Source organism: Callithrix jacchus, chromosome 11, assembly GCF_049354715.1.
Source record: "Callithrix jacchus isolate 240 chromosome 11, calJac240_pri, whole genome shotgun sequence".
Classification (NCBI taxonomy): Eukaryota; Metazoa; Chordata; class Mammalia; order Primates; family Cebidae; genus Callithrix; species Callithrix jacchus.
In genome coordinates this window covers 16927035-17071213 of record NC_133512.1, presented here as the reverse complement: position 1 = coordinate 17071213, position 144179 = coordinate 16927035, and the positions used below count along the sequence as shown (strand labels likewise).

Below are 144179 nucleotides of genomic sequence, written 5' to 3'. Positions count from 1 at the left end.
TGAGGTAGACATACAGATGCAGATGTAGGTGTAGGTGTAGATGATGTTGAGGTAGACATACAGATGCAGATGTAGGTGTAGGTGTAGATGATGTTGAGGTAGACATACAGATGCAGATGTAGGTGTAGGTGTAGATGATGTTGAGGTAGACATACAGATGCAGATGTAGGTGTAGGTGTAGATGATGTTGAGGTAGACATACAGATGTAGATGTAGGTGTAGGTGTAGATGATAGTGATGTAGACACTCAGATGTAGATGTAAGTGTAGGGGTAGACGATGGTGATGTAGACACCCAGATATAGGTGTAGGTATAGATGATGTTGAGGTAGACATACAGATGCAGATGAAGGTGTAGGTGTAGATGATGTTGAGGTAGACATACAGATGCAGATGTAGGTGTAGGTGTAGATGATGTTGAGGTAGACATACAGATGCAGATGTAGGTGTAGGTGTAGATGATGTTGAGGTAGACATATAGATGCAGATGTAGGTGTAGGTGTAGATGATAGTGATGTAGACACTCAGATGTAGATACAGTTGTAGCTGTAGGTGTAGGCATAGGTGTAGATCTAGGTGTCGATGATGGTGATATAGATATACGGATGTAGGTGTAGGTGTAGATCTAGGTGTAGATGATGTTGACATAGATATATGGATGCAGGTGTAAGTGGAGAGGATGTAGATGTAGATACTCAGGTGTAGATGTAAGTGTGTAAGTGTAGATGTAAATTTTGATGACACTCAGATATAGGTGTAGGTATAAGTGTAGGTACCCAATGATCTGTCTTCTACCAGCTTCTGTGGCTCCCTCTTTCTCTTCTTTTTAGTGGATTATATATATTTTTTTCTCTTGTGCATATATTAAGCTGCTTCACGTCCTATTGCCTTTCCTTATGTCATTTCTTCCACCTGAGAAACTTTTTTCTTCCTCTCCAGGTTAGACCCAGTAGTCACACTTTCAGGAAGACGTTCCTGTACTTTTTGGGCAGAGGGGTGGGTGCCCTCTCCCATCCCATGGATGCTGTGTTTTTTTATGCTTTAACACTTATCACACAGGGAGGTCATTTCCTTCTGATGAGGACTGGGGTTGGAGAGAGGCTGAAGAGCATAATGAGGTATTTCTCAAATGAGGGTCCACAATTTTCTAGGCCATTATTAGTCTATTCCTGAGCATAGCTAGGGATTTTAGTGCCCATGAGTTCATGTTTATAACTGAGTTAATGCCAAGGAAGGCTTCTTTCACTGTCACAAGCGAATAGGAAACTATGGGGTGAAGTAACTAATAAACGAAGTGCTTTCACCTAGTGGAGGCCAGATGGCACCATGGTGTGCGGTACTAGCGAAGTTTTGTAGCTGCTTAATTAGAGGGAATTGGTGGGAGATTCTGGGGCTCCAGGACACAGACGAGCCCTCTTCAAAGGGATTTTCCTAACTTTATGAGATTGGTGGTTGCAAAATCTCATCCTCTGCCTCATTAACATGCAATTTTAGTTTAAGTTCCATTGGTTTTGTGGTTTCCATAGTATTTGAAGATGTATAACATGTTATGAGATATGTATCTTACATGAGAACTGAAGGAATTTGTGCTTAGTTTTAGGTCTTTAGAGGTTACCATCACTGCACAATAAGTTCCCTGATGAGGAGGCTGGGGAGCCCCTTCCCTCTCTAATAAAGGGAAGCTTAGGAAACACACACCGAGTGGTTAAACATATGACCTCCAGGGTCTAATTGATTAGTTTCAAATTCCTCCTCCTCTACTTATTCTCTGAATGGCCTTAGAAACATTTCTTAAACTTTTCGAGCCTCAATGTCCTCATTGTAAAATGGTAAAAATATTGGTACTTACTTTATATAGTTATTGTAGAATTTTATCTTATTTTATGTTTTAAGGAATAAGATCTTGCTCTGTCTCCCAGGCTGGAGTGCAGTGATGTGATCATAGATCATTACAGCCTGGAACTCCTGAGATCAAGTGACCTTCCACGTCAGCCTCCCAAGTAGCTGAGATGACAGGCGTGCATCACCATGCCCAGCTGGTTGTTATAGAATTAAGTGGAAGAATTCGTGTGAAGTGTTTAGTACAGTGAGTCATGCTGATTGCAAACAAAATTCACGTTATTCGGCAATGTCAGAGCAGATGCTATACCTTGTTTAACTCTGTTCCCATAAACGAAGTCAGGTGCTTGGGATATATGAGGTATATAAATGTTCATTAAAATAAAATCCTGTTCTCCACCATAGTTTCTGGCAAAAGGGCTTCCTACATGGAGGTGTAGACTCACCCTGACTCCAGAGTCAGCTCCTACTGAGACAGAAACTATGTTCCCGGCTCTGTCTTTCAGTAATTGGGTCTTTGAATGATGCAACAGAACCTTTGTGCAGCTCATTACTCCAAGAACCCGAAATAGCTCCCAGAACACTCCTTGCTGCCAGTCTGACCTGGGTCTTTTTGTTTAGAAAATGATTCTTTAGTTTTAGAAATTGTATCTCAGCCTCTCGCTGCATGCTAGCTTGTTAATCCCATCCTTACCCCAGCCTCTTTGTGTTAACCCGAGATGTTACAGACTTTTGCATTAATCCTCATGCCCCAGTTTCAGCCAGTTTCTTTGCTACATCTGCCAGGCCTGTGGCTCCTGCCTACAGAGGGCTCTGCAGTCTCAGCTTGCTTCCATCAGCCCTCCTCAAAGGGAGTAGTCCTAACTTTGTCCTAGTCCAGCGGAATGTCTTGCAGATGGTGAATTTACTCCCATGAAACGCATTGCTTGGATCCCCTCCCCTGTGAGCTTCTTGTTACATGAATGACATCTAGATTCATCCCAACTTGAAGATTCGGCTCAGGTCACCCACCAGAAACATCTAAGTAAGTCACTGGAACCTGATCAGATGTCTAACATAGGGCCTCATTTCAGCGGCATCTCTTGGGCCGGTCTCTAATTTCCCCATTCTCTTTGCCTGCCTAAAGTTTCCTTTAGTATGATGATAGTTTGCCTTAAAGTCTCAAAACAGTAGAGCTCATCTTAGATAAGAGTAGTGGGGGAAATCACAGAGTCAGAGTCCTGGAAATAGCCATGCTCATTTAGGGTGAGATGCAGAGGCAATTTCTCTGGTGACAGGCTCATTATTAACATGGGCAATCAATGGAAAGTTCGGCAGAGGCCTGAACAGGTGTCTTAAAAAATAAAAACACATGTGTCCACAAAACCTGAGTGGAGATTTTCAACATTGTTAGTAAAGAGAGAAATGAAAATTAGGAACAGGATGATTTAGTATTTTATATTCGTTCAGTAGGCACACATAGAAAATCTGCAAATGTCAATTCTGGAGGGGATACGGACACACAGGTTCTCTCATTTCTTGCTGCTGGATTGAGCTTGGTGCCATTTCTTTGGAAAACAGGTGGGCATTACTTCCTAAAATGAAATACTTAAATGCCTTGTAACATTCGCAATTCCACTTGGAACGACTTGAGAGAAACACTTACACATAGTCAATAGAAGACATGCAAGAATGTTCATAGCTTCCCTGTTTACAAGAGAAAACATAGAAATGATTGAATGCAAATCAACTGAGGAGTGGACTAATCAATTGCTGTGTATTCCCACAATGGAATAGTTTTCTACAATCCAAGCCAGTACACTCCAGTGACAGATGAAACTATGGATAAATCCTAGCAAAGTAGTCCAAGTAAAAATCTCCAGGGATTATATGTGGCATGATAACTGATATACACAATTTAAAATAATATGAATAATATGGTTTATGTCTGTGTGAATTTGGGTGGGGGCACAGAGCCAAATCATATAAATATATATTGTTAATCCCATTTTTACCCCAGCCTTTTGTGTAAACCCCAGATTTTTATACGATACATTGATATGTTGATATGGTTTGGCTCTATGTCCCCACCCAAATTCACATATGTATATTATAAAATTGCAATATATGTATATTAAGTCCTCCTAATAAACACCCTCTCCTCAAGACTGGTGCCCTCTTCACTTCCACCAGCACCTGGGCCCACACTCATTGGCTCCCATAGTGACATGTCTGCAATATGCCCCTCAGCCCTGGGGGCTTGGCAGAGCTGCATCACCCTTGCAAGTGGGGGTTGCCATGTAAGTTACCTTTGTACGTGTTCGGATGTTAGTTCTAAAGACCCCTCCCTTCACCCACAACCCCTCTATATGAATTGTACAGAATATTTTTACTGAATTTGGAACTGTACTTTTCTTAACTTTATATACATTAAACAGATGTGAATCTTAAAAATATAGTTAGATACATACATATATATATACATACATACATATATATGTATGTATATACATATATGTATATATACACATACATACATATGTATGTATGTATATACATATATGTATATATACACATACATACATATATATGTATGTATATACATATATGTATATATACACATACTTATATGTATATACAGACATGGTTTGGCTCTGCGTCCCCACCCAAATCTCATATCAAGTTGTAATTCCCAGTATTAGAGGAAAGGCCTGGTGGGAGATGATTGAATTATGGGGGTGAACTTCCCCTTTGCTATGCTTATGATAGAGTTCTCATGAGACCTGGTTGTTTGAAAATGGGTGGCACCTCCCTCTTCACTCTTTCCCTCTTCCTCCAGCCATGTAGGACATGCCGGCTTCTCCTTCACCTTATGCCATGATTGTAATTTTACTAAGATCTCCCTCAGCCATGTTTCCTGTACAGCCTGCAGAACTGTGAGCCAATTAAACTTCTTTTCTTTATAAACTACTTAGTCTCAGGTAGTTCTTTATAGCAATGTGAGAACAGACAAATACATATATGTGTTTAGGAATACACGTGTGTGTATACATATATACATACATATTTCCATATTTTTTCCAAAACATTTCAGTACTCTGTGAGAATACATAAAAATGATGTCAAAGTATATAAAAGTAAAAAGGAAAACAAAGGGGAAGATAGACATGGAATACCAGCCAGGGTTTTTCAGAATGGTAGAACCAATAGGACGTATCTGTATATAGATAGATGAGAGGGGATTTATTAGAGGAATTCACTCACACAATTATGAAGGCTGAGAAGTCCCAGGACAGGTCAGTTGCAATGGAGATGATGAGATGCTGGTAGTGTGGCTCAGTCCAAGTCCAGAGGCCTCAGAACCAGGGAAGCTAACGGGGTAACTTTCCTTCTGAGGCCAAAGACCTGAGAACTCAGCGTGGCTGCTGGTGTAAGTCCTGGAGTTCAAAGGCCAGAGGACTCGGATTTCTGTTGTCCAAGGCAGAGAATGAGCATATTCCAGCTCCAGGAGATAGACGGACACATTGACCTTTTAAAAATTTTTCTTCTCTCCGGTCTCTAGTAGATTGCACGGTGCCTGCCTACATTAAAGATAGATCTTCTTTACCTATTCCATTCTGACCCACATGATAATCTCCTCTGGAAAAACCCTCATAAACACAACGAAGAAAATTATTTACCATTTTTCAAGATATTTCTTAATCCAGTCAAGTTGTTATCTAAAATAACCATTACACATGATAATCAGAATGATGATCACCTTGAGTGAGGAGAAAAAGGGAGACAGGAGGAAGCATGTTCTGCTCAGTATGGGTTACTGTCTGGGTGTCAAGGTCCTGGGTTTTGTTTAGGGCAGTGGGTATACTAGGGCTTAATACACAATTACAGTAACTAACTAAACAAAACTCGCTGACTATGTCAAAACAATGATAAATGCATGTCATGACCCAGGATTATTATTAATTATTTCCTGGGCATCTGATATGGTTTGGAGTTGTGTCCCCGCCTAAAGCTCAGTGCTGGAGGAGGGGCCTGGTAGAGGTGATTAAATCATGGGGACGGAATCCCCCCTTGCTCTTCCTGTGATGTGAGTGAGTTCTCATGAGATCTGATTGTTTAAAAGTGTGCAGCACATCCCCCTTCTCTAATCTCCCTCCTGCTTTGCCACATGAGGATGTGTTGGCTTCACCTCCCTCTTCTCTTTCTCTCTCTTCTGCTTTGCCACGTGAGGATGTGTTGGCTTTTTCTTTGCCTTGTGCCATAATTGAAAGTTTCCTGAGGCCTCCTCAGCCATGCTACCTGTACAGCCTATAGAACAGTGAGCCTATTAAACCTCTTTTCTCTATAAATTACCCAGCTTCAGGTAGTTCTTTATAGCAATGCAAGAATGAATTAATACAGCACCTGAGATCCACAGAAAAAATAGTAAATCAAAACAAAACTAAAGACCAATGAACAAACAAAGCTCAAACTCAATTCTTGCTACTGTGAACATTGAATTAGGTAGTATATATAAACGGTGCGCCATAGTGCCGGACAGCTGGAGTGGGAATCTCTTTTCTGGAGAGTGTGAAATAAACTGTCTCTTACAAGCCATTGGCCATACTGAAGCTAATAGGGGTTCTGATAGGAAGCCACTCATAGCAGCACCATCAGCGTCCCTGGAGAAGGCATGGGTGTGGGAACAAGACTCCTGTCCTGGAATGAAATGGGACAGATCTGGGATCTGCAAGACAGGACCCCGGACAGGTCTAAGCAATTATCAGGAAGCAAGCCTATGAACAGGGAGTCATGGTCAGGCAGGAGTGAGCACATGATAGGCACTGAAGCCTTGAGGGGTGAGGGGTGGAGGGTGAGTCCCTTGACGGAGGGATACTAAAGCCAGGCAGGGTGTGAGAGGGTGTGAGCCCAGAGCACAGGCATCCAGGTGGGAAGCTGGGGCCTGAAACTTCACCTCCATTCTGCTAGGTGTTACTGTGTGTCCTGTGGGAATTCATGACCTCTGTGCCCCTCAGTTTCTTTTCCCATAAATATAAAATATGCAAAACCATGTAATTTGTATATTTCAAATAAGATAATAGAATATATATGAATATTATGATATGGAAATTTCCTCATTAGGTTGTGGTTGGCATTAAAGGAGTTAACAGTGGACAGGTTCAGTGGCTCATGCCTGTAATTCCAGCACTTTGGAGTTCAAGACCAGCCTGACCGATATGGTGAATCTCTGTCTCTACTAAAAATACAAAAATTAGCTGGCCTGTGGTGGCACACACCTGTAATCCCAGCTACTACGGAGGCTAAGGCTGGAGAATCCTTTGATCCTGGGAGGTGTAGGTTGCAGTGAACCGAGATAGTGCCACTCCAGCCTGAGCCATAGAGGGAGATTGTCTCAAAAAAAAAAAAAAAAAAAAAAAAACAAAAGGCAGATTTAACACTTGTGAAGCCCTTACACGGTACATGCACTATACAGAGGGAGTGCTAAATACACTTAGTTTTTTAAAATCAGAATTACTATAAACTCTAAGTCATTCTTTTACAGAATGCCCTGCCAGCAGTTTTGAATTATGTGTTTACTGGTGCAGTAGAATGTCTAGCCCCAGATCTGACCCATTGCTAACATTTCCCAGGTAGCAGACTCCTCTCTGCTTTCCTAGGGTATTGTTGAGGGCAGCAAGTGAAGTGTTACTGAGGCTAGTGCCTCTGCTTTAAGCTCTGTCACTCATTTGCTCTGTGATCTCTGACAGGTTACTCCACTACTCTGTGCTTTAGCTTCTGTCTCCATGGCAGAAACTATACAATATACTTTAAGGTTTACTGTAAAGATAAAATTAGGTAATACAGGACAGTCTTAGCTTTGCAAGATAACGCAAGACCACAGATCTGACTGTGCACACAATCTTAATTTAAAGCAATGGGAAAGTTATGATTGTTTCATAACATTTGAACATTTTTGTTCAAACATTCAAAACTTTCTTACTGCCGCTTACAGATGTATAAGAAAATAAAACATAGTAAAACTAATATTTAGTAAACTGAACTTTAAAACATCAGAAACATGGAGAATGACAAGGTATTGCTTGTTTGTTAGAAACCTGCCAAGAGGGTTTGAACAGTGTTTGTCTTCTTTTCATCCCTTACTGTACAGAGCAAGCATCTTTTCCATGCCTTGGCAGATGGCCATCCTCCTTTCTAAGTTTGGATCAGCTTCCAAGGTTTTGTTCTTTGTGCTTTCCATGTTGTGAAACATCTCCGCAAGTCCTTTAGTGGGAGATCTTTTGCCAGGCTTCCTTCCTCCAGGAAATGACGTCCTTTTTTTACCCACCGATGTTGACTCTCCTCTGTCTCTGAGCTCCCTCCCCGGCTGCACATCTGGAGTCTCTCGAAGGCTGAGTGTTCATGTTCCCTCTGTCAGCTATTTCTTCTACAACCCAATTTGTTTACATTTTATTCAGTTTCACTTCCAGCATTATCACCTTCCATTTCCTTGCTGTACTTTTATCTTTGTTGGCCAGTTCCCTCTTTTGATTACCAATGTTGTATATAGGAAAATAAAATGTAGTACCCAGCCCATTGGTAAAATATCACTCCAGTTTATCATGGGGGACAAGAGATGATAACAACTATGTGCATTCCTGTCTGTGCATTGCAGAGTGTGTCTCCAGAACAAAAGAAGCAAAACCTATACGTAAATTTGCAGGCCAAACCATAGGCAATTACAAAAGCTTTACCTGGTAGGTCTCAGGAACGTTTTGCTCCCTACATGAGCCAGCACTTTGCAGTCCCTGTAGGGAGTTGCAGCCAAGATCTCACACCCCCAGCCAGCCATGTTCTTGTGTGTTTTTGCACTGCCAGCCCAGATGACTTCATTCCTAGGTCTGTTTATCTGAGGTCCTCTTCAGGGGCCTCTGCTGATGTCTCCTTGTAGAGATGGGGAGGTGGGGGAAGACCTGAAGACACTTTTCTCCATTCTAACTCACTACCCAGTACTTTTTCACTCCAAATCCTTGCTCATCTTGCCTCCTAGTCCTTGGGTCAATAAAACTATAGGAGCCATTTGTTTGGAGAGCCTTTAACTGCAAAAATGGTGCCCCAAAATGTCTATGCTGACCCTCAACTGGAACACTGTTCCATGGGAGAAAATTGAACAGAGGGGTGTCAGAACTTTTTCTGGTTCAGCCTTTTGCTTGTACCATTGCAGTACGTGATTAAAGCCTCAATTGTGAATTCTATTTTGGCTTGTTGCCTTGTATCAGCTACTCAGACACCTGGCTGCTCAGCTATGTCTCCAGCTGGAGTAGCTCCTGACAAGTGTAACCTGAATAACAGGTGTTCAGGGGCAAACCACTGGAAAAATTAGCAAGAAGTGAAGTGATTGGTCACTGAACATGATGCACATCTAGTATTTATGCAGGGGTGTGTGAACTGAAGAGCTAACAGGGAAGTCAAAGTCATTTTGTTGGAGGTACAAATATTTTATCAACCACAGTAAATGGAATCTATGCATGTCAGAACTGAGCAAAATGAGGACTGCCTTTCTGTATAATTGCTTGATGTTAGCACCAAGCACATAGAAGGAATTCGATGCAATTCGGCTCTTCTTCTTATCTCAAATCCCTTAGGCATGTCTCTGCCATCCCATAATGAAGCCTCCATGTCAGCCCGCATTCCAGGTGGCTAATGTGTCAGATAGACAGCCAATGAGCATTGCAGCTTTATTGCAAGCATGAGTTCACCTTAGATGGAGTGTAGGGCCCCAGATGGGCCTTCACAGTCAGCTCTGTCCTGCAATATACTTCTACTTCCATACTCAAACATCAATTTTAACTAGTTTAGTGTCCATCACTCATGCACACTTATGACTTTCTGACCTAGATCCCCTAAGGTGCGGTGCTATTCTGGTGATCCACAAGGGAACATCTTGATGATTTGGTGCCTTGATAAGGAGCTCTGCCTCATGCACTGACACCACCCACATTCATTCCTGTTCTCCCCATGGAGGCCTCAAGTGATGTCCTAACTATTGTTTGATTAATTGATTTCATTGTCATTGATTGATGTGTTCATTTGTTCATTTTCAAATACATACTACTAATACTAATAGTATTTAATTAATTAATACAATTAACCATCTAATATGTGTTGGGAACCATGCTTTTCATTCACTGAACCAGATTTTGAACAGATTTCTTTGTCTTTCTATTTCTCCAAGTATACAACAGGACAATACTAGAGCCTTCCACCAGGAATGTGAGGGAGGCGTAGGCCATGCATGGGGCATGCTGGGAACTGCTCCTGGCTATCGGGAGGCTCTGGAGGTGTCAGCCCTTGTTGCTGATCCTGCGGGTCAGCCTCTGCCTGCAGTCCCTTCACATCCTGATATTCCTCCGTAAGCTCTGTTTTTGGATTCCTAGGGCAAATTTTTTTGATGATGGTGTCTACAGTGAGCAGACCTGACACACAAATCTCTGAATTTGAAAGAGATGTTTTAAAATTGCATTTGAAGTCATTGCTGAGCATCAATATTTCACCCTGAAAGGAAACTGAAGCATTTTCTGTCTATGTTTGGAGAAAGCTAGGACATCCTTCTCTTTCACCTGACTTCTGTGCCTGTGGTCCTCAGCAAGGATCAATCTCTGAGGCGAGAAAGCGCAAATCATTTGCTCCAATAAGGCAAACAGAGTGCGGGCTGCCAAGCAGGGCTGCAGAGCCTTGAAAGGGATCCTTTCAGGAGCTGCTAATCACAGCCTGCCCAGCTGCTGGCAGCTCCTCTGCAGGAAGCCCAGATCGATGCCCGCTCTCCAGCACTGCTAAGGAGAGAAAGCCTGGACAGCGCCTCCAGTCACTACCACCAGAGCGGTCACTGCGGCAGCCACGGTGAGTTCACATTAGTCCATGGCAGTTCATTGACGGTGCAGTGCATGGACTGCATGGGAAAATGCCCACTGTCCTTAATGGGAATGTGGCTGCTGTGCACAGGGAATAATGTACTCTGGGAACATTATTTGGGAAAGGATGCATTCCTCCCACTCTGCCTTCATATTGTCTTCACAGACTCAGCTTTTTTCAATAAGCAAGAAAAACAGTCTGTCCAGAAAACCTTGGTGTAGAGAAATGTGTGAATGTCAGGTGATATGTCACAGGGTTTTCAGAATGTCAGAACAAAAGGAGAATATAGAAGATATTATTGTTGGTCTTTTATTTGTATAAATTATCGGGTACAAGGTGCAATTCTATTACATACATAGGTTACTTAGTGGTAATGTCAGGGATTTTGGCGTATCCATCACCCAAACGATGTGCATTGTACCCATTAAGTAATTTCTCATCAACACCCTTCTCCCATCTCTTCACCCTTCCAAGTCTCCATTCTCCATTCTGTCTGTTTCTTAATTTTAGAGATGAGCAAATTGTGGCCAGAGAGAAGTATCTTAAGAACTCCCCCCACCCCCACCCCTGGCCAGATCCCAGAATAGAATAAGAATGTTTATCACAGGGCAGCATCTGCTGAAGATCTCTGTGGGAGGTGAGTTGTGTTGGAGGTAGAAGCCAAGTTTGGTACTTAAAACAACAGAAAATCTTGTGCTGCACACAGTTGCAGAAGTTTTTTCTTTAGGAAATGCACATTTTGACTGTCTGAGAAAGAATTAATTATGTATTATTTCATAAACTTAACTTCCCAAGGAATGTTTTTCCCAAGAACCTCCCATTGGAAAACACCTGAATCAGTGAAGTCACAAGGCTCAGACATTGGCTCACACCCTGGTAAACCTTTTGCTGGTTGACCAAAAAAGGCTTTTTTTTTTTTGCTTTTTAAATCATTTACCCTTAAAAGCAAAACAATTTTGCTTTTAAGGGTAAATGATTTAAGTATCTAAGTCTTTTTTTGGTAAAGTAAATATAAAATAACCAATTTTGAGTTGTTTTGATGAAAACCTAATTTTTGAAAGGTGTAAAAAAGGAACAAAGACAATTCGATATAAAAAGGAATAATATCAGCAAACGGTGCCAGAACAACTGAACATTCACACACACACACACACACACACACACACACACACACACACACACACACAAAAGAATCTAGACACACACATATAATTTCACAAAAATTAACTCATAATGTGTCATAGACCTAAATGTAAAACACAGAACTATAAAACTTCTAGATGAGAACATAGGAGAAAATCCAAATGATCTTAGGTATGGTGATAAGTTTTTAGATACAATACAAAATGCATAATTAATGAAAGAAAAAAATTGGATAACTGGCATTCCTTAACACTAAAATTTCTGCTCTGTGACAGACCCTGTCAAGATAGTAAAAAGGCCACAGGCTGGGGAAAATATTATTCTAAAACACATATCTAATAAAGAACTTGTATCCAAAATATTTTTAAAAGGCTCTTGAAACTCAACAATAAGAAAATAACCCAATTACAAAAGAGAGAAAAGGTCTGAACAGATACCTCACAAAAGAAGATATACAAATGGGAAATACTTAACACCATATACCATTAAGTAATGGCAAATTTAATAACAATGAGATATCACTATACATCAATAAATGGCTAAAATGTAAACACAACAGCAAATGCTGGCGAGGCCGTGGAGCAACAGAAACTTTCATTCATCCTTGGTGCAAATGCACAATGGTATTGCCATTCTGGAGGATGGTTGGGCAGTTTCTTACAAAACTAAACATATTCTCACCGTATGATCCAGAAGTCATGCTCGTTTGTGTTAACCCAAAGGAGCTGAAAACTTATCCACGCTAAAATCTTGACAGAAGTGTTTGAACCAGCTTTGTTCATAATTGCCAAAACTTAGGAGCCATCAAAATGCCCCTCAGCAGGTGAATGGATAAACTATGGTGCCTCCATGCAAGGAAATTTTATTTGGTGCTAAAATGAAATGAGCAATGATGCTGTGGAAAAACATGGAGAACTCTTAAATGTGTATCACTAACTTTAAGAATTCAATTTTAGAAGCCTACATACTATAAAGACCAGTGTTTGCTAGGGATTCAGAAGAAGGAATAAATAGCTAAAACAAAGGGAATTTTTAGGGCAATGAAATTTTCTGCATGATTCTGTAACGGTTGATACATGTCATTATGCATTTATCAAAACCCCTAGAATCTACAACACAAATAGTGAGCCCTGGGCCAAACTGTGGAATTTAGTTTTTAAGAATGTATCAATATTAGTTCACCAATAGCAAATGTGCTAAAGTAATGTGATGTTAATAACAGGAAAAACTGTGGGTCTGGGAGGAGGGAGAGATAAATGGGAATCTATATTTTCTGCTCAATTTTTGTGCAAATCTGCTCCAAAAAATAAAGTTTATTAGTTAAAACACAAAAAGGAAACAAAAAATATGTGCAAAACATGTAATGCATTGGCAGGTATCCAGTGATGTGTTGCTTCTTGAAATGAATGAAGTGTCTTCTCCTAAGCCACGGGTCCTGCAACGAGTTCCCTCTTATTTTATTTCACCACATGGGTGGCCAGAGGACAGCTCTGCCTCAAGGATTCCAGGAAAAAACAAGAAGCTAAAAGAAGTGTAAAAAGGGTGTAATCCCCTTGGAGGACATCCTGAAACACAGAAGAAATCAGACCTTTAGGTCTGACACACTTGCCTGCTAGGTCGTTTTGTGCATAGTTATTGGTCTGTCATTTCTGACTTCTTCTGAGTGCATATTATGTCTACACTAGGAACTTCTCTGTTAAGCCTTCCAGCATGAAAAATTTCTTTGATCCTTGGCTTTTTGTAGGGTGGTGTCATTTTGACTCATATCACTGGTTTCTGACTAGTAAAAATGGTGCTGATAAAAGTGACAAATTCTGCTTTCATTTGAAAGGAACTGTTTTGTCACCCAGAAGAAGAAAAGTTATGGAACTTATTAAAGACCATGGGGGAGGCCCCAGTTTCAAGAAGACATATTCAATCTGTATTTCAACTGCTCCTCCTTCCAAAGGGTCCAGAGACAAGACCAAACAAACATAAAAAATGATACCTAAATATCCTCAAAAGTGCTAGAGAACAGAAAAGAGTGACATCAATAGGCTATGCATTTTGAGAAATTCTGTAACTTTTGATTCTGCTGGGGAGCTACCTGGGATCCAGTTGTCAAATAAGGCTCACACAAATCAGTTTCTTAGTGTTGGGCTCTGAGAATAATGTCAGGCTAACAGACAACCAGGAGGCTCAGACAAATGCAAGAGCAGCCTGGGGCATCAAAGGAGGCTCCTCACATCCTCCTTTCCTCCTTTGGACATGCACCTCTGGACCACATTAGTAGGTGAAGTCTCTAAGTGAGGTTTTCAAGATACCTTTCACAACAGGAGGAGGATGTGAAATGAGAAACATCTCCAGCGTATCCACAGACAACTGAGTGCCTATGAGACATTGCTTAGGAGCCAGGTCTCGGATAATCTTTGTGTATTTACTCTAAGTTATCCCTTAGCTGGGTACTGGGAACATCCCGCTATGGGCATGCTATAGATAAATGCTATTTCCCCTTGCAAATATTTACCTAGAGATACAATTGCCAAGGAGATTGGACTGGATGGTATCCTGTCTTCTACTCCTTTCCCAGGAAATCCCTGCCCCAAAAGGATGAGTGGATCACAGGCCAGCTAACTCCCTTGTGGTGCCTTGGGACAGAAAAAAAACTGATCAGAGTTGATCTTCCAGAATAAGCCAACAGTGTCCTACTAACCTACTCAGGAAATGTGGGACAAAGTCCAGCTTTTTAAATAGTGGACAGACACACCTTCAAAATTATAGCAACAAGACTGTGCCTTAGCACAGTCATTCAAAAATGCAGGGATGGACATTGCTCTAGGCTTACTTGTGTTCTCCTAAAATTTATATGTTGAATTTGAATTTCATCACCCAAAGTGACAGCACTTGCAGATGGACCTTTGGGAGCTAATCACATTGAGATGAAGTTGTAAGGGTAGTGCCCTCATGATGAGGGTAGCACCCTTATACAAAGAGTCACCAGGGAGATTGCTTTCTCTTAATCTCCACCATGTGTGGACACAGGGAGACGGCAGCCACCTGCAAATCAGGAACCAGGAAGAAAGCCCAGCCTGCACCTTGATCTTTGACTTCCCTGCCTCCAGAACTGTGAGAAATGAAGTTCTTTTGCTTAAACCAGCCCACTTGTGGTTGTTTGTGATAGTAGCTGGAGCTGACTAGCACAAATGTGAATTTTCAAACTGCAAGCAGCTCTCATACCCATACTTCACTTTTCTTGCTATATAATGTGGCGATTTGTGTGGTTGCAGAAACATGAGCAGCACAGCCATAAAGAGAAGGAAGAATACCTTGTGCAACATCAGGCCGCTCTTATTAGACTCAGCTCAGAGGTTAAATTGTCTAAATAGTCCCATCTCCAAAGCAATGCCTGCTCTACTTCCCAATAGTAACAACCTCTCTGATAGCCCCACAAATCATCAGCAGGGGCTGGACACATGAGAGCTTGGAGGACAGTGACCAGGGTGTAACACTAGGCTCGCTGAAAGCCCTGCATGCAGAGATAGGACTCTGGCTTAGTGAGGCTGAGAGTCTGTGGGGGATGTGATGCCAGATGATGTAGAAGACAAACCTCAGGTGGCCAGCAACGAGGGGGGTTCTGATCAAATCAGACCTCCATATGCGTTTGCACAAGAAAAGAATTCCTCATCACTTTAGGAGAATCAACAACTCAGAAGAAGCAAGCTAGACTGATCAAAGAAAAGAAACTGTCCCAAAATAATAAAGTACAAACAGTTATTACCCTCAGTGATATTATAGAGTGTGGCACCCAGATAACAAGAACAGGCAGCTATGAAGAATGAAAAGAAGTAGAATGTTGAAAGAAAGAAAGAATTCTTGTTATTCCAATCTGTGATTAATAAAATTGGGAAAACCATAGAGTTTAATGAACTTTGCAGAAAAATGAAATAATGATTTAGGTCAGTTTTTAGTAAACCTCAGCCTATGGGTGAAACTCAGGGCCACTTTTTATATATCCCTTAAGTGTATGTGAATAAATGTAATATATTGGGCTTGGTATCCATCTGAAGGGAATTCCAAAGTGAGAGAACAGAGGACACAGAAAAGAAGCAATAATTTAAAAGCCAAAATTAAAAAAAAAGAAAAATGCTTACTAAAGAAATGTAGATAAGTTCATATCAGGGGGACTCACTTAAGGACAACTGGACTATATTGAAGGGAATCACATACAGAGCTACATCTTAAATCAGGAGAGTTTAAGAATTCTAAAAATAAGAAGAAAATCCCACAAGTTTCTCATTCAAAAGAAAAAATGTCACGAAGCAACATGAAAACAGTCAGTATCTCCAGCCTTATCTTCCTTAGCACCAATGCCTTAGGGCAACAGATCAGTACTCAAAGTTCTGAAGGAAGCTGGATTTTAATCCTAAAGTTTCATATCCTTCCAAGTTATTATTCACTACTGATATCAGAAGAAAATATTTTAGGATTAGCAAGAACTCAAAAACTATCAGCTGCCATTTACATTTTCTGAAATTAATTACTCCAAAAAGTACTACAAAGAACTGATGGAAGAATTATGATAAAATGTTCCAGAAAACTGGAAAGTGATACACACAAAACATGGTCGTTGTCAATGAAGAAGGAGCTAAGGGTAAATAATTCGGGGAGTAACTGCTTAAAGGTGGCAGAATGAAGATGGCAAGGAAAGCTCTTGGTGGCCATGTTTTCCTGCCCAGCAGACTTGCTGCCACGTGTCTTCTCCGGGTCCCCTATGGGAACAAGGGAAGTTGGAGTATTTCTGGGAGGTTTGCCCTGGATTCTGACTGCTTTCTTTCCTTCTCTAACAAACGGCCCATGTCTTACCTTCTATCCTGCTGTTGGCAGGTGCCATAAGAACAGAGAGAGCTGCTTTGCTCATGTTTGGCTGCTTCTTGGAGTTTCCCGCTTATCTTTTTGTGGGATGAAGATGCCCACTGAGTGACAAAGACACTCTGATGATAGTGCATTATTAATAATTCCAACCATGATTCCTCTCAATTGATCTCTTGTCCACAACTTCCTTAATTGTAACTTTTACTAGGTAAGGTTCTCAGAGAAAGCAGAAGGGAACAGTTTTCACTTGCACTAGTCAATGTCGTGTTGGCAGAAGTGATTTATTATGAGAATGTCCAATGGAAATGTTCCCTGCTGTGCAATGCATCACCCCGTGCTGGTATGAAACTCTGCAGTTAAAAAAAATCAGTTGTAAGAGGTGCCCTGACTGGCTCCCCATGGGTAAATGAGGTGCAGAGGTGCTGCAGTCATTAGACTGGGGACGGCTGTGATTCCGATGTGGAGTCAACAGTTATCCATCACGGGCTTGGTGTGTGTCAGATATTAGCTATATACATTTGCTTACATGAGCTTATTTAAGCTTCCAAAGCTTAATATGATATAAATTTTACTACTTTCATTTTATCACTCAAACCATAAAGCCATGGCATGGGGGGTGTTACTTCCCTCCTTGACCTTTTGCCACTGTAATTTTCCCAGGGCCACATACCGTCAAATACAAATGAAGATAAGATTTAAATACTGGTCTCAATTCTGTTCCAACATATGGATATAGCCTTAGGCAGCAGTGTGGAATTTCTTTTCCCCAGATTCTTGGCAGGGAACATAATCTCAAACCCTTTGCCATGCATTTCCCATGTAGGGGCAAGTATTCATATTCACAGATACTGTCTGAAGACTCTCAGTTTGCCCATTCCTCCAGCAACCCCTGTTTGACTCTTGGATGAAGTCGGACCACTATGGCACTGCGTGCTTGGGAAATGGTGAACTGGGCCCTCTGCCAAACTAGACAGTTCTACTTGCATTTTTGGTTCGTGTCATCTTGTATCACTGTGTGTAACTTATTTAAGGCATGGCATGGAACTTGATGCTATATTTCCAGTTGGAAAATTGTGGTAGGTGTTGTTTGCTATATCACATAGGATTCTATTTATGAGTTCCCAGCAGGCAGTTGGAGGACTGGGTCTAGAAGCTGGCAGTGTGCAAGAGATAGGGCAGGGTGTGCTCATAAGTACTCGGAGTTGCAGTGCCTCTTTACAGTTGATGAGAAACAGGAGTGGTGCCAAGTGGACCTGTGGTCTTGAAGAAAAGTGGATACTGGAGAGAAATCCAGGAATGCAACTAGTCACAGAAGAAAATATAATGGCCGGGCACTGAAACTGATGCAAGGTTGCAGTGATGACAAAAGCATGGGTCTCTAAGTCTGAAAGCCTGAATTCAACTCAAGGGACTTGAATCTTCTGAGCGTCAGCTTCCTGCTGTAATATGGGGATAGAACACCAACATATGAGATAGTTTTGAGGATTAAATGAAAATATTCATGTAAGGTTCCTGAAATGATTTTTATGACATAGTCAAAGCTAAAAAACACAAGGGGAAAAAAAAACCATAGGCACGATCACACCCATATGTCTGGGTACCAGAGCAGAAAATCTTAATATATGTCTGCCTTCAAAGAGTTTACTTTCACTTTTCCTTCTCTTGGGACTGGGGCACCTACATGGTCAGAAATGTGTAGTAGGGTCAGAAAATGGCTCTAGAAGCAGGAAGAAGAGCGGCAGGACCAACCACTCATACGCTCCATTTCAGTTCTTTGTTCCATTACACCTTGCTACTTTTACTCACATGGGGTCTTTTTGGGAGAGCAGCCATAGAACCCCATTGCTCATGTGCCAAAGTACACAAGCCTGGGAGAAATATCTGCACGGAGTAAAATACTGCAATTGAAGGGCAAACATTTGTCTACCTGTGGGAGGAAGCTCCTGGCACTGGTAACACACCTTTAAGGTGTTTGATTCTTCCAGTTACTTCCTCCCCTTGGATTCTCTCTACTGTTTATACTTGTCTCCACTTAATTCTTTCTACTTCATAAGCTGGTACAGGTACAAAGACATTCATTTAAATTATTAAATTTCTCTTCTATGTTGCAGTTTCCATTTACTGCCTCAGAAACCAGACTATACTAATTCATCACAGAAAAAAATGAAATTAATTGTTCAGATTTAATTTTAGTTATGAGAGATTTAGTGCTAAAATGAGAACCTATAGAACTTAATGCTTGAGAAGAGAGACTAAACGCTAATGTTCTTATTCCTCTGTGTCTCAGAAGAACTTTAGTTTGATTATTGGCTACTCTGTAACAAGAACTGTGTGGGGAATTTCATACACAGGATCTCAAATTTTGGTCACAGCCTTTTGTGAAGCTAAAGCAGTGATAATCATTTCCATTTTCTAGATGAGGAAGCAGGATCACAAAAGTCGAATAATTAGAAAGTGGAGAAAGCAAAATTTGAAGGTAGGTCTCTTTGATTTTAAAACATGTTCATTTCTATTTACAATTGTCAAAAATAAGATGAATACAAAGCCTGTGATGGTATGAAAATCGTAGCACAAATAACACATGTTTATGAATGATAGAATAATTTTAGGGCTCTGTGGGGTTGGAAAAAAATGAGCAATGGAGCCCCTGACATCCAGATAATAGTTTTAATTTATTATGTTCATTCCATATTTTAAGGATAATATTAGGTTAACAATAGGTTTTATGAATCTCCATAATCACTTTAGAGAAATGAGGTGCTGCAGTTTGATGAAGCTGGATCCTGATGCTAGCCTTAGGTGGGATAAGGGCTATTTATGGACCATCTCCAATGGAGGTGCCAAAAGGAGTGACCCATTCTGGCTGTGTGTGAGCAGGCTGCTGCATATGGATAAGTGTGTAAGGAGGTCTGTGTATATGGATCTGAGTGTGATGAAGTCTGTGTATAGGTGTGTGAGGAGGTCTGCATGTATAGATGTGTGTGTGAGGAAGTCTGTGTGTATAGATGTCTACATGAAATGGTCTGGTATATGGATGCCTGGGTGAGGAGCTCTGTGTATATGGATGCCTGGGTGAGGAGCTCTGTGTATATGGATGTGAGTGTGAGGAGGTCGGTGCATATGGATGTGTGTGAGGTCTGTGCATATGGATGTGTGTGTGAGGAGATCTTTGTTTATGGATGTGTGTATGAGGAGGTCTGCATGTATAGATGTGTGTGTGAGGAGATCTGTGTATATAGATGTGTACATGAAAAGGTCTGTGTATATGGATGTTTGTGAGGAGGTTTGTGCATATGAATGTGAGTGTGAGTCCTGTGTATATGGATGTGTGTGTGAGGAGGTCTCTGTATATGAATGTGTGTGTGAGAAGGTCTGTGTCAATGGATGTGTGAGGAGGTCTATGCATGTGGATGTATATGTGAGGAGATCTGTATATATGGATCTGTGTCTGTGGAGGTCTTTTCATATGGACCTGAGTGTGAGGAGGTCTGTGTATATGGATGCATGTGTGAGGAGATCTGTGTATATGTATCTGTGTTAAGGAAGTCTGTGTATGTGGATCTGTGCGTGAGCAGGTCTGTGTATATGGATGTGCGTATGAGGACGTCTGCATGTATAGATGTGTGTGTGAGGAGGTCTGTGTGTATGGATGTGTACATGAAACAGTCTGCGTATATAAGTATGTGTGTGTGAGGAGGTCTGTGTATATGGATGTGTGTATGAGGAGGTCTCTGTATATGAATGTGTGTGTGAGGAGGTCTGTGTCAATGGATGTGTGAGGAGGTCTATGCATGTGGATGTATATGTGAGGAGATCTGTATATATGGATCTGTGTCTGTGGAGGTCTTTTCATATGGACCTGAGTGTGAGGAGGTCTGTGTATATGGATGCATGTGTGAGGAGATCTGTGTATATGTATCTGTGTTAAGGAAGTCTGTGTATGTGGATCTGTGCGTGAGCAGGTCTGTGTATATGTGTTTCTAGAGCTCTTTCTATATAGTTTTGTATGTCATAGGCAGCCCACTCTGGTGGTTAGATGACCAGAGACTTTCAATAGTAAAGCAGCATCTACCTTAATGTGTGTCTTGCCTGAGAGGATCAAAATACAAGCTTTTGGAAAACTGGCCAGCAATAAACATAAAGATTGCAACTTTTTATTACATACTAGGAGACAGATCCCTACATCACTTGTTACTAATTTCCTCCACATTGGATTTAGGGTAAGAGCATATTTAACTTGCTGGCATTCAAACTCAAGAACGTTTAACTTGAAACTTTTCCTCTTCCTTTCTACCCTGCTGAGCCAAGCACTTTGTCCTCTGGGTACCTGTCCAAATCCTGGAAGAGAATTAAAGTTTATTTAGACAGAAGCAGAGGCCCTGCCCCACCAACAGGCTCCTATAGAAATTGTGCATGTCCTGTTGGCTGACATTAGGTAACTTCTGTATACGGGGAGCAGGTGAGTGAGGGAGGAGGGTGGGAACTATTTGCCTCATAGATAATCTTATAGATGAGACATAATGTAGTTTTCCAACATGTCAAATACTAACTGCTGTTAATGTAAAGATAAGGCACTGGGTGTGAAGAAAAGATGCAAAGATTCAACCCTCTGGAAGCTGAGTGCTTCCCCTTGCTGGGCAGACAGGAGCCTTGGCCTCTCTGCAGGGATCCTTAGCATATTGTCATTGGAGGCAAGACTGATGTGAAGCCCATTTGCAGCTCAGGCCCTGAGGAGGGCAGACCCACAAGTAGTGGGGGCATCACAGCTCCCACTGAGATGGCCTCAGACTGCAGAGGCGGATGTTCAATAAACTTAGTAAGTTTTAAAAGGACTCATTAAGCTCAAAGGAATGCTTGCTATTGATAAACCTGGAGGACATGCGTGCACCTTGTCCATGGTATCCCTTTTTTCACTCTCTGGGCAGGGCTCACGTTCTCCTGGAGTGTTTCCTACCCTGGCTCTTCATCAGGCCCGCTCCTCCTTGGTTGTCTTCCTCACTTCTGCACTCTCCATCTGAGCCCTTCTTCTGTCTCCAGGTTCCAGTGCTTTTCTGATCTCTTCCATCTGCATCCCACCTACTGCCAGCAACTCTTTTTGCTGCTGGACTAATTACCATTTCTGTTGCCTCAGTGGCCTCAAGCAGACCTGCAATTCAGTGTGGTAAAGAGTTTGAGAGTTTTTTCTTTCTTTTTTGGTTCTTCTGTGGGAACAAGAACATGCATATGCAGAAACAAATTATTTTCTACAAACTTATGGAATTAGAAAACAGCTGCAAGGATGATTCCGTGATTAGGAATAATCGTATGCATTTGTTGGAGTAGAGAGTTCATCTTAGTATGTGCAGGCTGCCTGACCGGGTGTCTAAAGCCAAGTTCTCATTAAGGTCCTGTCCTATGGCCTTGGGGATGCTGAGAGCACTCACTTCCTCTCTGCCTTGTCTGATTTTCTTCAGAGGCAGGTGAACCTGTGGGTTTATCCCCTGCAGTCCTGGGGGCTCAGACAGTATCTCACTCTTTCTTTTTTGAGAGTTGTATTTCTTTTAGTTATTTTTTCTGGTGTCTTGCTCTTCCCAAACCCTCTGAACTCTGTCCTTGGGTCACTGCCAAAGAGATCGTCAGAACAAGATGCCCTTGGCCCAGTTCCCTTTTCTGGAGATGCTGCCCAAGTACACTTGAGCCTTTTCTTTCCTGAACATTCAAATGGATTCGGTCCAAAGTTAGCATGTGATTAAGACACATTTGCAGGCCACAGTTTTTCACCTTGTCGGTTAACAAGGTTGAGAGCTCAATCTACAACCTTTTAGCAAGTTATGAAGCAGAAAGCACAGGGGGTTTGCTGCAATCAGGTTTGGATCATGAGTCCTTGCTGCTGACTCATGATCCAGAAGCAGAGGCTGCAGGAGCCCCTTCTCACATGTGATCTTTCCCTCTCATATGCGATTTTTCCCTGACTCCACACAAGCTCAGCCTGCCAAGTGAGGCTGTACACCTGGGGCAGCTACTCCTGGCTTTCCTGTTGCAGTCTTAGCTGTTTCTGACCCGTTCTCCTCCCTTGCATATGTGTTCTAGAGCTGTGGTGTCTGCTGTGTGGTGTGGTCTGTTATCCCCTCCACCCCCATTCCCAGCCTACGCTCAGGACCAACTACACTGTTTCTTCCTCTAAAACTAATTTCTTTCTTTTTCCCCTGCTCAAGGAAGCTGCTAGCTCTTATAGTAACTGAAATCTTATCGAATTCAGACTAAAAGTGTTAGGGTGTAAAGTTACTCTCCAATATTAAAAGCAATGAGGTCCACAGACATCAAGGAGCTCTATAACATTAAAAACTGAATCCTACTCAGTTTGTGGTAGGCGACAAAACAAAAATAGAAAACCTGTTTCTAGGAACTGAATTATCTTCCCCCCAAATTCATGTGTGACGTCTGAACTCCCAAAGTGACAGTGTGTGGAGATAGGGGCTTTAGAGTGGTAGTTAAAGTTACATGAGGTCATAAGGTGGGGATTTAATCCAACAGGACAGATGTCCTTCTGAGAGAAAGAGGCATCACGAGTGCGCATGCCTGGAGGAAAGGCTGTGTGAGGACAGAGTGAGCGGACGGCATCTGCAAGCCGAGGACAGAGGCCTCGGAGAAGCCAGTGCTGCCCACTCCTGGGTCTTGGACATCCAGTGTGTAGAACGGTCAGAAATAAATTTCCACTGTTTAAAACACCCAGTCCGGGGTAATTTTCTAGGGTAGCATGTGAAGACTAATATAGCTATCAACTTCTAGAAGGATCTTTGAGCAGGATATGGACCCTGAGTAGGCCAGGGAAACAAGTTAACATCAGAGATTACTAAGAGATGATGTGTGACACATGGTAGACCATAAGTATTTGAGGGATGGATGGAAGGAGCGGCATTGGGATGGAGGAATGAATTACTTGGACATTGATTGTCCTACCAAGAAGAAGAATGTCTCCAAGGGTCATGCAAGGTACCCTCCCAAATAAAAGTGTGCGGCACATTTCTAATTAGCCCAGTACTGGACACATTATAGAGAACCTATAAAGTTGGGCGTAATCTGAATAGAATCTTTCTTAATCCTTGTATGTAGGTATTTTTGTATTTTTCCAAGACTGGCACTGGCTCTGGCTTACTAAAATGAAATTAAACATGTCTAAGTCACCTGACCGTTCCCTGTGGGTTTTTTCAGGATGTTTTTTCAAAGAAAACTCTTCAACTGAAAGAAGTAGGTTACATTTCATGAGCTTTAAGTGAGAACTAAAGTCAGTCAGTCAACGCCCTCTAAGACTAATCCAGGAAGCTGTAGGCACTGGGACAGAAATCACACTTCAACTGGGGGAAGCTGTGGTGGTCAGCACATGTATGGTTCAAAACATGGGGGAGGTAGGGAAACGGATGCGGATCTCGGCAGAAAGTGCCTCCGACTGCGCATCTGGGGATGGAGAAGGTGCATGTGGAGGCATCTGGCAGTAGTCGTCCTGGGCTTCAATCCCCAGCCTTTACTTGTCCCTTAGCAGATGGCTCTCCTTGAGAGGAGTATTAAAACCCCACCATTAAAACCCCAAATTGGAATTAACATAAAATAATCATCTGGCACGTGTCCATTTATACTTTCTGCAGTGGTCTTAGGAAAGCTGAAATGACATATTCCCACTTGCATTGCTTTGGGAAGAGTGACAGAATTAAAATAAACTACCGCGATTTAACTTTTAAAATGAGGCAATTTGTAACAGGTGCAGGGAGGGAAGTAAGAACACGGGCTTTGGAGGCAGAGCTGTGCTCTAGTGCTAAATGCCAGTGTGGTTTGTTCCAGCACCTTCAGGGAAGTTGCCAAACCACCCCAAGCCTCAATTTTTACATCTACAAAAATGGAAATGTGACTTTGTTTCCAGTAACATAGTAAAATGAGCTACTGCAACATAACTCCTGTTCACAACACATAAATATGCTGGATAAAAGACAACGACAAAACCAAAACCAAAATCCATGGCTGGGTTCGAGAGAAAGAAAGAGTAGTACAAATGCCAGAAATAAAGTCCTTTAAAACCAGACTTGAGCGTTGGGGACCCGGTGCTGTTCAATCATGAGGGGCCAGGAGTAAGATGAGAGTGTGGGGTACATAGGATTAGGGGCCTGGCCTTCCAGCCTTGTGGCAGGAGGGTGAGGTGCATTAATATAGCTGGGTGCCCACCATGGCTGCAGTGTCTACGATGACCCCAAGTGTATCTGGTGGGGATCAAAATGAAAGTAGGAAAATAGGAATTTTAGACACAGACACACACACACATACACCAATCCTGGGAAATTAAAAAGTCACAACAAAACAGTATTCTATATTATTAAAGGTACACTAACATGCAGTAAAGAAACAAAATGTCCAAAAAGTAAACACACTCCTTCAAGTTAACTCTAGAAAGGGTAAATAAGTTGGGTATTGAAACTCATCTGTGCATGTAACATTTTATTTTTTCAAAGCAAACAAAAGGAAGTAAAGAAAGAAGAAATGGATGAAGGAATAAAGAAAGAAAAGGATTAATCTAAAGTAAATATAGTAAAATGCTAATATTTTAACAATCTAGGTAGTACGAGCAGGAATTTTGTTAAAATTATTTTAATGTTTTTCTATAAGTAAAAATATTTCATATCAAAAGACAAAAAGAGGAAAATACCTACATATATGCATATATATGTAATTTACACCAAGTTTATCTGTGTATAAAAACTATGTTTTTTTCATCTTGTAATTACTTTCATAAAGGTTAATAATTTTTATCCAAATTTATCTCTTTCTTTCAAGGATTCAAACTACGGCATCTTTTGTAAGTTCTTAAAAAGATACCACAAATGAACTAGACAGGGTTTGCTAGCCTTGTTAAGTCCTCCAGTGTGGGGCAAGACCACTGGTCACCAAGGAAAGGCAGCTCTGGGCTGGATGTCTGGGCCTGAAACCCAGCCCTGCTGCCTGTTAGCCATATGGCTTCTGGCAAGTCTCTTCACCTCCAACACTTTAGTTCTGTGTGTGTAAAATAGCTGTGTGATGGTATTTTCCTAAAAGACTAAATGATTAAATTAACGTATTAAACTTGGAATATGGCCTGGCACATAGTAAATACTATCTGTATAGTATTGGCCATTTTAATTTTATTTATTATTACTATTTGAGTCAGGATGTTGCTCTGTTGCCCAGGCTGGAGTACAGTGGTGTAATCATGGCTGCCTGGAGCCTGGACCTCCCAGGCTCAAGTGATCCTCCCACCTCAACCTCCCAAGTAGCTGGGAACACACGTTCATGCCACTATAGTGGGCTAAGTTTTATTATTTTTTTGTAGAGGTGAGGTTTTGTTATGTGGCCCAGATTGTTCTCAAACTCCTAAGGCCAAGTGATCCTCCTGCCTCAGCCTCTCGAAGTGCTAGGATTACAGACATGAGCCACTGCTCCTGGCTGGAAATTTTAAAATTAAAAAAAGCCACAAAGCAAATTTATTTTCACAAGTTTAGAGAGATGTTCACTTACTACTTGTGTTGGCCAGTCAATGGCTGCTAATGCATTAGATAATATCGAAAGGATAAAGAATGTCATCTAAAAGCACACGAGGATGGCTAAAGAGTAGAAAGGAAAGTTTTCCTGGTGATACCTGTTTGCGAACCAGGAAGAGACAGTTTCCCACATGTGCCAAAGTTGCTCTCTTCAAGGAGGAAAAGGGCAGTTGGCTTTTATGCCTCATAGGGCCCATATCACACAGTAGAGTCTGAGATATTTCACAGGCTTTGGGGAAAAGCTGTACACATTTATGAGGGGAACTGAGCACATGTGCAATGAATAAACTTGTGTGTAACTTACATCCCAGGTTCACTTTCTGATGGGGTTTTAGCTTTAAAATGAGGTGGAATTTGGCTGATTATGTCAAAAGATGAACCCTAGGACACAAATACAGTTTGTGCACAGTCTCTGTAATCAGGCTGAAACCGGCCCAAGTTTGCAGCTGCCTGTCAGGAAAGGGTGTTTGCCATGTTGGTCCTCTGTCCAATCACAGTTGTGGTCTGGGCTGTAAGTGAGAGTCAAGACAGGTCTGGTCATTTGTCTGATAAATCCTATTGCAGAGAGTTTAGCAAGCATGTGGTTTTTCTTGTAGCCATAGGAATTTAGGGAGTTGTCACATCAGTCAATTCCTGAACCCTCAACTTATAGGTATAGGTAACATTGCCTTTTTAACCTTGCAGTCCCTCTTATTTGATTAAGGGGCATTTATTTTGGTGTCTGGGATCACAAAGCGCTCTAGCACTTCTTCCAGCCTTCCTCTTCCTGAATTCTCATGTGTTCAGCTGGGACCCGGGACTGCTGAGCTGTTGCTCTACTGCCGTGGTGCAATTTACCATCTGTGTTAGCTCATCATGTCAGGTTAAGGTGGAAATGAATGGTAATACCTACTCTCTTTATGTTAAAAATAGGGAGATCATTCCTTCCTTGAGGCTGAATAAGACCAAGCAGTCAAGCACTCAGCACACTGCCAAGTGCTACACAAATGGCAGGGTCTGGTGTTTTAATCAGCACTGCTTTGTCTGGAGATTTTTGTCTCTTTTGTTTTCCTGGACTGCTCTTTATCTCATCTTTCCAGTAAAGAAAATGAATGGAAATAAAGTGAGAAGACAAGAAAAGAGAAGAAAAAACAAAAAAGGAAAAGAGAAGAAAAGAGACAAGACTCGGTGGTATTTCCAGAATGGCCTGCAAGGCCGGAGATGTGCTGGTGCGTTTGAGCAGGACGAGTAGGCAGCTGGCTCAGAATATGGTCCAGCAACAACCTTCACATGTTGCTACAGCGCCTCCTAAGGAGAAGGCAGTTACGTGCTGGCTTGTATTTTGCTTGCATTGTGTGGGATCTACCAGATGAGAGGTGGACACCATGAACTTTTCTTCCACAGTCCCCAAGTCTGTTCTTTGATTTCCTGTTGACCAAAGACTCAAAAATATCACTCTGAAGGTCAGATTCTTCTTAGCTTGCATGCAGTGTGTACTACATCTTAGCTAAGCCTTAGGTCCAATAATGTGTAAAAGCAATGAAAGCAGGTGAAGACCATTGACTAGCTCTCGTCCTCTCTGGAGACATGGAAAAGTACATAGTGACTTCAGTACAGAATGAGGCTGTAAGCTTTCTTTGAAAGCACCCAGAGGAGGGTCACACTCTCTGGAGGTTTGAGGGATCCAGCCCAAATCACAGGCAGGAAGCATGACATTTTACAAATGCACTGAGTCACTTCATAACATTCTATGAACTTCCTGTCTGAATTTTCTGGATTGGTTCTCTGCAGTTCCTAAATTAACAACCTACAAGCTAGCTTCTTCATTCCCCTTTTGCTGAAGGCATCCAGTCTCATTATGTCTATTTATAACAATATAAAATCCTATGAATGAGACTAATAATATAAAATGTATCAAAGTCATGTCCAAGGACTGCAGGGCATATTAATTTGCTTCCATGGGTATTAACTTGGCAGCTCCCATTAACATTAATGGAATTATTAGCTTAAAATGCAACATAATGAACAAAGAATAGCTATTAGAACAGGCCCAAACAATTCATGTAAGAAACAAAAATTCCATAATAATGCACATTACATGCAAATATTAAAATAGGATTACCATATCACGGAGGAGAACTTTTGTTATTCAAGAATATGTTCATAAAATTGAAAACGTGCTGCATCCTAACTGGTCACTAAGCCCTGTAATTGTGATAATGTGAGCCTCCTACCCTTTGTGGTTGTTATTGCTAAGGGGAAACTCTTTCAGTACCAAGGAGAGCTCATCAACAATAACATCTAATCGTTACTACCAAAATGAAAGCTTTGTTTTCAGAAGATGAAACTCCAAGCAGAATGATATTAAGATAGGTATTAAATGATATTAAGATAGATATTAAATTTGTCTGCAAACTGAATTATTTCCAGACAAATAAACCTCTGACAAAAATTATCCTGGCAATATATCAATAAAGATTACTCGTGCAGTTAGAATCAATGCAAAAATAACTTCTAAATATGTGCTCTTCCCTGAGTGCCTACCTTACATTATTTTTCAAAAAAATAATTGGAACTGCAAAATTACAGTTCAGAGTAATCGAAATACATACATATATATAAACACACGTGTGTATATATACACATGCACACGTATCTGTATATCTATATATACACACATACGCTGTTTACTTGTTTTAAACAAAAACAAGTAAGGTATCTTGTTTGTAACAACATATTTTACTCCATTATAGAAACCACATGCAAGCCATTGTTGGAAACAGTTTGTCTTATTATAATCAGTGCTGTATTTTATTCAAAAGGCTGTTTTTCTATCTTTTTTGCGGGCGGGGAGGCAGCGTTTCGTTGTTGTTACCCAGACTGGAGTGCAATGGCACGATCTCGGCTCACCACAACCTCCGCCTTCTGGGTTCAAGCAATTCTCCTGCCTCAGCCTCCAAAGTAGCTGGGACTACAGGTGCCCACCACCATGTCCAGCTAATTTTTGTATTTTTAGTAGAGACAGGGTTTCACCTTGTTGACCAGGATGGTCTCTTGACCTCGTGATCCACCCACCTCGGCCTCCCAAACTGCTGGGATTATAGGCGTGAGCCACCGCGCCCGGCCTAAGGCTGTTTTTCTATCTATCTTTATCAGTTTATTAAGGGTGTCATGACAAACTATAGCAGACTGGATGGCATAAATAATAAAAATTCATTTTCTTATAGTTCCAGAGGCTGGAAGCTCAAGATCAAAATGTTGGCAGATTTGGTTCTCCTGAGGCCTCTCTCCTTGGCTTACAAATGGTCCTTCTCACTCTGTCCTCATATGGCCTTTCCTCTGCATGTGCTCATTTCTGAGGTCTCTTCTTCTTACAGGGACACTAGTCTTATTGGATTAGGGCCCACACGAATGATCTCATTTTAACTAAAGACCCTATCTCCAGATATGGACACATCCTGAGGTGGTACAGGTTAGTATATCCACTTGTAAATTTTGGATGGGAGCACAGTTCAGTCTGTAACCAACTATCTATCTGATTTTTCTCGTCTCTATCTTTCTGTCTCTCTCTCTCTTTCTTTTTTTCATTTACATAGTTTTCAACCTGTTGTTCTTAAACTTGGTGTGCGATAAAATGGACAGTTAGAAAATAAGTTAATATATATTTGAAAACTGCTGAATGCATTTTCATTCTGACCCGATTTCTTTCCAGCAATGGAAACCAGCCACTTTCCCATCTGTAAAGCAGAATTTCCAGTTTCTACTCTGGGATTATTGTGGGTATTTAATAATTTGATGAAAACACTTAATTCTGGCCCAGATAGTCAGCAATGCTTGCTAGTTTTTTTTTTCTTTTATATCTACTGTTCATTTAGATTAAAGCAAAGGGAAAAAAAAATCCACTGATTGTCAAATACAACTTGAAATTTACATTTTATGGGAAAATTTTCCAGATGACTAAAGGAGCCAGTTTACACTCAACAAAAGTTATGGAAATTCTTAAAAATGAAAGTATAATTTGAGCAGATAATAGGGAAATTAGTGATAATCTGACGGAACCATAACTAAATCTTGTTTGTAATAACATATTTTACTCCGTTATAGAAACCACACATACAAGCCATTGCTGGGAATAGTTTGTCTTATTATATTCAGAGTTGTATTTAATTCAAGCCATTCATTTAAACATGCATCACCTGACATATTTTGCCTTGAAGGTAAAAATAAAGCAATGAGAAAACCATCTACTTTTATCCACATGTAAGCTTTAAATCTAATAGCATAGTGATCCTAGAGGTGGCAGTGCAGTTGATGAAGGAGCCAGACATCCCGAATCAAAGTCCTGAATTTCAGTTTGCTGGTGTAGTGACACTGAGCAAGTTTATTTGTCTGTGTTTTGATTTCTTCATCCATTTGAAGAAAGAACATTCAACTTACTCATATGCAAACACTTAGACAATGTGTAGTATTGCACATACTGTACTTACTGTGGAGTCTAGTTCAAGGAAAAAGAGCCTACATTTTGCTGGGCAATGCTTGGCCTGTTTATTTTAAGTAACACTTTAAATCATCATCACCTATTTATTTATTTATTTATTTGCAAAATTAGTTTTATAATGATTAAAATGATGATTCATATTTATTTCAGAAATTATAAATTTACCATAAATATTCGGACTAGAGAAATCCCTCATAAATTCCATAACTCAAAGATAATAATGTTGGCATCCTTGTCAGTCTCTCTTTGTATGCATATATTCACACATGTCAAAGCATACATTTTAAATAAATAGAAGTATTTAATATATATTAGGTTATCTACTCATTTTACATGTTTAAGGTTATAGCTATGCTAGTGGGTATAAAGTGATATATTATGGTGATTTTGATTTGCATTTCCTTGATAACTAAGGATGTTGATTATCATTTGTTGTGTTTACTGTCCATTTGTACATCTTTGGAGAAATGTCAGTTCAGATCCTTTGCACATTATAACATTGGGTTGTCTTTATATTATTGAATTGTCGGATTTATATATTCCAAATGCAAGTTTATTGTCAGATAAATGACTTTCAAATGTTTCCTTTCATTTTGTGCTTTGACTTTTCACTTTTCCAACAAAGTTATTTAAACACAAAGGTTTTACATTTTGATTAAGTACAATTTATCTATTTTATGTTGGTTACTTATGTTTTTGGCATCATGTCTAAAAACCGCTGCATGACCCAAGATCATGAAGATTTACACCTAAACTCCTTCTAAGTGTTTTATCAATCTATTACATTTACATTTATGGTCCATTTTGAGTTAATTTTTATATACAGTGTGAAGTAGTAATCAAATTTCATTCTCTTGTATATGGCTTTCCAGTTGTGCCAGCACTGTTTGTTGAAAATATTTCCAGTGTCTGTTAAATAATCATGGAATACTTGTTGAAAATCAATTGATTTATATATATATATATATATATATGGATATATATGGATATGGATATATATATGGATATGGATATATATATATGAATATATTTCTGAAATCTCAATTCTATAACATTGATTTATATATCCATCCTTATTCCAGAATCACATTGTCTTGATTACTGTTGCTTCATATTAAGTTTTGAAATCATGAAGTATGAGTCTTCCTATTTTTTATTTTTCAGATTGTTTTTAGCTATTATAAATTATTTTCAATTAGATATGTATTTTAGAATTAGTTTGTTAAGTTTACAAAGAATTCAGCTGAGACTTTGACAGAGATTATGTTGAAACTGTAGGTCAGTTTTGGGAAATATTAATATCTTAAGAATATTAAACCTTCTGAATCATGAATATGGATATTGATTCCATAATTAAAATCTTTTAGTATTGTAGTTTTTAGAGTATAAGTTTTTCACTACTTTTGTTAAATTTATTTCTCAGTATTATTTTTGATGCTTTGTAAATAAAATTATTTTCTTAATTTCCTTTATAAATCTATAAATCTATCTATAAAGGAAATTGCAAGTTAATGTGGTTTTAATGTTTGTGTCCTTCCAAAATTAATATGTTGAAATCCTGCTACTCAAGCTAATAGTTTTAAGACTTAGAGCCTTTGGGAAATAACAAGGTCATGAGGACTCTGCCCTTCTGAATAGGATTAGTGCCCTTATAAAAGAGGCTGAAGAGAGCAACTTACCTCTCCCACCATGTAAGGACAAAAAGAGGAGAAGGTGCATTTTATAAGGAAGCAGGCACTTGCCAGACAATCTGATGATGCCTTGATATTAGACTTCCCAGTCTCCAGAACTGTGAGAAATAAATTTCTGATATTTATAAGTCACCTGATTAAAGGTATTTTTGTTATAGTATCTCAAAATAGACTAATACACAGGTACATAGAAATAGAATTGATCTTTGTATGTTGATCTTGGATCCTTAGGCTTATTGAATATATTCGTTCCAATGATTTTTTTAGTGGATTCCTTAGGATTTTCCTTATGCAAGAAAATAGAAGTGGTAGCAAATAGAAATGGTTTTATTTCTTCTGTTTCTTTCTAGTTGCCTTTTATTTCTTTTTCTTTCCTGATTGCCTTTGCTAAAATCTCCAATACAGTTTTAAGTAAAAATGGTGAGAGTGGATTGTTCCTGTTCTTGTTCTCGATTTTACAGTTCCAGTCTTAGAATTGCATTATTTACCATTAAGTATGATGTTACTTGGGGATTTTTGTATATGTCCCCTATCAGGTTAAGTAAGTTCACATCTATTCCTTGTTTATTTAGTGTTTTTTAATACAAAAGAGTATTGGATTGGTCTATACCTTTTCTTCATATACTGATTGCTTATGGGTTTTGCTTTTTAAAATTATATTGATATAGGTTATTGAATTAATTGGTTATTGGATATTAAACCACATTTGCATTCGTGTGATAAATCCCACTTATTCATGGTGTGGAGTCCTTTTTATATGTCAATAAATTTGGTTTGTAAGTATTTTGTAAAGGTTATATTGATAAGGGATATTAGCCTCTAGGTTTCTTTTCTTTCAATGTATTTTTTTGGTTTCACTATCAGGGCAATACTGATCTCATGGAATATGATAGCAGTTTTCATTCTCTTCTATTATTTGGGAGCCTTGAGAAAAATTGATATTAATTCTTTAAATGCTTGTTAAAATTCATCAGTAAAGCAATGTGAGCCTAGGCTTATTTGTGGGTAGCTTTTTAATTACTCTTTTAAACACTACTTGTTATAGGCCTACAGAGATTTTCTAATTTCCTTTAAATTAGGTTCAGTAGTTTGTGTCTTCCTAGGTTTTTTTTTTTTTTTTTTTAGATGGAGTTTTGCTCTTGTTGCCCAGGCTGGAGTGCAGTGGCATAATTTCAGCTCACTGCAACCCCCACCTCTCAGATTCAAGCAATTCTCCTATCTCAGCCTTCTGAGTAGTTAGGATTACAGGTGCCCACCACCATGCCTGGCTAATTTTTTTATTTTTAGTAGAGTTGGGGTTTCACCATGTTGGTCAGGCTTGTCTCAATCTCCTGACCTCAGGTGATCTACCCACCTTGGCCCATCCAAAGTGCTGGGATTACAGATGTAAGCCACCATAACCAGCCCTATGTATTTTTCTATCTAATTTATTTTATTTAATGGTGTACATTTCTTCATAATATTTCTTTATTCCTTGAAGTTTGATAGTATTGTCCACTGTTTCAAGTCTGATTATATTAATTTGAGTCTTTTCTCTTTTTCCTGGTTAACCTAACTAAAAGGTTGGCAATTTTGTTGATCTTTCCATTGTTGATCTTTCCAAAAAAATAACTTTCGGTTGTACTTATTTCTCTATATATTTATGTCCATGTATCATTAATTTACATGCTATTATTTTCTTTTTTTTTTTTAATTTTTAATTGGATTTTAGGTTTTGGGGTACATGAGCAGAGCATGCAAGACAGTTGCGTAGGTACACACATGGCAGTGTGCTTTGCTTTTCTTCTCCCCTTCACCCACATTTGGCATTTCTCCCCAGGCCATCCCTCCCCACCTCCCCCTCCCACTGGCCCTCCCCTTTTTCCCCCAATAGACCCCAGTGTTTAGTACTCCCCTTTCTGTGTCCATGTGTTCTCATTTTTCATCACCCACCTATGAGTGAGAATATGCGGTGTTTCATTTTCTGCCATGTGCAGAAAGCAGAAACTGGACCCCTTCCTGACACCTTACACTAAAATTAACTCCAGATGGATTAAAGACTTAAACATAAGACCTGGCACCATAAAAACCCTAGAAGGAAATCTAGGCAAAACTATCCAGGACATAGGAGTAGGCAAGGACTTCATGAACAAAACACCAAAAGCATTGGCAACAAAAGCCAAAATAGACAAATGGGACCTAATGAAACTCCACAGCTTCTGCACGGCAAAAGAAACAGTCACTAGAGTGGATCGGCAACCAACAGAATGGGAAAAAATTTTCGCAGTCTACCTACATGCTATTATTTTCTTCCTTCTGTATACTTTATAGTGAGTTAGTTTGTGTTTCTATTTTCAGTGCCTTAATGTAGAAGTTTAGGTTGTTGGTTTAATAACTTTCTTCTTTTTTAAAACATAGACATTAAAAGCGATAGCAGTCTTTTCATTCATTTCAAAGTTTTCTATTTTGTGCCATGGCTATTGAAGTCTTCTACTCACTTTTAACTGTGTGTTTTGTTTTTCTGTTCTTGTATTCACATTGACTCTCCTGACTAGAAACCACTGCCTTATGAATGAGTCAGGATAAGATTGGGACTCCAGGTTTCTCAGCACTCCACATCTGAGGCAGAGCATACACCTAGTAGTGGGAACTGGATGGAAGAAGGAATTAATGATACCTTGGCTGAAATTGCCTAGAACATAGCCTCTGCTCCAAGTAGCTGGAGGACAGGATGAGACATGCTGATGTTCTACTCCTCTTGGGAAGATATCTTAGTCCTTGACTTGCACCTGGGGGAAATAGGAATCACTGGTTCTTGGCTACACTAGTCTGGAGGGAAGTTTCTTTTACATTGAGCTGTGAAGACAAGAAAGGAAGGACATTATAATTTAAATGTCATAGACTTTCATATTCTTATTCAATTTTAGTAGACTTACATGGATTTATTAGATTTTCCGTCATGTTCCATAAATACAAATTAGCTATCTTCTTAAAAATGTTCACAAGTTTCACTGAAGAGTTGGTCTGCCCAGATCCTTTTGTTGCCATGCTGGAAGTGGAATTCCCTATTACTCCTTTCACGTTTATTTTGCCCTATTTCCTTCTAAAGATTGACATAAACTTTTCGTCTTCACTTGCACTTGACATGGATGACTCTGACATGGATGTGAGAGCCATTGGATTGAGATGTTCACTGTACCCTTTATCACCAAGTCAACTTGGTTCATTTGACTGGGGTATTTGTTATCTATTGTTAGATATCAAAATATCACAGTTTTAGTGGCTTAAAATGACATACACTCATTACAGTTTCTGGATGTCAGCTGTCAAAACCCAACTTAGATGAATCCTTTAATTAATTATCTCTCATAAGACCATAAGCAATATATTGATTAGGAAATTGATTTAATCTTAAAGCTTAGCTGGTGTGTCCCTTCTGAGCTCATGCACTGTTGACTGCTGACAGTTCCTTGTCAGTTGTAAGCCTAAGGACTTGAGTGTCTTCTTAGGCTGTTCGCTGGGGCCATCCCATTGTTCCTTATGATTTTCTTTGTGATTAGGTCATTTCCCTAGGGAAGCTTGCAACACAGCAGATTGTATCATCAAAATTGGCAAGAGGTAAGAGAATCTATTAGCAAGACAAGTTACTGTCTTAGGCAAAGTAGCCATGGAATGACATCCACCTTTGCCAGATTCTACTGCTGAGAAGTGAGTTAACGGTCCCACCCACACTCAGAAGAAGGGCATTAAAGAAGAGTATGAATTTAAAGAGTTACAGATTTAGGGGTCAGTCTTACGGTTGGCCTGCCACAGTTGGGAAGGGGTCTGTTTCTGCCTTGATCCATCGCTGGGCCTCTGCAAAAGAAGGCAACAGTTCCACAGAGAGGGGCCTGAAAAAGCGTAGTTTAGTCTTTGGGTTTTCCCCCAGACATCTCTTCTTCCTGGAATTCTGGGCATTAATCCATTTTAGTTACTTTTATACCACTAATGGTCCTCTTTCTCTGGCTCCCTAATGTGTTTTTCTTTACTATCTCTTATGAGTGTAGGTTTTTGCTGGAGATCTGCCTTATCCCTCTGTCATCTTCACCTATACTAAACCCCTCAAGAATCTTGCTCTCTGAGAGTTACATTTTAACTCCACGAAGAGAGACTCTCAACGTACATTGTTTTCCTCACTTTCTCTCATCTCCTCACTTGCATGCCCAACCACCTGGCTGGAAACACCTGGTTATTTTTAAGGCATTTTAAATGTAGCTTTTTAAAAAAATAAACACAAATATCTGCAGAAGCGTATTTTCACCACTTACAGTTTATGAACACGCCACACCCCATGAGCTAAGTACTTTCTGCACTTCTCATGGTGTGTGTGTGTGTGTGCGTGTGTGTGTATACTCCCAAAGATTTGTGATGAACATATATTCTTTTATGTCATTCTTTTTCAGAAACTGTTGTTTTCTCTTATCGGATCACAGAGTGATTCTGTTTTGTTGTATAGCAGCTAAAGCTCCTCACACTATTTAGAATCTACCTTTTCCAAATCAACACCAAACCCCTTCTTCTACTTTTTCAACTCAGTATGTGATTATTCTAATCAGTGAATGGTTTCATTAGCACACTAGACTGTTTATGCCTTTATAATAACACTCATGCCATATTACTCTCTACTGTATTGTCTGATAAGGATCCCATTAGAAATACATCACAAAACAGGAAGAAATAGAAATACTGTGCATATCTATATACGCATTTGAAAGAACAATAATAATGTGAATATGCATGTAATCACTACTAAGATTTAATAATGACATTGTAACTACCAAGCATACAACCTGTATATGTTCTTCCCCAGTTCTATCTTCCCACCCTTTCCATTAAGCTATTTTTGACATTTTAATAGCACTCCTTTGCTTTTTGTAAATATAATTTTATCACCTATACGTGGATATTTAAAGAATGGGATATTTGATTTTACCTGGTTCTGAAACTCATGTGAATAGAATCATACTGTAAGTATTCTTCTATTACTTGCTTTTTTTTGCTGAAAATTATATTTCTAAGATTTAGCTATTTTGATGCCTTTGGCTATATTACTAATCTTTTTATTGCTTCGTAACATTCCATTTTATAGTATGCTACAATGTATTTATCTAATCTACTGTTGGCGGAAATTTAAGTTGTTTTAGGATTGTGGCTGCTACAAATGACGCTGTTTTATGTATTTTTGTACAGGTCTTATAGCTCACATATGTAACGCAAGAGTTTCCTTAAAATCTGTACCTAGGTTTGAAATATCTTTAGTGAAGAACATTTAAGCGGTGGTTTTTGCCTAAATGAGTTGCACCGTTGCTATAGTTTGAGTGCTTGACCCCTCTAAAATTTTGTTGAATTTTAATTGTCATTGTAACAATATTAAGAGGCAGGAACTTTTAGAGGTGATTAGGCTGTGAGAGCTGCTCTCATTGATGGATTGGTGTTGTTATTGTGGGAGTGGTTTTGTTATAGTGTGAGTGGGTTTCTTATAAAAGGATGAGTGTGGTTCCATTTCTCTCTCCCTCTCACTTTTTATTTGGCCTTATGCCATGAGATGACACAACAAAAAAAGCCCTCACCAGATGCTGGCCCCATGTCTTGGACTTCCCGACCTCTAGAACTATGTATGAGCCGATAAATTGATCTCCATTATAAATTACACAGTCTCAGGTATTCTGTGAGAGTAGCACAAAACATACTAAGACAATTTAGACACTTTATCTGCTCTGAATGGAGTTGCCATAGCTCCATATTCTAATACTTTTTCATATAAGATGCCCATGATAGTTAATTTCATATGTCAAGTTGACTTGATTAAAGGTAGCTGGTAAAGTGTTATTTATGGATGTGTCTCTGAGAACATTTCCAGAGGAGATTGGTGTGTGAATCAGTGAACTGAGTGTGGAAGATCTGTCTTCAGTGAGAATAAGCACCATCAAATTGGTTCCAGTCCCAGATAAAAAGACAAAGAAAAAGAAAATGTGTTTTCTCTCTCCCTCCTTGAGCTCGAAAGCCTTTGTTTTGACATCAGAACTCCAGGTTCTCTACACTTTAGACTCTAGGTTTTCACTAGAAGCCCTCTGGGTCTTCAGGCCTTTGGGCTGAGACTGAAAATTACATCATTCGGCTTCTTCATTTATATAACTTCTTTTGTAAATACATCTCTTTAGTAACATTGAATAGTATTAATAAAGGTTTCTATGAATATCTTTCACATATATGTTAGATTTATTCCTAGATACTTTATAGTTTTGATATTATTGTAACTGTATCTCTTTTAAACTTCTTTATCTGATAGGTGAATATGCAAATAATTTTTGGGCATTGCTTTTATTTCTAGTTTCCTTGTTATATACTTATATTCATTATAATGCTGCACCTGTATCATCTTTTCTATTTTCTTTTTTTCCTTGTTAAATACTTTGTTATTATCCTCCAAAACTGAGTTCACATTCCATGTGAAATTAAAAAGCCGACTTTATGTATACACTCACACATACACATATATGTATTTCATAAATCAGACATTCAAGGGCTTGATAGGTTTGTGTTTTTTTTTCTTTTTGTTGCATTTTAGGTTTGGGGGTACATGTGAAGGACATGCAAGATTGTTGCATAGGTACACACATGGCAGTGTGATTTGCTGCCTTCCTCCCCTTCACCTATATCTAGCATTTCTCCCATGCTATTTCTCCCCAACTCCCTCCCCTATTGTCCCCTGCTGTCCCTCCCCTATTCCCCCCAACAGTCCCCAGTGTGTGATGTTTCCCTCCCTGTGTCCATATGTTCTCATTGTTCAACACCCGCCTATGAGTGAGAACATGAGGTGTTTGATCTTTTCTATTTTCTATTATTCAGTCAAATAATCTGTAAGAGAGATACTTTTGTTTTTTTATTTCTGATCCACATTTATTTAAAACATCTTTTTGTGCTCTACAGTACTAGCTAAAACATTTAGTATACTTTTGAATAACAGTGGTGATCAGGCATCCACATCTTGTTCCTTAATCTCAAAGGCAGTTTTTTGTTGTTTATATCCTTTGTCTGGTCAAGGAAGTTATCTATTTTTTAATCTAATTTGCTAAGAGTCATTATTTTGCTTTTGTCTGCTAAATTTCAAAATTAAGATAAAATTTATGATTTTTTTCTCTACCTACTGAGATGACCAAAACATTTGATAACTTAATCTCTTAATGTTCATAATATTAATTAATGTTTTAAAATGTCAAATCCACTTTATGTATCTGGACTAAACTTACTTGATCATGGAGCATCAATCTTTTTATACGTTTTTCTATCTAGTGTACTAATAGTATGTAGATTTTTGCGTTCATATTAATCAGCAATATTGGCCTTTCTTAGGCTGCCTCTTGTTTATATTGTTTTACCTGCCCTAACTTACATTTAGACTTCTAACAAGAAGTTCAGTGCAGGTCAATGTAAATGACTAAGGACATACTCATGGCCTTTATTAATTTGAGAGATGTGTAGACATGTGAGGAGAGGTTCAGTAATTGTTGCATTAAATATGAGGTTGAATCCTGTCATAAGAACTAGCATATTTCTTGAGATAGTAAATGTAATTTTAATTATGATTTCTGGGCTCGAAAAAAGTCTGTACAAAATCGCTACTTTTTTATTAAAATCATCATTGACTTCTGCTGTTTGCCTCACTGGCCACTGGTGTTAAGTGACTCAGCTTACCCACATCTCTAATGTACATGCAGTGTACATTAGTGAAACATGCCAGTCAGTTGCAGTGCCAATGGGATACAATGTCCTCTTACTGTGAGGAGAACCTGGGGCATGCTCTTTTATTTCACTTTCATTATATTGCTCCTATACTTGTTTTCCTCCAATTAACAGTTAATCTCTTAGGTTGATTTTTCTTCCCAGAAAAATATTTGGTCAATTATAAAATCTAAAACCCATAAAGCTGTAATGGTTAGAAAGCAACTGGGTAAATCATTTATTCATTTACTCACTCATTTATTCTTGTGTTACTGAGAACCCAAGGCATTGTAGCATGCAGACAATAATTGAATATGCACATTTTCATTCAGTCCCCTTTTGTACAAAGGTGGCTCATTCTTGCTCTTAGCTCTGACTGGTGTCTGCATCCTAAACTTCTCTGGGTTAGCCTTTTTAGTAAGTAAAGTTTATACCAGCATTTTTTTTTTTTATTCTCCAGGGCAGGGATGGGTAAATGTGTTACTGCTTATGATGGTGGGGGGTATATCTCCTATCCAGCTGCTCCTTAAATAAACTTTCAATTAGTCCTTCGGTTTTCCTCCACATCTGCTAAACCTGGCATTACCTGTCAGAGTACCTGATGCCTCCAGTTTTTCATGTTATCCCCAAGATCTGAGGAGCAATCAGTGTCCTTGTATTAGTGGGTCACTGGCATTCATATCCGCAAACTCATCTTTCAGCATTCTCAGGTTTTCTCTTGTGGTTGACACTTGTCCATCTTTTTTCTTTCTTCTGTTTTACGCTATCTCTACCATATGGGCATCTCTATATATCTGTTTTTTCCACAAGATCTTACATTTCTCATTTATCAAAGAAAAAGCATTAACATGAACAAAAAATACTTTGAACTAAATGAAAATGAAAGTACAACTTATCACAATTTATAGAATATATTGAAATCAATGCTTAGAAGAAAAGTTATAGCATTAATTGCATATAGGGAAGAGAAAGACAAATCCAAGTTTTCACCATAGAAAACTACAGAAAGAAGAACAATTTAAGGTAAAAAAAAAAAGAAAAAAATATAAATTAGAACATAAATCAATGAAATTGTGAATAGGAAAATGATAAAGTCAATGAACCTATACCTGGTTCTTTAAAAAGATTCATAAAATTGGTATATTTCTATCCAGCCTAACTAAGAAGAAGAGAGAAGACACATTTCATTTGATTATTAGTACTAGAATGAGGTTGCAGAGAAAATGGAATGTTTGTATATTTGTGGGAGTGTAAATTAATTCAACCATTCCATAAAGTATTGTGGTAATTCCTTAAAGAGCTAAAAACATAATTATTATTTTGGTGAAAAAGCAACTGCGGTCTTTGCCATTACTTTTAATGACTAAATGACATGGACATGGTCTTTGCCATTACTTTTAATGACTAAATGACATGGACACAAAGAGGGGAACAACAGACACTGGTCCTACGTCAGGGTGGAGGGTCAGAGGAGTGAGAGGGTCAGGGAAAGCAAAACAAAACACAACTACTTGGTACTAGACTTAGTAGGTGGGTGATGAAATAATCTGTGTAACAAACCCCTGAGACAGGAGTTTACCTATATAACACACCTGTACATTACCCCTGAACCTGAAATAAAAGTTAAAAAAAATTAAAATTTTTTAATTTTAAAGAGAAATTTAAAATTAGAAGGATGAAAATCATCAAAAAGTAATGAAGGAAAAATTTTCAGAACTGAACAACTTGAGTTTCCAGGTGAAAGAGCCCACAAAATGCCCAACCTAATGGTTATATAAATTAATTAATTTCTATACTGCACACAACGTGCAGTCCCTAACCCACATCTCACCCTTTCCCTGTATCCCCAAAGTCTATTGTGTCATTCTATGCCTTTGCAACCTCATATCTTAGCTCCCACTTATGAGTGAGAACATGCGATGTTTGTTTTGCCATTCCTGAGTTACTTCACTTAGAGTAATGGTCTCCAAATCCATCCAGGTTGCTGCAAACACCATTATTTCATTCTTTGTTATGTCTGAGTAGTATTCCATGATATTATACATACCACAATGTCCTTATCCACTCATTCATTACTGGACACTAGGGCTGGTTCCATACTTTTGCAGTTGTGAATTGTGCTGCTATAAACATGCACGAGCAAGTATCTCACTGCTGGTTATTGGTTATTGGTCTATTCAGAGTTTCTATTTCTTCCTGGGTTGATCTAAGACAGTTGTATATTTCCAGGAATTCATCCAACTCCTCTAGGTTTTCTAGTTTCTAATTGAGCTTACTTAAATCTTCTCTGTTCTTTTCTTGGTTAATCTTGCTAATGGTCTATTAATTTTATTTATCTTTTGAAAGAACTAGCTCTTTGTTTTATTTATCTCTTCTATTGATTTTTGTTTGTTTGTTTCAGTTGCATTTGCTCTGCTCTGATTTTTATTATTTCTTTTCTTCTGCTGGTTTTAGGTTTGGTTTGCTCTTGTTTCTTTAGTTACTTGAAGTGTGACCTTAGATGGTTTATTTGTGCTCTTTCAGACATTTCAACATAAGCATTTAAGGCTATTAGCTTTCTTCTTAGTACTGCCTTTGCTGTATCCCAGAGGTTTTGATAGCATGTGTTACTATCATTGTTCAGTTCAAAGAATTTCTAAATTTTCATCTTGATTTCATGATTAATTAAATAACAGGATCCTGAATGATTGTTTCACCCAACAATCATTCAGGATCAGGTTATTTAATTCCCATGGTTTTGAGGGTTCCTTTTGGAGTTGATTCCCAATTTTATTCCATTGTGGTCTGAGAGAATACTTGATATAATTTTTATTTTCTTAAATGTATTGAGACTTGTTTTGTGGCCTATCGTATGCTCGATCCTAGAGAATGTTCCACGTGCTAATGAAGACAGTGTATATTCTGTAGTTATTGGGTAGAATGTTCTGTAAATATCTGTTAAATCCATTCGTTCCAAGGTATAATTTAAATACATTGTTTCTTTGTTAATGTTCTATCTTGATGACTTGTCTAGTGCTGTCAGTGGAGTATTAAAGTCGCCTACTCTTAGTGTGTTGCTATCTATCTCATTTCTTAGGTCTAGGCGTAATTCTTTTATAAATTTGGGAACTCCAGTGTTAGGTGATATATATATATATATATTTAGGACTATAATTATTTTCCTGTTGGACAAGTCCTTTTATAAGTATGTAATGTCTCTCTTTGTCTTTTTTAACTGCTATTGCTTTAAAGTTGGTTTTGTCTGATATAAAAATATCTACTCCTGCTCACTTTTGGGGTCCATTTGCATGAAATATTGTTTCCCACCCCTTTACCCTGAGTTTATATGAGTCCTCATGGGTTAGGTGACTCTCTCTTGAAGACAGCAGATACTTGCTTGGTGAATTCTTATCCTTTCTGCTGTTCTGTATATTTTAAGTGGAGCATTTAGGCCATTTACATTCAATGTTAGTACTGAGATGTGAGATACTATTCTATTAATTATGCTATTTGTTGCATAAATGCCTTAGATTTTTTTCATTATGTTTTTATTCTATAGATCTTGTGAGATTTATGTTTTAAAGAGGTTCTATTTTGGTGTATTTCAAGGAATTGTTTCAAGTTTTAGAGCCCCCTTTAGCCGTTCTTGAAGTGCTGGCTTGGTAGTAGTGAATTCTTTCAACATTTGTTTCTCTAAAAAATACTGTATCTTTCCTTCATTTGTATAGCTTGGTTTTGTTGGATATAAAATTCTTGGCTGATAATTATTTTGTTTAAGAAGCCTAAAGATAGGTCTCTAATTCCTTCTAGTTTGTAGGGTTTCTGCTGAGAAATCTGCTGTTAATTTGATAGGTTTTTCTTTATAGGTTACCTGATGCTTTTGCCTCACAGCTCTTAAAATTCTTTCCTTCATCTTGACGTTAGATAACCTGATGACCATGTGCCTAGGCAATGATCTTATTGCAATAAATTTCCCTGGTTTTCTGGGAGCTGCTTGTATTTGAATGTCTAGATCTCTAGCAAGGCCTGGGAAGTTTTTCTAGATTATTCCCTTAAACATGTTTTCCAAACTTTTAGATTTCTCCTCTTCCTTGAAAACATGAATTCTTCTTAGATTTGGTAGCTTAACATAATCCCAAACTTCTTAGAGGCTTTGTTTATTTATTTATTAATTTACTTTTTTCTTTATCTTTGTTAAAAGCCTTTCCTTTGAGCTCTGAACTTCTTTCTTCTACCTGTTTGATTCTATTGTTGAGACTTTCCGTTGTATTTGACATTTCTCTAAATGTGTCTTCCATTTCCAAAAGTTGTGATTGTTTTGGACATATGCTATTTATTTCACTGAAGATTTTTCAATTCATATCTTCTATGACAATTCTGATTTCATTAAATTGAACTTCACCTTTCTCTGGTCCCCCCCCCCCGCCTTGATTAACTTAATAATTGACATTCTGAACTCTTTTTCTGGCAATTCTGAGGTTTGTTTCTTGGTTTGGATCCATTGCTGGTGACCTAATGGGATCTTTTGTGTGTGGGGGGAGAGGGTAAAGAACTTCATTTTTTTCATATTACCAGGACTGTGTTTCTTTTATTCCTTCTCATTTGGGTAGACTATGCCAGAGGGAAGATCTGGGGCTCAAGGACTGCTGTTCAGATTCTTTTTACCCCTGGTGTGCTCCCTTGATGTTGTGCTCTTCCCTTCCCCTAGAAATGTGGCCTCCTGAGAGTCACACTACAGTGATTGTTATTTCTTGTCTGGATGTAGCCACCCAGTGGAGCTACAAGGCTCTGGGCTGGTACTAGGGTGTGTCTTCATGGAGTCCTGTGATGTGAATCATCTTTAGATGTTTCTGCTGCAGATACCAGCACCTGATCCAGTGGAGGTAGCAGGAGAGTGAAGTGTACTCTGTGAGTCCACATAGCTGTAGTTTTGTTTACAGTACTACTTTTGTGTTCGTTGCCCTCCAGCCAGGAAGTAGCACTTTCAAGAGCACATTAGCTGCAATAGCATAGGGAGGATCAGGTGGTGAGTGAAGCCATAGAACTCCCAAGAGACTATATCCTTTGTCTTCAGCTGCAGGGACAAGCAGAGAAGGACCATGAGGCAGGGTTACGCATGTCTGAACTCAAACTCTCCTTGGTGGGGCTTGCTGTGCTTGCTATGGTGAAGGCAGGGATGGTTCTCAGGCCAATGGAGTTATATTCCCCTGGTGATTATGGCTACCTCTGCTGCTTCATGTAGGTTGCCAGGGATGTGGGGGGAAAGTGGGCAGTTACAGTCTTACCTTCCCATGCAGCCCAAAAGGCCTGTCTCACTCCTACTGTGCCCCCCACCCACCCCACAACAACACTGAATTTATTTCCAGGCAGCAGGTGAGCAGGGCCGAGACCATGCCCCAGGCTACCAGCCTCTTGGCTGAGGAAGCAAGCAGAGCTTTCAGGTTTCACGCCTCCCTGCGTGCAATAACTTCTTTGCTGTGTCTGCACTCCCAATTTGCCCCCTCCACCAGGTTCTGTCCAGCACATCTTGCATTTGTTCAAAATTGTTACAAAGTTCAGCTGCAAGTTTTTTTTTTTCCCTGTGGTGTTTCCCCAGTTCCTCTGGCAGACCTCCACAAGGATACTTGTGAAACAAAGGCAGAAATGGCTTCCCTGGGGACTGAGAGTGCCCACGGGGCTCTTTCCCCTGCTTCTTGAATCCTTTTATTTTGCTTGGCTCTCTAAATTTGTTTCGGCTCCAGTTAAGGTCCAATCCTTTTCCCATGATCTGGACCTTCAGGTTCCTCAGTGATGGTGTGTGTTCAGGGACAGAAAATTCCCCTTTCATACTCAGGGCACTCACAGTTTTTTGGCTGTCTCCAGGGGCCTACAGCAGCAATCCACTTCCTTCAAAGGGCCTGTGGATTCTCTCAGATTTCCTACTATGTTCCTGTGGTAGTTCTTGGAACAAATTTGTAATGTGAATTTCCACATGCTGCTCTATCTATCCAAGCCCAAGAGTAGATTTTAAATGTTCTCTTAACAAAAAATAAGTATGTTAAATAGTTCATATGTTAATCTGTTGGATTTAGCTATTTCACAATATATACATATTTGAGAGGTCAACTAACCTAAAAAAAAGAAAAAGAAAAAATATCGTATCATTTTGAAAACTCGTGAAAACTTAATTTTAAAAATGTTTCTCAAGAAAAATCATTCTGTTCTGCTAGATAGATTAATCAATGAAAATATAATTATCAGTTGGTGAAAGACACTTTTGCAGATGTTATGAAAGATATTTAAAAGTTTAAGAAAAAAATCAGAAATTAATAACCTCCCAAAAAAGAAATAATCAGAACAAAATGGTTTCACTGGTGAATTCCACCAAACATGTAAGAAAGAAATGTTATTAATTTTCTGCCAATTCTCTTCATAATCTCTTCTAAAAAAACATAAGCAGAGGGGCTATTTCCTAACTCATTCTATGAGACCAATGTTACACAAATATCAAAACTAGATAAAGACATTACAATAAAGGAAAACTAAAGATTTATACCTCTCATGATCATCAATCCAAGAATCCTCAACAAAATATTAGTCAACTGAATCTCACAATTTATAAAAGAATTATAAACTGCAACCAAGGAAAGTGTATTTCTGTCATTGAGGGCTGGTTCAGCATTAGCAATTCACTCAATGTGATCCACTCTATCAATAGACACAAGGGGAAAAAATTACATGATTTTTAAAATTCATGCAGAATAATCATTTGACAAAATCTAATATCCATTCACAATAAAAACTCTAAGTAAAATAGAAATTCAGAAGCAACTCCCTGAACTAGATCAATATCTTCAAAAATATACAGCTAAGATGATTCTTATTGGTATAAGACTAGATGCTTTCACAAGGAAATTTAAAGTATACACATTTGAAAGGAAGAAATAAAACTGTTTTTGTTTGCAGATGGCATGGTTGTCTATGTGGAAAATCCCAAACAATAGACAGAAAACTTCTTGGAACTAAGAAGCAATAGAAATATAAAGTTAATATATAAAAGTAAATTTCTTTTCTATATATGAGCAATGCACAGTTGCAATTTGAAATTTTTAAAAATGCCATTTTACAATAGCACCAAAAAATGAAAGATATAACTTTAACAAATTATGTATAGGATCTTATGTAGAAAACTGCAAATCTCTGATTGAAGAAATAAAAGACTATTTAAATAAATAAAAGATGTTCTGTGCTCATGGAATGAAATACTCAGTATTGCTAACATGTCTTTCCAAATTTGAACTAGAGATCTAATAAAATAAAAAACCAAAATTCTTACAAGCTATTTTGTAGACATCTACACACTGAATATAAAATTTATATGGAAAGTCAAAAGACTTGGGAAACCAAACAATATTAAAGAACAAAGTTGAAGAATGCATACTGCCCGTTTTCAATAATTATTTTAAAGCTACAGTAAAGTTGTGGTATAGTAATGTAGAAAGAATAGACAGATCAATGGAAAATAACTGGGAATTCTGAAATAGACCCATAAACATATTGACAATGAAGCAAAGGCAATTCAGTTGAGAACAACACTCTTTTCAACAAATGATGCTGACACGAATGTGAAAAAATAAAAATTTGGAGACAGAGTTTGTACCTTGCACAAAAATTGACTCAAAATTCGTCATAGACATTTTATAGTAAGTTATCTAAATGTAAAATGCCAAACTGTAAAACTTCTAGAAGAAAAAATTGCAGAAAATCTAGGTAATCTTGAGTTTCATTATGTGTTTTTAACTGCAACACCAAAAGCTTGATCCAAGAAAGAAAATTTGGTAAGTTGTATTTTACAAAATTGAGAACTTCCGTTCCATGAAGGGCACTGTTAAAAGAACAAAAATACAAATTTTATGTAGGGCTAAAATGTTTTCTGAACACATATCTGATAAATGACATGTCAAAAATATATGGAGATCTTTTAATCTTCAACAATAAGAAAGCAAACAACCCAATTTTAATAAATGGACAAAAGATGTGATTAGACAACTCACCAAATTAAGTAGATAGATCACAAATTAGTATATACAAGAATGCTTATTTATATATCATTAGGGAATACCGCTACACAGTTATTAGAATAGCTAAAGTCCCAATCACTCACAGTACCAAATGCTGACAAGAATATGGAGCCACAGAAACTCTCATTCATTAGTGCTGATATTCAGACTGCTACAGCCACTTTAGAAAACAGTTTGGCAGTTTCTTACCGAGTTAAACATAGACTTATAATCCAGAAATCATATTTCTAGGTATTTCCCAAATGAATTAATACGTCCACAGAAAGGTTTAAAGTAGCTTTACTTATAATTGGAAAAACTGGGAGCAACTAAGATGTCCTTTAATAGGTGACTGGATATACAAACTACGGAATATAGACAATGGAATATTATGAAATGAGAATTAAGGTACAAAAGGCATGGATGAAACTTCAGTGCATGCTCTAATTGACAGAGATGAATTTTAAAGACCCAGATTCTGTGTGATTCCAACTATGTGATATTCTAGAGAAGTCAGACTGTAGATATAATAAAGAGATAAGTGGTTAACAGCAGTTTGGTTCAGAGGAGGGTTGAATAGGTAAAGGAAAAGATGTTTTAGGCTCTGAAACTATGTTGCATTATACCATCATGGAGGACACATGACGGTATGCATTTGTCAAAACCCACAAGACTTTATAGTACAGGGAATAATCTTAATGCATTAAAGTGAATTTTAAAAATAATGTATTGAGCCCAAAAGTTTGAGACCAGTCTGGGAAGCACAGTCAAACCTTGCCTTTGAAAAATGTAGAAAATAAAATTAGTCAGGCATGGTGGCATGCCCTAGCTACTTAGAAGGCTGAGATGGGAGATTGCTTGAGGAGCTCAAGACTGTAGTGAGTGTGATTGTGCCACTGCACTTCAGCCTGGGTGATACAGCAAAATTGTTAAAGAGAGAGAGAGAGAGAGAGAGAGAGAGAGAGAGAGAGAGAGAGAGAGAGAGAGAGAAAGCAAAAGAAAAAGAAAAAGAAAAGTGTTATAAAAATAAGAGATTGACAGAATCTAGGATGGAACTTAGAATGTGACAAAATAGTCTGTGTTACAAATGTATGCACAGACTTAACAGAAAGGGTGGAGGAAGGGTCATAACCTTAGCAATTCTGGAAATCAGTGGAGGATTCACAGGGCATCAGTTAACAGTACTGATAGCTCTATACATATGTACACAAGAACGAACAACTTAGTCTGATAGTGCTATATGTATGTACACTAGAATGAAGTGAAACTTAGTAAGCTCTTGGTTGATGATGTGAGCCAGGTTTCTCACTGTCAGAGACAGTTTACAAATAAGCAAGGGGAGAAGTCTGGGATGACTTATGTGGCAATGGATTAGGGTTAGTGATGTCAGTATGAACTCACATTTAGTTTGATATAGATTCAGATGTGTATAAATAGAAGTGGGTATAGGCATGTATTTATACATGGGCTAGTACGCAAATATATTTTCCTGCCATCAGCTGAGAGAGCTTGGGCTATCCTAGCAGCAGCGAACACACTTTGTGCCCAGATGTTGGTTTCTAATACTATTACCCAGTGAAGAGAACTAGAGCTCCTTAGATAAATCACTGATTCTAAGACTGGGACAGGAAATAGACAAGAGGAGTCTGGGGCATCTTGTAGTTTCCAAAGCTAAGGAAGTGTTCAAATAAAACTCCCACGATTATGAGAGTATGTCAAAGGGACCAGAGCTAACTGAAAGCACTGCCCCTCACCAAGGCTGGAAAAACTTGAGCAATATGGTCCCTAGTAAGTAGTATGGATTATAACCTAATGTATAAAGTGCATGGCTATGAGCTCATGCTAATATAACCAAATGAATTCAGGAGTGTAGACAAATCTCCTATGTAGACACAGTTCCAAATACTTTAATAATTTATTTTATTTTGAAGCTACATACTGAATTTATTAATACAACATTAACTTTCTATGTGTAAAAAAAGTCTTGGTACATAGTAATAAACAAAAGGATGAGGCAAGACACATCACACAGAAACCTTCTGGCTCCTTTCCTCTGTATTCCTGTAGCGCCACTGATGAATTATGAGCACAATCCTCGACTGTTCAAGTGCGGGCTGCACATAGTGACTTAAAAGATACAGTTTGGAAAGAATGGAAAAAGAGTAAATTTAAAGTCGACAAACCTGACAACACCTCTCATTCAGGTGATGAAGGTCAACTTCAAAGCGGAAAGTCATGTTGATAGCATGTACCTTGATGTGATATGATAAGGATGCCACTTTGATTCTGCGGTCCCACTCTCTCAAACCTATAACTCCAGTGTAATTATAAAAAAATCATCAGATGAATCCCAGTGAAGAAGCGTTCTACATAATACCTGACCACAACAGCTCAAAACTCCCAAAGTTATCTCAAAAAGATAAAAAGTCTAAGAAATCATCACAGCCAAAAAGAGCCTCAGGAGACCGAACATCCAAAGCTAATGTAATATCTTGAATGGACTCCTAGATCAGAAGAGGAAACTAGGTAAAAAACAAGCGAATTCGAAAACAGTATGGGCTTTAGTTAGTAATTATCAATATAATAGATGCATTAATTGTAACAGATGTGTTATACTGACAATAATATCTAGCTACATACAATTATGTCGAGTGGTCTAAATAAATTTTATCACATACCAAAAGGGCTTTCAGAGGTCACATTTAGATGATTTCCTCCTCTTTTATTCTGTTCCTTGTAGCTCCTTGCAATATCTTCTCCCTTAAGACTCTACATACATGTTGCTACCCTTGAAGAGTAAAACTGTAGGGTGCATCTACCTTTTAATATAAATCAATAGAATTTAAAAAGTCATTAATGTCAAAGTTATATCTTAGTCTTTTGCAAAATAAAAATGAAATTGTAAAGAAATTCATTTTAAAATACATGACTTTAAGGTGGTAGGTTTGATTTTGGTGAGGAGATCCTCGCTCTGCTAGAGAGGTCTTTTACATCATCCCGTGTGAACATCATATTTTGGCAGTCAGCAGTTCACACCTCGAATACACAGAGGACTTGGCGTGTTGTGTTAAATTGAATGTTATTGTACATTCTATGAAAGATTTCCAAAGGATTTCTGACACACATATTTTGGCTCATAATCCTGAAGGAAATGTTGAAAACTGATGTAAAAAATAGAATTTTATCCTCTTTGTTGCTATGTTCTCAAAAGACCAAAATGAGCTTTTTAGTCATGTATTATAAAATATAATCAGGCTTAGCTCGACTTTAGGTGTTACTTAACTGTGGCGTTCCTAAAATTTATTTTCCCTTCAATTAAGATACCCGTAGTCCTGATACCTACCTGTAATTATGCCTTGAAGGGTTCTCTAAATGTGGACTTCTCAGTTGAGATATAACTAAAACTTTCTAAAACTGCACTTAAAACTGAGAACTCCGCTTTATTTTTTTTTATAGAGTCATCTTTCATTTATAGAAGGAAAATCTCTAAACAGTATATGCTGCAAAGAACTTGAGATGGTCTGCTCTTGGCCTGTGCAGGCCCCAGAGGATTGCCCTTTTGAAATATCTGAGCTAGTCATTTCTCCACTCATTTCTTCAAATGAATCTTCCCATTTCCTGTCTTGGTCTCTTCTGGTCCATTTTTCATCCTACAGCCAGAGAGAACATTTTAAAATGAACCCAATTATGTCACTTTCGTTTATAAAACCCTTCAACCTCTTTCCAGTGCCCACAGGCTGAAGTCCAAAGTTGTTACTGTAACCTGTTACTATAGCACGTGCTTGCCCCACTTCCAGCTTCATTTCCAGTCACTCCTCTCTGTGCATAATGCCAGCAAACCACAAGAAACTTCTCCAAGATCAGGATGTGCTCTCTCGTGACACCATCACACACTAGCCTCTGTCAATTACACTTCCATCTTTACCTAAAAATTCTGACCTATCCTTAGATATCTCGTCCTCCAAGGAGCCTTCAAGCATGCAAAGACGAAATCCACCCGCAGTTTTATAGCCATTGATGAGATAGGCCCAGCAGTCTTTAGCCCCAAGCATTTTGCTGCAGGAGATCCACCTTTTTTGTTTGTTTGCTTGTTTGTTTTGAGAGTAAGGAGTTTTGCTCTTGTTGCCCAGGTTGGAGTGCAATGGCATGATCTCGGCTCACCGCCACCTCCGCCTCCCAGGTCCATGTGATTCTCCTGTCTCAGCCTCCAGAGTAGCTGGGATTACAGGCCTGCGCCACCACGCCTGGCTAATTTTTTTGTGTTTTTAAGAGAAAGGGGATTTCTCCATGTTGGTCAGGCTGATCTCAAACTCCCGAACTCAGGTGATCCGCCCGCCTCAGCCTCCCAAAGTGCTGAGATTACAGGCGTGAGCCATCGCACCTGGCGAGGAGATCCACTTTTTTTGAGAGCTTATTATGGTTAACACTAGTAGTTCTAGTTAGATGAGCTCATTCGTTTATTTATATGCAAATATTGAATGAACACCTATCAGACAGTATTCTTCAAGGGTTCAGAGATCAGCAAATAGGTGCTTGGGCTACAAAACAATTACTGCTCTCATGAAGTTCTTTTTCTTTTTTTCTGGGAGTAGGCAAAGAATCAGCATATACGAAATAAAAGTGAATTAAATGGTATTTTAGAAGGTGATAAATGCTGTAGGCATGAGGATTGGAAAAAGATAAAAGAGATTGAGAGAAAAGAGGGTAGAATATAGCATTTGAATGTTCCAATCAAAAACTTGAATAAGGATAGAGAGTTAACCAAAAGGGATCTGGTGGAAACTCATTCCAGCCAAGATCCTAAGTCTTAAGGTAAGGAAATACCTGGAGGGTAGAGAAAGAGCAGGAAGACCAGTGTGACTGGGGTTGAGTGGGTGAGGGGAAGAGTAGTTGGAGTTGAAGTCACAGAGCTAATAGTGGACACATGCAGGAGGGTTTTGGAGGCTAGTGTAAGGGTTTGTCTTGCTAATCTTTGGGCCTTCTTCTCCCCTGACCTGGATGAATAGGAACTATATTGGCCAAACCTTTCACCTCTCTTCTTGAATACAGTGGCCACGACAGGACCAGTCAGCACCCTTTCATGGGTTTAATGTAGACATTGCCCAGCATCTAAGGGCATGTGGAAGGAGGAGGTTATTCTCATTATTGTGAAACTCCTACTTGTGAAAAAACTGTAAGGCCTGCTAGGCGAACTGGCTCCCGCCTGTAATCCCAGCACTTTGGTGGGGGGGCGAGGCAGGCGGATCACGAGGTCAGGAGATGGAGACTAACACTGTAAAATCTCATCTCTACTTAAAATACAAGAAATTAGCCTGGCATGATGACATGTTTCTGTAATCCCAGCTACTCAGGAAGCTCAGGCAGGAGAATCGCTCGAACCCAAGAGGTGGAGGTTGCAGTGAGCTGAGATCGTGCTACTGCACTCCAGCCTGGGCGACAGAGCGAGACTCCATTTCAAAAAACAAACAAAATAACTATAAAGCTAGAACAGCTCGTGGCTGTATTTTCTGTCACATGTAAGGAGCTTGTTTAAGAATACAGTTATTGGAGAAGAAAATAGCTCCATGAGATGGGCAAAGAAAAAAAAAATCCCAAATACATCATTTGAGATCTTACACCTAGCGATGGCTGAAACCAGCCCCTACCTTGAATATTGAGGTAAAGTTGGTTTCAGCTGGAGTTAAATTTCCATCATTTGAAAGCTGCAATCTTCATGATTGCATCTCTCAGTACTCCCGATCACCCTCTGATTTTCTATTTCTGTAAGTATTGTGTTGGGGGGAGGCCCTATTTCTACCTACACATCACCTGGCATCAGCAGTTATCAAATCACAGTCAATCTTGTTTCCTCGACTAACCCTATCCACTTTCCATCTCCATCAGCCTCGTAAAACATCGTATCGTCTTATCTGTGTCTTATGAATCTTCGAACGATAGAAGGCTTTAAAAAACATAACCACAAATTAGTATACCTAGAATAACAATAATGATTTTTAATGGGATGCATTTAGTAGGTCAAGAATTTTGGAGAGTGGCAAGAAGGCTGTATCACTACTCCTTTGCTCAGAGCTGGAGCTCCAAAGTGATGAATAGATTCCATTTGCTTACATTTCTTTTTATGTTTAGATTATCTGGTACTATTGATTTTTTAGTTTCACTAGAGGATTAAAGAAAATAAACTTCCTAATATTGATTTAAAGAAAAGGGAAGACGACTATGAGGTAATTTGAATGAAGTAATTTAACATCCTTTGTATTGAATATTAACCACTACTTCCTGTATGGCGATGTTGCAAAGTTTTCATTTAGCTGGAGCCAAAAAGTTTAACCTGAATATTATTATAAGAAGTATTCTTGAGAGTATTTTCCTGCTACTTCATGTAGCTCTCTGCTTGAGTCCTCCATATATTTGCAACAAGTAATGATTTATAAATTGTTCTGGGAAAATTGTTACCTCCATACAAACAAAAATAGAAAGCCAATTATTAAAATCCACCAAGAGTTTCCCATTGACTATAGGGAATAAACCAACAAAAACAGGATGTGAAAACAAAGCCACCCCTCTGTCATTTTCTTCTTCAACCACGGCTGAAAACTATGGTTCATTTATCTTTATATCTCTAGACTTAAGAGTGCATAGTAAATGCTCAATAAATTTTGAAGGAAAGGGAATAAGGGAGTTAGTTAAAAGTGTATCAGTTTTAAGCTCTCTCTTGAATTACAGTCATAAGGTCTAGGTAACTGTGTATATCAAAATAGCTTTCCCAAGGCAGTTGTCATAAGTAATTGTGCAATGCTTTTTTCTACAATCCTCAATGAAGGCTTTCCGACACAACAGCTGAGATAGCTGGGACTTGTTAATGGACTTGAAAACATGCAACCCCCTGGCTACTCATTTCTCCCCTCTAGAGAATCGGGCCAGCATCATGGCATTCTCAGAGATACTCTGTGCAGTAAAGACTAGTGGTGCAGCTTAACTACATAAATCCCACAAAAAATATTTGCTGAGATATTTAAGGCCTCTTTGCTGAAAGTCTTTATTGATAAATGCCTTCAGATTAAAGGTACTTGAGTCATGAAGGAACCATGATACTGCATCTTGTGAGGCATATGAAAAATGGATTCTCTTAATGGTATAGTGCTTTCCAAGTTATGACAAATGGTCCAGACTCAGAGATCATGTTCTAAATAATACTGATACCTCCAAAGAGTTCTGGTCAATGGCAATGTCCAGCACTATGTGCCAAATGCTAGCTGAAGTACAATGATATGAGAACAGCACAGACAAAAGAATGAAACAGCAGGGTAAGCAACCCCATATTTTGTTCACACTCTCCAAATTGATCCTTGCTTGACATAAGTGTGGGTGACATAGGTTTTCCTCTGCTATCACCTCCACCTCATTATTCTTATTAGATTCCAACATAAAAGAAAGGTGGAAAAGACATCACCTGTCTCACCTGGCCTGCTACAGCACAACATAATATACAATGAAGTTATATCCTTTACCCTCATGTACTTAGGTCTCTTGACCAAGAGATAAAAAGTCTGTTCCTTGAAAGTAATTACAAGCTAGAAACATTTTATTTTATCATCATTAATTCTCAACATTGTTCCTTTCTTTCTGTAGGGCCGAGGTTCTCACCTATATTGTATTCCTTCTAACCAAAGAACTTAATTTAACATTTCTTGTAGAGTACCTCTGATGGCAAAGATTTTTTTAAGACTTTGCCTAATATGGCGTTTCTGCCTTACTTTTGAGGTTTATTTTCTCTGGATATAGTGCAGCATTTTCCCCCTAGCACATTAAAGACTTTACTACATTTTGTTCTTGCTTAGATGGTTTCTGATGAGAAATTAATTAACACATTTGCATTAATTTGCATGTTTTTTCAAGATTTTTCTTATTATAAGTATGGGGTGGACATTCCTTTCAACTTTCTACAACTCCAGGGTAAATTTGGAAGGCCCATCATTATTTTTAGAGTATATCTTCAATGGATATTGAATCCTGGGTTAACAGATGGCTTTTGCATTTAATTTTTCTTCACCACTATTTTCTAGCTAGTGTTGTCTTAGACAAGAAATATGGTGCTAATGATTATCTTTGTTCTTCTGTATATAATGTTTTTCTTTATGGCTAATTTTATGATTTTTCTTTCTTTCTGAATTGCAGGAACTTGATGATAATATACTGTGGTTTTGGTTTATGATGCCCAAGTCCACTGAGTTTCCTGGATCATCAGACTTGGAAAATATATGGCCATTATTTCTTTAAATCATTTTTCTGTTCCAATCTTCCTTTCATTTTTCTCTCTCATATTTGATGTATACGTATTATACTTAGTATTGTCTGAAGTTTACATAGGCTCTGCTTATTCATTGCTCTCCTCTTTGTTTCTCTGTATTTCTTTTTTGGTGAGTTCATATTGTTCTGTCTTCATGTTCATTGATCCATAAAATTTTTATTCTTCATATTGCATCTCTCAGCTCTAGATTTTACTTTTGGCTCTTTTTTATGTGTTCAATGTCTCCTAAGTACATTAATGTTTCTTTTTAAATCTTCAAACCTAATTTTAATAGCTGCTTAATGTGCTTCTTTGCTAATCTCATCATGCCTTCCATTTTTGTGTCCACTTCTGTTAAGTTGCAATTCTCCTGTTTATGTACCAAATTCTCCTGCTTCTTTGCATTTCTAATATTTTTCATTGTATATTAAATATTACATATTCTAACATTCAAATTCTTTAGTGTTTTTTTTTTTCAAGTTTATTGTAAATCAGCTCGAGAGTCCCAAGGCTTAAAGAAAAATAATTGGCTCTGAGTGGCCTTCCGTCTAGGGCTAGATTGACCTTAATCCTATGGTATAAACCTTCTGGATTCTCTTGTGAATTACCAAGGTGCTTAACAAGGTTCCTCCTATCTGCCTACTTGGAACTTGAACATCATTTTGTACAAACTTTGTTTTTCCACTCACAGCTTCCCTGTAGTTGTTTTATCTCAGATACCTTTTATTTTCACCTGAACTTTTGGATCCTGACCAGTACAGACATGTGAAATACTATAGGAGATCCTTTTGCAGAATTCTGAAGTCTGTTGCAAATCCCAGCTACCTCGGTATCTCTAAGCCCTTATGTGTCCCCTCAGCTCAGAAACCTTGCTGTGTTCTCTTCAGGCTCCCTGTCCCAGTGCCACCATCTGGGAAATGCCTCCAGGTAGAACTGAGATAACCGTGATGCTCACATTGTTGGTTTCCTTCTTTCAGTGATCCTAATCTTGTACCACTTCTTATTCAATGGCTGAACACAGTTATTTTATATATTTTGTCTATTATTCTAGTTGATCGTGGAAGAAATCCTTGCCTCTTAAAATTTACTCAACCGTGGCCCTATGTAGCGTGTTTGATTGCCTAAGGCATTGCATCTGTTTGCCTGATGCTCTGCGTTCTACTGGTCTGCATGCTTCCTAGTATGAAAATAAATCTTTTAATTACAAAAGGGTCAATCTGGTCTTCAGGTCACAACTTCCATAAATTCAATATCAGCTTGTCTTTACCAATTGTAAGCCTTCTATTAACATTTTTTTCCAATTGCTTTGCTATTATCTTTCAATCTACAAGAATTTCAGAAGGCGTAGAAAGTTTCTGGTATGAAAATAGAGGAGGCAGGATTCCTTTCTTCTTCCCTAGGCCTGTGTGAGTTTTCTTGAAATCATCTTTGGAACTCCCTGTTAATGCACATTATTGTTTCATATTCTTCCTTTTGCTTCTTAGATGCTTACATTATGTTTGAAGCTAGAAGAGAGATCAGGTCAGCTGATTAACTTTACCAAGCGGTGCGAACAGAGGTAGCTTTTCCGAACTAACCTCAGAATGCTTAGGTTGAAGGATGAATATAAAAAGTGCTAAAAATTGATTTTTTTAAAAAAAGCATGAATAAAATATTCCGACAAACGAGGAAGAGCTAGTACATAATAGCACATGTCACATAGATAATATTTAATGGTATAGGAAAAAAAATAATGAATCTGAATCTGGTACAGAGAGCTAATTGTAGTTTAGCTACCCAGTGAAGAAAATACAAGAAGCGGAGGCTTAGATGGTTAAATAAGCGAGAGTCTGACTCCAGAGATGAGGAGTCAATACTCACGGTAATAATGAAACAGTGAAGTGCTTAAAAAGTTTTCAAATATTGTATGTTCAGTGTTCTACTTAGGAAATTTTTTGACCGGGCACGGTGGCTCATGCCTGTAATCCCAGCACTTTGGAAGGCCGAGGCGGGTGGATCACGAGGTCAACAGATTGAGACCATCCTGGTCAACATGGTGAAACCCCGTCTCTACTAAAAATACAAAAAATTAGCTGGGCATGGTGGCACGTGCCTGTAATCCCAGCTACTCAGGAGGCTGAGGCAGAAGAATTGCCTGAACCCAGGAGGCGGAGGTTGCATTGAGCCGAGATCGCGCCATTGCTCTCCAGCCTGGGTAACAAGAGTGCAACTCCGTCTCAAAAAAAAAAAAGGAAACTCTTTTTTGATATATATATGTTCATCTGATCTTTTAATTACTTTGCGGTCACTAACATTTATCATCATTCCCATATTACCAATAAAGTAACTATCCAAGGAAAGTTGAAGTTTCAGTAATTCATGTAGGGACACCTACAAAAAACTATATGGGGGTTCTCCTAAAAATTAAAAATAGACCTATCATATACTCTACCATCTAAGAGATGCAACTGGGGATCCAACTGAGGTGAGTAACAAAATCCATGTTTCTAACCACTGTGCTCTACTAAATTTTATGTAGGTCGGGCTTTTTTATACGCTCTGCCTCTGTCTTTGCGGGGAGCCAAAGCACATTTAAAGGCCATGGGAAGGATGGTCTGGACACCATGGTTGCCTCTTTACGTCACTCAGTTTCAAGCTCTCCCTTGTCCCCCCCTTCCCTCCCTCGCCGCCCTCCTTCCCTCCCTCGCCCCCTCCTTCCCTCCCTCGCCCCCCTCCTTCCCTCCCTCGCCCCCCTCCTTCCCTCCCTCGTCCCCCTCCTTCCCTCCTTTGATCAGTATCTCATCAGCTAGTCTAGGACAGCTGTCTCATGTTACTTTACTTGGATATTGCTGTTGTATCAGCTTCTTTACACGTGGATTGTATTTTAAGAGTAGATTCTGACAGAACCCTAGGAACAAATAAAAAATTAAACCTTTAGTTAATACAGCATGTATAAAATTGAGCCCAAAAATACACACACAAACTCAACAAAATGCAAAAGAATGATTAGGGCACAACCAGTGTGCATGCTTTCCACCATAAACAAATGGACAACTTATATAAATTCCATATTTGAAGGAAAATTAAATAATGATTGGAAACATTAATCTATTTACCCTTTAACAGCTGTCTAAAAAAATTTCCTGTAATTTTTTATTTATGAATTTTCAATTAAACACAGCATAACTATAGATTCAGAAGTAAAAATCCTCTTAAGCAGATGTCAAATGATTTTGATAAGATACTTCCGTAATTCATCTCTTTGACATTACAAAAACACACTGGTAATCTTTTAAGTTCCTTCCCTCTGTAATGAGCCTTGCTCCCTATTCTAATTGCTGTTGTTTTGCCTTTTTGTCTCTTGGGTTGTAATGTGGTTACGTTTCATCAGAATTTTCAAATAAAGTGAATAAAACATATACAGTTAAAATAGATTTTTAAAATTCAAATTTATATCTTAAAATATTATATTTATGACTACTGAGCTATTGCAAATAATGTGCAACTATAAGTTCTATCCAAATTTAGTTAAAATACATCTATGATTTGAATGTGCAAACAAATACAAATCACTCATAATGTAAAACAAAACAAAAGCAATGAAAAATTAACTGAAGTTGAATAGAGAAATGAGACATTTAGGATAAATGCGAGCATTGAGAGACTCAGTTCATTTCTTTCTCATGAATGAGATATCCTGCATTTATCATATATATCAGTATGAATTCATATATTATTTTATAAAGCTTAGTTATAATGGATCAAAAGAGAAGCTTAAATATATGCTCTAATTTTTGTTGCATTATTGTTATTTTTATTTCTTGTTTACAAAAGTAACTTATAATTTGCAAAAAGTGGAAATATTTTACCACAAAAAAAAATTGGTTTTAATACAAGATCCATACAATCGCTGTTAGTATTTTTGTATATCTTCTCTATCTCTTTTATTTCCTTAAATTTGTCAGTATGGAAAATTTAAAATATGCTTTAAAGAAGGAAGAATAATATGATGAATATCTATGTTTCCCTCCCCCAGCTTCCACAGCTTTCAGCCCTGTTATGTTCTCCACTCATCTCTGGACTATTTCAGTGCAGTTTCATGAAATCATATTGTTTCATCCATGAATGACTCCGAGTCTTTTTTCATTTTGTTTAATTTCATTCTGTTAAATTTCATGTGAAACATTTACATGTGGCCAGAGTACAACTGTGAAAGAATGCATCTTCAGAAAAGTCTTGCATTCACCCAGATTCTCTCTGCTATCATGCTGTTCCCTTCCTCTCCATGTGGAGAACAATTTTTCATTAGTTTATGATTGGACCTTAATTTCTTTTTTAAAGCATTGGCAGACACATATTTGTGTTTTCTTCTTCTTCTTTGTTACATAAAATACACCATGTCCATCACAATTCTTTACCTTGACTTTCTGTAGTTTAAAAATTGTATCCTGAGGCAGGGTGTGGTGGCTCATGTCTGTAATCCCAGCACTCTGGGAGGCTGAGGTGGGCGGATTCCTTGAGCTCAGGAGTTTGAGACCAGCCTGGACCACATGGCGAAAACCTGTCTGTGCAAAAAATACAAAAATTAGCTGGGCTGGTGACATCCACCTGTAGTTCCAACTACTCCAGAAGCTGAAGTGGGAGGACTGATTGAGCCCAGGAGTTAGAGGCTGCAGTGAACAGACTTTTCATCACTACACTCCAGCCTGGGCAATAGAATGAGACTCTGTCTCAAAAAAAAAAAAAGAAAAATATTATAACCTGGACACCCATTTTCAACAGTGCATAGAGATTTCCTTTATTCCATTCTTAGAGCTGCTGACACTCCACGGCATGGATTAATTATTTATTCACCTAGCTCCCCATTGGTGGGTATTCAGCTCATTTACCGTCTTTTGTTCCTGCATATAGCGCTTCATATGAGAAACTTGTGCATACATTCTGCAATATATTTGCCACTTTGCCTTTGGTGTACATACTTAGAAGTGGGGTTCCTCAATTAAATTGTGAATTCAGGTGAAATTTTGCTGGATAGCACCAAATTCTCTTCTACACAATTAACATTTTGTATGCCAGTTGTTAATTGTGCTTATCACCAGATTATGTTGTCAGCATCTGATGTTAACCAATTTGACATGAAAGAAATATCCCAGTGTAGTATTTTTTCCTTAAATTTTATCAAAGTTTAATATACATGCAGAAAAATTTACAAACCACAAGCATCCAACTCAGTGATTTTTCGTAAAATGAGTATGCATGTATGATCAATCAGCCTACAGTTAAGAATTAGACATTTTCAGTCCCTCAGAAGCCGTACTCAGGAACTTCATCCACATAAAAGTGGCCATTATGTTAACTTCTGAAACCCTCAATGTGATTTGTCTATTTTTACACAATTACCTGAATCAAATTGCACAGTAAGTGCTCTTTTATTTACAGTTTCCTTTTTTGAGGGGGTTAACTATTGTTTTTATAAGATTTAACTGTGAGGCAACATGTAATAATAGTTTGTTCTCATTTCTGTATAGCATTACAATATATGAATCATTGATTTATCCTCTGTTTGATAGCACTACAATGAATCTGATTTTTCCTATTATAGATTGCTGCTATGAATAATCTTATATAATGTTTTTATCTAAAAACATGGATATATGAGCACAATTTTCATAAATATTTGTCATTAAATTTAAAATTATTGGGCATTCCAAGATATAGGATGATATGCTAAAATCTAAGAATAAAATATGACTACAAACAAATTCACAGATGATTCAAGTATTGTAGTGAAGAGAAAATGATTTTAAAAAGCTCTGATTACAAATAGTGGAAAGATGAATAAAATAATTAAAATGGAGAAATTTATCATATACATTAAATATATAAACAAACACAGTTTTAAAAATAAAAAAGAACTCAGCTAACTAGTTTATCAGTCTACTAGACAACTCAAAATAATTTATTACTGAAATGGAATACAGATCAATCAAAAATGTCCAGAATAGAGCACAAAAACCAAAAGAGTAAAGAGAATATAATTATTGAAATCAGTTACAGAAAAGCATGACTGCCATCAACATCTACATTCAACATTATACTTGAATTCTAGCCAAAATAATTAAAAAAAGAATGAAATAAGAAATTTAAACACCAGGGAAAAAACTCATCATATTTCAGATAACATAATTGAGTACATATAAAATTCAAAGTAAGCAATGGGTAAACTCAGGTTTATCAATGAATTTAAAAAAATGGCTGGACATGATATGAACATTACGCACCTTCCATGCATTAGCGACAAATACAAATAACAAAACATCACAGTCATATTGGAAAACATCAAATATTAGAAATAAATGTTATTAAATATATATGGGACTTCTGTCTTGAAAACTATATAACACAGAGATTATGTAAGTAACAAATAAATGGAGACAAATTACATCTTTAATAATTAGAAAACTTAAAATTGTAGATAAAAAGATTTCTTTATGTTCATCTATAGAATTAATGTAGTTGAGCCTACCCAAAAACCCAGCAAACATTTTCTACAGGAATTTATAAGCTAATTTAAAAATGCATGGGCATTCACAGGGTTCAGAATAGCCAAGAAAATTTTGAAGACACAGAAACTTACCATATCACATATACTAAAACTGTATTGTGATAAAAGCCACACAAACAACACAAAATTTGCCATCTTAATAATTTTAGCGTGCAGTTCCCTAGTGTTATTCATACTCACATTGTTATGAAACAGATCTTTCGAAGTTTTTCATCTCGCACACCTGAAACTCTATACCCATTAAATAACAACTCACTTTTTTCCCTTTCCCCAACCCCTGGCAACTACCATTCTATTTTCTGTTTTTCTAAATTTAACTGCTTTAGATAATTTATATAATGGAATCATATTGTATTGTATGCCATTTGTGACTGGACTGGATTATTTCACTGAGCACAATGTCCTTAAGCTTCAGCCATGTTTTAGCATATAACCAAATGTCCTTCCTTATTAAGGCAGAATATTGTTCTTTTGTACGTATACACCACATTTTGTTTATCCATCCATCCATCAAAGGATATTTGTGTTGTGTCGACCTCTTGGGTATTGTGAATAGTGCTAGTATCAACACGAGTGTGCAAATACTTCTAAAAAGCAGAGTGCTTTCAGGTCATGTCCATGGCCTCAATAAAGGTATAGAACATGACCCTTGTCCTATACCTATATTAGGTTTGTAAATAAAAATATATAAATTTATAAATAAATGTTCCACTTTATTATTGAAGTGTCATACAGATCAATAAAAAATGTGGCGTGCAAACACCTTACTTTGAATTATTTTGCATATATATCCAGAAGTGGTATTGGTAGATTATATGATAGGTCTATTTTTAATTTTTAGGAGAACCTCCATATAGTTTTTTGTAGTGGCTGCACCATTTTTCAACAAACAATGCACAAGGGTTCCAATTTCTCTACATCCCCACCAACACTTGTTATTTTCTGTTTTGGGATAATTGCCATCCCAATGGTGAGAGGTGACATCACATAGTTTAAAAAGCTATGGTATAAGAAAGTGTGACACTGGCACAAAGAAAGACAATTAGGTCAATGGTTTCTCAATAAAGAGTTCTGGAAAACATTTATCAATATAGAAATATTAGTTTTAGAACAAAGGTAATACTGTGGTGGAACGTGAAAGCAGTGTTCTCTTCAATTAACTCTGCTAGGTTGATTAAATACCATAAGGAAAGAAAATGAATCATGACCCCTGTCCTATACCAAACACACAAGAGTCACCAATTCCAGATGGATTGCAGATTTAAACATAAAACTTTTAGAAAACCTAAAAGAATAACTATCCGCATGCTGCTGACTTGGCAAAAATTCCATAAATAGAATTTATAAAGCCAGTAGCTATGAAAAAAATTAGTAATGTGTTATATATTTAAATGAGAAATTTATTTATCAAAGGAAAATATTAAGATAACTAAGGTACAAGTCCTAACATAAAAATATTTGCATGTATGTATAAATGCAATAAAAATAAACAAAAGAACAGTATAGAGACTTGACAAATGACTGTAGCTTCACCATTATTTGTTATCAGAAAAAATACAAATGACCCAGAAATTTGAACCGAACTTTAGAAACAATAAAAAGGTATTTTGAAGACCAAGTATATAAAATTCCACATAAAAACATAGACAAGATTGTTCATGGAAGAAATCTATAACATAGGCAAGAAGGAAACACTCGAATACCAATAAATAAACTGATTGAATTAGTTGTTATAGATTCATAAAATGAATATTATACTGCGGTTATTATCAATGCACAACTTCAACCCCCAACGAAATGAACAAACCTCAACAACAACAACAAAATATTAAGAGAAAGAATCCAAAGACATTTACATAAAATTCAAAGAGGTGAAGCATGTATATGTTTATAAGTCAAGATAGGGGCCATTTAAAGAGGAGGTTGTAACTTCTGAAGCGCTGATATTCTCTCTCTTTATCTGGGGAACTTTTACATAGTTGTGTTCACATTGTGAAAATCCATAAGGCAGTTCACTTCTATCTATATACTTCTATTTCAGTGATACTTCAAAACAACTTTATAAAAACTAGAAAAAAAAAACAAACCAAGAAAAATTATAAAAATGATGGAACCCAAAACAGAAGCATGTACAAGGGAAGTCCTACAAAACTGGGCATATAGACACCATAACAGAAGAAAAACCCAGGCTACAGGGGGAAAATGTCCACTCGAATTCTTATAACTTATTAATGGTATATTTCATATTTAACTCAGTTCTCCATGATAAGGCCTCTTTTCCCTTTATAACATTTATTTTCTCCTACCATAAAATAAGGTCTTTTTTACTTTCGTGGGTACATAGTAGGGGTATATATTTATGGAGTACATGAGATATTTTGATTCAGGAATATAATACGTAATTATAACACCAGGGTAAATGGAGTATCTATCACCTCAAGTATTTACCCTTTCTCTGTGTTACAAACAATCCAATTATACTCTTTTAGTTATTATTATTATTATTTTTTGAGACGGAGTTTCGCTCTTGTTACCCAGGCTGGAGTGCAATGGCGCAATTTCGGCTCACTGCAACCTCCGCCTCCTGGGATCAGGCAATTCTCCTGCCTCAGCCTCCCGAGTAGCTGGGATTACAGGCATGTGCCACCATGCCCAGCTAATTTTTTGTATTTTTAGTAGAGACAGGGTTTCACCATGTTGACCAGGATGGTCTCGATCTCTTGACATCGTGATCCACCCGCCTCGGCCTCCCAAAGTGCTGGGATTACAGGCTTGAGCCACCGCGTGCGGCCTAGTTATTTTTAAATGTACAATAAATTACTGTTGACTGTAATCGCTCTGTTGTACTTCAAATACTAGATCTTATTTTTTCTAACTACGTTTTTGTACCCCTTATCCATCTCCACATCCCCACAACCAATGCCTTTTCCAGCCTCTGGTAACCATGCTTCTACTCTCTATCTGCATGAGTTCAATCGTTTAAAAATTTTCAACCCCAAATAAGTGAGAACATACGAAGTTTGTCTTTCTGTGCCTGGCTTATTTCACTTAACATAACAACCTTCAGTTCTATCCATGTTGTTTCAAATGATAGGATCTTATGTTATTTTTTTTATGACTGATTAGTGCTCCATTGTGTATATGTACCACATTTTCTTTATCCACTTCTGTTGATGGAAATATTTTAGTTTTAAAATGTTCTTCAATCAGATTCAGAATGACTCTATGAAGAAAATTTGTCCTGAAAGCCCACATTTTGTCAACTTATAAAGCTATGTTTTAACATTTTGAAACGTCTACATATATTTTTAAGTCTTTATTACTATTAGGAAATTATCTGTGATCTTTAGAAATAAAAATTCTGAATAATTTGATAGGGAGTCAAAACAGTGGGAGCATGAAATATAGAAGTACAAAAAAATTACTTAAAATATTTTATTCATGTATCTGAGGTCTGTAGTTAAAAATATAAAATATATTTCATGAAAAAATATTACTTTGGAATATGTTTACATTTAATTTATGTTAAGCTTCATAAAATGATGATACTATCACTCAGGCCATATTTCACATGACAAATTTAATACAATGCAAATTTAGGAATTTTATTTATTTATTTGAGACAGAGTCTTGCTCTGTCACTAAGTCTGGAGTGCAGTGCCATGATCTTGGCTCACCACAGTCTCCACCTCCCAGGCTCAAGTGATTCTCTTGTCTCAGCCTCCTGAGTAGCTGGGATTACAGGCATGTGCCTCCACACCCGGCTAACATTTGTATTTTTAGTAGAGATAGGATTTTACCATATTGGCCAGGCTGGTCTTGAATTCCTGTCTTCTAGTGATTCGTCCTCTTTAGCCACCCAAAGTGCTGTGATTATACTGTATCTTGCTCAAATTTAGAAATTTTACATTAGTTTATTTAAAAATAACATATATTACCAAGCTTTAAACAAATTATGAACACCTTTTATGAAAGCAAAGTTATTCTATTTTTTAATAAAAATAGATATTTTAATAGAAGAATCAGACGAAAATGTTTTTACAATTCAATGAGAATAACCAGCCCTTCCAGTGAGCCAATAGGAATTGCGGGGTTTGAGGCCGTCTAAGTCATCAGCTCTTTGCAACTGGAGAGAAATCATACCGCAGAACAGGCAAACTAGGGAGGACATAGACGTTTTTAACAACTGCCTAAGGCACAAAATTTATAAACTTGCATGCCAAGTCACCCCCCATATGCAGATAATTCTGATTTCTGACACATAATAAGTGTTCCATAAAGTATTTCTTGAATAAGTAAATGAATGAGTGAATAAATGAAAAGATCAAATCAATCAAACTAGGATATATAAATCACCACATAAGAGTGGCCGGCCCTTCTAAATATCAACTTGCCATTTCTCCTACTTATACTGTTTTTGAATACCCTGGGAGCCAGTGGTTTTTACTGAATTAATATACCCCTGTTTGGGCATTTTTAACATTTTCATACCCACCCATGATCCCATTGTGTATATTTTCCTTATATATCATTTAATTATTTCTCTCATAAACTACACTTTGTGTTCATGTTCTCTTATGCACCTATTTTATAATTTAGATGAAAGGTTTCAAGTGTACTTTATGATTTAAAGGTTCCAAGCATTTATGCTCATATGTGTCTTTAATTTCCAAGACTCTGCTTCCACTTTCATATCACTGAGCTGCAAAATACAAGGAAAACACGAATCGAAATCTAAGCAGAAAGCCCATATAAAAGTGAAGAAGCAAGCAGAAAACAAGATGTCAATCAGCCTTATTGATTACTGCTCTGAATGTTCCAGATGATGTGGAGCAAGTTGCATAGAGCTAATACTTCAGTGAGAGAGCTAAGGTTTAAATGAAGGAAAGAGCCGCAAAATCATGCCATGTGTTTAAAAATATAGAGATCAATAAAATACGTAAGTGTTCTTGTTCTCATAGTCAGTGGAGAGGTCAGACACGGAAACCAATATATATGGTACCGTTTGCAAAACTCTATCATACAATATAGACAAAAAACTATTAGGACATTGAGGGAAGAATGACTGACTATTTTTAAGTGGGTCATTCATTCACACAGCACTTTAGCATACTTTAATTATCATAAGTACGCTAAAGCTATCTTGGGAAAGGTCACTAAGCTCTTCCATGGCTTTTCCCTCTCAAATGTAGACTTGTGACTTTACAGCAGGATATTCTTCTTTCTTCCCTGGTGAGACAACTTCATTGGTCAGATCCACCTGGCATCTCATTACCTTTTCTCTTGCTCTGCCCCAATTATAATTGACATCTTTAGAGAGATTAAAGTGGGCATGCTGGTTTCAGCTCTCCACTTTGCTCCACGAAGTGCTTACAGTGAGCAGCTGTTTCTTTCTCCATTAGCTGTACCTGAGGAGGAGGAAGTCTCACTGACAGTGTAACCGTGTGTGCATATATGCTTATCTTGGCATGTCAGTCAGCTAGCCCATTTTTCTCCAGAGTGACTGTATTCTACATCCTCCTATTTAGAATTCCTCAGGAATAAAGACCTTATTTTGTTCACTATCTTATAAATAAATTTTTAAAAATTTAAATAACACTCTCGTAAGAAAACAACTTTGTCTTTATCAGAAACTTCAACACTCAATAAAGCAACCTACAGGAATAAGGGGACTTTTAAAAGGGCCACCTTTTAAAAGGTGTACAGTCACCCGAACAGGAATGTCCAGCCTCACACCCTCTAGCACAGACAGCAGGGTGCCAGAGTGCACTATCATATGACCAGAGACAGAAAAACAGGAAGGGAGAGAGAGAATGGCTGTCTGCTCCTTCCCAAGGTGGCGTCTTCTCTTGAGTTCAAATATCACACAAATTATGTATCCGACATATTGCTCTGGGACAGGAAACTACACATTTTCTATTAGATAGCATGTTAGTGTTCTAGGGCTGTCACGAGTAATAGCTACGAACAAAGTGACTTAACAGGAATTTATTCATTCGGTTTTTAAGGCCAGATATTTGAAATCAAGGTTTGGTCAGCATTGGTTCCATGCGGAGGCTCTGTGGCAGAAGCCATGCAGTGCCTCTTTCCCAGCCTCTGGTGACTTCTACAATCCTTGGTGGTTTTCAGTTCATAGTTGTCCTCCAGCCTTTGCCTCCATGTTCACATGGCCTCTTCCTCTGTTTCTCTTGGTCTCAAATTTCCTTCTGCCTTCTACAAGGATACCAAAGATTTAAAGTCTAACTCAAAACCAGCATGGCTTTGAGATCCTTAATGTAATTACATTTGCAGAGACCCCATTTCCAAATAAGATCTCATTCACAGTTTTAGCAAATTAGGAACTGAATATAACTTTTGGTAGACGGGGCACACAATTCAGCCCACTATGGATAGTTATACCTGTTATCAACTCATTGCCCTATGCATGTCTTCTGGACATTTATGGGTCGTCTGCATGTTTGCTTTTTTCTTCCGGAATCTTTTGAAATAGATTGTTAACAGAGTAGATAGAAAACTTTCTTATGTGATAGAATTAAAATGAGGAAATTTGGATTTAATCTCATTTTACATTTGTATATATGATGACATACTTTAATAAAACTATTGCTGACCTCAGTGTCTGCCATGTAACTGGGGAGATTAATAATATTTTGCACAAGGACTAAGTATGATTATGATTATTAAAGATTCCGGAAGAAAAAAGCAAACATGCAGATGACCCATAAATGTCAAGAAGACATGCATAGGGCAATGAGTTGATAACAGGTATAACTATCCATAGTGGGCTGAATTGTGTGCTCCTTCTACCAAAAGTTATATTCAATTCCTAATTTGCTAAAACTGTGAGTACCTGATACATAGTAGACACATTACATATTACGTGGATGCATTAATATGCAAATGTATGGATCAAGGATCAATAGGATGAATTAATAAAATAATAAGTAAAGGGGAGAAAATCAAAGAGAGATAAACCAGTGACGAGGTTTATGGTAGTAATCGAGGATGAGGTGATGAGAGCGAGATAGCAGTGAAGGGAATTCAGTCAGACAGCTTCAATTTTCAAAATGTTTCAAACTGAAATTAAGGTCGTTTCATGTGTTTTGAGCAGCACATCAGACATAACCAGGTCCATGTATGTTTGTGTCTTTCCATGAGGTCAGACTTTCATTGATGCTTTCTCAATCATAAAAGCCATAAGCTACATGGAGTTTCCAAGGAAGCAATTTTCCTGAGTACCATCAGTTCACTCAGTAGTCAGAGCTGTGGGCACATAGTCTCAAGCCACTCCACAAATCAGTCAATGTTGCAAACCATATATAGTTGTATACTTAATCAATATGTAAATGTTATAGATTAAGCATTTCACATCAAACAAAGTAACATTTAAAGTAAAGAGAAAATAAAATAGGAAAAAGGATTAATGAACTAGTCCAAGAAGAATGACGTGGACAAGGAGTATATCATGGCTTGATCTGAATGGAAGTCAATGGCTTCCAAGGAAGAGTTTTGATTTGGGCAGAACCCTCGACTGACAGATGCTGATCAAGAGTGACAGCCAGATGGGGGTCTATCAAGTCAGCCATCATCAGTTGGTGAAGTCTTCCTGTTTTTATGGCCACTGAGTCCTCTGGTGAGGGCTGATGTCCCATTATGTTCTTTAGTGTTTTGGTGCAGTCTCTATGGATTAGGCTAACACCTGGTCCTTGTTGATATGATGCCTTTTGAAATGTAAGATGGAATCTTTTTCCTAAAATGAAGTTACCTATATCAAGGGGAAAATAATAGGAAATAGATCAAATATGCCTTCAAGGTAAATCTAGAACATGTAGATACTGTAAGACTGTTAACTAGTTGCTCGGAAATAAAACTATTGAGGGACAGTGATAAGCACATTTTTTCTTTGACAGGGAGGTAACTGTGGGTGACCCTGGTAAATATTTTCTTTAAACCTTGAATATGCAGAGTTATAACATGAGTGAGCATTTCAAACGAGCTGTGTGAGTTTGGCTTACCAGTCACTGCCTATAAGTTGTAGTGAAGAGACTACTAGGTACAGTCATTGGAGTTTAAAAGGATTATTATGTCATATTATGTTATGTTATTAGCATTATTTTATATGTACTTAGGGGTAAAATGGAAATGGTAAGGCTCTCTTTCTTCTCTGCTTCGGGCAACTAAAGGGCTGCAGGGCATGGAAGGCACTGGTGGCCTGAGGTGTTGTAACCCCAGACTGGTAGGCACAGGCTCCAGGAGAATGAGTCCTTGGCTGTTTCAATTCAAGTTGTTTCTAGCAAGCCATGCTGATAGAAGACAAAGCACACACGCATACTAGAATGTTCACCAACATAAATAACCAGAGTCAGTGGAAGAAAAAATAGATCATTAGTCATAGAAACACCTTGAGTTAATCTCAAGTTAAACACCTTGAGAATAGCAATCTTGAGTTAACCCTTTCATCCATGACTCAGTTTTTCCTTTATTCATTGTTTGTGGGGCAGAGAACTTTAAAATTCCTGCCTGTACCTGCCATCAATGTGCTAGCCTCTAGGCTGTGGGTGGTGACTTCCTTCTAATTATAGTTTATTTCCTGTGCATGGCTTATTTCCTTACTGGACTATTCTTAGCATATTATTTGGAAAATGCAGTTTGCTCCCAATGAATCTTGTGTTCAATTTGTTCTACACTAATTGTGCTCCCCACAATTTTGAAGTACAAAAATGGAAAAAAACCTTCAGGCACCACCACTACTTTGTGTTTTTTCTCCCCATATTTTTTGTTTATTTATGTGTCTTCCTCCTGCTTTCTTTTTTTTTGTTGTTGTTGTTTTTTAGATGTAGTCTTGCTCTGTTGCCAGGCTGGAGTGCAGCGGAGCTATCTCTGCTCACTGCAACCTCCACCTCCCAGCTTCAAGCGATTCTCCTACCTCAGTCTCCCGAGTTGCTGGGCATACAGGCACATCCAGCTAATTTCTGCATTTTTAGTAGGGACAGGGTTTCATCATGTTGTCCATGATGGTCTTGATGTCTTGATCTCATGAACCGCCCTCCTCAGCTTCCCAAAATGCTGCATGACAGCCATGAGCCACCACACCCGGCTCTTCCTCCAGTTTAACGTCCTCAAAATCGTATTTTTTATTTACGATCCTGAATATCCCCCTCTCACTACTACCCATCAACACTTTCTTATTAAATAAGAACTGCTTGATGAGTTACTACATTTAACAGGTAAAATATAGCACACACAAGTAAATTTGAACTTTAGATTAAAAATGGGCAATTTTCTCTTCTTCCATTTTATGGATAATTGTTGTGGGTTTGTAATGAAAGTGGCAGTATGAGTATGCAGATCTGTTTTGTCCAGCAATCTTTGGTGATATTTGCTTGTTTGTTTTAAATTTCACTTATTGTCCCTATGTGTCGAGCGGGGAAGCGACGTGAGATGTGACTTTCCAATGTAACCATGAATGGAAGTCCAATCTGATTAAGATTTTGTTTGAGAACGTTTGCAGTCACATAAACCAACAAACTCCAGCTCCTTGACGATGCCTGGTGCCCGCACGGCATTCTGACTTCACTTGCACAGCGGCATCCTTCACGTCCTTCAGGACATGCTTCTAGCTCATCAAATATTTCATTCCTTTGCAACTGTCACCCAAACACCAACAGTAAATGAGACTCAATGCCATTCCAAAGAATGGGGAAACGGGAAGCTCCTTGTTTTGTGCTTATAAAATACAGAGGCACTGAACAAGTTCCAAAGATGTCAGTTTTTAACAGAAGGTGTCAGGCAGGGTGTATCCAGGTTCTGAGACTTCTGATTCTTACATAATTTGAAACCATTTTGAGTAAATGGACACAGAATTATAAATACAATTTAGAAGAGAGAATGAATTTTCTCAAATGCCTGCTTCTCGTTGGCATTAGAGAATCCTAGCTCATTTATATTTCATAGGGCCTCTCCATCAAGTATGTGGATACTTTATGATTCATTAACTTTTCTTCCTCTTCTTACTTCCTAGCTTTTTCTTTGTATGATCAATTGATTGATTGCTTTATTCATCAAATACTTTCTGACATTCTCTCTGTGCTGGGCACTGCGTAGCATATATTTATAGAACATTTATTAAGTATTTACTACGTGTCAGAGTCTGCTGTGTTTTGTAGGTGTCATTTTGTGAAACCCTCACCATATCGAGTTTATACTGTCATCTCCACTTTGCAGGAGAGGAAACTGAGGCAAGGAGTTGAAATATTCGTCCACGATTACGTAGTAAATGGTGCAGCTGGGATTAGAGCCCCAGCAATCGTCATCCAGACTCTGAGTCATAATGCCAGGACACGCTCTCTGGCTGACTGACCCAAGGTCCCAACATGCCTCCAGGGAGCTAACAGTTTACTAGGTCAGAGTTGTACACACGACAACTAAATCAGCAGCTGCCATGGCAGAGAAAAACAGGGGACTCTGCGAAGGCTGAGGGATGGAGCCTGTTATTCCCATCTGAATTAAATGAGATTTCGGAATAGAAAGTAAAGCCCATCCGTCACCTTTGGTAGTTACAGCGCGAAACAACACCCTCATCACTTATTTCCCGCTCAGGTTGCGTTTCTGAGCCCCGCATCAGCTCAGCTCCGCATCCCTAGGGCACTTTGGTCCGGTCCCCCAGGACCTGGGTTCCCTGAGCCTGCACCTCTCCCGAAGGGGCTGGAGGAGTGGTGTGAGGAGCTAGCTGTCAGTCACTTCTACTCTCCCACTCCCCGAGTTTCCCTGGACCTAGGCAGGCGTCGGGGTTCACAGAAACCCACCCCCGTGTCCATTTCTGACGTCGGCTTGCTCCCCATGTTGGACAGCCATCAGCATTCTGCAGGGAAGTGCTGCGGCCTCAGCGGTGCGGAGCCCTGCACCTCCCTAGCTGTGTAATGGCTCTGGCCCTGTTTGCCAGCCTCTAAAATGGGCAGAGACCCTCAGTCCCTCAGTTGTGCTTTGGGGTGGGAGTGGAAGCACAAACAGGAGGGCTAGCGTTGCACCTGCCCCACCCCCTCCTCGGGAAAAGTGCTGCGGTCTGCTATTACAACTGTTGCTCATGTCACCACTGTCACCTCCCTAGCAATAAACACAGAAACCTACTGGCACACAGCCAGTGCTCTGACTGGTGTGCTTTTTGTTGTTGTTGTTATGTAAAGATACTAACAGCAAGTTCCTTAAACTCAGAATTTGTGGAATAGTTTTAGCCCATACCCAATTTATGACCAAATAGTGTGAAATGGGGAAAATGTACAAGTAGGCTACAAACACTGTATTTTTTTTAACAAAGTTTGTATTTCACTGTCCCAAAATAATGACAGGGTTGGGAAGTTTTAGGGAAAGGGAGAGCCCCTAAGAAAACTGACCAGGTTTGCGAGTTAGGAGCATGACTATGATCAGAATATAATTGTTGTGGCATCAGATCCCATGGGATATCACAGGTGATACTGTTTTTTGATCTTTATCATAATAAGCAATTAAGACCTTTGAGCATTCTCACTAGAGATTGAGATGACATCCTTGGTGTATGTGGAGAAAGGAATTAAGGGTGAAAAAAGCTAGTCTGTGAGACTTTTGGGGGCTCTTGCATTGTTCCAGGAGAGAAGAGATACCACAATAGCTTTGACCAGGATACTGATAGATGGATGGAAAAAAGGGAAGCGATTTGTTAGAAATAATGTACCATAGCCTAGTGATAGATTATAATGAAAAGATGAGGTAGAGAGTGATGTCAAAACTAGTTCTAGCCTTCTGAATTGCATAAAATGACAGATGGTGGTGGCATTAATCAAAATAGAACACATTGACATGTTTTTTTTTTCTTTTCAGGGAAAAGGTCATAAGTTTGATCATGAATCTAGATCATAGAAAAGCTATCTAGCCTGGTAATGTATCTTGATGAGTCTGCTGTGTAAATGTTGCAGTTAAAGTCATGAGCATGTATGAGAAGTTTCAGGGAGAGAGAATAGAGAGGAAAGCTGTGAAAAACCAGTAGCAATTAGAATACTTCCTACCTCAGTTTATCAGACAAATCTATTTTACCAAAAGAAATAGGTACATTCTATTATTAAGAATGACTACGGTAAAGTATTCATTATAAGAAATTAGAAAAATGACAAACACACTTAAGGCAAGTAAATCCTTTTTGGCTCCTCTCCCCTTGGGTTCTGAAATTCTTTCCTGTTTTCAAATTATCCAATATTAGTCCTATCATGTGTTGAAGGTGTCACTTATGATTTCTGTGAGTTTCAAAACCACTCTGACAACAGGTGCAAAAAGTCTTCAGAATTTCCACCCTCTTCATGACCTGGAACTTTTGGTCTCAACACCTGGGGCTTACTGGAGCGGTTGGTGTGGGGGAACTGAAAATAGGTACAGAGACATATAGAACATTCTCTATCTCATTCTTCCTCTTCTTTCCTCTTGTTGTAGCACAGAGTTTTATTCCTCTCTTTGGAAGATTGCTAAAAGTGTTGAGGTGAGCAATTAGAAAAGTGGAGGGGGTAAAAGCTTGACTCTATCCTTCCCCTCTTCTCCCCTCGCATCTTCTCTTGCAGACGGAGGCCACCAAATGACAGAGCAGAAGCTCTGGAGTCATCATGCATAGCCCACCCAGGTTGGAAATTGACAATTCTCTGGAGATTAAACTTCTTTTATGTGGATACCAAGTAAGTACAGTTGATGCAGGTGGCACACAGGAGTAGAAAGCCTAGAGTCTAATTGCCTGAATTTGATAAACAAGATAAACATTGTGGCAGCATTCAGATAAGATCATGAATCCACCACAAACCAACAAAGAAGCCTCAGTGAATCTGAAAACAGCATGAAATATCTCCAGTGTCTAGACCCCTACATGAAACAGTGAACTCAATAAATAAGTGGTAGATAAATGAAACAATTAGTGCATGAACAATGAAAGATGCACCTCATTTCAGGTCATAGAAAAATCGGTTGGATTAAGGGGAAGAAAAACATGAAAAATACAAGAATAGTTTCAATCCTTTCTTTCACATTTTGAAAGAAAAATGTCTATATTTACCCAGAAATCTAAATTCTATTCCTAGCCTTAGAAAACAAAACAATCTCATTGGTATACAGACATACAAAGCTTAATAATGACATTGTTTTCAGGCATCATAAAACCCTGACAAGTATTGAGGATTAATATCAGAGGGTAATTGCTTCCCAGCCCTACATCTCATATATTCCAGTTAGAATTCCTTATTTCTTAAAAATTGTACTCACTTTCTTATACCAGACTTAGGACACAGGCCTTCCATCTTCCCACTTCTTCTCATTGGCCCTACACGACGGGGACCTGAGAACCATTAAAATTGAGAACCTAAAAATGAAGATATCTAACTAAAACATTAACCATTGTTCTAATGAAAAAAAATTATACTTTTTTTTGGTAGTTTTAAACATTTCATTGATTTTGAGAAATACATTGTGCCAGACTCTGGTTGAATATTTAAATATTCAAAGGCTTTATAACAGTGTGACATTTAACAAATGAATATAATAGCATCTAGTTTAAAAATACTGCTCTCTAGAACAACAAGGAAAATGTCCTTGAAACTACTTACTGAAGACTCAATGATAGAAGGAGAGTGTGTCATATTACCATTTTAAAGTTTAGTTATAGCCGCTTATCTAGACAATGTATTGTCATTTGGCTAAAAGGAATATTTCCATTTCTAGTGTCTGAACATTTTGAGAGAAAACTTTGTTGACATACCTAAGCAGAGATATCGAGGTTAAGAGAAATGTAGAAAAAATATTATCTTAGAATTGGGAGAGAGTGAAACTAGGAGTTGGAAATGCTGCTTTGCTTTGCCATCTGCTAGTTTTCCAGAACTTCACTCCAGTTCCTGTTCACTACCTGAAAGCAGGGAACTTGAATAAGGAACCATGGTCTACAACACGGGGTGCTTTCTTTTCTTTGTAAGGAATTCGGAAAAGGGTTTTAGGAAAGGCTGGAGTAGGCACAGTCAGTTATAAAGTTATAAACCAGTCACCTCTGCGGGGCTGTCATTTTTTAAGGGAAAGAATAAAACGTTAATATTCTTTATTTGGAAACTGAATACATATATATAAGTGTATATATACAAACACTGAATATATATATATACACACACACACACACACACACACACATTTTATTATTTTCCTTACATAATTTCATTAGATGAAAATTTCTGCTAGGTTAATTATGCTATGAATTTAGGACTTATTTTTCATTCATTATGCCTCAGAGTACCATGTTTAACACATAGAATATATGTAATTAGAGTCTCTCACTGTATAGGAAAATTGTTAATACTTGTTGGTCAATCAAATTCACTGACATTGCAATAAACAGATACAGTAAGTCTTGATTTATATATATATATATAGAAACTACAGTGCGGAGATGTACCAGATATGCCCAACGTTACACACCCATTGAAAAGAAATTCTTTCCCCACGCTGCCATCCATCCCACAAGGCTGGGCAAAACTGAACCTGTATGAAGGTTAATGTCCATCACAACCCTGTTCCTGTAGGTCATTCTGACTGGCTCACACAATGAGCCCAACTAGGGAAATTTGCTTATGCCTGTGAATAGGACGTTAAAATGGAATGCAGGATTGGCTTAGTCCCCCCAGGCAAAAAAAAAGTGGCAGGTACTCTCACATCCCCAAATATTACTGATGAAATATTTGCAAAGACAATGATTATAAAAGAATTTTGCAACCCCTAATCTCATGCCCTCTGCAGGGATCAAAGCATTGAAACTGAAGTTATCAGAAGGGAGAGTTCCTTGGTAAAATTTGCCAGTGTGCTGTGAGACACATGTCTCTATCACCTCAAAGTTCTTAGAAGGACTCCAAGGAAACTGATCGAAGAAAAGTAAACATATTTTCTGTGTTTCAGGGGACAAAGTGGACAGGTGTCAGACTTATGGCTGAAAAATATCCACAGACAAAAGGTTGATTGAAGAGGCCACTTCAATCATACCCTCATTTCACCCAGGGAGCAAGGAAGACCTAGCCGGAAGATTGGGTCTTATTACACAGTGTAGAGAAAGAATAAGGTTCATCAATGATTGTGTTTGCCAAATTATTGGTGTACAGCCCTTACCTTCCTTTACTTTCCTCACCTCATCTTATGCTTTATTGCATAAAAACATTAAATTAAAGATTATATTTTTTAAAGGATATTCAGGGTGTTATGTCTTATCAGTGATGTAAATTCAGAGATAGATTGCAAATAAACCTACATTGGAGCTAGTCTTGGAGGATAACATGTCACATATACTCATTTTTGCTCATTGTTCCTTAATCTTTCTTCTAGTGCTTTCCATTTCTTCAGTTTCTGAGCTGGTGGGTAAAATAAATCTGGACCCTCTCTCATCATACAACATGCCCTCTCTCTACACTTTAGAAAGACAAAAGGGGACCCATTCTGAGGCAGGTAGTTTACATCTACTTAACCTAGACAGATAGTATTTCTTCAGGTTCTGCTCTGCATGGCTCATCTGAGCCTCTAGAGGTAGTAATTATAGTATTGTGATTAACACAGAGAATATATGTAATTAAAGTCTCTCACTGTAGAAGAAATTACTAATCCTTCTTAACCTGAGTTTGGGGGCCAAAGCTTAGACATAATGATACTTGTGTATCTCTCTCTCTCTCTCTCTTCCATTCTGAAGGGGCAGAAGTGGGATAGGATTAAATATTGGGGGTTTGGGCTTACTATCTATCTGTGTTTTGAATAATATATTGGTAATATATCCCATTTATTATCTAATTATATTTTAAGCCTTTTTACAGTGGTTTACATACGGAAAGTTGAAAGAATGGGGTGTTGGTATTAGTTCATTATACTAATTCTGAAAGCCTATTACTTGGACAACACTATCATTTTGGACATGTTATGCAATCTCATGTTGTAAATTGAGTCAAATTTCATGATGGAAAATACAATTGGGATTCCTTTTTAACCTTGATATCAGTGTTCTCTTTGGGCAGACCTTTTAAAAATAATTTAATTCATCGATCCATTTCAAAGTTTTAGGACATAAGGCCAATGAGCATTAAAGAAGCATGTCTGAAGATGGGCTAGTCCATCTAACTGATACTTAATGGATAGAAGAAGCAACAACAATGATTGGGGAAGCAGTTTCATGAAGGGCTACTTATGTCTGGCATATTTAAGGAAAAGCAAAGAGGCTAATGTGGTGTAAAACAATGAAGACGAAAGTCAGAGATATGACAAAAAGTTTGGGCCAATCTTTGCAAACTTCTGCAAATGTGAAAAGGAGATTCAATGCCAGGTGTTAACTGACTCCAACTCATATTTTAGTGGGATCATATCCATGGTGCTGAGAATAAATAGGAAAGAACATGAGAAAAAAGAGGGATACCAAACCAATTATAGTCATTTAAGCAAGGAATTGTGGTGACTTCGACCAGTGTGTAAACACTGGAGGAGAAAAGTGGTAGAAGAATGAATATATTTTGAAAGTACGGCCAGCACTATTTCCTGAGCAGATGGAGTCAAGTGCAAGTGAGAAAAAGAGTCAATATTGACTCCATGATTTTTGCCATGATGAATGGAAGGATGACGTTGACATCAACTGAAATGGGAGTGGCTGCAAGTAAAGTATGTATAGAATTAAATTTTAGAACTTAATCTTTAGAAATACTATTTTTAATATGTCTACTTGATACCTAATGAAAATGCAAATTCGAGCAATTATGTAGATATGTGAATCCGGGGTCAGGAAAAATCACATATGGTCTAAAGATAGAGAACAGTCAGCATAAGATAGTATTATTTCAACTTTATTAAAATTTCTAAAAGTTGTTTAATTGTACATGTTTATCATGAGGAGCTTCCAAAACTGAAAAGCCATATTTATAATTACTGTCAGATTATCATCAGAACCCAGAATATTATCAGAACCCACACATCAGATGCCTCTCAGTCCCATAACCCTCTACAAAATAAACACTGGGCCAGCTTCTAACAGCACACATACATTTTCTTTGTTTTGTACTTATCAGACAAAATTCATTGTTTCGTGTCTGGCTGTTCTTGCTCATCATCATATGGGTTGTAGATAAGCATGTTGTTGTAGTTGTGACCCCTTCATCCTCAACAGTAGTGTATTATAATAATATAACACAATTGGGTTTTCCATGTTAATTTTGGTGGGTATTTTGGTGGGTATTTGGTGTCCTGCTAGGTTGTTTGTTTCTAGAAAGTTACTCATTTTTCTAAATTGTACAGTCCATTGATGTATAGTTATTTATAGTTTGTCTCCTATAGTCCTGTTTATATTGGTGGCATCAGTTATGTCTCCTTTTCCATTTCTGGTGTTTGTTGTGTAAACATTCTCTTTTTTTCTCTAGTTCATCTACCTAAAGGCTTGTCAATTTTTTATTTTTAAAACACAACTTTTCTGTTGTTTTTCTATTCCTTAATATTCTGCTCTGTATCTAATTATTTTGCTAACTGTTGGGATGATTTATTCTTTTTCTAGTTTCTTGAAATTTAAAAGTGGTTTATTTGAGATATTCTTTTTTAAAGTAGGTGTTTACTTCCGTAAATTCCCCTCTTATAAGTTCTTTTGCTGCATTGGTTTTAGTATGCTGTGTTTTAATTTTAATTGGTCTCAGGATATTTTCTTTTCTTCTTTTTTATAATGATATATTTTTCTTTTTTTATTGCATTTTAGGTTTTGGGGTACATGTGCAGAACATGCAAGATAGTTGCATAGGTACACAGGTGGCAGTGTGATTTGCTGCTTCCTCTCCTTCAACCACATCTGACATTTCTCCCCATGCTATCCCTTCCCAGCTCCCCCCCCGCCACTGTCCCTCCCCTATTCCCCCCAACAGATACAGTGTGTAGTGCTCCCTTCCCTGTGTCCATGTGTTCTCATTGTTCATCACCCGCTTATGTGTGAGAACATGCAGTATTTCATTTTCTGTTTTTGTGTCAGTTTGCTGAGAACTATGTTCTCCAGATTCATCCATGTCCCTACAAAGGACACAAACTCATCGTTTTTGATTGCTGCATAATATTCCATGGTGTATATGTGCCACATTTTCCCAGTCCAGTCTATCATTGATGGGCATTTGGGTTGGTTCCAGGTCTTTGCTATTGTAAACACTGCTGCAATGAATATTTGTGTGCATGTGTCCTTATAGTAGAATGATTTATAGTCCTTTGGATATAACCCAGTAATGGGATTCCTGGGTCAAATGAAATTTCTATTTCTAGGTCCTTGAGGAATTGCCACACTGTCTTCCATAATGGTTGAACTAGTTTACACTCCCGCCAACGGTGTAAAAGTGTTCCTTTTTCTCCACATCCTCTCCAGCATCTGTTGTCTTCAGATTTTTTAATGATCGCCATTCTAACTGTCATGAGATGGTGTCTCAATGTGGTTTTGATTTGCATCTCTCTGATGACCAGTGATAATAAGCATTTTTATATGATTGTTGGCCTCATATATGTCTTCTTTTGTAAAGTGTCTGTTCATATCCTTTGCCCATTTTTGAATGGGCTTGTTTGTTTTTTCCTGTAAATCTGTTTGAGTTCTTTGTAAATTCTGGATATCAGCCCTTTGTCAGATGGGTAAACTGCAAAAATTTTTTCCCATTCTGTTGGCTGCCGATTCACTCTAGTGACTGTTTCTTTTGCTGTGCAGAAGCTGTGGATGTTGATTAGGTCCCATTTGTCTATTTTGGCTTTTGTTGCCAATGCTTTCAGTGTTTTGTTCATGAAGTCCTTGCCTACTCCTATGTCCTGGATGGTTTTGCCTAGATTTTCTTCTAGGGTTTTTATGGTGCCAGATCTTATGTTTAAGACTTTAATCTATCTGGATTTAATTTTAGGGTAAGGTGTCAGGAAGGGGTCCAGTTTCTGTTTTCTGCACATGGCTAGCCAGTTTTCCCAACACCATTTATTAAACAGGGAATCATTTCCCCATTGCTTGTTTTTGTCAGGTTTATCAAAGATTGTATGGTTCTAGATATGTTGTGTTGCCTCCAATGCCTCTGTTTTGTTCCATTGGTCTATATCTCTGTTTTGGTACCAGTTCCATGTTGTTTTGATTACTGTAGCCTTGTAGTATAGTTTGAAATCTGGTAGTGTGATGCCCCCCGCTGTGTTCTTTTTGCTTAGAATTGACTTGGCTATGTGGGCTCTCTTACGTTCCTTGTGAGTTGTATTCCAAGGTATTTTATTCTTTCTGTAGCAATTGCAAATGGCAGTTCGGTCTTGATTTGGCTTTCTTTAAGTCTGTTATTGGTGTAGAGAAATGCTTGTGATTTTTGCACATTGATTTTATATCCTGAGACTTTGCTGAAGTTGCTTATCAGTTTCAGGAGGTTTTGGGCTGCGGCGATGGGGTCTTCTAGGTGTACTATCATGTCGTGTGCAATTAGAGACAATTTGGCTTCCACCTTTCCTATTTGAATACCCTTTATTTCTTTTTCTTGCCTGATTGCTGTGGCTAGAACTTCCAGTACTATATTGAATAGGAGTGGTGAAAGAGGGCATCCTTGTCTAGTGCCAGATTTCAAAGGGAATGCTTCCAGTTTTTGCCCATTCAGTATGATATTGGCTGTTGGTTGGCGTAAATAGCGTTTATTACTTAGAGATACGTTCCATCAATACCGAGTTTATTGAGGATTTTTAGCATAAAGCGCTGTTGAATTTTGTCGAATGCCTTCTCTGCATCAATTGAGATAATCATGTGGTTTTTGTTTTTGGTTCTGTTTATGTGGTGAATTACATTTATAGACATGCGTATGTTGAATCAGCCTTGCATCCCTGGGATGAATCCTACTTGATCATGATGGATAAGTTTTTTGATGTGCTGTTGCAATCGGCTTGCCAATATTTTGTTGAAGATTTTTGCATCTATGTTCATCATGGATATTGGCCTGAAGTTTCCTTTTCTTTTTGGGTCTCTGCCAGGTTTTGGTATCAGGATGATATTGGTCTCATAACATAATTTGGGAAGGATTCCCTCTTTTTGGATTATTTGGAACAGTTTCAGAAGGAATGGTACCAGCTCCTCTTTGTGTGTCTGGTAGAATTCGGCTGTGAACCCGTCTGGACCTGGGCTTTTTTGTGTGTGTGGTAGGCTCTTAATTGCTGCCTCAACTTCAGACCTTGTTATTGGTCTATTCATAGTTTTAGCTTTCTCCAGGTTTAGGCTTGGGAGGACACAGGAGTCCAGGAATTTATCCACTTCTTCCAGGTTTACTAGTTTATGTGCATAGAGTTATTTGTAATATTCTCTGATGAAGGTTTGAATTTCTGTGGAATCTGTGGTGATTTCCCCTTTATCATTTTTTTAATTGCATCTATTTGGTTGTTCTCTCTTTTCTTTTTTATCAATCTGGCTAGTGGTTTGTCTGTTTTGTTGATCTTTTCAAAAAACCAGCTCTTGGATTTATTGATTTTTTGAAGGGTTTTTTGTGTCTCTATCTCCTTCAGTTCTGCTCTAATCATAGTTATTTCTTGTCTTCTGCTAGGTTTTGAGTTTTTGATCTTGCTCCTCTAGCTCTTTCAATTTTGATGATAGGGTGTCAATTTTGGATCTCTCCATTCTCCTCATATGGGCACTTATTGCTATATATTTTCCTCTAGAGATTGCTTTAAATGTGTCCCAGAGATTCTGGCATGTTGTGTCTTTGTTCTCGTTGGTTTCAAAGAACTTCTTTATTTCTGCCTTCATTTCATTGTTTATCCAGTTACCATTCCAGAGCCAGTTGTTCAGTTTCCATGAAGCTGTGCGGTTCTGGGTTGGTTTCTGAATTCTGAGTTCTAACTTGATTGCACTATGGTCTGAGAGACTGTTTGTTATGATTTCAGTTGTTTTGCATTTGCTGAGGAGTGCTTTACTTCCAATTATGTGGTCAGTTTTAGAGTAGGTGTGATATGGTGCTGAGAAGAATGTATGTTCTGTGGATTTGGGGTAGAGAGTTCTGTAGATGTCTATCAGGATTGCTTGTTCCAGGTCTGAGTTCAAGCCCTGGATATTCTTGTTGATTTTCTGTCTAGTTGATCTGTCTTATATTGACAGTGGAGTGTTAAAGTCTCCCACTATTATTGTGTGGGAGTCTAAGTCTCTTTGTAAGTCATTAAGAACTTGCGTTATGTATCTGGGTGCTCCTGTATTGGGTCCATATATGTTTAGGATCATTAGCTCTTCTTGTTGTATCGATCCTTTTACCATTATGTAATGGCCTTCTTTGTCTCTTTTGATCTTTGTTGCTTTAAAGTCTATTTTATCAGAGATGAGGACTGCAACTTCTGCTTTTTTTTGCTCTCCATTTGCTTGGTAAATCTTCCTCCATCCCTTTATTTTGAGCCTTTGTGTATCCTTGCATGTGAGATGGGTTTCCTGGATACAGCACACTAATGGGTTTTGGATTTTTATCAAATTTGCCAGCCTGTGTCTTTTGATTGGTGCATTTAGTCCATTTACATTTAGGGTTAATATTGTTATGTGTGAATTTGATACTGCCATTTTGAGGCTAGCTGGCTGTTTTGCCCATTAGTTGATGTAGATTATTCATTATGTTGATGCTCTTTAGCCTTTAGTGTGATTTTGGAATGGCTGGTACTGGTTGTTCCTTTCTATGTGTAGTGCCTCTTTCAGGAGCTCTTGTAAAGCAGGCCTGGTGGTGATAAAATCTCTGAGTACTTGCTTGCTCGCAAAGGATTTTATTTTTCTTTCAGTTATGAAGCTCAGTTTGGCTGGATATGAAATTCTGGGTTGAAAGTTCTTTTCTTTAAGGATGTTGAATATTGGCTGCCACTCTCTTCTGGCTTGTAGTTTTTCTGCCAAGAGATCTGCTGTGAGTCTGATGAGCTTCCCTTTGTGGATGACCAGACCTTTCTGTCTGGCTGCCCGTAGTATTTTCTTCTTTATTTCAACTCTGGTGAATCTGATGATTATGTGCCTTGGGGTCGCTCTTTTTGCGGAATATCTTTGTGGTGTTCTCTGTATTTCCTGCATTTGAGTGTTGGCCTGTCTTGCTAGGTGGGGGAAATTTTCCTGAATAATATTCTGAAGAGTATTTTCCAGCTTGGATTCATTCTCTTCATCGCATTCTGGTACACCTATCCAACCTAGGTTCGGTCTCTTTACATAGTCCCACATTTCTTGGAGACTTTGTTCATTCCTTCTTGTGCTTTTTTCTCTAATCTTGGTTTCTCATTTTATTTCATTGAGTTGATTTTCAACTCTGATATTGTTTCTTCTGCTTGGTCAATTCGGCTGTTGAAACTTGTGCATGCTTCGCGAAGTTCTCGTATTGTGTTTTTCAGCTCCTTCAATTTATTCATATTCCTCTCTAAGTTATTCATTCTTGTTATTATTTCCTCAAATCTTTTTTCAAGGTTCTTAGTTTCTTTGCATTGATTTACAACATGTTCTTTTAGCTCACAGAAGTTTCTCATTATCCACCTTCTGAAGTCTAATTCTGTCATTTCATCACAGTCATTCTCTGTTCAGCTTTGTTCCCTTGCTGGTGAGGAGTTTTGGTCCTTTGTAGGAGGCGAGGTGTTCTGGTTTCGGGCGTTTTCCTCCTTTTTGCGCTGGTTTCTTCCCATCTTAGTGGATTTATCCACCTGTCGTCTGAGTAGTTGCTGACTTTTCGATTGGGTCTCTGAGTGGACGCCCAGATTGTTGATGATGATGTCTTTCTGTTACTTGGTTTTCCTTTTACCAGTGTAGCCCCTCCACTGTACAACTGCTGAGTTCCACTCCAGGCCCTGCTGGTCTGGGGTGCACCTGTAGCAGCTGCGGAACAGTGAGGGATGTGACCAGTTTTTTTTTTCTGCTATCTTTGTCCCTGAATGATGCCTGCCAAATGTCAGTCTTCTTGATATAGAGGGGTCAGGGAGGTGCTTGAGGAGACAGTCTGTACTTTATAGGAGCTCAAGTTCTGAGCTGTAAGCTCTGTTGTTCATTCAGGGCTGTTAGGCTGGTACATTTAGTTCTGCTGCAGCAGAACTCATTAAAAAAAAAACCTTTTTTTTTCTCAGATGCTCTGTCTCGGGGGGATTGAGGCTTTCTTTATGAGTGTCCGTTGCACTGTCCTGCCCAGCTAGGAGGCAGTCTAGGCACTGTTTGCCTGCCAAGGCTCCACCCTGCTGGTGTGAGGTCTGCCCTTTGGCTGCAAGCTCTGCCCTGCTGCTGCAGTCTTCGCCCTGCTGCCACGGGCTATGCCCTGTAGTGGAGTCTCTCTGTTGTGGCGGGTTGCCTCGGCAATGGCAGGCTGCATCAGCAATGGGCGTGTACCTCAGTAGGGGCGGATTGCCTCCGTAATGGCGGACGCCCCTCCCCCACCAAGCTGCACCATCCTGGGTTCAGCTGTGCCTGCAGTGAAACTCTCAACTCGGAGCGTTTGAAATCGCCATTTTGTTTGTCCCACTGCGCTGGTCCAAACGCCATTTCCCTGGAATCTCCTGGCCTGGCTCACTGTCCAAGTCCCGTTCAATCAGCTGGGTATGCCAATCTTCCCTCTCAAGTCTCAGATTGCCAGTTCAACAGGGCACCCAGACCAGTGTGCTTTGTGCGGAGCGCTGTGGAGCACCGCTGCACTGTAGCACCAGCCGCTGGCTGCACCAGCCAAAACCTCTTCACTGGTGCCCCACATCTCTTTTATACCTGGGAATTTCCCCGTCCTGTGGGCACCAAAGATTCGTCTGGAAATGAGGCCCTGACTCACCCTCCACGTGTTCACCGAGAGCTTCAATCCTGGGTTGTTCTCACTGTGCCATCTTGGGTCCGTCCGTAACTGGGAATTTTTAAGCAGAAACATGAGCAACTGAAAGTAATACTGTGTATAGTGTTACATTGAGAAAGAAGCTACAAGCCCCTGATCTAATTCTAGGCTTCTATGATATATGGGAACTTTGATGTCTCCCAGTATAATTGCCACAGTATATGAGAGAAAAACTTTTTTAGCATTTCTTGTAAGGCAGGTCTAGTAGTGAAAAAGTCCTCAGCTTTTTAAATTTTTTCCTGAGAAAGTTATTATTTTGCCTTCATTTTTGAAGGACAGCTTTGACAGATATACTACTATTGATTGGCAGGTATTTTCTTTCAGTATTTTAAATGTATGCTTCCATGTACTTAATGGCATGAAATGTTTCTGCTGAGAAATCTGATAATCTTAGGAAATCTCCCTTGTATGTGGTGTATTGCTTTCCCCTTGTTGTTTCAAAATACTCTCTAGCTTTATTTTGACAGTTTGTTTTAATGTTTTTCACTGTGGACCCATTTTGGTTTATTCTTGTTGGAGCACTTGAACTCCCTAAAACTGAATTCTCATTTCTCTCCTCATATTTATGAGGATTTTGGCCATTAGTTCTTCAAATAAACTGTCTGTTCCATTCTCTCTCTCTCTTCTCCTTCTGGTATTTCCATAATTCATGGGTTGGTATGCTTGATGGTGTCTCAAAATCCTTCAGGCCTTCTTTGCTTCCTTCATTCCTTTTACTTTTTTCTTCTCTGACTTGATAATTTCAATTGACCTGTTTTCAAGGTCACTGATTCTTTCTTCTCTATGATCAAATCTGCTGTTCAACCACTCAAGTGAATTTTTTCAGTTCAAATATTCTATTCCTCAGGTCTAGAATTCTTTGCTTTTTAATAGTTTCTATAATACCTCTTTGTTGGTGTTCTCATTTTGTTGACTATTTTTTTGTGTCCTGAGCTCACTAAATTTTGAATGCTTTTTCAAGTAATTTATATACCTCCTTTACTTTAGGGTCAGTTTCTAAAGATTTATCTTAATGCTTCGTTTAACTCATATTACCCCATTTCTTCATATGCCTTGTTTGTTTTTTCCTGAGATGTGACCACTTCATTATGAATGTTTGTGTCTTTAAAATTGCCTGGGTTACACACTCTTATTGATTTCTGGAGTTCTCATTAAGACTTTGGACCAGACATGGCAGTTAAGTCAATGTCTCTGTGGGAGAATGAGGTCTCAGGTTTCCTGTTCTACAATTTGCTAAGACCATTTTCTTGTAAATATTTTTTAACAGATTAAGAAGGCTTCCATTTAATTCTAGTTTTCTAAATTTCATTTCTAGCTTCTTTATTTTATCAAATGCTTTATTTTGTCACTGTGAGTATAACAGGATTTCACCTTTATCTTTTTAATGTGATGAGCTACATTGACCTTTTTAATATTAAACCAATTATGGAATAAACAGCACTTAATCATGAGATATTTATAGTTGTATATATTGGGAAACTAAATTTGCTAAAATTTTATTTATTAGTTTTATATCTATAATAATGGGAAGTATTTTCTGATCTTTCTCATAATTTCCTTATCCAGATTTGATACCAATTTATACTACCATTATAAAGCCTATCTGGTTTTCTTTACTTCTGTTCTTTTTATAAATAAGCATATTATTTTTATAATTTAAAAACATTGGCCAGATGCGGTGGCTCATGCCTGTGGTCCCAGCACTTTGGAAGGCTGAGGCTGGTGTAGCACTTGAGGTCAGGAGTTCAAGACCAGTCTGGTTAACATGGTGAAACCCCATCTTTACTAAAAATAAAAAAAAATTAGCTGGCATGGCCTCTTATGCCTGTAATCCCAGCTACTGGGGAGGCTGTGGTAGGAGAATCGCTTGAACCCAGGAAGAGGAAGTTGCAGGGAGTTGAGATCGTGCCACTGCACTCTAGACTGGGTGACAAAGTGATACTCTATCTAAAAAAAGTCAAAAAATAAAAATACTGACTGTTATTTTGGATACAGCGGGTACACATGCAGGTTTGTTACATGGGTATATTGTGTGATGCTGAGGTTTGGAGCATGGATTCTATAATTTAGGTAGTGGACATAGTACCCAATAGGTAGTTTTTCAGTCCTTCTGCCCCACACCTTGTTACTTCACACTGTCTATTGTTCTCATCTTTGCGTCTGTAAGTCCTCAATGTTTAGCTCTCCCTTCTGAAAACATGCAGTATTCAGTTTTCTGTTCCTCTGTTAGTTACTTAGGATTATGGGCTATAGAGAGATCCATTTTGCTGCAAAGGACATGATTTTGTTTTTTATGTCTGTGTAGTATTCCATAGTGCATATGTACCACATTTTCTTTAATCCATCATTGATAGGCACCTGGGTTGATTCCTTGTCTTTGCTGTAATGAACATATGAGTGCACACATCATTTGGGTAGAATTATTAATATTTATTTCCTTTTGGATATAAACCCAGTAATGGGATTGCTAGGTCAAATGGCACCTCTGTTTTAAGATCTTTGAGAAATCTCCAAACTGCTTTCAAAAGTGGCTGAACTAATTTACATTTCCACTAACAACGTATAAATGTTCTTTTTTCTCTGCCAGTATCTGTTAGTACTTGATTTTTAAATAACAGCCATTCTGAGTGGTGTGCAATATCATTGACATTTTGATTTCCATTTCTCTGATGATTAGTGGTCATGAGCACTTTTTTCATATGCTTGTTTGCTGTTTGTATGTCTTCTTTTGATAGCTGTCTTTTTATGTCCTTTGACCATTTTGTTAAGGGGTTACTTGCTTTTTTGTTTGTTGAATTGTTTATGTTCCTCATAGGTTCTGGATATTAAATCTTTAGCAAATGCATAGTTTGCAACTATTTCCTCCCATTCTGTAGGTTATCCGTATACTGTGTTGATAGTCTCATCGACTGTATACAAACTCTTTAGTTTAATTCCGTCCTACTTTTCAAATTTTGTTTTTGTTGAAATTGCTTTGGGAACTTAGTCAAAAATTCTGCCTTAAGGATAATGTTGAGAACTCCCAGGTTGTCTTCTAGGATTTTCACAGTTTGAGGTCTTATATAATCTTTAATTCACATTGAGTTAGTTTTTGTATATAGTGAAAGGTAGGCGTCCAATTTCATTTTCTGCTTATGGCTAGCTAGTTACTTTGGAGTCATTTATTGAATAGTCCTTTCCCTATTGCTTGTTTGTGTTGGCTTTGTTAAAGATAAGATGGTTGTAGGTATACAGCCTTATTGCTGGGTTTCCTATTCCATCCCATTGGTCTGTGTGTCAATTTGTGTACCAATACTATGCTGTTTTAGTTACAGTAGCCTTATACTATAGTTTTGGAAAGTGTGGTGCCCTCAGCTTGCAATTTTTTCTTAGAATTATTTTGGTTATTCAGGGTCTTTTCTGGTCCCATATGAATTTTAGAATTTTTTTTTTCTAATTCTGTGATATATGACATTGAGAGTTCAATAAGAATTGCTCTATAGATTGCTTTGAGCAGTATGGTCATTTTAATATTAATTCTTCCAATCCATGAGCATGGAATGTTTTTCCATTCCTTTGTGTTGTATCTGATTTCTTTCAGCAGTGTTTAGATATTTCAACAGTGTATAGCTATTTCACTTCTTTGACTGACTCTACTTTTAGGCATTTCAATATTTCATGGCTATTACGAATGGGATTGCATTCTTGATTTGACTCTCATCTTGAACCTTTTTAGTATATTATTGATGTATAGAAATACTACTGATTTTGTACATTAATTCTGTATCCTAAAACTTTAATAAATTTCTTTTTCAGTTTATGGAATTCTCTGTCAGAGTCTTTAAGGGTTTCCAGGTATAGAATCACATCATTAATGAAGAGATATAGTTTAACTTCTTTTTATATTTGAATGGTTTTTATTTCTTTTTCTTGTCTGATTCTCTTGCTCTGGCCTGAACTTCCAGGACTATGTTGAATAAGAATGGTGAGAGTGGGCATCCTTATCTTATTCCAGTTCTCAGGGAAAATGGTTCCAGCTTTTCCTCATTTGTTATGATGTTGCTGTGGGTTTCTCATAGATGATTCTTATTTTTTTGAGGTATGTTCCTCTGATGCCTTGTCTGTTGATGTGATATTGGATTTTATTGAAAGCTTTTTATGTGTCTATTGAGATGATCATATAATTTTTGCTTTTAAATATTTGTCACCTTCAATCTCATGCTGAAATTTAGGCTGGACTCAGTAGTGCATGACTGTAATCTTAGCATGTGTTTATTGATGAGTATGCAGATGGGTTTCAAGGGTTCATTGTATCATGAGTGTTTTTCCTCACACCATTATGGGAGTATAATTAACAATAACAATTATATGCATTTAGGAGGCAAAATGTGATTTTTTATTTATGTATACATTTGAAATGACACAAACTAATTAACATATCCATCACATCACAGTCATTTTTTTAATTATACTTTAAGTTTTGGGGTACCTGTGCAGAATGTAGAGGTTTGTTATATAGGTACATATGTGCCATGATGGTTTGCTGCATCCATGCCCCATTGTCTACATTAGGTATTTCTCCTAATGCTATTCCTCCCCAGCCCCCCACTCCCTGCTATCCCTCCCCTAGCCCTCCACCCCACAACAGGCCCCAGTGTGTGATGTTCCCCTATCTGTTTCCATGTGGTCTCATTGTCAACACCCACTTATGAGTAAGAACATCAGGGTTTGGTTTTGTGTTCATGTGTCAGTTTGTTAAGAATGATGGTTTCCAGCCTTATCCGTGTCCCTGCAAAGATCATGAACTCATCCATTTTTATGGCTGCATAGTATTCCATGGTGACTATGTGCCACATTTTCTTTATCCAGTCTATCATTGATAGGCATTTTGGTTGGTTCCATGTCTTTGCTGTTGTGAACAGTGATGCACAGTAAGCATATGTGTGCATGTGTCATTATGATACAATGATCTATAATCCTTTGGGCATATACCCAGTAATGGGATTGCTGGGTCAAATGGTATTTCTGTTTCTAGATCCTTGAGGAATGCCACACTGTCTTCCACAATGGTTGAACTAATTTACACTTTCACCAATGGTGTAACAGCATTCCTCTTTTTCCACATCCTCTCCAGCATATGTTGTCTCCAGATTTTTTAATGATCACCCTTCTGATTGGCATGAGATGTATCTCAATGTGGTTTTGGTTTGCATTTCTCTAATGACCTGTGATGATGAGATTTTTTTCAATGTTTGTTGGCTGCATGTCTTCTTTTGAGAAGTGTCTATTTATATCCTTCACCCACATTTTGATGGGGTTGTTTTTTTCTTGTAAATTTCTCTAAGTTGTTTGTAGATTCTGGATATTGGTCTTTTGTCAGATGAGTAGATTGCAAATTTTTTTCCCATTCCATTTGTCACCAGTTCACTCTAATGATAGTTTCTTTCGCTGTGCAGAAGCTCTTTAGTTTAATCAGATCCCATTTGTCTATTTTGGCTTTCATTGCCATTGCTTTTGGTGATTTAGTCATGAAGTTCTTGCCCATGCCTATGTCCTGAATGGTTTCATTTAGCGTTTTCTCTAGGGCATTTATGGTGTTAGGTTTTTTTTTTTTTAATTTTAATTTTAGTTTTTATTGTACTTTAGGTTCTGGGATACATGTGCAGATCATGTGAGATTGTTGCATAGGTAAATACCTGGCAATGTGGTTCTCTGCCTCCAATCCACTGTCACCTGGCATTTCTCCCCATGTTATCCCTCCCCAACATCCTCATGGCCTGCTATCCCTCCCCTGCCCCCCCAACAGACCCCAGTGTGTGATGCTCCCTCCCTGTGTCCAAGTGTTCTCATTGTTCGATACCTGCCTATCAGTGAGAATATGGGATGTATAATTATCTTTTCTTGTGTCAGTTTGCTGAGAATGATGGTTTCCAGATTCATCCATGTTCCTACAAAGGACAGGAACTCGTCATTATCTTTTTGGCTGGATAGTATTCCATGGTGTATATGTGCCTCATTTTCCTTGTCCAGTCTATCATCAATGGACATTTGGGTTGGTTCCAGGTCTTTGCTATTATAAACAGTTCCACAATGAACATAGTGTGCATGTGTCTTTATAATAGAACAATTTATAATCTTTGGATATATATCCAGTAATGGGATTGCTGTGTCAAATGGAATTTCTATTTCTAGGTCCTTGAGGGAGTACCACCCTGTCTCACAATGGTTAAACTAATTTATACTCCCACCAACAGTGCAAAAGTGTTCCTATTTCTCCGTATCCTCTCCAGCATCTGTTGTCTCCAGATTTTTTAATGGTCACCAATCTAAATGGCATGAGGTGGTATCTCAATGTGATTTTGATTTGCGTTTCTTTAATGACCAGTGATGATGAGCGTTTTTTTCATATGTTTGTTGGCCTCATACATGTCTTCTTTTAAAAAGTGTCTGTTCATATCCTTTGCCCACTTTTGAATGGGTTTGTTTGTTTGTTTTCTAATAAATCTGTTTTAGTTCTTTGTAGAGTCTGGATATTAGCTCTTTGTCAGGTGAGTAGATTGCAAAAATTTTTTTCCCATTCTGTTTGTTACCAGTTCATGCTAATGATTTTTACTTTTGCTGTATAGAAGCTCTGGAGTGTAATCAGGTCCCATTTGTCTATTTTGGGTTTTGTTGCCAGTGCTTTTGGCATTTTAGTCATGAAGTCCTTGCCTATGTCCTGAATGGTTTGGCCTAGGTTTTCTTCTAGAGTTTTTATGGTGTTAGGTCTTATGTTTAAGTTTTTATTCCATCTGGAGTTAATTTTAGTGTAACGTGTCAGGAAGGGGCCCAGTTTATGCTTTCTGCACATGGCTAGCCAGTTTTCCCAACACCATTTATTAAACAGGGAATCCTTTCCCCATTGCTTGTATTTGTTAGGTTTGTCAAAGATCAGATGGTTGTAGATGTGTGGTGTTGCCTCCAAGGCCCCTGTTCTGTTCCATTGGTGTATATCTCTGCCTTGGTACCAGGACCATGCTGTTTTGATTACTGTCGTCTTGTAGTATAGTTTGAAGTCACATAGCATGATGTCTCCAGCTTTGTTCTTTTTGTTTAGGATTGTCTTGGCTATGCGGGCTCTCTTTTGGTTCCATATGAAGTTTAAGGCAGTTTTTTCCAGTTCTGAGAAGGTCATTGGTAGCTTGATGGGGATAGCATTGAATCTATAAATTACTTGGTCAGAATGGACATTTTCATGATATTGAGTCTTCCTAACCATGGAATGGGATATTTCTCCATCTGTTTGTGTCCTCTCTGATTTCGTTGAGCAGTGGTTTGTAGTTCTCCTTGAAGAGGTCCTTTACATCCTTTGTTAGTTTTATTCCTAGATATTTTCTTCTCTTTGTAGCATTTGTGAGTGGAAGTTCACTCTTGATTTGGTTCTCTGTTAGTCTGTTACCAGTGTATAGGAATGCTTGTGATTTCTGCACACTGATTTTGTATCCTGAGACTTTGCTGAAGTTGTTTATCAGCTTCAGGAGATTTGGGGCTGAGATGATAGGGTTTTCTAAATATGCAATCACGTCGCCTGCAAATACAGACAATTCGACTTCCTCCTTTCCTAATTGAATACCCCCTATTTTTTTCTTGCCTAATTGGTCTGGTTAGAACTTCCAGTACTATATTAAATAGGAGTGGTAAGTGAGGGCATCCTTGTCTAGCACCAGATTTCAAATTTCAAGTAAACAATGCATCATAATTAACTATAGTAACCCTATTGTACACTAGATTTTTAGTATTTATTCATTTTATGCCTGTTACTTTATACACTTTGACAAATATCTCCCCTTTTCCCCTTAAGCCTCCAGCCTCTGATAACACACATTCTCATTTCTTATATTATATGTTTATCACTTTTTTCTTTTTACTTTCACATATATGTGAGATAATACAATATTTGTTTTTCTACATCTGACTTATTTTACTTAGCATAATGAATGTCCTCAGCATAAACCCATTTATCAGAAATGACAGAATCTTTTTTATTTTTCAAGACTAAGTAATATTTGTGTGTGTGGGTGTGTGTGTATCTCCATATATATAGAGAGAGGAATAGATGACATATATATAATTGTCTTTGTTTATTCATTTGTTGATGGATACTTAGGTCATTGTTTCCATATTTTGGCTAATGTGAGTAACAATGCAATGAACATGGGAGTGCAAATATCTCTTTGAAACTGTTATTTTTTTCCTTTGATTACCCAAGAAGAAAGGGATTGGATCACGTAGTAGTTCCATTTTTAATTTTTTGAGAAGTATCTGTACTGTTTTCATGGCTGTACTAATTTGTATTTCCAAAGACAGTGCACAGTGGTTCTCTTTTCTTCATACCCTGAATGACACTTGTTATATTTTGACTTTGATGATAGCCATTCTCACAAGTATATGTGGGTATCTTTGGGGAGTTTTAATTTGCCTTTTAAAGGCCTCTCTCTCAACTACTGCTTTCCCCAAACTTTTGCTTCCAAATATTTTGGTTCTCTCTATTGCTTACCATGTATAACATTTCTTGTTTCATTTGCCTTTAAATTCATTCTGCAAACATCACTAATACAAACCACTTAATTTCTGGGGAATCTTTGAGGCAGGCAAAACAAGGGCTAACTCTGGAGCTGATAGTTCAGGGAGCTATAAGACAGATCAAAACACACAATTATTTCAAACTAAGGCCTGCATGCTCCCTCTGGTTAGAGTAACCTGCATCAAAAATGCTGACAGCCATCTTCTTGGCAACTGTCAAGCTGGGGATTAGGGGATGTAAGTGGGTAAGGAATGATACCACAGTGCTCTCTTACTGAAATCCACCTGCTTCTTTCTTCATTCAGCATTCCCCTGGTTGTTGTAAGTTTTGTTATTAGATTCTAGAATTCTAAAATATTTAATTCTGTTTTTACCAACTTATTTATTGCTCTTGTGGTGGGATGGTGTTTTCTAGTTCCCTACTCAGCTATTTAGGTGATGTCACCTTTAACAAACAGCCTTTGGAACATGATGGACTTCCTTGTTATTTTAATTTGCTCTTTTAACATTTTTTTCTTTTTCATTATTTATTTAAGGGATACAAATGCAGTTTTGTTACATAGATAGGTTGCGTAGTGATGTAACTATCTCCCGAATAGTGTGTATTGTACCCATCAAGTTATTTCTCATCTCTCACCCTCCTCCAACTCTCCCCACCATTCTGAGTCTCCATTGTCTATTATTCCACCTTCTATTCCATCTTTACACATTGTTTAGCTCCCACTTGTAAGTGAGAGCATGAGTTTTTGGGTTTATGTTTCTGAGTTATTTCACCTATGATAATGGGTTTCATCCACATTGCTGCAAAAGATATAGATATCATTCTTTTTATGACTGGGTAGTATTCTGTGGTGTGTGTGTGTGTGTACTACAGAATACTACCCAGTCATAAAATGAATGATATCTATATCTATATATATACACACACATACAATCTCACACACACAAAGATATATTCTAATGTATAGATACACATTAAAATACTTGCATAGCATATATTCTATGGTATATACACATATCACATTTTCTCTATTCCATCATCCATTGATGGGCACAGGTTGATTCCATACATTTTCTCTCATGATTAGTACTCTACTAAACATGTGCAGGCATCTTTTCAGTATAATGATGTATTTTCCTTTGAGTAGATTATTAGTAATGGGATTACTGAATTGAATAGTAGTTCTATATTTAGCTCCGTGAGAACTTTTCATACATTTTCACAGAGGTTGTATTAATTTACATTCCCACCAATAGCATCTAATCACACCATTATATCTATAGCCTTGCCAACATCTGTTCTTTTTTGAATTTTTTATAAAAGCCATTCTGATTTGTGTAATATGGGATCTCACTTTGATTTTAATTTACCGTTCTCTGGTGATTAGTGATGCTGAGTGATAATTTTTTCATATGTTTGTTGGTCATTTGTATGTCTGTTTTTCTAAATGTCTGTTCTTGTCCTTTGCCCACTTTTTATGGGGTAATCTATAAGTTTTTTGGGTTATTGTTGAGATGTTTGAGTTCTTTGTGGATTTTGGATATTAGTCTTTTGTTGAATACATAGTTTGTAAATATTTTCTACCATTTCTACCATTTTGCAGATTGTTTGTTCACTTGGTTGATTATTTCTATTGCTGTGCAGACATTTTAGTTTAATTAAGACCCATTTATCTATGTTCTTGTTGCATTTTCCTTTGAGGTATTAATCATGAATTTTTTGCCAAGGTCAATGTTCAGAAAATATTTTTCCTAGATTTTATTTTACTACTTTTTCAGTTTCAGGCCTTACTTTTAAGTCTTTAATGTATCTTTAGTTAATTTTTGCCTATGCTGAGAAATGAGTTCAGTTTTATTCTTCTGCATGTGGCAATCCAATTTTTCCAGCACCCTTTATTGAATAGAGTGTTTGTTCCCCAATATATGTTTTTGTTAACTCTGTCACAGATAAGTTGACTGTAGCTATGTGGCTTTATATGGGTTCTCTATTCTGTTCCATTGATCTATGTGTCTACTTTTATGCCAATACCATGCTGTTTAGATCACTGTAGCTTTGTAGTATAATTTGAAATCAGGTAATGTAATGCTTTCAACTTTGCTCTTTTTGCTTGGTATTGCTTTGGATATTCAGGCTTTTTTGTTTGTTTTATATGAATTTTAGGATTTTAAAAAATATTTGTGAAAAATGATGTTGGTATTTTTTAGGAATTGTCTTGAATCTGTAGATTGATTTGGGCAGGATAGTCATTTTAATAATATTGATTCTTCTAATTCATGAGTGTAGAATGTTTCCATTTGCTTGTGTCATCAGCACTTTCTTTTATCTGGGTTTTGTCATGTTGCTTGCAGAGATTTTCATGTCCTTGACTAAATGGACTCCTAGTCATTTTATTTATTTTTTTGTAGCTATTGTAAATGGGATTAACTTCTTGATTTTGTTCTCAGCTTGATCATACTTTTCTTTAATTGTTAATGAACATTTTATAACCTGATTCTCTATTTTCTGTTTTCTTCTTTGCACACTATCTGTTCAAAATCTTTGCTGACTTTCTATTGAACTAACTTTAACATTCTTTTATAAGAGTGTTTTATAAGGAATACTTAATACACTTGAAAATATATTTCATTTAAGTTTTATATTTGGTGCACTTTTAAATACAGAGATATGAACAGACAGTTTACAAAAGAAGACATACAAGAGGCCAACAAACATATGAACAAATGCTCATCATCACTGGTCATTAGAAAGATTCAAATCAAAACCACATTGAGATACTATCTCACGCCAGTTAGAATGGTGATCATTAAAAAATCTGGAGACAACAGATGCTGGAGAGGATGTGGAGAAATAGGAACACTTTTACACTCTTGATGGGAGTGTAAACTAGTTCAACCATTGTGGAAGACAGTGTGGTGATTCCTCAAGGCCTTAGAAATAGAAATTCCAATTGACCCAGCAATCCCATTACTGAGTATATATCCAAAGGACTATCAATCGTTCTACTATAAGGACACATGTACACGAATGTTCATTGCAGCACTGTTTACATTAGCAAAGACCTGGAATTAACCCAAATGCCCATTGATGATAGACTGGATTGGGAAAATTATGCAGCAATCAAAAATGATGGAATATTATGCAGCAATCAAAAATGATGAGTTCATGTCATTTGTAGGGACATGGATGAATTTGGAGAACATCATTCTCAGCAAACTGTCACAAGAACAGAAAATGAAATACCACATATTCTCACTCATAGGTGGGTGATAAAAAATGAGAACACATGGACACAGGGGAGGGAGTACCAAACACTGGGGTCTATTGGGGGAAGAGGGGAGGGACAGCAGAAGGGGAGAGCTTGGGAGGGAAAGCCTGGGGAGAAATGCCAAATGTGGGTGAAGGGGGGGAAGGTAGCAAAACACACTGCCATGTGTCTACCTATGCAACTGTCTTGCATGTTCTGCACATGTACCGCAAAACCTAAAATGCAATAAAAAATAATAATAAATACAGAGAGTTTGCAACTTTAGACACAAAATAGTTTGCACCTATTAATCATTTTTCTTGTATAATTTTTGCCTAGGAGGTAATGATTCTTTGAACATACTTCTCTGTCTCATTCATGTAGCATAACAAGTAGCTGGGATTACAAGCTTCCACCACCAAACCCAACTATGTGTGTGTGTGTATGTGTGTATTTTTAGTAGAGACGTGGTTTCACCATGTTGGCCAGCCTGGTCTTTAACTCCTGACCTCAGGTGATCCACCTGCCTTGACCTCCCAAAGTGCTGGGTTAATAGGCATGAGACACTGTGCTCGGTCATATCTACATTTTAACTGAAACTTTAAAAATGGGTAGAATGAATAGATTGTAAAAATATTGTAGGAAACATGAAATACTAAAAAATATATTTGATTGCTGGACTTTTATTTTCTTATTCAGATATTTCCAGTTATGGTTACATTTCCATTTTCTTGTTTCAGAAAAGTAAATTTAAAAAGCAATAATGACACATAGGTAGATTTCTGGAACTGAAGAACTCAAATATTCATTTTTAACCATAATTATGTTTTAAATGAAGTCAAATTTTAAAATAATACTTTCTATAGAAACAAATTTCAGTGATATGCTGGATTTTTCATTGGAAAATATAAAACTACAGAAAATATGCCACAGAAGTTTAATGTTAACTAAAATATTTTAAAATAGTTTTGATTTAAAAGTGGTCGAATTTCTCCCAAGTAAATTTATTCATAAATTTGTCCTATTTCCTACTATGTGTAATTTCAAAGTGAACGACAATAGATAGGCATCTTTGATTTAACTGAAACAAATCCTGATCCTTTCTTATTGACCTTTCCATGGGGCATTTACAAAATTTTGAATCAAGGCTTATGTTCAAACAAAAAGAGAGGTTGAAATTAGGCTCAAGGAGCTATGCCTTGGCTTCCAATGGATTAAAGCATTAGAGACACCACTTACTTCTTGACATGAGCAAAAAGGCCAAATTTCTCTTTGTGAATAGCCAGTAACTATGTATGTGTTCTTAGGCCAGCATGACCTACAAATAAGGCACCCTGACAGAGACAGAATGAGTCATTTCAACAGCTCAGTTAGGCAGGACCCAATGAGACCAAATTGCTTTCCTCTCAAACCCAAGGTAATCATTGCTCATTTGAGAGTTATCTGGAAAACAGATTATAATAGTCTCCGTAACATCTGACTTAATGTTACTCTTCTAATTACTATGTTTTTTGAAAGTATATTTTCCTAATGATATATAATTTTGTGTCATTCTGTAACCCACTTCGCTTAGCTGTTTTGTTTTTTATTTTTTCCCCCAAAAACAATAGACACTGAGGCCCTGCAGAGGTACCACCACATGCACACATACTCCTGCACACACTTAAGAATTACAGAAAAAATTTAGCCCTGAAGCATTTTAAATTTCATTTGTGATAATGTCCACACTGATGTCTAACATTTGGATAGTATATTACAGAAATTAAAACTTTCACCTTAACAAAAATGAAAATAATGATGACTGCAGATACATACATTGAAATTTCTAGGTACCAGTTTACTGGGCATAGGAAATGGTAACTCAGTCTCGGTACCATTGCTGCAACTCTGCAAACTAGGTTTACTATACAGGTGAGGAAAACGAGGCCAACAAAAGGCAAAAAATTTGCACACAGTAATTAATGGAGAACCGTGTACACTTTTTCAAATTCTAAGGCTTAATCTCTATTCATTGCATTATGTTCTTCTTTTAAATATTTACTATTATATATGTTTTGTTTCTTTCGACATTTGAATGTCTTTATTGTCCTCATTTTACATTTGTAAAGTGAGTCTCCGACCATCATATCCAATGGCCAAGGCCTCTCAAAGAAAAAGTGGGAAAACTGGCCTGTCCTTCCATATTTTGAGGCTAGAGCTTTAGCTCTTTGTACTACAAATTGCATGAAAGAAATTTTTTTCTAAAAGTCTGAACTAAGATACTGATTAACGGGCCAGGCGCGGTGGCTCACGCCGGTTATCCCAGCACTTTGGGAGGCTGAGATGGGTGGATCACGAGGTCAAATAATTGAGACCATCCTGGTTAACATAGTGAAACCCCGTCTCTACTAAACATGCAAAAAATTAGCTGGACATGGTGGCGCGTGCCTGTAGTCCCAGCTACTCAGGAGGCTGAGGCAGGAGAATTGCCTGAACCCAGGAGGCGGAGATTACTGTGAGCCGAGATCACGCCATTGCACTCCAGCCTGGGTAACAAGAGCGAAACTCCGTCTTAAAAAAAAAAAAGAAGATACTGATTAACATGAACAGAAAACTAATCCAAACAACCCTCAAACAAATAAACATAAAACAACCAACTCATCAGAAATAATAATGTAATTATTGGGACTTTGATGGCCACTGCATTCCTGCCTAGTATCTGGCAGAGAGGAGATGCTCAAAAAAGATTATTTGAAGTTTTAGTATATATTTTAATGTGTTATTTATTAAAAACGATCTATATATTTTAAGGCGTTATTTATTAAAAACAATCTCCAGATATAGTCAATTTTCTTTCAGGTCAAAATCCTACAGTTTATTTACAAAAGTATAAAAATGAAGTTGACTTACATATGACATCATTGAACCAATGTTAGAAAATGTACAGTCAAAGGCTGGGAGATAAATTGTTGTACCAGATAATAAAGACACATATTGCAATAAGCCTCTCTAGTTTTTTCCAGGTACTGTAGTCCTTGTTTTCAATTTCCATTCTACATAAAATACATATGATTTATAATACATCATTTTTGAGAAGTATATTTTGAAACTGGCTTACCACTCTGTATGTTGTTTTTAACAAAACAAGGTGAAAGAAAAAAATTATCTCTCATTTCATTCCAAATGCAAGTGTTAATTCATCATTGCCAAGGGTAATGTAAAATTTGTTTCAGTATTAACAGTGCATGTGTCTCTCTAATGTTGTGGGCACTGAGAGACCTTGTTAGCACACATGAGGTAACAGTAAATAGCCTTGTTAACAATTCGTTGATTATGAAGGAAAGGTTCTTAAGCTTTTTACATTTTAACATGAAGTCTTGTTATAGACAGTACTTTTACTTTGTGTTAAGAAATTGGTTGGAGATTTTCAGTTGTCATGCACACATTCTATTTTCTGAGAGTTAATCAGAATTGGGTATTAAGTTAGTGTTTTGTGCTGAACGACTGATGTTCTTTTTATATAAATGCCTGTATAATTAAAGCAGATTTAGTTGTTAAAATAAAGAATATTGACAATATACAACAATTAAAAAATTATGCTGTCTACTTTTTCTTTCCAAAGAGCTGGCTTAAATATATAATTCAATCTATCTGAATGTTGATGAATAAGTCCAAAGCAATAGTTCAAGATTGAATTAGTCATACTGTAGAAAGACTACCGTGATAATTCACAGCAGTGGAAGGAATTTTTGCCCTTTTATTTATATCTCTGACAATAAAATTAAACAAAATAACAACTACTATACTTAGAACACACAAATAAAATGTTTTAAAAAAGATAATACATGGGCAAAGGTGAGGATGATGATGGGATGAAGAAAAGGATATGTAAACTTTTCATTTAATTTTAAATAATTGCTTAAAATTAAAATAGTACAGGTTCTTTTTAGTTACATGAATCAAAAATATGTGGTTATTGGAAGAATGTGGGGTATTTCCATGAAACAGCCAAGCCATAAATAATAAGGGCCAGGTCCCAGACTGGACCTCAGGAACACTGCAATATTGATTATTTTCTTTTAGCTTTTCTTTCTCATTAAAAACTAATTTATTCCACAATCAGGGAAATGTAGCCCATCAAAGTTTCTAAACTTATATTGCACAGCTTTAGCATAGGCTTAAGCTCCAGAGTGCAGGGAAAGTTCTCTGTCCTGACTCCAGCCAGGTTTCCACTCCAGATCATTCCGCTCAGAGAAGGGAGAAACGTTGAAATAATGTTTGCAATTTCTTAAGGAAATATTATTAAGAAAGGTGACGGCTCTGAGATTTTTATCCTACTTATGAGGGTCAGGCTGCCACGGAATCATGGATGCAAAAGACATAAAGTTCCAGGGTAAAAACAAAGGACATCATTACTAGTGGTGCAACCAGCAGCCTGAGCTTCATGTTTTGTAAAAATAGATTTATTGTTACAGAATTTGCAAACTGTATAATTCACCCACTTAAAGTGTACAATGGAATGTTTTTCAATATATTCACAACTATCTGCAACCATCTTCACAGTTACTTTTAGATTTTCATTAACTCAAAAAGAACCCTGAAACATTTAGCTTTCCATTCCTCCAATGAACATTCCTGTTCATTCCCCTTCCCTTATCCCTAAAAAAGCATTTAATCTACTTTTTGTCTCTCTATAGTACCCCATTTTTATATTATATGTGAATGAAATAATAATTTGTAAAATTTTTGACTAGCTTCTTTCATTTGGCATAATGCTTTTGAGATTCAGCCGTATTGTAGTATGTATTAATACTTTCTTTATTTTATGAAAGTATAAAATAATATTCCAATGTCTGGCTATATCCCATTTTGTTTTATCCATTTATCTATTGATGGACATTTGAGTTATTGCTACTTTTTGGCTACTATGATTAATGGCCATTTTTGTGCAGCTTTTATGTAGACATGGATTTTTATTTCTCTTGGTTATATACTTAGAAGTGGAATTGCTGCATCGTAACTTTGTACTTAATTGTTCGAGTAACAGCCAGACTGTTTTCAAAAGTGGCTGTAACACTTAAATTCCCATCAACAGTTTATAAGCATTCCAATTTCTCCACACTCTCCCTAATCCTTGTTATGATCTGTGTTCTTGTCCTAGTCATCCTAATGATGTAAAAGAGTATTTAATTGTTTTTTATTTTTTAGTATTTCCTTCAAAACTAGTGATGTTGACCACCTTTTGTTTATATTCATTGGAGAAATGGCTAAAGTCTTTTGCTCATTTTTAAATGGAATTCTTTTTATTTTTGATTTCTGAGTGTCCTTTATGCATTCTAGACAAAAGTCTCTGAGACATATGATTAACAAATATTTTCCACCATTCTGTGGTTTGTGTTTTCATTTTCTTGATAGTGAGAGGATTATTTGAAGGATCTTGAAGAATACTTTCTTACATTAAAAGAAAATATTACAGTATTTTTATTAGCTAACCAAAATTCATTATATTAATTATATAAAGTTTACAAATTAATTATATATATTTGTTCATAGCTACTCAATTTTCTCTTCAAGTTATCTGTATTGTTGTATTTCTGTTTCTTTCCTCTGGAAAAATATCTATATATTACATTTGTTTAATTTACATAATTTATTTAATTACACAATTTAAATCCATATATAGATTCATTACATAGTATAGATATATTACATAATATAAATAATCTACATAATAGAAATCTTGCCTACACTAGCATAATTAAGATGATCTTAAGATCTTTTAATGCACAATTTATAAAATTTTGATTAAGTCAAATTTATCTTGCCTTTTCTTTCTTTTGTTGCTAGGACCTTTTGTGTCATATCTAGGTATATCCAGTGCCAAATTCAAGATCATGATTGATGCCCATGTTTTTTCCTAAGCATTATAAAGTTTTTGCTTTTCCACTATGTCTCTTATTTTATTTTATTTTTTTCTTTTAGGATTACTTTGGCTGTTCTGAGTCCATTGTGAATTTTAGAATCAACTTGTTAATTTCTACAAGAAAGAAAGCTGGAATTCTGACAGAGACTGTGGTAAATCTGTAAATTGGTTTATTAATTTTTGCCATTTAGAAATATTGTCTCCCTATTTGTGAATGTAGAATGTTTTTAAATTTATTTAGATCTTTATTTTCTTTAATAATGTTTTGTAGTTTTCATAGTATAAGTTTTGTATTTCTTTTGTTAAATGTATTTCTAAATCTTTCATTCTTTTTGAAACCAATATGAATGGAATTTTCTGAAATTCACATTTGTATCAGTTTCCTTTGCCACCAAAGCCCTGAAGGTTGCTGCATACACACTAAGTATACATCACAGATGATGAACCTCAGACTTAGGCAATGCCAATTCTTATAAGAAGTGCAAACACACCCCTCCCAGTGTTTCTCCTGGAGAAATAAATTTTAAGTATCTTGAAAAGCAAACTAATTTATACTCTATTTTGAAGGGAAACACTGTTTCTGTTTTCAAAGGTATATGCTACGCAAACAGTTTTGCAAAGACATTCTGGAACAAAAGTTGTTACATAATGTGCAGAAACACCAGAGACCTAAGAAGAATTGTTTCCCAAAAAATACATGTGTAGAATGGGGGAACAGAATTTCCCACGAAAGAATGGAGTTGTGGAAACATTATCCAGTGTTGTACACTACATAAAGTACACAAGTAAAAAGAAAATTAAGTGAGACAAAATAAAATTATAAGACAGCAAGCATGAAATTGTACAGAATTTATATTTAATGAGTAAAAAAAAAATCACAAAAAGTTATAAAAATCCAGAACATTTGGGTCCCAAACAATGTAATTTTTAGATTTTTGCCAGAGAAAATAAATGGAAATAAAGCAATATGAAGGACTTGAAGAGAAAATTGAGTGATTATGAACAACTACATGTAATTAATTTGTAAAATTTTTATGATTAATATAATAAATTTTGGTTAGCTAATAAGATGCTGTAACATAATATAACATATATTTATTATATTTGTAACAAAGACAAATATAATAAATATATGACGACTGCATTATATAATAGTTCTTCAATGGTAACCTTATTAATTTTGAAGAATAATAATTGTACTGGATATCCTGTTTAACAAAATGAACACAACTAGAAGTGTATTTAGAAACATACAGCAAATAGTTGACATTATGAAGTACGTAGAAATTGATTACACATGATAAGAATATTGTCAGAGAGGAAATAGTGTCTGTATTCATAGACTTTCTATAAAATATTAAAATAAATGGAATAAAAATCTGCTCAGTACTTGTGAGTGAATTAGTATCCCTGAATTTTTCATTATAAAAGAATAAAGTATATAAATATGCTTGTAATGTTTATAAATAGCTATTACAACAATTTCAAAGACGGTTTCTTACAAGTAATTCCTCTAATCAGAGGATTTTCTTTGAATTGTTTTGTGTTTTTCATAAACATATTCATAATTTTAATTCAGTTGAATTTATCCAGGTTTTGTGTGATTTACACTTTATGTTTTACTATATAAATCTTGCTTACACAAACATCATTAAGATGTTCTTTGTTTTCTTCTAAAGCTTGTTTTACCTTTATAACTAGATTTTAATAATCAAATTTATCTAGAATATATTTTTGGCTATTTAATCAAAATTTATTTCTTCTATAACTGGGAATTTAATCCAGTGTTGCTATTGAAAAGGCTATCCATTATGCAGTTTTATCTTTATCAGGTATCAAGTGACATTGTGTCTTTCTGTTTCTGGAGCCCTATTCATTTCTATTGGTACAACTGTCTATTCTCTCACTAAAATCAAGGTGTTTGAATTACTACAGTTTATAATAAGGATCGCTGTTTAGTAGTATAAGTCCTCTAGCTTGGTTGCTTTCCAAGACTGTCTTGTCTATTACTGGCTCTATGCATTTTCATGCAAATTTTACAATTAATATGGCTTGCCAGTTTGTACACACAGATACATACAGATTGCCAAGACATTCATTGGGATTATATCTAATCTATACATCAATTTGGTGAGAACTGACATTTTCAAAATGCCATATTCATGTTTCCAGTCCGCAAATATGGTATGTCCCTCCATTGAATTCCATCTCCTGGGTAGAGGTCATGCAAGTCTTTATTTGAATTTATTCCTAGGTATTTGATGTTGATTAATGCGTTCATAAATAATTTCTTCTCCCAATTTCAGTTCCCAACCTGTTAGTGTTCGCATAAAGAGGGAAAACTGATGTGTGTGTGTGTGTGTGTGTATTTATCTCGTATAAACAGAACCACTAAAGCCACTTACTAAATTCTCATAGTTTAGCTGAAGAGTATGTCGCATATTCCACATACAATATTTTTTATTTGCCTTATTTCATTTTCTAGAAGGTTTAGTACAATAGAAAAGAAGAGTTTATAGTGGATACATTTTATTTGTGCTGATCTCAAGGGAAACATTTTCAGCAGTTCACTATTAAGTTATTTTCAAAGGACTAAATTACAGCCTTGTTAACTTTTCTTCAAAGTGCATATGTTTCCATTAACTTCTATTCTTATTGCCATAACTCCTTTCTTTTATGACATTGTATTTAATTTGGGATTTTTAAATTAATTTCTTTGACCTATGAGTATTTACTATTTATTTATTGTTTAGTTTCCAAACATTTAGGAATTTTATAGTTCTCTTTTAGTTATAAGTTTCTGCCTACCTTATTTCCAAAGTGGTCAGATAACAGTCACTTTAATTATGTCATCTGAAATCTCTCATGACTTGCTTTTAAGTCAAAGCTTTTAATGAATTTTGTAAATATTCCATTTTCACTTGAAAATAATACATTTCTGAAGTTGTTGGTTGAAGTGTTCTGTATATATACCAAGTTAATCAAGTTTGTTAACCCTTTTCTTTATAGTTTCAATTATTTCACGGACTTTTTCTTTGCTTTTTCTGTTCTTGAGACCAGTATATTAAATTTTCAAGTGATGATTATGAATTTGTTCATTTCTCAACTTTGTTTTACATATTTTCAAGCCATGTTAATAGACACAGGGGATTTTAATATTTGAACAGTTTTGTATTTAATACTGACTCTATTGTTATTTTGAAATGTCCCTCTTTACATCTAAGTGATATGTTTTTCCTTAGTTTTACTGATATATTTACGGCACCCCTTTCGGTTAATGCTTGTATAAGATATATTTTTTTAACCTTTACTTTCAAACTTTGTTTAAACATGTCTTTTGTAAGCACAAGATATGGTCTTTTAATCTGTCTGGCAATCGTCCTTCAGCTGGAGTTTTTGTGTATTTAAGTTTAAAGTGGTTACTATTATATTTGTATTGAAGTCTACCATCATGGTTTCTGTTTTCATGCCCATGTAAACCATTCCCATTCAAAGTCCATGGTGCTTTCACATATGAAGGTTATTATCTCTGGGAATAGAATTCCTCTGGCAGGCACCAAAGAGACAAACTATCTCCATCCAATACAGTCTAGGAGCCCATTTGGGGTTAACTTGCTATCTTTTCATAACTTGGTTTACGTTTGGTTTACCCCCACTCCTAGAATCTAGTGTTTCAGGGGTCCCAGCTGAGTTTCTATGGCCTTTTTTGTTATTCCTCTCATTGATGGTTCCTGAATTCCATTTCTGCCAACCACCAGCATGAGGTTGCTAAAATCTCTGCTTGCTATTCCGTCATTGTGCTTGAATTTTTTGCTTCTTGGCATGGAAGGCTGATTAAACATCTCAAAGGAAAATAGGAGTGCTAGTAACACTTCTTTTAATTCCTCTTTCTCCTTAAGATCCTGGGCCTTCATGTTCTATCTGCCTTGACAGAATGAAACCCTAATTTATTTTCCTTTATGCCTCCATGATATTGCTGGAAGCTCTGAGAGATACTTGGAGTTTCTAGAAAACTCTGGCCTGTCTCCTTGCTCCGAGAACTGCATGTGGTGGAAGGAATAAGCAGTGTCCTGTAGGCTTCATTTCCTTCCATGCTCTTGCTTCTCAAATCCTTGGTGCCTCGGTGTGTTCAAAGACTTCAAACACGCACTGTTTACAATAGCAAAGACCTGGAATCAACCCAAATGCCCACTGATAATAGACTGGATTGGAAAAATGTGGCACATATACACCATGGAATATTATGCAGCAATCAGAAATGATGAGTTTGTGTCGTTTGTAGGGACATGGATGAATCTGGAAAACATCATCCTCAGCAAACTGACACAAGAACAGAAATTGAAACACCGCATATTCTCACTCATAGGCGGGTGATGAAAAATGAGAACACATGGACACAGAAAGGGGAGTACTAAACACTGGGGTCTATTGGGGGGAAAAGGGGAGGGCCAGTGGGAGGGGGAGGTGGGGAGGGATAGCCTGGGGAGAAATGCCAAACGTGGGTGAAGGGGAAAAGGAAAGCAAAGCACACTGCCATGTGTGTACCTACGCAACTGTCTTGCATGCTCCACTCATGTACCCCAAAACCTAAAATCCAATAAAAAATTAAAAAAAAAATTAATGTGTGTGTGTGTGTGTGCGTAAAATTCTGTCTATTTAGTTATTCTCAACTGGAACGCTGGTCTTCCACAAGGCACACCATGAAAGGTGGTGGTGAAAATCTTCCTGTGGTTTAAACCTTCATTTCTGATAATACTTATGAGCTAGAACACCTTTCACATTTTCATTTACCATTCATATACCACATATTTTATGTACCATTTCAACATACCTTGCCCATTTGTCTCTTGTGTTATTGATTTTTGAGTAATTTATTTTTAGAAGTTATCTGTATGTTCCAAACACAAACTTTATGATGGTTATAAGATAGGTAAACATATTCTCTGACTCTATAACTTGCCATTTCCTTCTCAAAATGATGTCTTTTGAGAAACTATGGTTGTTAATTTTAATGTAGTTGAATTTATCAATATTTTCTATTATGATTAGTGCTTTTGTGTCTTATCTGGAGAAGATATCTCTATGCCAAGAATATAGAGGTAGTTCTAATATTTTTCTAAAATTTTATTTTCTAAATTGACATTTTGATAAAAATTGTTCGAAAATTGACTTCTTATGGTATAAAATACATATCAGTTTTTATTAATTATCATGCTAATATTCAATTAATTTAACATTAAATTAAAACAAATTTGTCTCTATTACACTGCAGTGCCAATTTAGTTACATATCAAATGTTCATCTGTGTGAATGTATATTTTTGTAATCTCCACTCCATTCTATTGCTTGATTGATTTATTGTTGCAGAAAAAATGCTACCATATCTTAGTTACAGTAGTCTTAAAATAAGTTTGATATTGATCAGATTATGTCCATGCAGTAGGTTATTCTTTTAATAGATTGATTCTTTATGCTGGTCCTCTTCATTTTTATATAAATTACAATTATTCTGTCAGTTTCACCAAAAACCAAACATTAAAACATTAGAATATTTTTGTGATTGCACTGAATATAATCATTCAATGTAAAGATTGGACACTTTTGCAATACTGATAATTCCAATCTGTGAATAGTGTTCTACATCATTTCATGGGTCTCTCTCTCTCTTTCTCTTTCTCCTTCTCTCTCTGTCCCCCGGCCTCCTAGCTCAATAATTTCTCCTGCCTCAGCCTCCTGAGTAGCTTGGACTGCAGGTACCCGCCACCACACGTGGTTTATTTTTGTATTTTGAGTAGTGTTGGGATTTCACCATGTCAGCCAGGCTGGTTTTGAATTTCTGACCTCAAGTGATACATCCACCTTGGCCACCCAAAGTGCTGGAACTACAGGGGTCAACCACCATGCCCAGCCAAGTTCACTTACTTTCTTATGTTCTATATCATATATATTGTGTATCTTGTAAGTAAAGGTATAATAAATGAAATTTATGATATTTTATGTTAATAAAATGTGTTCGTGTTGGCTTCAAAATGTGTTAGTACATTGTCCAGGTGAAGAATCCTATGTTAAAAATTACATTTTTTGAGAATTTACAAGCAATAATACTATGTCTTCTGGTATATAGTGCTGCCAGTTAAAAGTCTGAGGTGAGACAAACATTTAGTTCTGGGAGGAGTGACCCATTTTGTTCCCAGGTAATTTTAAAAATTTTCTCTTTATCTTCGATTTTTTACAATTTGGCAGTTTTGAGCAAACATATGATTATTTTGTGATTCATCAGAGTTTGCACTCATTAAGAAGTTTCAATTAAACACGTTCATGTATTCAACTCTGAAAAATTATCTTTTAAAACTTGCTTAATTTTTTTATTGCATTTTAGGTTTGGGGGTACATGTGCAGAACATGCAAGACAGTTGCATAGGTACACACATGGCAGTGTGTTTTGCTGCCTTCCTCCCCTTCACCCACATTTGGCATTTCTCCCCAGGCTATCCCTCCCCAGCTCCCCCCCACGCTGTCCCTCTCCTATTCCCCACAATACACCCCAGTGTTTGGTACTCCTTTCCCTGTGTCCATGTGTTCTCATTTTTCATCACCCACTTATGAGTGAGAATATGCAGTATTTCATTTTCTGTTCTTGTGTCAGTTTGCTGAGAATGATGTTCTCCAGATTCATCCATGTCCCTACAAACGACACGAACTCATCATTTTTGATTGCTGCATAATATTCCATGGTGTATATGTGCCACATTTTCCCAGTCCAGTCTATCATCGATGGGAATTTGGGTTGGTTCCAGGTCTTTGCTAATGTAAACAGTGCTGCAATGAACATTCGTGTGCATGTGTCCTTATATTACAACGATTTATAGTCCTTTGGATATATACCCAGTAATGGGATTGCTGGGTCAATTGGAATTTCTATTTCTAAGGCCTTGAGGAATCGCCACACTGTCTTCCACAATGGTTGAACTAATTTACACTCCCATCAACAGTGTAAAAGTGTTCCTATTTCTCCACATCCTCTCCAGCATCTGTTGTCTCCAGATTTTTTAATGATCACCATTCTAACTGGCAGGAGATGGTATCTCAATGTGGTTTTGATTTGCATCTCTCTAATGATCAGTGATGATGAGCATTTTTTCATATGTTTGTTGGCCTCATGTATGTCTTCTTTTGTAAAGTGTCTGTTCCTATCCTTTGCCCATTTTTGAATGGGCTTGTTTGTTTTTTTCCTTGTAAATCTGTTTGAGTTCTTTGTAAATTCTGGATATCAGCCCTTTGTCAGATGGGTAAGCTGCAAAGATTTTTTCCCATTCTGTTGGTTGCCTATTCACTCTTGTGACTGTTTCTTTTGCCGTGCAGAAGCTGTGGAGTTTCATTAGGTCCCATTTGTCTATTTTGGCTTTTGCTGCCAGTGCTTTTGCTGTTTTGGTCATGAAGTCCTTGCCTGCTCCTATGTCCTGAATGGTTTTGCCTAGATTTTCTTCTAGGGTTTTTATGGTGCCAGGTCTTATGTTTAAGTCTTTAATCCATCTGGAGTTAATTTTAGTGTAAGGTGTCAGGAAGGGGTCCTGTTCCTGCTTTCTGCACATGGCTAGCCAGTTTTCCCAACACCATTTGTTAAACATGGAATCCTTTCCCCATTGCTTGTTTTTGTCAGGTTTATCAAAGATTGAATGGTTGTAGATATGTTGTGTTGCCTCTGATGCCTCTGCTTTGTTCCATTGGTCTATATCTCTGTTTTAGTACCAGTACCATGCTGTTTTGATTACTGTAGCCTTGTAGTATAGTTTGAAATCCGGTAGTGTAATGTCCCCCGCTGTGTTCTTTTTGCTGAGAACTTACTTGGCTATGCAGGCTCTCTTTTGGTTCCATATGAAGTTCATGGTGGTTTTTTTCCAGTTCTGTGAAGAAAGTCAATGGTAGCTTGATGGGGATAGTGTTGATTCTGTAAATTTATTTGGGCAGTATAGCCATTTTCATAATGATTCTTCTTAATCATGAACATGGAATGTTTCTCCATCTGTTTGTGTCCTCTCTGATTTCGTTGAGCAGTGGTTTGTAGTTTTCCTTGAAGAGGTCCTTTATGTTCCTTGCTACTTGTGTTCCTAGGTATTTTATTCTTTTTGTATCAATTGTGTATCGCAGTTCGTTCTTGATTTGGCTCTCTTTAAGTCTGTTATTGGTGTATAGGAATGCTTGTGATTTTTGCACATTGATTTTTTTATCCTGAGACTTTGCTGAAGTAGCTTATCAGTTTCAGGAGTTATTGGGCTGAGGCGATGGGGTCTTCTAGGTGTACTATCATGTCGTGTGCAATTAGAGACAATTTGGCTTCCACCTTTCCTATTTGAATACCCTTTATTTCTTTTTCTTGCCTGATTGCTCTGGCTAGAACTTCCAGTAGTATATTGAATAGGAGTGGCCAGAGAGGGCATCCTTATCTAGTGCTGGATTTCAAAGGGAATGCTTCCAGTTTTTGCCCACTCAGTATATCAGTTGTTGGTTTGTTGTAAATAGCTTTCATTACTTTGAGATACGGTCCATTGATACCGAGTTTATTGAGGGTTTTTAGCATAAAGGGCTGCTGAATTTTGTCAAATGCCTTATTTGCGTCAATTGAGAAAATCATGTGGTTTTTGTTTTTGGTTCTGTTTATGTGGTGAATTATGTTTATAGACTTGTGTATGTTGAACCAACCTTGCATCCCCGGGATGAATCCTACTTGATCATGATGGATAAGTTTTTTGATGTGCCGTTGCAATTGGCTTGCCAGTATTTTATTGAAGATATTTGCATCTATGTTCATCATAGATATTGGCCTGAAGTATTCTCTTCTTGTTGGGTCTCTGCTGGGTTTTGGTAACAGGATGATGTTGGTCTCATAAAATGATTTGAGAAGGATTCCCTCTTTTTTGGAATATTTGGAATAGTTTCAGAAGGAATGGTACCAGCTCCTCTTTGTGTGTCTGGTAGAATTCGGCTGTGAACCCATCTGGACCTGGGCTTTTTTTGCGTGGTAGGCTCTTAATTGCTGCCTCAGCTTCAGACCTTCTTATTGGTCTATTCATAGTTTTGGCTTCCTCCTGGTTGGGAGGACACAGGTGTCCAGGAATTTATCAATTTCTTCCAGGTTTACTAGTCTATGTGCATAGAGTTGTTTGTAATATTCTCTGATGATGGTTTGGATTTCTGTGGAATCTGTGGTGATTTCCCTTTTTTCGTTTTCAGTTGCATCTATTTGGTTGTTCTCTGTTTTCTTTTTTATCAGTCTGGCTAGTGGTCTGTCTATTTTGTTGATCTTTTCAAAAAACCAAATCTTGGATTTATTGATTTTTTGAAGGGTTTTTCGTGTCTCTATCTCCTTCAGTTCAGCTCTGATCTTCGTTATTTCTTGTCTTCTGTGAGGTTTTGAGTTTTTTTGATCTCGCTCCTCTAGCTCTTTCAATTTTGACGATAGGGTGTCAATTTTGGATCTCTTCACTCTTCTCATGTGGGCACTTATAGTTATGTATTTTCCTCTAGAGACTGCTTTAAATGTGTCCCAGAGATTCTGGTATGTTGTGTCTTCGTTCTCGTTGGTTTTGAAGAACTTCTTTATTTCTACCTTCATTTCATTGTTTATTCAGTCAACATTCAAGAGCCAGTTGTTCAGTTACCATGAACCTGTGCGGTTCTGGGTCGGTTTCTGAATTCTGAGTTCTAACTTGATTGCATTATGGTCTGAGAGACTGTTTGTTATGATTTCAGTTGTTTTGCATTTGCTGAGGAGTGCTTTACTTCCAATTATGTGGTCAATTTTAGAGTAAGTGTGATGTGGTGCTCAGAAGAATGTATATTCTGTGGATTTGTGGTGGAGAGTTCTGTCAATGTCTATCAGGTTTGCTTGTTCCAGGTCTGGATATCCTTGTTAATTTTCTGTCTTGTTGATCTGTCGAAGATTGACAGTGGAGTGTTAAAGTCTCCCACTATTATTGTGTGGGAGTCTCAGTCTCTTTGTAAGTCATTAAGAACTTGCCTTATATATCTGGGTGCTCCTGTATTTGGTCCATATATATTTAGTATTGTTAGCTCTTCTTGTTGTATCGATCCTTTGACCATTATGTATTGACCTTCTTTGTCTCTTTGATCTTTGTTGCATTAAAGTCTATTTTATCAGAGATGAGAATTGCAACTCCTGCTTTTCTTTGCTCTCCATTTGCTTGGTGAATCTTCCTCCATCCCTTTATTTTGAGCCTTTGTGTATCCTTGCATGTGAGATGGGTTTCCTGGATACAGCACACTAATGGGTTTTGGATTTTTATCAAATTTGCCAGCCTGTGTCTTTTGATTGGTGCATTTAGTCCATTTACATTTAGGGTTAATATTGTTATGTGTGAATTTGATACTGCCATTTTGACTAGCTGGCTGTTTTGCCCATTAGTTGATGTAGATTATTCATTATGTTGATGCTCTTTAGCCTTTAGTGTGATTTTGGAATGGCTGGTACTGGTTGTTCCTTTCTATGTGTAGTGCCTCTTTCAGGAGCTCTTGTAAAGCAGGCCTGGTGGTGATAAAATCTCTGAGTACTTGCTTGCTCACAAAGGATTTTATTTTTCTTTCAGTTATGAAGCTCAGTTTGGCTGGATATGAAATTCTGGGTTGAAAGTTCTTTTCTTTAAGGATGTTGAATATTGGCCCGAACTCTCTTCTTGCTTGTAGAGTTTCTGCTGAGAGATCTGCTGTGAGTCTGATGGACCTCCCTTTGTGGATGACCCGACCTTTCTCTCTGACTGCCCTTAGTATTTTCTCCTTCATTTCAACCCTGGTGAATCTGATGATTATGTGCCTTGGGGTTGCTCTTCTTGTGGAATATCTTTGTGGTGTTCTCTGTATTTCCTGCATTTTAGTGTTGGCCTGCCTTGCTAGGTTGGGGAAATTTTCCTGGATAATATCCTGAAGAGTATTTTCCAGCTTGGACTCGTTCTCTTCGTCACATTCTCATACACCTATCAAATGTAGGTTAGGTCTCTTCACGTAGTCCCACATTTCTTGGAGACTTCATTCATTCCTTTTTGTGTTTTTTTTCTCTAATCTTGGTTTCTTGTTTTATTTCATTGAGTTGATCTTCAGCTTCTGATATTCTTTCTTGTGCTTGGTCAATTCTGCTGTTGAAACTTGTGCATGCTTTGCGAAGTTCTTGTGTTGTGTTTTTCAGCTCCTTCAATTCATTCATATTCCTCTCTAAGTTATCCATTCTTGTTATCGTTTTCTCGAATCTTTTATCAAATCTTTGTTCAAGGTTGTTAGTTTCTTTGCATTGATTTAAAACAGGCTCTTTTAGGTCACAGAAGTTTCTCGTTACCCACCTTCTGAAGTCTAATTCCATCATTTCATTACAGTCATTCTCCGTCCAGCTTTGTTCCCTTGCTGGTGAAGAGTTTTGGTCCTTTGTAGGAGGTGAGGTGTTCTAGTTTCAGGTGTTTTCCTCCTTTTTGCGCTCGTTTCTTCCCGTCTTTGTGGATTTATCCACCTGTCGTCTGAGTAGTTGCTGACTTTTCAATTGATTCTCTGAGTGGATGCCCAGATTGTTGATGATGAAGTATTTCTGTTACTTGGTTTTCCTTATTCCAATCTAGCCCCTCTGCTGTATGACTGCTGAGGTCCACTCCAGGCCCTGCTTGTCTAGGGTACACCTGTAGCAGCTGCAGAACAGTGAGGGATGCTACCAGTTTCTTTTTCTGCTATCTGTGTCCCAGAATAATGCCCACCAAATATCAGTCTGATCAGTCCTTTTTGAGGTGACTCTTTGGATATACCAGGGTCAGGGAGCTGCTTGAGGAGGCAGTCTGTACTTTATAGGAGCTCAAGTGCTGAGCTGTGAGCTCCTTTGTTCATTCAGGGCTGTTATTCTGGTACGTTTAAGTCTGCTGCAGCAGGACTCATAAAACCCTTTTTTTCCCTCAGATTCTCTGTCTCAGGGAGTTGGGGCTTTCTTTATGACTATCTGTTGCACTATCCTGCCCAGCTAGGAGGCAGTCTAGTCACTATTTGCCTGGCGAGGCTCCACCCTGCTGGGGTGGGGTCTGCCCTGTGGCTGCGGGCTCTGCCCTGCTGCAGTCTCCACCCTGCTGCCACGGGCTTTGCCCTGTGACAGTCTCTTTGTTATGGCAGGTTGCCTCGGCAATGGCAGGCTGCATCAGCAATGGGAGTGTACCTCAGTAGGGGTGGATTGCCTCAGTAATGGTGGACGCCCCTTCCCAACCAAGCTGCATCATCCTGGGTTCACACAGGTGCCCACAGTAAAACTCTCCACCCAGAGCATTTCAAATCGCAGTTTTGTTTGTCTCTGTGGGGGTGAAACCTACCGAGCCTCCTCACCTGGCTCCCTGCCTCAGAGTGCCTTTTTTTTTTTTTTTTTAAGTTGAACAGTTGACTCTCTCCCAGGTGTTTCAGTCATCTGCTGTTAGTGCACCGGGATCTCTGTGATTTCCCATGCAGTGACCCACTGCGCTGGCTTAAACGCCACTTCCCAGGAATCTCCTGGTCTGGCTCACTGTCCAAGTCCCATTTAATCAGATGGATATGCTAATATGCCCTCCCAAATATCATATTGCTGGTTTAACAGGGCACTCAAACCAGTGCGTTTTGTGCGGAGTGCTGCAGAGTGCCGCTGTGCTGTGGCACCGGCCGAAGCTGCCGCACCAGCCAAAACAGCTGCGCTGGTGTCCTGTGTCTCTCCTACACCTGGGAATTTTCCCATTCTGTGGGCAACAAAGATCCGTCTGGAAAAGAGGCTTTGCCTCACCCTCTGCGTGTTCACTGAGACCTGCAATCCTGAGTTGTTCTTACCGCGCCATCTTGAATCCTCTGCTTAATTTTTTTACCTCCATTTACTGAGATCTCTTTTCTTGGAAATCCTATCGATTAGATTAGAATAGAGTATTAAATAAAATCCTATTAATCTTGTATTTCTTATATTTGCAGTAATTTACTGTTAAAATGGATTTATGTTTTTAAATAGCTTTGATTTACAGAAGTTGTAAAGATAGTAGAGTTCTTGTATATTTCACATCCAGATTCCTCTATCGTTAACATTTTAAGAAACAGTGTACATTTATCTGTAAATAAAGTGCTGAACTAAGTCTGATGTATTATTAACTAAAGTCCGTCATTTACGTTAGCATCACTATTTATGTTACACTGTTCTATGGGTTTTCACAAATGAAAAGCGGTGACTTTATTTATTTATTTATTTCTAAAGTACTCCTTTGAGACTGGGTGCAGTGGCTCACACCTGTAATCCCAGCACTTTGGGAGGCCGAGGCAGGCACATCACTTGAGGTCAGGAGTTCAAGACCAGCCCTGTCAACATGGTGAAACCCCGTCTCTACTAAAAATGCAAAAATCAGCTATGCGTTGTGGCACTTGCCTGTAATCACAGCTACTCAGGACGCTGAAACAGGAGAATCACTTGAACCTGGGAGGTGGACATTGCAGAGTCAAGATGGCACCACTGCAATCCAGCCTGGGACACAGGGACGGACTCTGTCTCAAAAATAAATAAATAAATAAACTACTCTCTTGCTTCATAGTTCCACGAGATATTCTAGGCAGACAGCAGTGAGAATGGCAGTGTAGGGAGCTCCAGAAGTCTGCGACTCCACAAAGCAATGAATCAACTGGCAATGTCTGCCAGAATAAACTTGCTTAGAACTCTGGGATTCAATGAAAAGCTTATAAAAACAAGGAGAATATTTAATCAAGAAAAGAAGCCATCTGAATATAAATAAGAGACCTTTGCATTATTTTAATTGATATGAGTACCATTTTCCCCTCCCCAACTCACTATGGCTTTGAGGACAGTAGCCTGTATTAGCAGTACCCAAAATTAACACTGATAGGGAAACATGATCCTGTTCTCACGGATTTGTGCTTGTTTGTTTTGGCCTGTCTTGCAAGTCCTTGAAGGACTGGTTCAAGAGATTTGCCTTTATTTTACATAACTCTCCCTGAGGGGTTAATTAACCTACGTGGAGGTGTGTTTTTTTTAAAACATTTAAAGACAAATGTATTAGCTGCTGCCACTTATGGCAGAAATAACTTATTAGGAAAATAATTGCCTAACCTCAAGGCTCAAGAGAAAAAGATTAGGGAATTAAAAAGTTTGGAAAATAAAGGCTTTGAAAATTCCCGCAGATTCCTGGGAATCTAGAAGGCCATGTGCAAGTCTAGGACTGGGTACATTCACAGAAAAGTCTGAGAATGCGGCAAGCTCTCACCTTGGACCCCAAACTCTCACTTTAAGCTCTGTGCAATCAGGAAGTAAAGGTAGAGGCAGAGTTGTAAGCTGTGCAGCTTAAACTACATACATTCATTTTCCCAGGAGGCTGGGGAATCCAATAATAAGATGCTGGCAGATCTGCTGTCTACTAAGGGCATTCTTCCTGGTTTTCTGATGGTTGTTTTCTCAGTCATCTGTATTCTCACATAGTGGAGAACAGAGAGAGAGAGAGGAAGCTCCATCCCGCTTCCTAAAACCATCACATGGACGATTTGGCTTCAACATAAGCATTTTGAAGGAATGCAAATATTCAGTCCATAAGATTCTGCATCAGGACCCTCAAAGGTCATGTCATTTTACATTCACAGTACATTCATTCTATTCCAACAACCCCAATGCTGATAATTGATAATTGCAGTGCCAACTCTAAAGTCTATTGTCCAAAATTTCATCTAAACATCATCTAAATCAGATAAGGGCAACATTTAAGGTAAAATTTGTTCTGAGACGAAATTTCTCTTGAGCTTCAAACTTGTGCAACTGAAGCACTTATGTGCTTCCAATATACAATGGTAAGACAAGTACAGGATAGTCATTTTTATTCTAAAAGGAAATATAAGGAAGAAAGGAGAAAGTGGTGATGGGTCACAAGAAGCCCAAAACCTAATAAGTAAAATCCCATTAGAGCTTAAGCTTTGAAAATAATCCTCTTTGGCTTGAATCTCTGCCTTTCAGAACCAGTGGGGACAGAAGAACTACCCCCAGGATCTACTGGCATGGTGGTCCCACCTGGAACCACTGGGGCTGGGAAGGAATTGCATCCCCAAAACTTTAAGTGGTTGTCTATCTTACCTGCTGACAGCATCTGCCTTGTTAAAAAGCAAGACAACGGCGGCCCCTTTGAAACAGAGGGAGCACCTCTAATGATCTCTGAATCTTCTTAGCAGCCATGCTTCACTTGTTTGAAGAACAGTACACATTAACTGGTGAATAGCTCTACGGTCTCTTCCTGTAAAATTCAAGAAGTCTGAGAGCATTCCTTAATTCCTTCCCATCTCCTCTGCTTCAGTTCAAACTGGCAGTTTATGAGTGTCTGATTTAACTTTGTGATTCATATCTATACAATCCTATCAAACAGCTGTTTTGCCAAACCCTTAGTGTTCTTTTCTGAACTTTCATTTTTTCAGTAAATATATTGAAAAATTAATTCTGAGTTTGAATAATTGCCGTTATTTCTGGCGTTAGATGATATCTCACTGTGGTTTTGATTTGCATTTCTCTAAGGATCAATGATGTTGAGCTTTTTTCATATGTGTGTCAGCTGCATAAATGCCTTCTTTTGGGAAGGATCTGTTCATATTTCTTTGCCCACTTTTTGATGGGATTGTTTGTTTTCTTCCTATGAATTTAAATTTCCTGTAAATTCTGGATATTAGACCTGTGTTGGATAGATAGCAAACATTTTCTCCTATTCTGTAGATTGCCTGTTCAATCTGATGATAGTTTCTTTTGCTATGTGGAAGCTCTTTAGTTTAATTATGTCCCATTTATCAATTTAACTTTTGTTGTAATTGCTTTTGGTGATTTCAGCTTAAAATTTTTGCCCATGCCTATGTCCGGAATGGTATTGCCTAGGTTTTCTTCTAGGCTTTTTATGGTTTGGCTTTTACATTTAAGTCTTTAATTCATTTTGAGTTAATGTTAATAAAAGGAATGCTTTTACATTGTTGGTGGGAATATAAATTAGTTCAACCATTGTGAAAGAAACTGTAGCAATTCCTCAAGCAAATAGAACAAAAATACCATTTGACCTAGTAATCCTACCACTGAGTATATACCCAAAGGAATATAAATCATTCTGTTACAAAGATACATGTACATATATGTTTATTGTGGCACTATCCATAATAGCAAAGACATGGAATCAACCCAAATGCCCATCAACAATAGACTGGATAAAGAAAATGTAGTACATATATACTATGGAATACTATGCAGCCACAAAAAGGAATGAGATCATGTCCATTGCAGGGACATGGATGAAGTTAGAAGCCATCATCCTCAGCAAACTAACACAGGAACAGAAAATCAAACACCACATGCTCTCACTCATAAGTGGGGCATGGGGAGGGGAACAACACACAAGACGGTGCTGGGAGTAGCAGCAGAGGGAGAGCATCTGGACAAACAGCTAATACATGTGGGGCTTAAAACCTAGGTGACAGGTTGATAGGTGCGAGAAACCACCATGAAACCTATATGCCTATGTATCACATTGTACATTCTGCACATGTAACTTAAAGTGAAAAATAAAAAAGATATACTGAGAATTTTCAAATTTTTAACCTTCCAGTTCCTTTTTGTTTAATAATTCCATCTTCAAGTCGCTTCTCTCCTCTTGCATTTACTATAAGCAGTCAGCAGGAACCAAACGCTTCTTCAACATTTTGATTGGAAATCTTCTGGACTAGATATCTAATTTCATTGCTTGCAAGTTCTCTCACAGCATAGTAGAATACAAACACAGCTAAGACTAGTTTCTCACCACGTTACAGCAAGGATTACCTTTTCTCCGGTGTCCAATGACATGTTCCTCATTTCTCTCTGAGATCCTGTCAAAATGGCCTGTACTGTCTGTATTTCTACCAATATTCAGAACATTATTAGTTAGGGATTCTCAAAGAAGACAGATGCTTTCTTGGCAGCTACACTTTTTCTTTTCTGAGTTTTCACTAAGTCACCTTTAATTATCCTTCATGATAATCTGAGCTTCCTTTAGAATGAACTTTAAAATTCTTCCAGCCTTGACCCCACCCACTACCCAGTTCCAAAACTGCTTACACATTTTCAGACATTTGTTACACCAGTATTTGAAGTTGCTATAACAAATATATGGTAGACTGTGTGGCTTAAATGACAAGCACTGTTTTCTCACAATTCTGGAAGCTTGGAAGTCCAATATCAAGGTGCTGACATACGTGGTATCTGCTGAGGGCACCTTTTCTTATTTGCAGATGTTTGTATTCTCATTGTATTCTCACATGGTGAAAAGTGGAGAAAGAGCAAGTAAATTTTCTCCAGTCTCTTTTGCTAAGGACACTGATCCATCATGTGGGCTCTACCCTCAAGGCATAATCATCTTCCAAAGGCCTCACCTCCACATTCCACCATATTGGCATGGAGGGCACAAATATTCAGTCCATAGCAATGACATTTTCCAAACTTCAAACTGTTCTGACATTTTTTTCTTCAAACATTTTTTCAGAATTGCCTTCTGCCCCCTTTAAATCTGAAACTCTGATGTTGTGAATGTTTTCTGTTTGTTATTGTCCCAGAGGTCTCTGAATCATTGTTCTATTTCTGTTTGTTTTTTTGAGACAGAATCTTCCTCTGTCACCCAGGCATAATCTCATCTCACTGCAATCTCTGCCTCCTGGGTTTAAGCAATTCTCCTGCTTCAGCCTCCTTAGTAGATGGGACTATAGGCATGTGCCACCACACTTGGCTAATTTTTATATTTTTAGTAGAGATGGCGTTTCACTATGTTGGCCATGCTGGTCTTGAACACTTGACCTCAAATGATCCACTCACCTCAGCCTCCCAAATTGCTGAGATTATAGGCATGAGTCACCATGCCTGGCTGATCAATGTTCACTTTTTCTTTTTAATTTTTCTATTCCTTTTGTGATTTAGAATGAATACATATGCGTTTACTAAGACTGCCACAGCAAAGTACCACAGACTGGAAGGTTTCAAACATTTATTATCTTGAGGAATAGTATACATTCACAGGTGAATAACTCTACAATCTCATCCTGTAAAGTCCAAGAAGTCTGAGAACCATCCTTAATTCCTTCCCATCTCCTTCTGCTTCTGTGTCTGGCTTATTTCACTTAGTACAATGTCCTTCAGATTCATTCATGTCACAAATGAAAGGACTTCCTTCTTTGCAATGGCTGAATATCCCATTACGGGTATAGACTACATTTATTTATTCATTTGTCAATCAATGGACATTTATGTGCCTTTCATGTCTTGACTATTGTAAATAATACTGCAATGTTCATGTGAGTGCAGGTATCTCTTAAAGATTCTGATTTCAATTTCTTTGAATAAGTACTCAGATTTGAGATTAACAAAACACACAGTAATTCTATTTTTAATTTTTTGAGACCTCCATACTGTTTTCTGTACTAGCGATGCCAACTTACATTCCCACCAACAGCATACAAGGGCCCTTCTTTCTCTTCTTGCCAACATGTTATTTATTTTGTAACAGACATTCTAACAGGTGTGAGGTGGTATCTCATTTTGATCTTGATTTAACATGTCCTTGCTTACTTGTGATGTTGAGTACCTTTTCATATAACCATTTTTCTTTCTTATATCTGTAGAAATGCTTGTTCAGTTCCTTTGCTCATTTTGTTTTGTTTTGCTATTGAGTTGTAGGAGTCCCTTATAAATTATGGATGTTCACACTTTGCTGCATATATGTTTTGCAAATATTTTATCTCATTCTGTAGATTCCTTTTTATTTTGTTGATTGCACTCTTTGGTGCAGAGGTGTTTTATTTTAATGTAAACCCACCTATCACTTTTTATTTCTGTTGCCTACGCTTTGGTGTCATAGGCAAAATCATTGCCAAGCCTAATGTTGAAAAGTTTTATCTATTTTTTTCTAGCACTTTTACACTTTTACTTTTCTAGCACTTACAGTTTCAGTTCTTATGCTTTAAGTGACTAGTTAATTTTGAGTTGATTTTTGTTAATGGGATAAAATAAGCGTCAAATAGCATTCTTTTGCATGCTTATATCTAGTTTTCCAAACACTATTGAAGAGACTATCTTTTCTTCATTGTGTATTCTTGGCATTTTGGTCAAAGATTAGTTAATTATGCGTGGGTTTTTTGGTGTGTGTGTGGGGGCTTTCTATTTTGTTGTACTGGTCCATATGTCTGTTTCTATGCCAGTATGATATTGTTTTGATTACTGTAGCATTGCAATGTAATTTGAAATCAAGAATCGTGATGTCACCAGCTTTGTTCTTGCTCAATACTGCTTTGGCTGTTTGGTGTCTTTGCGATTCTATATGAAGTTTATGATTTTTAAAAAATTTCTGCCAAAAATGCTACTGAGATTTTTGGTGGAGATTACATTAAATTGTGGCTCACTTTTGATTGTATAGACATTTTAGTAATATTAATTTTTCCAGTCCATGAATGGAGGATGTCTTTGGACTCATCTGCGTCTGCTTTAACTTTTTTCATCAGTGTTTTTTAGTTTTCAATGTACAAGTATTTTAACATCTTTGCTTAAGTTTTTTCTAGGTATTTTATCCTTTTGATGTTATTGTGGATGAGATTGTTTTATTAATTTCTTATTGGATATTCATTATTAATGTATAAAAACACAACCAATTTTCGTATTTTTATTTTTTATCCTACAACTGCCGAATTTGTGTATTAGTTCTATCTGTGCGTATGTGTAATCTCTAGGGTTTTCTGCATATAAGATTATGTCATCTGAAAACTAAGAAAATTTCACTTTTTCCTTTCTTATTTTTATATCATTTATGTCTTTTTTGCCTAATTGCTCTGGTTTTCTGTACTGTGTTGATTAGAATTTGTGAAAGTGGACATTCTTGCCTTGCTAAAATTCTAGATCTTAGTGGAAAATTTTTTATTTTGCGTTGCTGGGTGTGATGTTTTTCACAAATGGCCTTTATTTTGTTGAGAGAAGTTCCTTCTATACTTATTTTGTTGAGAATTTTTATTATGAAAAGGTATTGAATTAGATAAATGTTCTTTTCTGCATCTATTGAGATGGTCATTTGATTTTTATCCATCGTTCTTTTAATTTGATGTATCATATTGATAAATTTGCATGTGATAAATAATCTTTGTAGCCCAGGGATGTTTCACTTGGTCATGGTGTATGATTCTTTTAACCAATTTATGCTTGAGGTTGCAATTTTTTCAATTTTTGCAATCAGACCTTGGCTAGGATGTTGGGCAGTAGGCTATAAATAACTCTAACATGCTTAGCATTCCAATAATGGAACACTAGGCACAAATGGGTTTTAATATGTGGCTGAATTTGGTTTTCTAATATTTTGTTGAGGATTTTGCATCCATATTCCTCAGGCACATTGGCCTATAGTTTTATTTTCTTATAGTGTCTTTTTCTAGGGCTTGTATTGGTATAATGCTAGCCTCATCAAAAATGTTGAAAAAGTTACCTAGTCTACTTTTCAAAGGGTTTCAGAAGAATTGGCATTCATTCTTCTGTAAGGGTTTGGCAGAAGTCATCTGTGAAGCCATCTGGTCCTGGACTTTTTCTCTTTGGAAGGGTATTAATTACCATTCAGTTTTTAAAATTTCTAATTAATCTATTCAAGCTTCCTATTTTTTTATTTGATCTTGGTAGACTATGTTTCTAGCAATTTTGTATAATTTTTGATGTATAATTTTAAAAATCTCTGTAATTTGTTTTATATATGCATGGATTATATCTTTTCTTTCATTTCTGATTTTATTTATATCTTCTGTCTTTATTTTCAGTCCAGCAAATTATTTGTCATTTTTGTTTATTTTTTCAAAGAACAATGATTTTTTTCAGTATTTTCTATTGTTTATTTTGCTTATTTATGCTCCACTCTTTATTATTTCCTTACTTCTGCTATATTTGGGCTTAATTTGTTATTCTTGTTCTTTTTCTAGTTCTTTGAGATGCAAAGTTAGGTTTTATATGTGAGATCTATTTTCCTTTGTAATGTAGGCATTTCTTACTACAAGCTTTCCTCTTAAAATTGCTTTTACTGCATCTTAAAAAATTTGCTATGTTGTATTTTTATTTTTATTTATCTTGATATAGGATTAATTTCTCTTTTGATACTGTCTTTGACCCAATGGTTGTTTAATACTTTGTTGTCTTTATATATATTTTTTTCATTTTCTTTTTGTTACTGATTTCTGGTTTTATGTCACAGTGGTTGGAAAGAAGAGCTCAAGTGATTTATTTTAATTTGTTAGAATTTATTTTGTTATCTCACATATGATTTATCCTAGAGAATGTTCCATGTGAACTTGAGAAAGTTGCGTATTTAGCTGCTGTTGGGTGAAATGATCTGTATACGTTTGTGAGATCCATTTGGTCCAAAAAGTTGTTAAAGTCTGGTACTTACTTATTGATTTTATGTCAGGTTGATCTGTTCATTATTATAAGTGTGATATTGAAGTCACCTACTATTGTAACGCTATTTCTCCCTTCAGATATTGGATGCATTTATATCTATAATTGTTATACATTTCTACTGAAGTTACTCTTTTACCATTATGTAATCACTTTATTTGCCTCTTATGAAAGTGTTTGACCTAAAAAGTCTAATTTTTCTGATAAAAGTAAATTCACTCTCCTTTTTGGTTGCTATTTTCTTGGAATATCTTTCACCATCATTTCATTTTTTAGTTCATATGTGTCTCAAAACCTGAAGTGAGTGTCTTGCAGGCAGTAGATAGTTGAATGTTGTTTTATTTTGCTTTTTTTATTAATTGCATTTTAGGTTTTGGGGTACATGCGCAGAACATGCAAAACAGTTGCATAGGTACACACGTGGCAGTGTGTTATGCTGCCTTCTTCCCCTTCACCCACATTTGGCATTTCTCCCAGGCTATCCCTCTCCAGCTCCTCCCCCCACTGTCCCTCCCCTATTACCCCCAATAGACCCCAGTGTGTAGTGCTCCCTTCCCTGTGATCATGTGTTCTCATTGTTCATCACCCACCTATGAGTGAGAAGAAGTGGTATTTCATTTTCTGTTCTTGTGTCAGTTTGCTGAGAATGATGTTCTCCAGATTCATCCATGTTCCTACAAAGGACACGAACTCATCATTTTTGATTGCTAGATAATATTCCATGGTGTATATGTGCCACATTTTCCCAGTCCAGTCTATCATCGATGGGCATTTGGGTTGGATCCAGGTCTTTGCTAATGTAAACAGTGCTGCAATAAACATTCGTGTGCATGTGTCCTTATAGTAGACCGATTTATAGTCCTTTGGATATATACCCAGTAATAGAATTGCTGGGTCAAATGGAATTTCTATTTCTAGGTCCTTGAGGAATCGCCACACTGTCTTCCACAATGGTTGAACTAATTTACACTCCCACCAGCAGTGTAAAAGTGTTCCTATTTCTCCACATCCTCTCCAGCATCTGTTGTCTTCAGATTTTTTAATAATCGCCATTTTAACTGGCATGAGATGGTATCTCAATGTGGTTTTAATTTGCATCTAATGACCAGTGATGATGAGCATTTTTACATATGTTTGTTGGCCTCATGTATGTCTTCTTTTGTAAAGTGTCTGTTCCTATCCTTTGCCCATTTTTGAATGGGCTTGTTTGTTTTTTTTCCTGTAAATCTGTTTGAGTTCTTTGTAAATTCTGGATATCAGCCCTTTGTCAGATGGGTAAGCTGCAAAATTTTTTTCCCATTCTGTTGGTTGCCGATTCACTCTAGTGACTGTTTCTTTTGCCGTGCAGAAGCTGTGGAGTTTGATTAGGTCTCATTTGTCTATTTTGGCTTTTGTTGCCAATGCTTTTGGTGTTTTGGTCATGAAGTCCTTGCCTACTCCTATGTCCTGAATGGTTTTGCCTAGATTTTCTTCTAGGGTTTTTATGGTGCCAGATCTTATGTTTAAGTCTTTAATCCATCTGGAGTTAATTTTAGTGTAAGGTGTCAGGAAGGGGTCCAGTTTCTGCTTTCTGCACATGACTAGCTAGTTTTCCCAACACCGTTTATTAAACAGGGAATCCTTTCCCCATTGCTTGTTTTTGTCAGGTTTATCAAAGATTGTATGGTTGTAGATATGTTGTGTTGCCTCTGATGCCTCTGTTCTTTTCCATTAATCTATAACTCTGTTTTGGTACCAGTACCATGCTGTTTTGATTACTGTAGCCGTGTAGTATAGTTTGAAGTCCAGTAGTGTGATGCCTCCTGCTGTGTTCTTTTTGCTTAGAATTGACTTGGCTATGCGGGCTCTCTTTTGGTTCCATATGAAGTTCAATATGGTTTTTTCCAGTTCTGTGAAGAAAGTCAATGGTAGCTTGATGGGGATAGCATTGAGTGTGTAAATTACTTTGGTCAGTATGGCCATTTTCAGGATATTGATTCTTTCTAACCATGAACATGGAATCTTTCTCCATCTGTTTGTGTCCTCTCTTATTTCGTTGAGCAGTGGTTTGTAGTTTTCCTTGAAGAGGTCCCTTACGTTCCTTTTAAGTTGTATTCCTAGGTATTTTATTCTCTTTGTATCAATTGTGAATGGCAGTTCGTTCTTGATTTGGCTTTCTTTAAGTCTGTTGTTGGTGTATAGGAATGCTTGTGATTTTTGCACATTGATTTTATATCCTGAGACTTTGCTGAAATTGCTTATCAGTTTCAGGAGTTTTTGGGCTGAGGCGATGGGGACTTCTAGGTATACTATCATGTCGTCTGCAAATAGAGACAATTTGGCTTCCACCTTTCCTATTTGAATACCGTTTATTTCTTTTTCTTGCCTGATCGCTCTGGCTAGAACTACCAGTAGTATATTGAATAGGAGTGGCCAGAGAGGGCATTCTTTTCTAGTGCCAGATTTCAAACGGAATGCTTCCAGTTTTTGCTCATTCAGTATAGTATTGGCTGTTGGTTTGTCATAATTAGCTTTTATTATTTTGAGAGATGTTCCATCAATACCGAGTTTACTGAGTAGGGTTTTTAGCATAAAGGGCTACTGAATTTTGTTAAAGACCTTCTCTGCATCAATTGAGATAACTATGTGGTTTTTGGTTTTGGTTCTGTTTATGTGGTGAATTACGTTTATACACTTGTGTATGTTTAACCAGCCTTGCATACCCAGGATGAGTCCTACTTGATGATGATGGATAAGCTATTTGATGTGCTATTGCAATTGATTTTTGCATCTATGTTCATCATGGATATGGGCCTGAAGTTATCTTTTCCTGTTGATTCTCTGCCGGGTTTTGGTATCAGGATGATGTTGGTCTCATAAAACGATTTGGGAAGGATTCCCTCTTTTTGGATTATTTGGAATAGTTTCAGAAGGAATGGTACCAGCTCCTCTTTGTGTGTCTGGTAGAATTCTGCTGTGAACCCATCCAGACCTGGGCTTTTTTTGTGTGGTAGGCTCTTAATTGCTGCCTCAACCTTCAGACCTTGTTATTGGTCTATTCAGAGTTTCTGCTTCCTCCTGGTTTAGGCTCAGGAGGACACAGGTGCCCAGGAATGTATCCATTTCTTCCAGGTTTACTAGTTTATGTGCATAGAGTTGTTTGTAATATTCTCTGATGATGGTTTGAATTTCTGTGGAATCTGTGGTGATTTCCCCTTTATCGTTTTTTATTGCATGTATTTAGTTATTCTCTGTTTTCTTTTTTATCAGTCTGGCTAGTGATCTGTCTATTTTGTTGATCTTTTCAAAAAACCAGCTCTTGGATTTATTAATTTTTTGAAGGGTTTTTTGTGTCTCTATCACCTTCAGTTCAGCTCTGATCTTATTTATTTCTTGTCTTCTGCTAGGTTTTGAGTTTTTTGATCTTGCTCCTTAACTCTTTCAATTTTGATGATAGGGTGTCAATTTTGGATCTCTCCACTCTTCTCATGTGGGCACTTATTGCTATATATTTTTCTCTGGAGACTGCTTTAAATGTGTCCCAGAGATTCTGGTATGTTGTGTATTCATTCTCATTGGTTTCAAAGAACTTCTTTATTTCTGCCTTCATTTCATTTTTTATCCAATCAACATTCCTGAGTCAGTTGTTCAGTTTCCATGAAGCTGTGCATTTTTGAGTTAGTTTCTGAATTCTGAGTTCTAACTTGATTGCACTATGGTCTGAAAGAATGTTGGTTATGATTTCACTTGTTTTGCATTTGTTGAGCAGTGCTTTACTTCCAATTATGTGGTCAATTTTAGAGTAGGTGTGAGGTGGTGCTTAGATGTATGTATATTCTGTGAATTTGGGGTGAAGAGTTCTGTAAATGTCTATCAGGTTTGCTTGTTTCAGGTCTGAGTTCAAGCCCTGGATATCCTTGTTAATTTTCTGTCTGGTTGATCTGTCTAAGATTGCCAGTGGAGTGTTAAAGTCTTCCACTATTATTGTGTGGGAGTCTAAGTCTCTTTGTGAGTCATTCAGAACTTGCCTTATATATCTGGGTGCTCCTGTGTTGGGTCCATATGTATTTAGGATCGTTAGCTCTCCTTGCAGGATCGATCCTTTGACCATTATGTAATGGCCTTCTTTGTCTCTTTTGATCTTTGTTGCATTAAAGTCTATTTTATCAGACACGTGAATTGCAACTTCTGCTTATTTTGCTCTCCATTTGCTTGGTAAATCTTCCTCCATCCTTTTATTTTGAGTTTCTGTGTATTCTTCCAAGTGAGATGGGTTTTCTGGATACAGCACACCGATGGGTTTTGGCTTTTTATTCAATTCGCCAGTCTGTGTCTTTTGATCAGTGATTTAGCCCATTTACATTTAGGGTTAGTATTGTTATGTGTGAATTTGATACTGCCATTTTGATGCTAGCTGGCTGTTTTGCCCGTTAGTTGATGTAGATTCTTCATTTTGTTGATGCCTTTTAGCATTTATTGTGTTTTTGGAATGGCTGGTACTGGTTGTTCCTTTCTATGTGTAGTGCCTCTTTCAGGAGCTCTTGTAAAGCAGGCCTGGTGGTGACAAAATCTCTGAGTACTTGATTGTTTGCAAAGGATTTTATTATTCCTTCACTTATGAATCTCAGTTTAGCTGGATATGAAATTCTAGGTTGAAAGTTCTTTTTTTTAAGGATGTTGAATATTGGCCCCCACTCTCTTTTGGCTTATAGGGTTTCTGCCGAGAGATCTGCTGTGAGTCTGATGGGCCTCCCTTTGTGGGTGACCCAACCTTTCTCTCTGGCTGCCCTTAGCATTTTCTCTTTCATTTCAATCCTGGTGAATCTGATGATTATGTGCCTTTGGGTTGCTCTTCTTGCAGAATATCTTTGTGGTGTTCTATGTATTTTCTGGACTTGAATCTTGGCCTGCCTTGCTAGGTTGGGGAAATTTTCCTGGATAATATTCTGAAAATTATTTTCCAGCTTGGATTCATTCTTTGTCACATTCAGGTACACCTATCAAATGTAGATTAGGTGTCTTCACATAGTCCCACATTTCTTGGAGAATTTGTTCATTCCTTTTTGTGCTTTTTTCTCTAAGCTTGGCTCCTCATTCTATTTCATTGAGTTGATCTTCGACTTCTGATATCCTTTCTTCTGCTTGGTCTATTCAGCTGTTGCAACTTGTGCATGCTTCACTAAGTTCTCGTGTTGTGTTTTTCAGCTCCTTCAATTCACTCATATTCCTCCATGAGTTGTCCATTCTGGTTATCATTTCCTCAAATCTTTTTTCAAGGTTCTTAGTTTCTTTGCATTGATTTAGAACATATTCTTTTAGCTCAGAGAAGTTTCTTATTACCCACCTTCTGAAGTCTGATTCCGTCATTTCATCACACTCATTCTCTGCCCGGCTTTGTTCCCTTGCTGGTGAGGAGTTTTGGTCCTTTGTTGGAGGCAACGTGTTCTGGTTTCGGGTGTTTTCCTCCTTTTTGCACTGGTTTCTTCCCGTCTTTGTGGATTTATCTTCCTGTCTTTTGAGTGGTTGCAGATTTTCCGATTGAGTCTCATAGTGGACATCCAGATTGTTGATGATGAAGTATTTCTGTTTCTTAGTTTTCCTTCTAACAGTCTGGGCTCACTGCTGTAGGACTGCTGAGGTCCACTCCTTGGATTTATCTTCCTGTCTTCTTAGTGGTTGCAGATTTTCCGATTGAGTCTCATAGTGGACATCCAGATTGTTGATGATGAAGTATTTCTGTTTCTTAGTTTTCCTTCTAACAGTCTGGCCTCACTGCTGTAGGACTGCTGAGGTTCCCCAGGTCCAAGGCTCTGCTTGTCTGGGGAACTCCTATAGCAGCTGTGGAACCGTGAGGGTTGCTACTAGATCATTCTTCTGCTACCTTTGTCCCTGAATGATGTCTGCCCAATGTCAGTCTAATCAGTTCTTTGTGAGGTGCCTTTTTGGATATACAGGGGTCAGGGGGCTGCTTGAGGAGACAGTCTATACTTTATAGCTCAAGTGCTGAGCTGTGAGCTCCATTGTTCATTCAGGGCTGCTAGGCAGGTTCATTTAAGTCTGCTGCAGCAGAACTCATAAAGCCCCCCACTTTTTTTTCCTCAGGTGCTCTGTCCCAGGGAGTTATGGCTTTATTTATGAGTATCCATTGCACTTTCCTGCCCGGCAAGGAGGCAGTTTAGTCACTGCCTGCTTGTAGTAGCTATCATGAGCTGCCATGGGCTCCTCCCTGTTGCCATGGGCTCTGCCCTGTTGCCATGGGTTCCACCCTGCTGCCACGTGTAATTCCCTGTAGCCCTGTTTATATGGGTGTGGTTAGAACTGTAGTGGTGATGGTGGCCTGCCTCTGTAGTGGTGGACTCTCTCTGTTATGGTGGGTTGCCTCGGCAATGGCAGGCTGTTTCAGCAATGGCAGCGTACCTCCGTAGGGGTCGCGTGCCTCGGTAGTTGTGGACGCTTCTCTTCCACCGAGCTGCACTGTTCTGGATTCAGCTGTGCTTGCCGGGAAACTCTCAACCCCAAGCGTTTCCAATTGCTCTTTTGTTTGTTATTGTGGGGGCTCCCTGCCTCAGAGCCCTTTTTTTTTTTTAAGTTGAACGGTTGACTCTCTCCCAGGTGTTCCAGTCACCTGCTGCAAGGGCGTCAGGATCTGTGTGGTTTCCCGTGCAGTGACCCACTGCACCACCTCAAACCACATTGCTGCCCAGGAATCTCCTGGCCTGGCTTTCTGTTTAAGTCCCGTTTAATCAGATGAATGTGCTAATCTGCCTTTTGAAATCTCCAATTGCCGGTTTAACAGGGCAACCAAACCAGTGTGTTTTGTACAGAGTGTTGCTGCACTGTGGCCTTGGCCCAAACAGCCGCACTGGCCCAAACTGCCACGCTGGCAGCTTGTGGGGCTCTTACACCTGGGAGGCTAGTCTGTGGACAATAAAGATCCATATGGAAATGCCGCATCCACTCACACTCTGCAGATTAACTGGGAGCTGCAATCCTGAGTTGGTCCTACAGTGCCATCTTCCTCCTTCCTCTACTCAACCTTCACTTCTCTTCTTTTGCTTTTATCTGTTCTTTCAATTTATGTTCTTTAATCAGTGAGTTTAATACATTTACATTTAAAGTAATCATTTATAGACAAGGATTTGCGATTTCTTGCAAATCGCAAGAATAAATAGACAAGGATTCCTCTCTTGCTGTTTTCTTTTATGATTTGATAAATTTTTTGTAGTAATACACTTTGATTCTTTTAAGCTTTCTTGTGTCTACCATACATTTTTCTTTTTGTGTACAGTTACCATGAAGCCTGAATAATTCTTATTGTTAGAGCAGTCTATTTTGAACTACTAACAACTTGTCTTTAATTACACACAAAATCTCTCCAGTTTCATCCTTGAAGGACACACTTCATATTATTGATGTCAGAATTTACTTATTTTTACATTATTTATTCATGATCCAACTTTTGTGACTATATCTATTCTTAATACTATGTCTATTAAACTAATATGAGAGTTAAAAGTAATTTATGTACCACTGTGTTATACACCAATGGTATAGTATTATATTTTCTGTATTTATGTATATATTTCCCTTTACCAATGAGAATTATACTCCAGTATGCTTTTATGTTTCTGTTCAGCATCCTTTTGTTTCCACTTGAAGATTTCCCTTTATCAATCTTTGTAAGGCTGGACTAATGGTGATAAACTGTCTCAGTTTTTGTTTGTCTGGGAAAGCTTTGGTGTGGATTTATTTGTATTCAGATTATTTGGGGATTCTTTTGGGTCTTTGAATCTGTGTGTTCATTTCCCTCTCTAGGTGTGTGAGTTTTTTGCTGTTATTTTATAAAATGAGCTTTCTTCTCCTTTCTGTTTCCTCCCTTCTTAGACATCAGTCATGCATATATTGATTAGTTCATTTCATGGTTTTCTATAAGTCTCATAGGCTTTCTTCACTCATTTTCATTTTTAATTTTTGTTCCTTTTACTGGGTGATTTCAAATGACCTGTGTTTTAGCTTACCAGTTATCTCTTCTATGTGATTGAATCTGTTGTTGAACTCTCAACTGAATTTTTTTTTGGTTCAATAATCAGATTCTTCAACTTTAGAATTTTTGCTTGGTCCTACCCCTTTATTAAACTTCACATTTTGTGGCCATGTTGCCCAGAGTAAGTTGTAGATTTAATGCTGTTCCCAGTAAACTATCATTGATATTCTTTAGAGAACTAGAAAGAAAACTACTTTAAAATGTATATGAAAACTGAAAAGAGCCCATATTGCCAAGACAATCCTAAGCTAAATGAACAATGCTGAAGGCATCATGCTACCTGATTTCAAGCTATACTACAAGGCTACAGTAATAAAAACAGCATGGAACTGGTACAAAAATGGACATATAGACCAATGAAACAGAATAGAGATCTCAGAAATAGGACCATAAATCTATAATCATTTGATCATTGACAAACCTGACTAAAGCAAGCAATGGAGAAATAATTCCCTATTTAATAACTGGTGCTAGAAAAACTGACTAGCCATTTGCAGAAAATTAAAACTGGACTCTTTCCTTACATCTTATAAAAAAAAAACTCAAGATGTATTAAAGACTTAAATGTAAAACTCAAAATTATAAAAATCCTAGATGAAAACTTAGGCAATACCATTCATGACATAAGCACGGACAAAGATTTCATAATGAAAAAGTCAAAAGCAATTGCAACAAAAGCAAAAATGGACAAATGGGATCTAATTAAACTAAAGACATTCTGCATAGCAAAAGAAACTATCATCAGAGTGAACACACAACTTACAGAATAGAAGAAAATTTTTGCAATCTATCCATCTGACAAAGGTCTAATATCCATAATCTACAAGAAACTTTAACAAAGTTACAAGAAGAAAACAGCTCCATTAAAAAGTAGGTGAAGGACATGAACAGACACTTTTCAAAATAAGACATTTATGTTGTCAAGAAACATATAAAAAAAAGTTCACTGATCATTAGAGAAATGCAAATCAAAACCACAATGAGACACTACCTCACACCAGTCAGAATAACAATTATTAAAAAGTGAAGAAACAACAGGTGCTGGCAAGGCTGCAGCGAGATATGAATGCTTTTCACTGTTGGTGGGAATGTAAATTACTTCAACCATTATGGAGTACAGTTTGGTGATTCCTCAAAGATCTAGAACCAGAAATACCATTTGACCCAGCCATCTCATTACTAGGTATATACCCAAAGGAATATAAATCATTCTATTATAAAGTTACATACAAATGTATGTTTGTTGCAACACTATTCACAATAGCAAAGACACAGAATCAACCCAAATGTCCAGCAACCATAGACCGGATAGAGGAAAGGAGGTACCTATATACCATGGAATACTATGCAACCATATAAAGGAATGAGAATATGTCCTTTGCAGGGATATGGATGGAGCTGGAAGTCATTATTCTCAGCAAACTAACACAGGAACAGAAAACCAAACACTGTATGTTCTCACTTGTATGTGGGGCTGAACAATGAGAACACATGGACATAGGAAGGGGAACAACACACATTGTGACCTGTTGTGGGGGGCAGGGGAAGGGAGAGCATCAGGATAAATAGCTAATGCATGTGGGGCTTAACACCTAGGTGCTGTGTTGATCTGTGTAGTAAACCACAATGGCACACATTCACTTATGTAACAAACCTGAACATCCCGCACATACATCCTGGAACATAAAATTAAATAAAATTAAGAAAATACAAATTAAAAAACCTTCATATTCTGTTCATGTATTGTTTTCCTAGTTACATTTTGTTCATTGCTTTTCTGTCATCTTGTGGCTCATTGAATTTCTTCAAGATGATTATTTTGAATTCTTTTTTGAGAGTTCTTTGATTTCCCTTTTTTTTTTTTTTTTTTACAACTGCTGCTTCATTTTCTTCATTTGGTAGAATCATGCCTCCTTCATTCTTTGTAACTCTTCTATCCTGCACTGGTATTTATGCATTTGAAGAAGCAATTAACCCTTACAGCCTTTACAGACTGACTTCAGTAGGGAAACCTTTGACCAGTTGGTCTAGCTGGAGGTTCTGGGTAAGCTGGCTATAGAAGTGTATGGGACAATGGGTCTATTGCCAGGTTCTTCAGGTGGGCCTACAGTCAGGGTAGATGGGTGCAGGCCTGGTGCCGAGTCTGAAGGAGGCTCCAATTTGTACCTATTCTCTCGGTGAAATGGTGAAGTGAGCTGGCCAATTGTAGCCCTTACTTCATTTGTTTGGCATCCTTTAGGGTTAATTGCCCATTGCTTTCTCATGTTCATTGTCTTAAAACCATCATTTGATATAGTTTATCAATTTTTTGGTTGTTTCAGGAAAAACGTTAAGTTCTGTATTTATTATTTCATTTTAGTTGAAAGTGTAAGTCTCTCCAGTCTATTGCTCGTTATTATAGCAGCATTTTTATATTGCTAATCAGATTAACCTATCTTATGGCAAAATGCACACCTACCTACAAACATGCACGTACACCACAACAGTTCTACCCATGGGGAATTATCAAAACCCCTCACAAAAATTTCTGAAGTACTTGCAGTTTATGAATTATGCATTCTTGCTTTTGACCATTCATACATTATAATCCTTGCTTAACATACTCCTTCCATGGGTTCGTTGATACCTGACTTTACATATAAAATTGATTTTTGAACATTAGTTTGAACTGCATGAGTTCGCGTATCTTATCTGCAAATTTTCTTCCATCCCTGCCACCCCTGAGAAAGCAGAACCACCCCTCTCTTTTCTCCTCATCAGTCAACTCAATGTGAAAAAAATGATGAAGACCTTTACAATGATTTACTTCCACTTAATGAATAGTAAGTATATTTTCTTTTTCTTATTTTCATAACATTTTTTTTATTGTAATAAATTACAATAAATTATTGCTTAATTTATTTTAAGAATGTAGCGTATAATACATATAAGATACTAAATATATGGTAATCAGTTGTTTATGTTATTGGTAAGGCTTTTGGTCAACATTTGGCTATTAGTAGTTAAGTTTTGGGGGAGTCAAAACTCATGCCCAAATTTTCAACTATAAAGGGCATCTACACCCCAAATCCCTGCACTGTTTAAGGGGAAATTGTATTTACAAGTCTTAGTTTAAATGTCTCTTTTAAAAACCTTCAATAATTACCAAAACCAGTTAAGTGCCCTTCTTTTCAAAATCTGTAACCTCCTATATTTTATCCAACATAGCATCATGTAACATTACATTTTCATTGCTTACTTGCTTAATTTCTCATTTGTATGTTGACTGTGATTTCCTTTTGGGTTGGCTGAGAATTTTTATTATACCCTGTTACCCTAGCATAATTCATAAAGCATGACAAAAGCCCAGAAACAATTATTTGTGAAATTATAAAATGTATTTTTTTTTGGAGCATTTCAAGTAAGTTCCTACCCAGGAAAAAAAATGTTAAGCATATTTTAATTTCTGACCTCCTTGAAAATGTCAATGATAAAGCAGTCCACTGAACTGTGTGTGATGTGGTTTGGCTCTGTGTCCTCACCCAAATCTCACTTTGAACTGTAATTCGAATTGTAAACCCCATATGTTGGGAAAGAGACCTCATGGGAGGTGATTAGATCATGGGGTGGTTTCCCCATGCTGTTCTTGTGACAGTGAGTGAGTTTTCTTGAGATCTGATGGCTTTATAAAAGGTTTTGTTCCCCTTTGCACTGTACTTCTTTTTCCTGAAGCATACGAAGAAGGCCATGTTTGCTTTCCCTTCTGCGGTGATTGTGAGTTGCCTGAGGCCTCCTCAGCCCTGTGGAACTGTTGGCCAACAAACCTCCATCCTTTATAAATTATCCAGTCTCAGAAAGTTCTTTATAGCAGCGTGAGAATGGACTAACACAGTGTGCTTGAAGAATCATTTTTGGAATTGAGAAAAATCAGCTGATTTAGACCTTGGCACCCACACTGTTGAATAATATAATTATTTATCTTTTATCCTAATTAACCTCTTCAAATCTCTTAAAAACCTGACTTAACATCTAGGAAGTATAGGTTATTTTTATGTTTTAATCTCCACCAGATGATTCAGCTAAAAATCAACTAATTCAATCACTATAGTTTAAATGAATATAGGCTCTGATTTTTGGATGATGTTCTCATAAACACCAACCAACCAGAGAATGAGTCATAATATCTCTAAGGTATTTAAGCAATCAAGCCCCAGAGCCAGCAGGAAGGAAAGTTAAGTAACATAACTCATCCAGGACACAGACATTATTGGAAATGTAATTTCTGCTTCAGCAGTGCATTTTCAGAGATGCTGAAAGAATTACAGTGGAAGTCTGAGAGAATAATCATGTTCTTGTAAGTTCAATACTGGATACAGCATTTCCTTCGAAATAAATATAACCAAATAAAACAGTTTAATATCCTTAAACATATAAAATATTATGCTTCTACATACACATTAAAGGCATGATCAGAGATGTGGCATATGTGTGCATTTGTACATGAGGGACTATGAGAGTGGAAGATACGAAAAAGCCAAGAGAGTGATTGTAGCCACTTCAGAGTTCAAAGATGGGTTGCTGTTTCTAGGGAAGTATAAGTACTGTTACAGTCCCACCAAATATAATTATGTCAAGGTTAAAGCTGACAAAAGATGGCCTGATCTTAAGCGAGTAACTCTTATAAGGTTAAAAATGAGATATAAATTAGAAATATTCCACTTAAAATTGCACATGCTTTTATAAAACATAAGCCTCATGATTTCTTTGGAACATACCACATCCATTATTTAATTTGGTTTGCTTTTAACTTGTAGCCGTATGCAAAGTGTGTTAATGCAGAGCCCCAAGGGAATCCAGATAAGTTGGGAAAAATACTGATCTGCAAGTCCATCCCTGGAAAGTCTGACTGAATGATTTTGAGGACAGCCTAAGTGTCAGGACATTTACAGTCTCCTCAACAGGTTCTAAGGTATGTCTAAGGTGGAGAAACACTCTGTAAAGGGAATACAGGCTTCCAAGCATAAATTTTAAGGATTTTACAAAGCATTTTATTTATGAGTATACATTTTTTCTTTCTGTATAATTCGAATTTTAGCAGTTAAATAGATTTCACACTAAGTCAGAAATATGCAGACTTTCTCTAGCACTTCCACCCTAAAAACCCTCCATTAAATGTGATAAGAAATATTTTTCTTAATGTCATTCACAAGTGACAAATATAGCAATTTATCATGACCTGTACAATCTTTAATTCCCTTTAATATTTAACCCAATATTCCCAGTTACTTATAGCCATAGGCTTTCTACAGCAAACTTGCTTATTTGGAGTGATGTAAGTCTTAGTTGAAGTGATATAAGAATTAAAGGCAAGGGAAACAGAAGCTATGTCCTTTAGAGAGCTTGAGGTAAATGAGATGGATTGGAAACCTTGAGGGGTGAATGAGATGGCTCCTGAAGATAGAATGCAAAATGTGAAAGGGTGGGGTGAGAGAATGGTAACTGAAGCAGTTGAAAAAAAAAAAGACATTAACAGAGTTCTCATGAGAAGAAATTAAGTAAACGTTCATCTCAACCAAGTGCTGCCATTAAAGAAATGGTATTTGGCTGGACTCTCAAGTCTCATATGTGATCATTCTGCCTTCACACAGCCACCTATTGCAGTCTTTAAGGAGGATATGTGAATGGAGGGCAAAGTTTGCAAAATGAACTCTTTGTTTTGCCACACATTATAGTGATCTATCTTCCCTCAATTTCTAGTGATTTATCTTAGATGGCAGGATATCCGGCTTTGTTTAGCTTGTAACTAGCCTAAGTGGCTTAAAATAACTAAGAGAAGATCAAGAGACAATTTGAGCCTTTTTGATCTTAAATCTATACCCAAATATTGGCCTGTTAGATCTTGGTATTCTGAAGATGAAGGTAACTGATTCTGTGGAAACCATGGCAGGCTAAATACAAAAGACAGGGTTGATCTCAGAGGCTTAGAACAGAGTGGATTTCCTCTGCCCACAAGGGTCTCCCTAAACCAGATGGATATCACAGGTCATCATGCCACACTTAGCACCTGGAGAAAAGAGGGTAGGAGGTAACTAAGGTGATAAAGAGACCTCTGCTGAACACATTCAGAGATTTCTCCTCTCCTCTCACAGTGTGCACTCTACCACCAGGCATCCTGGGTCAATGTTTCCTCTTAATCTCTAACTGACTTAACACATGTTCGAAAGGACACAGGATAGCGTTTGAATCCCACTGTAAACTATTAGGTACATTTTGCTAAATAATGATGGTCAAAAATTAAAGCAATGCCTGTAATCCCAGCACTTTGGGAGGCTGAGGCAGGTGGATCATGAGGTCAAGAGATCGAGACCATCCTGGTCAACATGGTGAAACCCTGTCTCTACTAAAAATACAAAAAATTAGCTTGGCATGGTGGCACATGCCTGTAATCCCAGCTACTCAGGAGGCTGAGGCAGGAGAATTGTCTGAACCCAGGAGGCGGAGGTTGCGGCGAGCCGAGATCGCGCCATTGCACTCCAGCCAACAAGAGTGAAACTCCGTCTCAAAAAAAAAAAAAAAAAAAAGAAAGTTAACACCAGTGCTGCACTAAAAGAAACCCCAGTCCTTTTTGTTGGCCTGTTTCCAAGTTTCAGATGATTTTTCTTAGTAGTTTGGTATATTTGTTTGGCTTGAAAGTCTGCATGAGATGGTGGGAGCAAAGGAAGCAAAAGAAGAGATTTTCATTGTGCCAGGCACTGTGCTGAGAACTTCACATATTATTGCTCATTTACTCCTCAGTGCACAGTGGGCCTGGCAAGCTCACTTTCATTGGTGTAGAAACTCTGGCTTAAAGAAGTTACTAGGCCAGACCTGGTGGCTCTCACCTGTAATCCCAGCACTTCGGGAGGCAGAGGTAGGCAGATCACTTGAGGTCAGGAGTTCAAGACCAGCCTGGCCAAAATGGGGAAACCCCATCTTTACTAAAAATACAAAAATTAGCCAGTCCTTGTGGAGCATACCTGTAATCTCACCTACACAGGTGGTTGAGGCAGGAGAATTCCTTGAACCCAGGAGGCAAAGGTGGCAAGGAGCCAATGTCTCAAAATTAAATAAATCAATTAAATTAAATTAAAAAGAAGAAACAACTTACTTGCAGTACTTTGAAGTTAGAGAAGATGGGAATAGGTCTATCCAATTCCAAGATCCTTAGTTTCTTCCATCACAACCTTCTGCTTTTCCTAAGAAAATGTGTTCCAAACCAAATGACATCCACACTGGAAACTTCCACTTACGTCCTGCAAAAACATGATTTAGAGCACACATTTTTTTGGTCTCAAACTCAATTCTGTGTCATTCTTCAAATAGCTTCTGACCTGTTTCTAAATTCCCAGGCTCTTTACTTTTGCTTATTCTGGATGATGAGTCAGGCACTCTATCCTGGCCATTTTCACTTGGGCTGCCTCAGGCAAACACTTCTGGGAAGTAAGAAGTTAAGGAGCTGCTCCAGGGGGAAAAAAACGATACTCAGTTAAATCTCCTTGTAAACGTGCTTCATTAGCAAACAAACTAATGGTGTTTTCTAGGGAGAGTAGAAAGTCCTTTTCAATGGGAAGCTTTGAGTGGGCTGTGCTTGGGATTGTTTAGAATTGCTCATGATACATATACCCGAGATCCATGAAGTTATAAGGCATGATACTGCAGAAAATGTCACGTAAGCTAGAGAACTATTTGAGCACAAATTGAAAATGTTTCATGAGCCAGATGCCTTTTTCCCCTGAGAATGTAGCTATATATATTATTTAGAGACCTTCTATGCAAATAGAGCCAGAGTGCCTAATGTAGTGAGAAGAGACCTAGAGACCTGTGGGCAACGCTCCAGACCTTGCTATGCCCCACTACGCTTTGTGGTTACTTGTGCACTTGAAATTGTGGATACACTTTGGTGCTGACAAAGATCTGAGGTTTTCATGAATCTTATTTGACAACCTGAACCTGTTTTATCTCAATTGTTTCCTAAATTTGGCTACTAAATTTATGGGCCCACCATTTACAATTGTGCAGATTGGGTACTGCACAACTCTAGGGCTCTTTATTTACATTGTAGACTATGAACAGTTGGCTCTGCTATAGCACAGCCTGAGTGATGACGAGCAGCAATTCTCCTGCAGAATAAACCAGGCTTCAAAGGAAAGGAGTAGGCAACAGAAGTTTCCATATTGTTAATTCCCTTTGACATTTTATAAAAATCAAGAAAAATTGTTACATTAATAACAAAGTATTTAAAATATAAAATTGATTTTAATGCATGTTATGAATGTACAATCCCAAGTTAGGAGGATTCTGATGGATAGCTTTGTAGTCTAACTGTAAACTCTATTTATATTTAGATTTAATATCATATTCTGTTAGGGATGACTCCCACTCTGAAGAAGCTAGCTGTGAGGTATGCCATTACCTGCCTCATTGTCAGAGGAACACCATACGATACTGAACAGGACCACTGAAAATAGAGAGGAGCACCACACAAGAAGAAATAAATGTCAACATTATCAAAAAGCCACCTACCTCATGATCTTGATTTGTAGTCAGCAATTATTTGTTTGTTTTACTGTAAAGGCCAAATAATACATATTTTAGATATTGGGGACTTTAGGCCTCTGTTTCAACTACTCATCTCTGTCAGTATAATGAGAGAGCAGCCACAGACAATACAAAACTGGATAACCATTCCGTTGTTACTTACAAAAAGAGGCAGTGTCCCATTGTTGACAGGAGGTATAGCTGGGAGAGTGTATCTGTTAATGGATGGCAATACCAAGTCCTCTAGAAAAGGGAGTATGCCTCATTTTAGAGATGCTGCCCATGGCAACTCTTGGAGATGATTTATATGTAGATAAAGGGTTAATTTTTATAACCTGCAGATCATCTGGTGTGTCAGCAGGACTTGCTCTGAAGCAATCTTCAGTCTCAGAGCAGACTGGATTTCCTGGGGAAACGTTAATATCAATCTTGGTAAAAGTTTCACACCTTACGAATGTCACGTGTGGCAGAAGAATGTATCGTATGTTCTCACTCTCACTACCATTTTTCCAAAGCTCAGGATTACATTCATCTTGCTGATCTGTTGGAAAGTGTATAAACCCAGTGTGCGATGGTGCTATTTGATAGTGTCCTGCTCTTGGGCAACAAATAGTTTGGGTGACTCAGAGGGAAAAGGGCTGGGCCTGGGCTTGATTCCTAGAGTACTGGCAGAAGGTGAAATTCTCGGGGGAGATTGATGAGATGGATTCAGAAACTTAAGTGAAATATTCAGGACTGAGTTGAAAATAGGGGTTAGAGAGACCCCTTTGATCAAAGACAAAATATAAATGAGAATAGAATCAAGAATTGGAAAAAGGGAAGAAGCAGATCAAAGAGGTTCCTGATTTGGGGAAAGGGAAGATGCTCTAGTGATCATTGGAAAGCCCCCTGGCTGGTTGTTACCTGTGAAATGCCTCTTTGCCAGGGTAACCTAGGAAGTGCAAGTGTGATGTTATTTAATGTAGTTAACTGTTCCTTGAGAATAACAATCAGAACATGCTAGTAAAGTTTTCAACTTTCAAATATTTTAGAGAACTTCCCTAATTTTTATTATTATTTGATTATCTTGTTCCCCCCAACCCCAACCAATGTGGCAGGGTGTATTTTCAAAGTGAAAGGATTCTGCATGGGACACAGGAGTTATTTATACAAGCAAGGCACTCATCCTTGTTTATTTGCATGTGTTGTGTTCTTGACACCTTTTCCTGAGGTGACTCCTCTGACCCTTCATAAATTTCATGGAGTTGATTTCAGAATAAGTCTAGGCCTCTGTATTATCTTCACAAATGACCAATGGTAACATTCATACATGTTTTGCTAGGCAGAGCACACTCCAACTCTGTTATATACACCTATATCATGGCAATCAATGGGCCTCGAACTCATGCTGTCAGCTTTCTGATTACGATTATGACATTCAGATGTCACAATCTGAATCTCTAAGGTATGACATCCACATTCAGATGTCACAATCTGAATCTCTAAGGTATGACATCCACATTCAGATGTCACAATCTGAATCTCTAAGGTATGACATCCACATTCAGATGTCACAATCTGAATCTCTAAGGTATGACATCCACATTCAGATGTCACAATCTGAATCTCTAAGGTATGACATCCACATTCAGATG

At 37.6% G+C, this 144179-nt stretch overlaps 1 long non-coding RNA gene across 1 annotated transcript; it reads right to left on the bottom strand.

Moving 5' to 3' along the window:
- Positions 1-48072: 48072 nt before the first annotated feature.
- Positions 48073-141251, bottom strand: LOC118143849 (uncharacterized). Its single transcript, XR_004728341.3, has 4 exons — positions 141116-141251; positions 60850-60996; positions 59271-59339; positions 48073-51815 (listed from the first exon to the last, which is right to left on the bottom strand). It is a non-coding gene; the product is annotated as an uncharacterized LOC118143849 (long non-coding RNA).
- Between the last annotated feature and the right edge of the window lie 2928 nt (positions 141252-144179).